A 120,520-nucleotide genomic window follows, 5' to 3' on the forward strand; every position below is an offset into this window, starting at 1 on the left:
TTCAGGACAGGATCATAATACATCGGCAGGGGGTGGGAGGGAAGAGTTAATTTGGATTGCTGCTGGATTGGAAGCAACAGACAATCTATCCCACCACATCTTCTAAGAGGTCACTGCTTTCCTGCCAGTTAGAGATGCCATTAGTACTCATAACAGCTGTGGAATGAAGCACTGGGTACTAGAAGAAACCAGCATACAATCTTTATGTTTCTCCATCAACTCAAGACTACTTTGCAGTGAGTTACAAAGTGCAGACTCTACCCATGCTCTCAGATGAATTGAATTTCAACCAGAACTAGTCCCAAGCGAAAGAAATTTCCCTAATATTAGAACTCTACCCCCTCCACTTTAGGAATACAAGCACCTACACTCATGCATGCAGGCACAAATACACACAGCCAGCTATCCCCAGTTACATAATGTAGGTCCAAATTCTGCTTCCCTCCTCACTGGAGTAGTCTCATTGCTTTCATTGGGGCTCTTTGCAGGAAAGCAGGATTTGGTCTATCATGTTGTAGATTTCATATACAAATATTTAGACACTTGAGGGCTGCAGAAGACATACATGTTCATGCACTTTATATTGTGTTCATAATAAACATTTTTAATTAAAAATCTCATTATACAGCAATTTTTCACTATTTAAAGTATGTAAATCATGGATAATGTTTGAAAAAGCCAATCATCAAACATACCTACAAAATGTCCTGGTAAAAACTTGATTTAAAAAATGTACACCATATGTGTTATTATATAATTTTGGCATACCTTTAGTTAGTAGTTTAACTATATTATTTTGGCTTACAGAACCATGCCACAAATGAACACAGATTTCAGAATATAGAAGAATACGGCTTTCAAATGTTTACATAGCAGTAAAACATATCATGTTGACAGTTAAGCTATTACATGTAGATACTAGCCCCAAATCACTATTCACTGGAATCATCTTCTCTACTGCCCAGTTCACGTGGATACTGCATGAACAACTGTACTCTATTTTTAAGTGCAGAAGTGTTTGTTCATAGTAAAGCAAAGGAAAGTTTTGGAAAGGGGGAGAGGAGGTGGATTAAATTACTCTGTTGAACACTTGTTTTCCTCTGTCTTTACCATTCTCCACAAGGACTTTTTTGACAGTGGCACAAAGTAAATGGCTAAGACAAATGTAGAAAATCCTGATTTGACCCATTTTTATGTTGTTGGTGATTTTTTGCCCTCCTGTGTTTGCAGGGAGATCTAATGCTGCAACTAATGTTATGTGGAGAACCATTCCATGTAGTACCTAAAGAACTTAAAGAAATTGGATAGGAATGAAAGTTATTTTTTTCCCTATACTGAGTTTTATGTCCCATAGGAACGTCTCAATTAAACAAGTAACGTAAGCAATTCTAGAAGTGCCTCTACAAACGCTATATAGTAGTAGCGGCAATAATGTACATAATTTGTGTTCCAGTTTAAAAGTTTTATCACAATCCCAGTATACCCATTATTAGATGTGTGATAAGTCAGAGTGCAGGTGAATAGTACGCCCTACTAATAGGAAGAGCATTCCTGCAATCAAAGCAAAAAATATTCCTATAGGAGCCAGTATGAAAGACCAGCCATAGTGCACATAAGCAACAAAGTCTGGGCAATCAATTTTTTTCATATTCATGTAGTTTTCCAGATCAGCCATTGCCTGGACCCAGATGACATACATCACGACCACCAGTGAAAACAAGATGCCTGAAAAAGAAACATGAGAGTTTTACTGTTAATGGATATGAAATAAATAATTATTATATTTACCGATTATGGTATCACCTTGGAACCAGTCAATGATCGAGTCCTGTTTGCTAAGTACTGTTAGCTATCTTCACATATTTGTTGCTTACTGCTGTTCTGTGCCCCTTTTTTGTTTCTGAATTGCACCAGAGGGGCACAGGGAAGCATCAGCCCAAAGGGAGCCAATTGCAAGAGTGCTGCTGATTCTGGTATGCAGTTCAAAGCCACAATGAAGCAAAACAGCAACATGTTTATGTCTTGGATTTGGCTGAGTATCCACTGTATTGTACTTGAACCTGTGAGGGCTCTAGAGATAACTCTCTGCTCCCCAAGTTCAGGGATTGCTTCTGTGTCTTGATCTTGTGCAGGATGTCAAGAGGGTGGGAGGGAGACTCCTGCATTCCCTTCACCTCTTTTATATGTCCACGCCAAGGCACTTCACAATGGTACCTCATGTCAATGGCATCATTTAGAATGTATTCAGTTCAGAGATTCCACTCAATCATTTTATGGGCAAATCCTGTGGCATCACACTGGAAAAGTCCCCAAAATTTCCCTCTGGAATAAGACTGCAATATGAAAAAAATTAAAATTTTAATAATAAAAATGAAGTCGTATGTTAATATTTACATCAGATTTACAATAGCTTCCTGAAAGGAATTCACCATAATACAAATGGCCTTTTCCTCCTGTCACCATTCTGGAGATTCCTTGGATTGCTTACAAATGGAAAAATAGGAACATACGTCCTGTAAACTTTATTAATCATTTTTCCACTACTTTATGTACCAGAACCAGGTAGATGGAGCCAAATGCACCACCAGTGCTGGCTGAGGTATTGGTTACATCCCCACTACTACATTTTATTCCATGGAATATTAGTATTTCAAAAATATGACCTTGCAGCATGGATGCCAGACTGGAGTTGGGGATCATCTGTTAAGGTAAGGACCTGATCCTGAATTTTTTGCACACTCCAAGACTCCCATTTATGACAACGGGAATTCTGGGTATACTGAGATTACAGGATCAAGCCCTCAGTTTGCTGCCTTCCATTTGTTCAAATGTTAAAATGTTAGAGGGATGTTCTACTTATTAAGTCTCCATTCCATTATGCTAATATGAAGATTCCACTGTTCAGTAATATTAAAAAATACTCATTCATGGGCACTTTGCAACAAAATATGACAATCAATAGATTGCACAGAAAAGAGCAGGGGAGTGGGAGTCAAAGGCTTCTTCTGTGTTTATTCCAAACTCTGCCAAAGTAACATAAGCTAAAATATACTGAGATGTTGTGTGTCCAATTTGAGTCACCTTGGTACTAATTTTCACAGCTCCCTTTGATTTCAATTGGTGTGGCATATTCTGGCACTTCTGAAAAATCAGACCAAGGATGGGCACACAAAATCTTTTGTAAAATTTTAACCTGAACTTCTCCGTGCATCATCTGTAAAATGGGGATAATATTTACCTACTTCAGAGGTTTATTGAGAGACTTACTGTTGGTGTGACCCTTTGAAAAGACAAGTGCTATGTGTTATTAAATAAATAAAGGGGTTTCCAGCCAGACATTCATTTTTGGAATGTGGTAGCACATTTGTGAAAACTGGAGGCCAATTATTTTCTACTAGGAGCTTGGTTTTCCAGGTCTCCTAGTATGAAGTCAATTGCTGTCAAGTAGTTAAATATAAAAGGCCTAAAACCAGCTGAATTGTATTCATGAATCATTAGTCAACCCAAATTCAGAGAGTTAAGTGCACTGACATGGTGCTTTATTGTCAAAACACAATACATTTATACTGCCTCATGAACATCTGACAGGAGATAGCTCACAACTGTTTAAAGTTTATGAAAACTAGACTTTGAAGACTACCAAAAAAGAGCTAAAGTGGTTAACCTGAGGCATAATCAAACCATGACTTAAATTCCCAAAGGATCTGCAATTTTAATGAGATTGAAGGCAAGCAGAACTGCTATATAAAGAGTGAGGCAGGTCTCTATACACACTGCCCATCTATGAAATACACATTCGGGATTACTTATTTTCCAAATGCTTGATTTCATGACAAAGTCAAAAACCCCAACTCTACAAGGTATAAATTAAATTTTTAAAATCTTTTAAGCAAAATGTTGCATAAAGTCAACCTTGATTACATGAAAAAAGAAAAGGAGTACTTGTGGCACCTCAGAGACTAACCAATTTATTTGAGCATAAGCTTTCGTGAGCTTTTGTGCAGTTTCCACAGTATGCATCCGATGAAGTGAGCTGTAGCTCACGAAAGCTTATGCTCAAATAAATTGGTTAGTCTCTAAGGTGCCACAAGTACTCCTTTTCTTTTTGCAGATACAGACTAACACGGCTGTTACTCTGAAACCTTGATTACATGTAGTACTGATGTTGTATTAGACATACAACTGGTATTAGTGAAATAATCTGAGATAGAGGATACCTTAGCGCAAAACATGCACAAGAAGAAATCAAACTGCAGATTCTCCGAATAAATGTGAAATTGAGCAAGAGAATCTTGTGACAGAACACCTATCAACAACAGCTACTGTAGAGGACTAGCACAAAATTGGAACCGAACAGAATTATAGAGGACACAGTCTAGTATTTTTCTGTGTAACGGGAGAAAAGTCTCAGGGCCAAATACATTAATGGAGTACAGCAAAGATGGCACTAGCCCAAGACAGTACCCAAATATTGAAAGATGCCTTAATAATAATGTGACAAAATCCATACACAGATTAAATTATCTCTCGGCAGATGGTCAACTGTGACTGTCCTTGGGGTACCCAGGACTGGAGTCACCTTGTTACCTCCTGCCTTTAGTGAGAGGTGGCCTTGCCCGTAGCAGGTGGATTGTTAGCTCCCTAACACCACCAGACTGTCTGCCATTCAAGCACTAGTCTCTGAGCTATGCCAGCTCTGTCTTTGCCTTGCAGGTTAACAATAGGTGCGCCCCACATCCCTTTGAAGCATTCCCCTGTGATATCCAGCCCCTGACACTGGCTTCTCACAGAAATCCCAGATCCTCTGCCCCCATAGTAGCACTTCACCCTCGTCTACTAGTTTTACCTTGAATCACTGTGCCTGTATAACACACAGCACTTGTAATAAAACAAGAGAAGGTTTATTTAAGAAGGAATAGAGATTCCACTAGAAACAAATGAGTGGTAGAAATAAGTGGTTATGATACAAAACAAAATCATAAAATGCAAACTACATAAAATGCCTACACTTATTAACAGTCACCTTTCCTATGTAAAAAGAAAAGGAGTATTTGTGGCACCTTAGAGACATGCCACTAGTCCGCCTTTTCTTTTTGCGGATACAGACTAACATGGCTGCTACTCTGAAACCTTTCCTATGTAGTAAAGTAGGTGTTCCCCTCACCATTCAGTCTATCGGAGAGCCGACTGGTTTTATAGGAACCAGGATGCAAACTTTCATGAAAACACCCCTGCTCCATAATGTCTCCTCCGTTAATGGATACAGAGTGCCCCTCCCCACTGTGTGTTATACTGAAATAGTCTTTTGTCTTTATTCACAGGCAGGGTGATCCCCTGTCTATTGTAATATTTTTTTTTTTACCTCCAAGTGGTTTTGATTATTTGCAGTTGTCTCTGATGGTTTTCCATTGATAGTCCTGGGGTGGGGCAAGGCTAGACCACTGAACTTTGCATTACATCACCAGCTAACCAGGCAGAGGTGACAACTCCCTCCTGCACCACGACATTATCCCCTGGTGACTGACTTTTACTTGAAGTCCACAAAGCATACTTTCACTATAGTTACATTATTCCTTAAGTACTATCGATACACACATCTCACAATGATTATGAGTTTCGATAAGTTATAAGCTTTCTGTGGATACCTTATGTTATCCCTTCTGGATAAATAACCTGGAAGAGATGTGTTCGGTGCAGTGAGTTTGTTAAGTCTGAAACAAGAGTTGTTTGCAAAGAACAGGGGACCTTTACCAAGGGGCCTACACATCATATCAACACCATACCTACATATCATTTTAATTCCCTCAAAAGAGGGTGCAAGTACGACCTCAGTGGCACATGAGCCTTGTGCTGGCCCTCTCCACAGGGATGTGTTTCACCCAGAGTAAGTAAAAAGGTGAAGTGGTGACATAGGTGCTTTTATTGTAACAACAGCTAAAAATAACTAGTCCTTATAGACCTCTAGCACTTTCAATCTCCAGTGCACTGTGCAGCTATGTACTAGATAACATGATTAGAGCTTCTGGTATTAAAAATGACTGATTCCTGAAATGTGATATCTTACTATCAGCACCGTGGAATGTGATCCCTTACTATCAACACCCTTCATACTCACAGCAATAGTGAACAACCCTTATAAATTGTTAAGTAAGGGCCCAACTTTGAATAGCTGCAGAGAGGGGAGCAAAAACTGCAAAAGCAGTGAAGCAACATAGACTAAGACAGATATCATCATGTGATTTCAGAGCAGGGCATTGAGACTTATGTGTGCCAAATTGTAATGCAGGGAAACCTGCTTAAGAAAATGTAACCTAAGCAGAGAGAAAAATACTTATGGAAAAGGTAGAAGGAAATGAAAGGGACCACATATAAACCACATTTGTTAACTGAGGCACTAAGACCATTTTTATTATTTCTAAGTGCCCCCAGCAGGTAATAAGGACTAATAAGTTTTCTACCTTTTAGTTTATTGCTGAATTAAAGTCAGAACTTAAATTCTTGTGCATTCCATCACAGAAAAGAACACATAAAATGGGTTGGGAAGCAGAATTTAGTAAGAGGCAAAACCCCACTTTTTTGCTCATTTCATCCTGTATTCTGAAATATTACAGAAAAACACCCTATTAATAGCAATGTCAGGATCTGAGGAGCAAATCATCAGCATAGTGTTTGCTTTATTGCTAAATCATCTGCTTGGAAACTTCTGATGTTAGGGTTGGCGGCTTCCTTTTAGTAAACCATCCCTATAGGAATCCACACGTGTGTGCTAAACTTTAAGCACATGTTTAAATTTCATTGTCTTTAATGGGACTTTCCTCCTGTTACTCATACTTAACAGATAGTGATATTGATTCAAAGAGAAGCTGTTTGCTTAAGGGTTTTAAACAGGCACCTATTACCATTGTATGTAAGTACTTCATTTTATATACAGGGACTATAATAATTTTTAAAGGAAGTTTCTCTATAAGATAATAAGAAAAACATAACTTGTTTTGGTGTTTGAAGCTTTGAGACAGCAAGCTAAATCAGCATAATGCTGTATATTCCCTGATATGTACAAGCTTTGGGCCTCATTTTGAAGCTAATTCACTAGTGTAAATCACAAGAAATAACAAAGTCAATGTAAACCTTATATGAGTGAAATCAGAATTATGTGCGTCATTTGTAATGAGTATTTATTTAGATAAAGTTTACATCACTTGTGGAAGGTTGCAAAAAATAATTTCCTGTTAAATAATTTGCTGTGGCTGCTCCATCTTATTTTTATAGACACAAATTTTCACCACTAGCTCATCTCTCTCCTTCTAAATATTAGCCATGCCAATAAAAATCTAGTAAGCATCCATTCAAAGTGTAATTCGAATCTCAGTTCATTACAAAGCAGAATGTAGCAAAATGAATATCTTTATTGGGGAAATCTTATGCTGACCATCTGTCATGAACTCTCTTGGCCAAGCTTCCAGCCAAAATGACTGAGATTAAAAAAAAAACCCTCACAATTTCATGAAACAGATATTTTTAGCAACATTTCAGACTGTGGTATATTTCTACATTTTTCAGCTTGTAGACCTTTTGCAAAGGGTGTGGGTGTCCATTTGCCCTTGCAAAGCATAGAACAAAACAGCAGTTGGGTGAATCAGGAATGATGGGTGAAATTATTTCGAGAACATGAAATATGTCTGAGAGAGATTAGGATAAATAAATACTTTCCCCCCCTTTTCTTTCCATTTTGCATTTATTTTTTTTAAGAACACACATGTTTGATACACAGCACTGTGCAGTGTGATAAGACATGGACTTCTCTGAGGTCACTCTTTTCTGTCGTTAGCATTTGTTCTTTTGAATTTCTTTCAAACAAATACTTTTGCATATTGCAGAAGAAAAAGAATACCGAACCTTTAGAAATGTCTATGAATTCAAGAGGCAGTTTCTTGGCCTTTAATACTCATTCTTCCCTCGAAGAAATGCCTTTCACTTGTCAAAGGAAAATGTCTGTTTATAGCACAAATCTTTCACTACATAGACATGAAGACAACAGGTGCTGGACAGAATGATGTGAGCCTTTTGCTTGTGCCTAGGAGATTAGAACCCCTCTAATTTGAAGGCAACTTTTTATAATCCCATTTTTTTTTATTTTAATTTTTTTTTGTCCTCAGGTTTACTTCAGGCTTCTCTCACACTCTAACCGCTGTCATTATCACTCCTGGGACCTTTATAGGAGATAGTGACAGACAAATTCTGCTCTTAGATATGCGCACCAGATCTCACGTAGAATAATAATGGGGTTGGCATGTACATCGGAGGGCAGATTTTGGCCATAATTGAGCAGCTAAAAAGAAGACGATTCCCTTCACATATTCTGTCTCTATCCGCAAAAAAGTGAAATAATCCTCAATACATTTCTGATCTCAAGTGCCCACAAGGGCCTGATCCTGCAACGTGCTGTGCGTCTCACGGGGACCAGTGAGTCCCATCAAGAAAGCTATAAATTCATCCCAGGAGGTGCACAATACCTTGCAGGATTACGCCCATGGTAATTATAGGCTGTACTGCTGTCAGTGAGTATGTTATGGAATGCACCCATTCCCCTTCTGTAATATATTCACACAGGAGGCAGCCATAATGCTACTTACTGCTTGCACTATGAAAGCCACTGTTGTTGCATGCACTGTAATGCTGAAGGAGGAGCTCTGGCTGCAAGGTCAGCATTCTCAGCACACCTCCTCAAGCATCCAGCAGGCATTATTCCTTACACAGACATACTGCCTCCCTCCACACTGCTCGCTCATACACACATACACACACATACTTACACTTGTTCTTTATTGGGTCTAGCAGCCATATTTTGGTTCAAAATATACCAGTCCAGATAATATCACAAGTCATTCTCTTCGGTAGCACTCCTGGTAAATCAGAGTGGGATTTTGTCCAATTTCTCAGCTTTTCTTCATTATTATTGATATTTCAGTAGTGTCTAGACTAGGTCCCTAGTGACCTAGGTACTGTACAAACAAATAATGAGAGGTAGTGTCTTCCCTGACATGTTTACAATTAAAATAGACAACAGGTGGGAGAAGAAATGGAGAGATGTGAAGTGATTTGTCCAAGGTCACTCACTAGACCAGTATCAGTCAAGAATACAACCCAACTGTATCCAGGGCCCTATCCACTAGTTTATACTGCTTTCCTACTACCTCGTCACAAATGCAAAAATTCTGCTGTCTCGCAAGTCCAGACTAATGTCTTCAAAAAGAAAAGAAAGAAAGAAAGAAAGAAAGAAAGAAAGAAAGAAAGAAAGAAAGAAAGAAAGAAAGAAAGAAAGAAAGAAAGAAAGAAAGAAAGAAAGAGCAGGACTTCCAAGGATTTTTAGAGTGTAAAAGAATAAAGCTGTACAAGAGAGACAAGGTGGGTGAGGTGATGTCTTTTATTGGATAGTAAAAGACATTACCTCCTCCACCTTGCCTCTCTAATATCACAACACCACTACTGCATAAAGATTTACAAAGCATTTAAAGCTAGGAAAGATAACCTATCATTTCGTATAAATTCTTAACTTTTAAAAAAGAAATGATTATGTGGGAGCTAGAGGAACAAATGTAAATGTTTGGGTTTTTTTTAAATAATCAATAATAATAATAATATAAAATACTTAGTACTTGTGCAGGGCTTTCCTTAGGTTGATCTCAAAAGTCTGTTAAAGGGATGTAGAGATTATTATCACCATTTTACTCAGAATTTGGGCCAGGGTATAGATAGATAAAGTGGTTTGCCCAAGGTCATGCTGCAGGGCAATAGCAGAGCCAGAAATGGAGCCCAGAGCTCTTGGTTTCTACCTCAGAGAATTTATCTCCAGATTTTGTACAAAATAAAACTTGTTGGGTACCCCAACCTTTATAGACTGAAACAAATAACTGAGACACATAACTTACGTACCACCTTACATGTTTCATGACATTTGTTTGTTACCTTCCCTTGTTCCCGATATATTGGACACAACATCCCTATTCATTGTTCTGTCAAACCATCTTATCTTGTACTAAATTGTGGTGTATCTGTACTAACTTTGAAATATATTTACATATTTAATGCCTAATATGCTAGCAACAACTTTGCCAAGTTCATATACTGGACAGTGAACCTTTAAGAATCTGCTCTAATACATGGCCTGACTTTAGTTTACAGCCTTTGGCTTAGGCCTTAGATCTTGCACCAGGCCCAGTGCTTCATACTCCCCCTCTCTACTACAAAATGATACCTCATACTCTCCAAGACTGACAAAGCAATGCTTCAATACGATGCCCATATCAATTGTGCACTTGTACATTGGGAGACTATATATTGTGTAATATATGAGTTTAAGAGTAAAAGTTGCAACTTCAGCTCCGAGTGTTTGTGCTTTTGTAATATTTACATTATACCATTAAAGAGGAGCAGATGAAGTGTAGTGGGGGAAGGAGATAATACCCTTGCAACTTAATAACCTGCCAACATAGTGTTATTTTTGTTGAGAAAGTAGTACTTTGATGGAAAATGGTAACCAGTTCCAATGAGCTATGGGAGTCAATAAATGAGGGAATAGCATAACACTGCTTATTCTTTTATGTAAAATGTAGGCACCAGTACAAAAGGAGACAGAAAACTGGCAGGAATATAGAAGAGTATATTTAGGGCAAATTCAGAGATACGTTTAGAGGGACTCTAAGTTGCTATAAACTTATGCCTTTTTTCGGCACCCTTCATGTATTTTCATAGCAGCTTAGAGTCCCTGGGGGTATGTCTACACTGCAATGTAAGCCACCAAACCACAATGCCATCTGCACACATCTCTCAGACTCAGGCTTGGAACTAGGATCTTAGGATCCTGTAGGGGTGGAGGGTCTGAGCCCATATCAAGCCAGGACTCAGGGTTCAAGCCCTATTGATGTGTAGTGTAGATGGAGTCCTGCTTGAATCAGGTCCTGAGAGTCCACCAAAAGTATTTCACAATACCATGGGCCAACTTCCTTTGTCCTCTCTATCCCAACAATCTCCAATCAACTCAAATAAAAACAGCATTAACCCTTCCATTGTCTTCTGACCACTGAGCTGCAAACGCACCATCAGAGAGCCTTCTGTGTTTGCAATGGAGACTGAACAGAACAAGCCTTTTGCAAAATGTGCTGCTTCATCGTCATGGGAGCACAGCCAGATTTTGGTGACTCTCTGGTCTGAGGCTAGCACAACTGTGGCCTTTAGTAAAAGTACCAGGAATGAGCATGCATACAGCAGATAGTGAAGAAGCCGGCAGCTTTACACATTTACCAGACCGGTAACCAGTGCAGGGAGTGGATTAAGCAGCTCAAGAGTACTGGAAGACCAGGGATCAGAACCACACCTAAGGCAACTCACCAAAAAACTTCTCATTTTATGAGGAGTTTGACTGGGTACTGGGCACTGTATCCAGCAAAGAGCCAATCATGGTGCATGATGACCTGGTCAGCTAGGATGACGCCCTGCTGGCCCCAGAATCCAGCATGGGGACTGATGGGAGTCAGCAGCAGGCACCGACTGAGGACCAGGAAGTTATTCTGTTGCTGAAACTGGTCTGAAAGCAGGCTTTGGAACAGGATCAGCAGCAAATTCTGGGTCCATACTCAGAGGAGCTGTTTGATACTCCCACAAGGAACATCCCACTGCTGAGTCTGCAGCAGACACAGAAGGGACAGAACCCACCCTTGATCCCAGTAAGTTCCTGGCTCCAATTTAATGTTAATTGCTACACTAATGGGAGGTATTTCTACTCTAAGAACCAATGCAAAAGGTATGAGAAACATGCTGCAAGCCACGGCATCTGCTAATGGCTAGTGTCTTGTTGTTCTCCTTTTCCCCCTCCCCCACCACCTGGAGTTCAAAAGGTGCCTGAGAAACGCAAACAGTCAAGTATACCTTTAAAGAGTATTTTTACTGGAAAGACACAAATTTTTGCTAGGGCCATTCTGGTTCTTAAAAATAACAACATCACATTGTCATGCATTTAAGCTTGCTGCTCTAATCCGCAACAGTCTATGGAGCTGCCTGGAAACAGTGAACTGTGTGAGTATGTTTGGGGAAATGTTTTCCATTTCCAGAACGAGTTCATTTCAATTAGACATAGTCCATGCCAACCATAGGTGACAAAATCCTGTGCCTCAAAAATGACTGTAGTTTGAATTTTTATCCAGAAATGTGCTGGCTGCGGGGTGAAGGAAGGGTGTGGAGGTCTGCGTGTTTGCATGAACCCACAACAGGGTAAGCCAGGTGGAAAGCCAGCGCAGCATCCTGTTGATTCCTACATGAATTCTGACCCAATCGTGGGTGCTGATAGCTGCAAACTTTTTCTGAAGCAGGAACCCCATGTAGGTAGTCACACTCTGGATAAGGGTGTGTTTTCCACGGCCACCTCGCACTGACATTATTTTATTATCTTGGGGTAAACCACATAGAATCATAGAATATCAGGGTTGGAAGGGACCTCAGGAGGTCATCTAGTCCAACCCCCTGCTCAAAGCAGGACCAATCCCCAATTAAATCATCCCAGCCAGGGCTTTGTCAAGCCTGACCTTAAAAACTTCTAAGGAAGGAGATTCTACCACCTCCCTAGGTAACGCATTGCAGTGTTTCACCACCCTCCTAGTGAAAAAGTTTTTCCTAATATCCAACCTAAACCTCCCCACTGCAACTTGAGACCATTACTCCTTGTCCTGTCCTCTTCTACCACTGAGAATAGTCTAGAACCATCTTCTCTGGAACCACCTCTCAGGTAGTTGAAAGCAGCTATCAAATCCCCCCTCATTCTTCTCTTCTGCAGACTAAACAATCCCAGTTCCCTCAGCCTCTCCTCATAACTCATGTGTTCCAGACCCCTAATCATTTTTGTTGCCCTTCACTGGACTCTCTCCAATTTATCCACATCCTTCTTGAAGTGTGGGGCCCAAAACTGGACACAGTACTCCAGATGAGGCCTCACAAACGTCGAATAGAGGGGGATGATCACGTCCCTCGATCTGCTCACTATGCCCCTACTTATACATCCCAAAATGCCATTGGCCTTCTTGGCAACAAGGGCACACTGCTGACTCATATCCAGCTTCTCGTCCACTGTCACACCTAGGTCCTTTTCCGCAGAACTGCTGCCTAGTCATTTGGTCCCTAGTCTGTAGCTGTGCATTGGGTTCTTCCGTCCTAAGTGCAGGACCCTGCACTTATCCTTATTGAACCGCATCCGATTTCTTTTGGCCCAATCCTCCAATTTGTCTAGGTCCCTCTGTATCCTATCCCTGCCCTCCAGCGTATCTACCACTCCTCCCAGTTTAGTATCATCCACAAATTTGCTGAGAGTGCAATCCTCCAGATCCTCCAGATCATTTATGAAGATATTGAACAAAACCAGCCCCAGGACCGAACCCTGGGGCACTCCACTTGACACCGGCTGCCAACTAGACATGGAGCCATTGATCACTACCCGCTGAGCCCGACAATCTAGCCAACTTTCTACCCACCTTATAGTGCATTCATCCAGCCCATACTTCTTTAACTTGCTGACAAGAATACTGTGGGAGACTGTGTCAAAAGCTTTGCTAAAGTCAAGAAACAATACATCCACTGCTTTCCCTTCACCCACAGAACCAGTAATCTCATCATAGAAGGCAATTAGATTAGTCAGGCATGACCTTCCCTTGGTGAATCCATGCTGACTGTTCCTGATCACTTTCCTCTCATGTAAGTGTTTCCGGATTGATTCTTTGAGGACCTGCTCCATGATTTTTCCGGGGACTGAGGTGAGGCTGACTGGCCTGTAGTTCCCAGGATCCTCCTCTTCCCTTTTTTAAAGATTGGCACTACATTAGCCTTTTTCCAGTCATCTGGGACATGCCTGATTGCCTCAGAAACCTCTGCCCCCACCTTACCCACAGTCGACTTTCCAACACCAAACTGGTTGGCAATGGACCTACAGCGCCCTCGGGTGGCCACTTCCAGATGGCTGTAGCAATCCACTTTTGGACCAGCAAGGGAGGCCTCATGTATGTATCTTTACGCTGAAGGCTTGGGGCAAGCTGCTCACAAGGCTCCAGAAATGTAGCTTTCTTCATGCAAAAGTTCTGGACCCACTGCTGGTAATCCCAGGTGTGCATGACGATGTGATCCCTCCAGTTTGTGCTTGTGACCCTGTGCCAGAAGCGCTGGTCTAAGCAGCGGGCATCAGCGGCTATAATAAGGGCACTGAGCAGCAGCAGACAGTGCTAGTCTGCCATGCCAGTGGACTCTTCCTCCTCTGCCTTCTCCTCTTCCTCCTCCAAAGCTCTATCAGGTGCCTTTGGTGGGTCAGAAGAGGCTGCCAAAATGTCTACCAGCACCTCTCCCTGTTTTCTCACACAGGAGTGAAAGCGCAAGCAAGAGAACTTCTTGAAGAGGGATCTCCATGTTGCTCGACAGGCTGCACTGGCAGGCTGTTCAAACTTCCTCTAACGTGCAAGGTGGGCAGTAAAGATTTCCCACATGTTCAAAAAGACCAGGTTTTGAACCATGTTCAAAAGGACCACAGTAGCCACATTTCAGAAAGGCACTAGGGAGTCTGGGATATGGTTGGTTTGATTCGGGTCTGCATAGTGTAGTGTAGATGCCAGAGCCTCAAATTCGAGCCCCAGTTAGAAAAGTCTTAATGTAGGGTTAAGAATGAGTGTAGACACTCAAGCCCCAGTTTCTCTAACACAGGTCATCTGATTCATGTCCCAACTAACCCTGGGCTTACATTGCAGTGGACACTTTCACCTTGCAATTTGGCCAATAGTTTTGAAATTTTCTCAACATACATCCGTCCTCAGTTTAATAGGCCTAAATGGACTTTGCCTTAGCATATTTGAATATATGTTGTTTGTGTTTATTTTAATGTATATTATACATCTGGACACCATCCCTTTGGAAAATTTTCTTTCTGTACTCTGATGTGCAAGAACCAATGGAAACACACAAAAACGTCTCCAGTTTTTTATTGTTCTGCTCAATTTACCTGGGCTGTTACTATTCCTGTACAAGTCATATTTTGCTCTTCATCATATTTCCTGGATAGTAATTGACATTTTCAATAAAGAAAACGTTAAAAAAGGACAATATGCTAAGTGTGTAACAAATGAAATCTAAATCAACACATGAACTTTAACAAGGGGACATATTTAGGGACACCAGAGAGTCAGAAGAGTCTTTAAGGTTACAATTTCACAAGGAGATGGGAAGTCAGCTATAAGCCATCCTTCGTTGATAATTTTTTTAGAGCTACTATTTATTCAAGTTTCACTTTACAAACAATACTCCCATGCACTCCAATCTCATTCAAAATCTTTCTGATATAATGCTCATATGAATGTACTGGGGCTTGCAACTTCAACAAAGTCCATTATGATCGTTTTTCTTGCAAAAATATCACCTTAAATCAAGCACTCGGAAATCACGTTACGATGGGCAGCACTAGTAAATATTATTTCATTTTGTTTGTGAAAAGTAGTCTAAAATTGAAATGTAATTGTGTGATTTAACTTAAATCTTGGGGTCTTTATCTTAACCCAAAAGTAACTTTTATACAGATGTATGTCTAAGAAACATTGGAAATAGCATCTCCAAGTGAGGCCCTTGACGTACCCAGAGCACGGAAGTATAGGATTTTTTTTACTACTGGGGCTAATCAGGTAGATATTTAAAAGTGGGGAAAACAGCCTCACTGTGTTGACAGCTACCATTGACTGAGTGTACATGATACCCACCTGCAGCGATGAAAATGCCTCCTCCTGCTTTGTATAGAATATGGCTGGCAAAGGGAGCTGCACAGATGATGAAGAAGCTGGCCACCAGAACAGTGATCACCCCCAGGAGCATGAGCACAGTCCAGATACCACGATAAACTGGCAACCAGAAAAGAGGGAAAGAACACAAACATCCTTAGAACTCAAATACAGTTTTGTAGTAAAGATTTTTTTTCTATTTCCATTTTTCTTATTATCAAACCAAACAGTCATTCCAGGACTGCTTCCATTGAGTATACATTTTACCACATGGACTGAATTACTTTTGAACCCTAGATTTTATCTGGTGATCATGAAATATATAATAGAGGGGTATGAAACCCTGGAACTCTGTATTTACGCAATGTATGTATGCTTAATAAGTTCATTTACTTGACCAAATTTAAGTACTTTAAAAAATGGTGCACCAAAACGGTAGCCAGGAAACGTTTGGATCACTGCTCAGCTTGACTGGGTACAATTGTTCTACCAAATTGAAGAGGGGAAAAAGTAGTAACATATTGAAATATCACCACTCAACAATCTAAGATCCGGCCCTGAATAGTTTTTAAGAAACCTATCACAGCAAAAATGTAAATGATGTTTCTGAAGAACAACTAAGTGCTTTTAATCAGACCCATTCTGTCAGTAAAGCTCTTTGTACTTTATTAAATTCAAAATGTAAAGTTTCAGAAAACCCTGTTAGTCAAGGACAATCCATGCTGAATTAATGGATGAAGCTGGTGATAAATGGGCTAAGAGTTTTGTGATACATGGGCCAAAAAAGTATTTCTAACAATGATTTTTTAACTGGTTAATTGCACGTCTCTTAAGCTAAGTCATCATTTGACAAAGGCTAATATAGCAAAATTAATTCCTCTTGTAAATTTAAGAAGAGGTGTACTAATGCAGCCCATTAGTCAAATTAGGAGTTGTTACAATCTCTAACTCTGGATCTGAAAACTGCAGAGCTCTGGAAATTCAGTCAGTAAAAATATTTCTACCTGGCTAAGGAAAAGCATGCAAACCAGATAACATCGAAGAAAAAGTGACTTCTTAGTACCATTGACCATTAGTTGGCATGACACAACTAAGCAGCTTTTACATTTGGATTTGTAAACTGAAAATTTCAAATTTACAGCTCTTTAGAAGCAGCCACTCTGGAGTCACTCCGATTTTATCTAGACTAGGATTTTAAGGTGCACTGTTGGGTGTTAGTTAACACCTTCTAAGTAATATGTTCTAAAAGTCTACAGGCTTTAACTTGACCAGCTTAGCTTGTGTTGAAGTTTACACTGCCTTGTCTATGGTAGACTTTTAGAATGTGTTAGTTATAATATGTTAACTAATACCTTCTTGTTAACAGAGATTTAAATATTAATCAGACAAATCTTCAGAAAGGTAATCATATTCCTGTAGCATCCATGGGCCAGCTCAGGGGTAGGAAGGACTGCCCTTCCATCATCTGTCCTAAAGTGGCTATCAGAGCAGCTAACTGTATTTTTAGGTTCACAGCCAGCGCAAAGGGTTCTTCCTTCACAGATAAACATTGATGGAGAGATCTCCTGGGAACTAGGGCCCCAGTTCAGTAAAGCATTGAAGCACATATTTAAAGGTAAACACATACTTACATGATTTATTTAATGGACAGTGAATCACGGGTTGAAGGAATAAATCTCTCAAGGCCTTCAGTCTTGGGCCTTTGAAGAAGTGTCATATTGTGATATTCACATGGGTAGTTCAGGAAGTTTCATGAAAATCTGCAGGCCCATTGGACATTACTTCCCCATTTAAAACCTAAGCTGCAAAACTAGTCTATAACCACCCAACTATTTTGTGTTGATGGCTCAGGAGACTTGGAAGTCACATATAGAGAAGGACATATTGGCAAAAACATACCTGGCAAAAGCTTTCCTCTGTATCTTTATGGTTGGTCAGAAAAGTCACATGGAATTGTTTCTGTTTTCTGAGTGGACAAGAACACAAGCACCTCCAGCATAAAAATTTTGGTATGTAATCTGAATATTTACTTTCTGGAAGTACTCATACAGGCAGCTTTGAAATTTGCTTTGTGTGAAAATTCTATGAGCAGACCTTGAATTGCTTAAATGTTCATGGAAAATGAACACAAAGGGAGTACAAATGTAACTAATTCAGATTCATTAAAACCTTCACTTGAGTAAGGAAAGCTTTCCCAGTTCTACTAACATAACTTTCTTATTAGTATAAACTAAATACTGCTAACATCTACATGTGACAGGTGGTTTGTGTGTGTATATACATTTGTATATATGGCTCCAGGTTTTTTGTTTAAAATATTTACCTATGATGCCTGTAAAAATAATGGCAAACTTCTATGACGATCCCAAACTCTTTTCTTGCAGCCAACAACACATTAATTGCCAATTTTGCACACTAGAAAGTGAAGCAAAGTCTGACAGGCAAGAGTATATAACTTTGCAAAATCAAAAATTGGGATTTTTCAAATCCACTATTTATTTGCCAAACCATTGTCTCTTAAAAAGGAAAAAGAAGAAGTCATAGTAAAATACATGGAGGGAAGCACTACTGGTAATGAAATACTCAGTTGTCAATGACATTTGTGGTACTTGTCTGGGGAAACACTCTAAAATGGTGTGCCTTCTTCCTGAAGGGCTGCACCCAAAAGCTGGTAACAGGCAACTTCTCTCCTGGTACCAGAGCTCTCAACTGTGGTGTTCTGTAGGATTCAGACCACTCTCCTAGCCTATTCAGTATTTACAAGTGGCATGGGGACAAACTGTGAGTCTCTATGGACTCAAATGCCAACAATGTTTAGATGATACTCAACTGTTTATCTTTCATCCATTAAGCCCTCTGTCATTCAGCTATTCCACTATCCAGCCAAGATCAGCATATGGCTGTGAAAGAGTTGGCTGAAGTTAAACTCAAGCAAGAATGAATTTATTCTGGTAGTTAAAGGGAAAGATTTTACAGTGCTTGTCACTATGTGATGTCTCCACTAGTCAAGGAAGTTTGCCCCCAGACTTTAAGGTAGTCAGAAGTCTAAGAGTCCTTCTGTAGTGTCCACTGAAACTGGCCTCCCACATAGTGTCAGCCACAAAAAATATATTCATTCATCAATCACTAGCTAGGAAACACCATGCCAACTTGGCCAGGTGTCCATGAACTCCTTCATTACTTCCAGACTGGAATATTGCAATTCCATATATGGTGACTTGAAACCATCATCCTTTGAAAAGGCTGTAACAGGTCAGAATGGAGTAGCTTGCCTTGTCAGCAACAGTACCCCAGTACTTTTCCACTCCGCTGGGTTCCTACTGAACAATGAGTTAACTTTAGGACCTCAGTATTCATTTTCCAGGTCCTTAAACACTTAGACCCAGGATAACTAAAAGACTCCCTCATTATCCAAGATCTCGCCAACTCTACTTCTCAATAACAGTGCAACGGTCTAAGGGCTTCTTTGTGCAGGAGACAGGTCATTCTTGGTGGTGGACCACTGATTTTGGAATACATTCCAACGGGAACTATGGATGACCACGAACCTCACTACCTTCAGATCCAAATGCATATCCCACTTCTTTGACCTTGCTTTCCCACACAGCAACACTTAATCTATTGGCATCTCTGGAATAAATACACCAAATCCCACCTAACTCACTCCCCTTGGGGGCAGAATAGAGAGTATCTTTATCTGATTATGTAACACACATTCTTGTCATTATTTTAAACTCTGGAAGATGTTTAGAAACCACATTGATGGGCCTGTCTAAGAACAAAAACTTAAATGTTTCAAAACTTGATTTACATGTAACATTGCCATTTTATTTTAGACTGATTGTGTATAAAACGAGTACTCTGCATTAATGCATTTTGAGCCATGGACATGTGCTACCACAGGTGCCCAAAATGAAATTACAAAATACTCCCAAATTGCACAGGAATGATATGTAAAAACTTGCCAACCACCTGGGAAAACTAAGGGTCAAATTATGCAGTCTTTACTCAAACTGAATAATACCTTACGCCAAAAGTCAAACCACTACTACTCATAGGAATTTGGACATCAGTTTGCAAAACAGCCCATAGAAAGGGACAGTATGTTGTTGTGCTGCCTGAAGCTGCCTGGGATGGGGAGATTATAACTCCCCAAATCACTATCTCTCTGTCTCCCTGCTGCTCTGGAGAGTGAGTAAACTACAACCGGTCTATAAGGGTTGCAGCGTGCATTCCTCTACATGCCAGTGTGCTGCCAGGCATTTTGTGGGGAAGGGAGCAGAGTCAAAGCTCTCCACATGCCCTCCCTCTCTACACCTATGTAAGGAGGGACATAGTAGTTCAGGGGGGACTGCTTGCAAGAAGCGATAGTATTGTGTGCCTGTGCAAGGGATTAAAGGGAGTCTTACACCCCTTCTACTCCCTTGAGACAGTGCTTAGGATAGGCTATGTTCTGGCTCAAAGTAAGGTACTACTCAACCGTAGCCAGGGTGGAAGAATCAGATCCTAAGTAAATTAATTTCCCAGATGTACTAAGTTAGCTAACTTCAGTACTGTATTTGTAGTATTTAAGTCAAAGTAAGAAAGTACAAGGGAATACTGCACATTCTGAGGTAACCCTATAGACAGTATTTATCTTACATACCACCATTTTATGGTGCAATAATTTAAAACTTAACAGTTCCATAAATCAGTTCAGCAAACTTTCCCTTCATCTCGACACAGAACTTCCCTTGGGAGTGTCAGGCAAGCCTGAAAATATAATCGTGCTTGGAACAAAACAGGAGAACAGGCTGTCTGTCTTTGTGCTCTGCTCCATTCAGAATAGAGCACAGGAACATTAACATTTTCATGTGCTACCAGTTTTCCAAATTGCTTGGCATGTAATTTTGTCTTTTTATTTATTTTTCCTGAAGAACAACATCTTCAGTCACTAGTGAAGCACTCAGGTTGATTCTCTTGTTCCCTTATTAGCCTGCTTTATTCCAAAAACCCTATCAACCCACCAACTGAGGATTAAGGGGATTCCCTTCAGAGCTTCTCTACATCATTTATTAATTAGCTGAAGTGGCTGGTCTTCAGCAGTGAACTGAATATTGAGAAATGGTTCCCGTGGTAGCTGGGGGAAATAGCTCTCTACCCCTGCTAGCAAAGGAATTCATGATCTGGTATTTTAATGCATACCTGTACTACAGATAAAGAAGAAAAGTAGTGGTATGTTTGATCTAGGAAGACTTAAAGGGTGCCTAATGTAACTACAGCAGTACAACGGTGTCAGTGAGGTAGAGAAACATGATAGGACATGATCATACTGGCTTCATTAAGCATTACTCTCAGCTGTTTTAAAGCTTATGTCAAGGGATGTGAGAGGATTTTCCAAAGAAAGAGGGCATCCAAAGTATCACTGGTGACAAATATATTGTGAAATGTTATGCAGAGAATCAGGACTTGAATAGTCCACAACACACACATCATGTGCAAGGGCGATGCATACCCCAGAATCTATAAAATAAGATATTCTGGCATAGGCTAGTTGAGGATACAACTGTAACAAGGGTGTGCACAGATCTCTAGCTGGAGATCTTAATACCAAATTCATGAAACTATACCAATTATTTTATTAATCTTTCTGCAACACCTAGAATTCTAGCTGCAAATGCCTTAAAATTTGGTCCATTCAGAGAACATACTGAATACATTTCTGATAGTCTATAGCAGTGGTTCCCAAACTTGTTCCGCCGCTTGTTCAGGGAAAGCCCCTGCCAGGCCGGGCCGGTTTGCCACTGCTTCCTGCAGCCCCCATTGGCCTGGAGCAGCGAACCGCGGCCACTAGGAGCCGTGATCGGAGCTGCGATCAGCCAAACCTGCGGACACGGTAGGTAAACAAACTAACCTGGCCCGGCAGGGGCTTTCCCTGAACAAGTGGCGGAACAAGTCTGGGAACCACTTGTCTATAGAAAGCAACAAGTTAAAGCAAAAGATACATTTATTAAAATACTGTAAAGCCAAAAGCCCTTTTGACATGTGTGTGGGTACAGGTGTATGCAATCATGAAAAAGGAGTGCTAACTGATTTGGAGAAGAATTGACCTGAACATTAACCCACAAACTCCAATACTGAACTAAACTTTGTTTTTCTTTGCCTTCTTGTGTTCTGCCAGGGACAGAAGTATCAAAATGTCCCCCCAAAAATATAAAATAAAAGCTAGACGTAGAGGGCCTGATACAGCAGTGTAAATCAGGAGTGGTTCCTCTGAAGTCAAAACCAATGTAAGGGAGATCAGTTGGGCCCATCCTGTGAGTATTGGGCCAATCCTTTCTGAGACCCAGCTGGAAACAGTATAAATCTTGCCAGACAGTTTTTTTTCATAAGATTTCTATTACCAGCAATTACCGCTGAGTAATAATTACTTCTTTTAAAAACAAAACAAAACACTGAATCTTAACAGTAAAATAAACACAATTTTCATGCTGCTGATACATTTCTCTGTTAAATATTTCTCCTTGGAAATGTATAGCTGGAAGATTGTTGGGCTCAAATATGTGCCCGTATTATACAAAACAATTCTTGCCCTGGAGATAGAAACCTTAGAGGTAACATATGACATTTTTATTTTCAAATGCCAGGGCTAATATTTCACAGACTAATCGACTAGACATGTATGCTAGTTCTATTAGGTTGGTCTCAAAACAGGAACACAGCTGCCAAAAATTTGATTCAGTCATTAAAACATAATAGTTGAAAAAACTGAAATTCTCCTAATCTCTATGGTCATTCTGCATCCATATCATTATGTATTATGTTAAGTGCTGACAGTGTGTGCTCAGTACTGTACAAAACACAGACTATAAATAGATAGGATGAGGAAAAAAAGCTAGTAAGGGCTACTGTTAGGGTTCCTTCCCCACTCTGAACTCTAGGGTACAGATGTGGGGACCCGCATGGAAGACCCCCTAAGCTTATTCTTACCAGCTTAGGTTAAAAACTTCCCCAAGGTACAAACTTTGCCTTGTCCTTGAACAGTATGCTGCCACCACCAAGCGTGTTAAACAAAGAACAGGGAAAGAGACCACTTGGAGACGTCTTCCCCCAAAATATCCCCCCAAGCCCTACACCCCCTTTCCTGGGGAGGCTTGAGAATAATATCCTAACCAATTTGTTACAAAATCATCAAAGACCCAAACCCCTGGTTCTTGGAAAAATCAGTCAGGTTCTTAAAAGCAGTATTTTATTAAAAAAAAAAGAAAAGTAAAAACCATCTCTGTAAAATCAGGATGGAAAATACTTTACAGGGTATTCAGATTCAAAACACAGAGGATCCCCCTCTGGGCAAAACCTTAAAGTTACAGAAAACAGGAATAAATCTCCCTCTTAACACAGGGAAAATTCACATAAAACAAAAGATGAACTAATCTGCCTTGCCTGGCTTACCTATACTGGTTGCAATATTGGAGACTTGGATTAGGATGGGTTGGAGAAGATGGATTTCTGTCTTGCCTCTTTCAGTCCCAAGAGAGAACAACCCCATAAACAAAGAGCACAAATAAAAACCTTTCCCCCGCCCAAACAAGATTTGAAAGTATCTTGTCCCCTTATTAGTCCTTTGGGTCAGGTACCAGCCAGGTTAGCTGAGCTTCTTAACCCTTTACAGGTAACAGGATGTTACCTCTGGCCAGGAGGGATTTTATAGCATTGTATACAGAAAGGTGGTTACCCTTCCCTTTATATTTATGACAGCTACATGTCAGATTATTCAGATGGTATAAATTCAGTGGCTTTCTGAGTTGGCTTCAAAGGAGCTATGCCGATTTAAAACAATTGAGGAATGGCTCTTTATTTGCAAATCAATTTGGAAATATCAATTTTAAAATCAAATGAATGTCTTGACTAGGGACCAAATGTTACAACCCTCATTCTTGGGAAGAGTCCCAAAGAGGCCAATGGGATTACATGTGCAAATTAGGACTATTTGCATTGCAAGACCTGCACAATCAGTTCCAGATTTGAAAAAATAATAATAATATTTCTTTAATTCAAAAAACATGTTGTAGCAAGTTATTCGACAACATAGGTGATACTACTTGAACTTTGGTGTTAAGTGATCTGGTATAAGTCATGAGATAGAATACATTAATAATGATATCACTGCATTACTATTTTAATACCATATCCTTACTTTTTCAAAGTAGTGTTCAGCATTATCTGTGCGATTCCCACCAATATCATGAGAATTACGTGGCTAAAAATGAGCGTACATGTTTCTGATTAATGTATTTTGACGATTGATTCATTTATTTATGCACAGAATAATTTTGGTTTTCTTTCATTGTTCGTTTGTAACTTTTATTATTTTATAAAATTCAGTGCAAGTGGATCCAGTGGCAGTACAGCGAGAGTCTGTAGGTGTTTGCCTATTATCTGCACACTGTCATTGTAAACTGTCATTCTATCACCGAAAGACATATGGTGTTTACAAAAGTGAACGTGTAAAGTAGCACAAAATAATGATGACTGTATAAAGTGTAACAAGTTACAGTTTTGAAGCTGTGACTCTAACTGTTAAAAGCTGATCATGTAAGCGTGGGCAACAATGCAAGAAAACCAGGAACACTACAATGTACATTTAAATCTCCGAAAAAGCCAAGATTCTGGGTGGCTTGTGTCACCATATCTCTACCCGAGTTGCCCACTGAAGGCGTTGCAGCCTGAGTTTCAGCAGCAGAATGAATTGGTCTCTGTGCCTGATGTTTTATAAACTTGTATATTAAATGTATCTACCAGTGTTTAAAGACAGCCATAAACTCTAAGGCCTCCATCTGCGTGCACATTTTTGATCACTGTCACTGAGCATACAAGCATTGCAGCTTGAAAACTGAGCATGCAAAGGAATAAGCAAACAAATGGAGGGTGGATTGAGGCACCTTTGAACTGTTGCCCCTAAATGCTTTGGGCCAAATTTTCACTGACATTAACAGAGTTATCCCAGCAGGGAATTTGGCCTCCTGTGTGCTACTTAAATCTTCCAGGTTTAGAAACTCCTTGGCCTTGGGAGACTATTTTCTTTTCTCTGCCTGAGCAGCTTTAGCTGGGCAAACTGGAAATGATGTTCACAAATAACTGATCTCAGTGTGGGACCGGAAAAGCATGAATATTAGTGTTTCTACTACAGCCTGCAGCTAGCACCAAATTGTTCTGATATGATGCAAAGCCCATTAAAGTCAAATCGCACATACAGGGTCAAATCCTGTGCCTTTACTTGGCTTGAAAAATAAATAGCTTAGAGAAAATTTTTTGAAAATTGCATAACATGCATACATATATTTTTTCACACAAGTTTTAGCTTTAAAACTTCAGTTGTTGTTTTTACTCAGATTCACAGATTTTAAGGCCAGAAGGGCCTACTGAAATAATCTAGTTTGACCTCCTGCATAACACAGGCTATAAAACTTCACCCAGTAATTCCTGCATCAATCCCATAACTTTTGTTTGAGCTTAGAGCAGTGGTTCCCAAACTTGTTCCACTCCTTGTGCAGGGAAAGCCCCTGGCAGGACGGGACGGTTTGTCTACCTGCCGCATCTGCAGATTCGGCAGATCGTGGCTCCCCGGTGGCTGCGGTTAGCTGCTTTAGGCCAATGGGAGATGCTGGAAGCGGCAGCCAGGACGTCCCTCGGCCCATGCCACTTCCAGCAGCTCCCATTGGCCTGGAGCCGCGAACCGCAGCCACTGAGAGCCGCAATCAGCCGAACCTGCGGACGTGGCAAGTAAACAAACTGGCCTGCCCTGCCAAGGGCTTTCCCTGCACAAGCCTTGGAACAAGTTTGGGACCCACTGGCTTAGAGCATCTCTTTTGCAATATGCATGTTCCAAAAAGGGTGGCTAGCATTTTTTTCAGAAGGAAAAGTGATTTTTTTTTCCCTCCACAGTTTCACAGTTAAAATGTGGCTTGCAGGATTCCTTAAAATAAATAGTTCACCTTCAGGAAGAGACAAACTGGAAGATTTTACCTCCAAGGGTGAATGTCTGAGAAAGTTATAAGCATGTGAAAATGGGGGTTATAATAGAATTTGTTTTGCAACCTTGAGGTTAAGGTAAGCTGGGACCATCAGCAAACAGTAGAAGCACAGATAAAGGGAAGCAATAATATCAATATTTTAATAGTTTCCTTTTGTTGTATGGTTAGTTGAGATACAATATTGGACACTGCCAAATAGATACAAAAAGTAATAGGTGAAATCCTGGCTCTATTGAAATAAACAGGCGTTTTGCCATCCACTTCATCAGAGCTAAGATTTCACCCAGGGTATGTTAAGAATAAGAGGATACACTTCTAGTATTTCTAAATTTAACAAATGTTGATCCTGCAAGTTGTCAAAAGCTTGTTCTACTAAAATATTGTGGATATGGAAGTGCTAGACTAAAGATGAGTAAGTTTCTGTACTAGCAAAAACGATGATAATGTAAAAAGGCATTAAATAGCAAAGGAGGTTATTATGATCATGATAAAATATTCTTGAATGTAAATATCTGCTCTAATAAAAAATTAGACTCAGATGCTGAAAATGAACTTGTGTGCCATGAACTGGATGCAGAAACAATCTCTTTCTTACCAGAATTTTAATGAGCTCCGAAGCAATCCAACTGTATCTATTTGTACAGTAGGGATGGCTCTGAATATAGAGTTCCTGGGATATCACCTATTGTACAATTTTCTCTGTTTTTAATCTCCTAATATAAAATATTGCTAAGTAAATTATATTTGAGCAATGGATCTATTGGCAAATATTAACTAAAATTAAAAAGAAATGTTGATGATGTTCCTTTCTCCCATTCTTATTCTTTGTTTGTCGACTTCTGTGTAATCATATAATGTAATTTGGGGATTCCTTATGAATTTATGAATGATTAGTTGAATGCAAACTCCTCCTAGGGTATTAGGAGAGGAAGGTTCCACAATATGTCATTGGAAAGACAAATTTCTCTGGTGTGCCGTAAAGTCATGGATTTGACCTGTGACCTTGATTGGCCACGTTTGACCTCCTCCTGGACTACTAGTTAATATTTTTAAAACGTCAACAGAACTGTTGACAGTACAGTTATTTTCTTATGTAAGCAGTATATGCTACAAGAATCAGCTCCTGAAAACACTTACTAATAGGTATACCTAGTTCATGACAAGAAGGTTTGTCCTAATGGGAGGAACACAGGACAGACTAAGAGTCCCACCTGTTGCAAGAGCAGGAAGGGGAGGTGCCTGTTTTTCCTGTGAGGAATTGGGACATGTGAGGAAGCATAGTCCTCACAAGAAGGTAAAACATAGCCAGGAAAGGGGCCAGGTTTCAAGAAAGAAAGAGCCAATTGCCCTCAATATGGGGCATAGTAGTGGTAGTAGCAGAGAAGGCCAACAGGTTGGTAATGACAGAAAGTGGGAAGGAACTAGAAGGAAGAAATGGTCCCATGAAGATAAAACTGAATGATACTAGGACAATTACAGAGGCTAACCAATATACAGTGGGGAACTCAGATCCTGAGGGAAAGGCTGCTGAGGGAGAGCAGACCAAGGCAGGAGTTACAAGAGAAGTTGGTAGCTGTAGAGCAAGCCATGCAAGTGGCTTCACAAGACTTAGAGTATAAGCAGAAGTACCAGAACACCATGGAAGAGAAGAGTAAACTGCTTCTCATGGTGGGTGACCCAGAGATGGAGCAAGATGACTTGCAAGCCCAGCTTCAGCAACTCCAGGATAGAAGGTATCCATACTCACCCCACACAAGGCATGAGCTGGTTAAATATGGCCAATTGACCTCATAGGCTGCACCTCGAGGAGAACCAGGGACAAAGTCTAATTGAAGATGAAGCCCACCTGGGCAGGAGCAGGCTGGGGCTTATATAAAGCCTGGAAGTTGAGAGCAGGAGGGAGCTATAGGGAGGTGCTCTGCAGTCACTCCAGAGAGAGAAAGGGAATTGGCAAGAGGAAAGGAGATCTATGGGGAGAGTAAGCCCTGGACTACAGAGTGGCAAGAAGCCAAGAGGGGTGGGGTAGCCACTGCAAATAGAAGAAGCTTGCGTTGGTAAATCCTGAGGTGGGGCAGAAGACAAAGAAGTGAGGTAGGAAGGTGCCCAGGGAAATAGCAATGGGGTCTGAGATTGAGCAGATGGTGGTTGCTAGGCATCGGGTCCCTGGGCTGGAACCTGGAGACAGTGGGGAGCCAGGGTTCCCTACCAGCCAGTGGACCTGGACTTGGACCAGAGACTGTCTGACATGGGATATGGACGGCTTGTCCCATCGGATGCTGACACCTGGAAGAGGAGGACTAAATAATGATCTGGCTGGAAGGCCGAGTCACGGAGAGGGAGCACCCTAAATCCCAGCAGGGGGAAGGGGCACAGTACAAGGAACTAATGGAAGGGAGTGCCAGACCAAGCAAGAGCTGATCTCTAGACCCAGGCACAAGGAGGCATCCCAGCAGTGATCGAACCCCATTACAAAGCCCAACACAAAGACACAGGAACAAAAAACATTGAGGGAACCACTAACTCAACCAATCAGAGAAAAGCATAAATAAATGCAATAGGATAATTCATCACATGAACAGTCTAATTCTATGAGACTGGCTCTTAGTTTAGTGGAGTTTAAAATAAATCTTCTCTTTGAAGACACTAAATTGTTCTTTTATATTCTTATATTATCTTCAATTTTAAGATTTTTTTGGGAAAGATACTTTGTTTATTGGAAAAACAGAAGAACAGATTCTTAAAAAGGAAATTTCACATTTGGAAACTATACCCCCTATCCAGCAAAGGCCTTAAGCACATGCTTAGCTTTAAGGATGTGAGTAGTCCCATTGACTTCTATAGGATTATTCACATGATTAATGTTAAGCATGTGCTTAAGTCTTTGCTGAATAGTAACCTAAATATTATGGCTTCAAGAAATGAGCAGTGCAGTCCTGGTGAAATGAAATGATAGAATTTTTACTTACATTTTTACTTCCAAACACATTTTAAAATCATATGGACTATGAAATTCCAAAGCTCCATTAATTAAACTGCGTGAAATGGTAAAGCTACTTCATACTGAAGTATCCAAATTGTTTTCCTGAAACTATAGGCACTGTATACATTTGAAGCCGAGAAAGTACTTACTGATTGCAGAGTCATAGGAGGTTGAGTTGTGTTCATCTCGGATAAAAGGAAATGGAGAAAGGTAGGCATGTGTGCAATTCTTAGACGGCGATTGGTTGGCTAGGGGGAAAAAAAGCCTAAACATTAATGTCAAGTATTTATATGATCATGAGTTGTATTTGTGCTGAGTAGAACACTTTTAAACACATTCTCTAAAGTGGCAGACTGAATTCTATGGGTCCAGCCTCCAGGTTCTTATTCAGGCAAAAGCCCCATTAACCTCACTGAGGGTTTTGCCTGAGTAAGGGATATCAGCTGTCAGCTCCATGCCATCTGGGGATTCCTGGACCTAAGGAGAATGCCCAATTAGGGCAGCTGTAAGGGTAATTTGCACTGCCAAAGCAGTAAAAGCAATCATTTTGGTGGCCAGAATCTGGGGTGTGTGTGTGAGAGAAAGAGAGAGAGAGAGTCCTTATTTATGAGATAATAGCATAGATATAGATATAGATATTGCACCAGATAAAGAAGAAAAAGAATAGGAGTACTTGTGGCACCTTAGAGACTAACCAATTTATTTGAGCATGAGCTTTCGTGAGCTACAGCTCACTTCATGAAAAAGAATTTCAGCCTTTGCATTAACATGGTAAAGGTAATGTAAAAATATAAACTACACTTACTGTACCAGAATTTCCAAATATTGTTAGTGTCCTCTTCTACAATTCCAAGAAACCAGCACCTCCAGAAGAAACCTTCATGGTGGAAAGTGACCACCTCCTCCTGCACAAAACAAACACAATCTTTGTCGCCTGCATGCATGAGCACAGTCAAGGTATTTTTCAGGTAGCTAACAGAATCAAATCCCATCAAATACAGGTTTTTAGTTGAAAATGCATCTTACCTGAATGCAGATTATTTAAAGAAAATCTGTACAATTATAGCTCCTTTGTCAAAAGCTCAGCTCGCACCTCGTGGTTCTGAGCACAGTGGGCCTGAACAAAGCCAAATTAAGTAAATAAAAATCCACTAAGTGCAGTAGGCTTTGGATCAGGCCCATAAACACCAGAGTCAGACCTAGTGTCCATACAGTATGTTCTTTCTACGTGAAGAAGAGATTAACACATCTGTGAAACTAATGCCAGCTATTATTCTGAAGAAAAAATATACATACTAACCGTGGTATTGTTTGGACCTTCTGAACATCTTCCAACTTCTGTAGCAAGAAGCCAGTAATCTGTCCCAAAGGCCACCAAAAAGAGCAAAACTCCCAGCGCCCCGAAGAAGCCTCCAAAAAATATCCCCACATTCAGTTTCATCATTGATTTGTTTCCAAATGAATCTGAATATTTTTTTAAGTATTTTAAAAATCAACCCTCTCAAAGTAAAAAATTAGGCAAGTGGACAATAGGTGCTGGTTGGAGAATTCACCCTGTGTTTGAAAAAATTTCTCTTTCCTTGCCTTTCGGTTTTTCCCTGTGCCTTGTGGGTTGATTTGTGTTCCCTGACTTGTGTTCCACAAGGCTGACTTCAGCCTGACAAATGGAAAGGCCCTTCTATTTTAGGACATTGATGGAAGAGCTTGACTCTGTTTCTCTATCAAGGCGTGGCCAGTCAAAAATAGCTGACCTTCCCCTAACTATTCAGAGAGACAGGGAGTGACTTGAAATATTATTGCAGTTGGTGCACCAGCAACAGTGAAAGGGAAATGAAGCTGCAGAGCCCTCATTATTCCACCTGGGCTGCATTGCAGCACATAGTTACAACAAGCACTTACAACATGTAAATTTGGCAGTGAACATTTCTCCTGCCATTAGCAGGAAAGCGAACACACACAAAATCCCAACTTGAATGAAAACTTTTGTTGTAAATTCAGTTTGCTTTAAAAGGGAATATTTTGCAATTAGCTTCAGTTAATTATGCTAGATTAAGTCTTCAAGTGCTTTATTTACTTATTCAGATTTATATACAATACACTTCTACCCCAATATAACGCGACCCAATATAACACGAATTTGGATATAATGCGGTAAAGCAGCGCTCCGGGGGAGCAGGGCTGCGCGCTCCGGTGGATCAAAGCAAGTTCGATATAACGCGGTTTCATATAACGCGGTAAGATTTTTTGGCTCCCGAGGACAGTGTTATATCGGGGTAGAGGTGCAGATAATAGCACCTATCCAAGGCACTCAGCCACCCCCTACACATATTAAACTGCAATACTGTAGAAAGAAAGCAGTCTCCAAAACCAGAAAGAGAATCAAATCCCTGCAGCCACAGGTCTCAATCCCTGCTGCATAAATGTTAGCCGTTCTAAAAAGAAGGAGCTTTGCCACACGCTCTGAAGGCCAATGGAACATGACAGGGGAATGAATTCCTAAGTCCCCCACAGAGAAAGCCCTACCAGTACCCTTCTCTTTTGATGGCAAGTGAGCATTCCCAAGAATATATGACACAACATGAGTACATGGAACATTCCCAAGAATGGGTGCTGATATGGCACAATGTTCCAAACCCTCCAGTCCTTACTCAGGCAAAACTCCATTGATTTCCCATCCTGGGAAGCAGTGAAGTTAAGGGAGCTATGGCAATTTACCCCAGCAGAGGATCAGTCCCAGAGAACCCTATTATTTTGGATAAGCTAGCTACCCCGCCACAGGAACACTGCTGGCAGCAATCTTTCTGGATCTTACACAGGCATGTTTGGGGAAAGAAAGTGAAAGAAGCTCCCTGTGCCAACCAACATCAAACCCATATCAGAAAACCCCACAGCTGAGTGGTAAAGGTTTTTCAACGTCTGGATAAGATTTTACACAATTAGTATATCTAACCAATGCCACATATGCAGGTTGTTAGAAGACATATTTACTGCAAACCTGATATATATTTATTAAGTTAGAATAGCGCAAAATGGAAGTGTGATATTCTTTTATGGCGATGGCCCTTTTACACTGAACAACTTAGACACATGAAAGTAAATGCATTTTTCAATCACAGATTGTCAGTATTTCCTTTTTTTTAGAGTTACTGATACTATTTATTTTGTCACACTACAAAGAAGCATGTGCAGTGAATGTGGTTCAACTATAAAAGAAAGTAAAGCAACTTTTATTAAGGGATTAGTCCTGGATTAGAATGGTGTGTTCTACTAACAGAACCATGGAAAGTGTCATGAAACAATTATTTGAAGTCAAAGTTATCCTATTACCTTGGGAACTATTAACTTACAAATCATTTTTGCCCAAAGCTCAACAAATCTTGATCTTGCAATCACTGAAGTCAATGGGGGTGAGGGCGTTGCCATTGACTACGGTGGATCTAAAGTCATGCAAGTTCCTACCATAAGTGAAACTTTCCAACATTGTCTTACACATATTATATTATTTGTATTCTTTTTTTTCAGAATGATCACGTGTTATAATACGATCTATTATAATGTAAAGTTTTATTTAATAACTGGACACAAAAGGTCAAAGTGAGCTGATGTGGAATTCATTTTGATTTGCTGTACATCATAGATTGCCTTAAAGAATATTATTTCCCAATTTTATGGAATATAAATTTATTTTCAATTTTATTAATTTATCCCATCAAACATATCAGTTGGACAACACTGGGGCCCGTATTGAGAAGGTGAACAAGCCTGAATTTGGTCTTCTTTACAATATTATTCTAAGTGAAAATAATAATATTAATACTTACAGGGGGTCCCTCGTATACTTCGGGGTTGCATTCTTGAAAAGGGCAATAGAGATCAAAGCGACCTCTCAGCGCCTCCTGCATGCAGGGGAACAGCTGTGTCTCAGCATGCAGGAGGCGCTTGGAGGGATGGGGAGAAGCAGGGCCACCGACAGACAGGAGGCGCTGGGGGTGGGGGATGCTGGCTGCTGGTGGGTGCTAAGCACCCACAGAAAAGCCATCCAAAAGATGAAGCGACGGATATGTGGATCAGGACCAACATTAATCGGAACACATTTCCATATTCATGAGTGACAGATATGTGAAATGACGGATAAGCGGGAGACATATACGAGGGACCCCTGGTCTATAGTTGCTTTCTTCCATACATCTCAAATCATTTTATGAAGATAGATAAGCATAATTATTCCTATTTTTACAACTGAGGAAAGTGCAATTACTTATCCAAAGTTACAGAGTAAGTTAATGCCAGAGCAAGGAATAGAACTCAGGTTTCCAGACCCTAAGTTTTGTACCATAACCATTGGACTACAGATTGTGAAAGTAATAAAACACTTAATTTAATTCTTGGTATATAAGCCTGTGCAAGAGACACTTGTAGTCAGGGCTGGCCCTGGACCAAATGGTGCCCCAGGCTAGAAGCGTCTTCAGTGCCTCCCCTACCCCTCCATTTGTTACATTTTTAATACCTTATTTTTTATTGCATTTGTAGCCCATGTCACAACTTTGATGCACAATTTGCATCCATGATTTATCCCTGTCATATAAGAAGATAAATGTGGACGCTAGGATCTGTAAATCTGTATTTATTAATGCCATATATATGCAAATAAAAAAATTAGTTTCCTCTAAGCTGACAGAAACTTTTTTTAATTTTAAGAATAACTAAAATATTCTAACATCAAGAAATTGAACTGTGTACCAACATTGGGTGGAACAGTATTTAAAAATTTTACAGTAGGTGACAGCCTTAGAATGTTAACCCTATTCCTTTCGTTCCAAAGGTCGCTTTTCTTACCTTTTCCCTCACAAACTCAAGCACAGCATTAGAGAGATCTAAAGACTGGCCAATGGCATTTTCAAGCAATAAAATAGCAAGCAATGTCAATCTCTCATCAGCCATTGTCGATCGAAGATATGTTTTAATGAGCCTGTGCTTCAAAAAGCTACGCTCACCACTTGCGTAGCTGGCAGCATGAGCAGAATCTTCAAAGCGATCCACACATTAGAAAATGTGTCCTTCAGCTCTGCATCATGAAAGAATTGGAGAACTTGAAGTGGAGAGTGCTTTCTGTGTGGCAAAATGTGACGGATGTTGTCCAATTCTATATAGAGATCTTTGTCATTGACATCCAACCATTCCCCATGTGTCAGCATCCAATGAAGGTCCATAAAATTGTTCAAGAGTGTTTTCCTGTCCACTGGCAGCTTACTGATGTCATACCAAACCCCCCAGATCTTTTCGTGGTGCTTCATTTGTCTGAACCTTTCTTTGATGGACCCTTGAGCAGTGTCAACAGCGAGCAAAAAAACTCCCTCTTGAATTTTTCTTCTGAGCTTCCCATCACCTCATCTTTGTCCTCGTAACAAAACTGTCTCTTCTTCCAATGAATACGAGTTTCCTTGAAGACAGGCTCAACTCCTAAGTTTTCCACCCTTCCTTTGCAGCAGTGATGGCATCTTCAAATCCATTGTCTCTGTAGGCCACAACGAAATCAAGGCAGCTTCTCATCAAAGAAGTAGCAGTCGCGATGTCCATTGACTAAGTTTGGAATCATAGAATATCAGGGTTGGAAGGGACCTCAGGAGGTCATCTAGTCCAACCCCCTGCTCAAAGCAGGACCAATCCCCAATTTTTGCCCCAGATCACTAAATGGCCCCCTCAAGGATTGAACTCACAACCCTGGGTTTAGCAGGCCAATGCTCAAACCACTGAGCTATCCCTCCCCCCATGCCTTGCTTATAATGATTACTTGGAACAGGATATTGTGCCAAACCACAAATCACAACTGAGACCAGAAATTTGAAGTCAGAGATCTGGTTTGCCAGGCTTTTCGCCTCATGTCGGATTCTGGCCTCAGCTTTACTTGACTGTGCTAGTTCCGTCAGGGTGTCATAGACCTCAGTCACTTGGTACCTCACTGGCCTTATGCTGTCAATACGGCTCTCCCAGAGAGTGTCACTTACCAGCTTCATGGTCAGATTTGTAACACTGTCCATGAGGATCTTCCACCTGATAGCTGATGCTGAAAACAGGATGTATATCCTTTGTAGTATTCCAAAGAGAGATAACTGAATCTACAGAAGATGAAGCTGCATCTGACACAACCAGGTAAGGGAATGGCAACCAGAAGGCATGAAGAAAGATTCAGCACAAGGATCCTTGCCTGGGTGCCACTGTTTCTTCCCTTCGTGTTCACACCATTGTCATAGCCTTGGTAAATCTGCTAATTCTTTAGTAATAGGACTTCCATCATTTATGCTTCACTCCTCAATTTCTTCTGCACTGAGATGATCACTCCTGCCTAACGCACGGTCTATGTTGTTCTGTTTCAAATATTTTCCCATCAGATTTGCCCCTTGCTGCAAACTATATTGCAATTGAGCTTTTCACTTCCTATACGGAGCTCCTGAAGGTTTCTTCAGGGGCATCTTTTATTTTCTGTGGGGGGAAACAGACAGTATGAGGAAGAGCAAAAGTCTATGTTCCACAGACTTAGAAAGTCATTACACATTACATGTTAAGCATGGCAAAAGAAGTAACAGTATTTCTTTTATATTGTTGTGTAGAAAGGGGTTTGATAGATAGCTCTGGCATCTCATTAAATATGTCCTTTATTAGTTGCTACTTATCTTCAATTCTTAAAACACAAGTACACTTTCACAATTACACAATAAAACAAGGTTCACAATATTGCAGCTGGGCTCTCACTTCACTTCAGTTCATCCTTATATCTCACTGACTGACTGGATACGCCACGCCACACCATGCCCCTTATATACCTGCAAGGGCATGGATGACAATATTCTAAGAGGTTCAAGGAAAATGTAGTTCTCAAAAAGTCTGTTAGGTTCTCCAAGGTTTCACAAAGGTCCACAACATTCTAGGAGGTTAGTGGAAAATTAATCCACATATGGAATACTTGAAACATTTTACCTCAAACATTATATTTTCCCTTTTGTTGCTAACAAAAGAAACAACACCCTAAGCCCGGCGCCCTCCAAGCCCCGCACCCCGGGTGATCTCCTGGGTTGCCTGTCCCTAAATCCAGCCCTGCTTGTAGCAGACAGAAGGAGAGATACCTATGGCTCTGATCCTGCAAGCACTTCCACATGTGAGTAACTTCACTCATATGACTAGTTCGGTTGAACTCAATTGACAGCTACGTCATTTGTTTATTTTTAAAATACTGTACATGCCGTGTTTTGGTTCTTAATTTAGAATGTTCATTCTAAGAGGCCCTAATTTAATTATTCTCTTCGTTATTTATGGCATGATCTCTGGCCTTCATATCTTCCAAATACTCTAACATCTTCGGTATTATGCCTTTCTAAATTGGGAATGAATCAGAAGCCATATTAAGACTTGTTATGTCCTAATGAAAATTCATGTTGTCCACCACTTGAATACTTGCATTAAACCCTGAAGGTTCATCACTAGAAAGTAAAATCAATCAAGGTAAAGAAAAGTGTGTCTTATCAAAATAAAACAATCATTCTTTTGAATCTTACTGTAAGGTCAGTCACTGATTCATAATATCTAATGCCCATAAGTGTCTGTAGTAAGACTAGGATTTTAAAAACAAAAGTTAACTGGGCCAAATTCATCCATGCTATAAAAAATTCCACTGAGTTTAATGAGTTTATTCTAGGGATCAATTTCTCTCATTACGCCTAATTTTTGTTAACTGATTTTGTTACTTTTTAGTGTGCCAGACTGTAGTAAAGGACCTAATACAAAGGATTAATTCAGATATATCATTTAAGAAAACTGACAAGATTTTTAAGATTCAGTCTGTTTTGAATAAGCCTACAACTGACTCCTAACTCTGCATGTTTCTATCTATTTATGTGTTTCTATGGCTCTGCAGCAAGTGCAGCATCTGAACACCTCCCAAGAATTCAGAAGTGAAATAACAATAACAGTCTGTCTCTTTTTTTCTTTCCCAGTCAGTAGGAGAAATGGCTTGATTAGTTTATTGGAGAGGGTAGGGGGTATTTGTTTGCTTGTTTATGTTTGTGTGTGATTGAGTCAATGTTTTGTGTGTATGTTTAGATTTGGCAAGCAGCTCCTTATCTGTGCTGGCAGATACATCCATGATCTAAACACAGCATTTTATACTGGCTTGTGTCTCAACGTATACCAAGGAACTAGTATGGCAGTTGCTGAGAAAATTGCTCCTGCAGCTGAATCCTCCGAGGATCTCATAGCCCATTAACTGCTAAAGAAAGACATGTTAAATAGCTTTAGAAGTTCTCGCTTACTCATACAGAAACTAGTCCACAGCAACCATCCCCAGTTGGATTATATGGTATCCATTACATCATATTCAGAATACTGGGCATGCACACTGGGTGAAAATCATCTGGCCTAGGGACCTCTTAATGTCTATGGAGTTAGGGCACAAGTCATTACAACAAGGCTTAAACAAGACTAAAGTGGTGCATAGGCTGTGTGCTGGCCCTTTGCAACGGGGTGAATGTAACCCGTTCACATAAGGATTTGCAAATGGTACAATCCTTAGTCATGCTGAACTCATACCTGATGCAGCTTATGAAGAAATAAAGGTTGCCCTGAAGCTCCTTTATTCTTCCCCAATCCTGGCCACAAAACCAGCCTCCCATAAAAGTTAAAGCTGCTTTAACATGCATCAACTAGAACGATCCCTTCGGGCTCATTCACCAACAGGAGATCAGCAGAGCACATCACCCTTTGGCCCTGTCCCCCTGTCCCCGTCACATCCCCTCTCCGCCTCGGTATACCCCACTCCAGCCGGGATGCTGGGGGAATCTTCAGCTGCCTCTTTGCAGTAGCTTTAAGGTCACTTGGCACTGTCTGGAAGCAAAGTGACCTTTGTAGGACTCAGGCTCCTTCCCTATATATTTATATGAGATAGGTATCATAAACTGGATTAATATTTTGTGTAGGCACTGCTCCCACAGTGCCACTGTGGGCACTAACTATCTGACAGGTGAAAAGTTTTCCAGTGTGAATCCATGTTATAGTCATATGCAAGGCAGATGTTAACAATATGTGTCTGACAAGTGATGGCATTAATACTCATGTGATGGAAGTGGAGCTGCTCTGTAATAATTTAGGAGTGCTGTGTGCTGACCTGGTTACTGAATGAATGAATGAATGAATGAATGAATGAATGAATGAATGTAGGATGAACAGGACTACAGCAGTTTCAAAATGATTGAGGGCAAGTTGTTTGGGGGAACCGGATTAAGATACAGGCATGTGCTGGGACGTCTGCCTGGGTTACCATCAAGGAAGAGTAATACTTCAGGTAAGATGTGTGTAGACTGTTATTCTAAAGTCCTTTCTCACTAAATGTTTTGTTCCTATTATTAATAAAAACAATACTTTGGTTCAAGCAGGCTGTCTGATCGCTATATACTGCTTGCCAAAGACTCCCAAAAAGAAGATCACAGGTGTTTGAACTCAGTCAGAGCTGGTAAGCACAGTTGATACATTGGAACTGTACCCCCAAGCACAGCCTAGGAGAGGGAAAATTGTAGAATTCCACCCCAAGATAGGTAAAGGCATAAGGCCTGATGCCTAAGATGTGCTCATAGAGTCCAGAAAAAGGGCAAAGGTGCAGCTAGCCCTGTAATCGTGACAACTCTATCCAAAGATGTCCTTAAGATGGTTCATGAAAGTCTGAAAAGTGACACAATCTATTTGCCTTCCTGAAGGATTATATTCTGTTTAAATAAATGATGAATAAATTAGTAGTATCAACAAAATGACATAGCCTATTTAGTTCAGATTTGTGTGGCTGGGACAGAGAGGGTTTATTGTTGTTCTTTAATCTCAGAGGTAACATAAAATTTATCTCAGATCTGTAGCAAGCAAGAGAACAGGCCATGTTGTATAATGCCTCAAGCTCTAGAAATCTTAATGATCTCATTGAAATGTAGTTGGAGAAGCAGGGCCTGCAACAGCTCATACCTCAACTGTTGAAACATTGTTGATATCATGTACCAATCACTTGGACCCAAGCTGCTCTTTCAAAGATACTCTTAGGCTACCTTTTACATTTTATTTTTGCTCATCCAGTAACTCTGCCCTAGAAAAAGTGGCCAAGGTTCTCAAATTTTGTTTTAGGACAAGCACATCCTTTGGTGTTTCTAGGACCATAGCATCATTCCATAGTCTTAACCATATGCTTGGATCTCTAGGATTTCCTGGTTGTCCTTACAGAGATCCCTAAACACCACCTTCTGATGTGACATGGAGTCAGCAGGATCCCCAGAGCTCCAAGCATAAAATGCACGGATTCAAGGTGTGTTGTTTAAAAAAATAGTTCTAACTTATTAACACAAACAAAAAAATATATAAAGAGACAAAAGTTGGTTCTCTAATTGGGCCTAGATCCCTTCCGTGTCTGCAGCCTACCAAATTAAGCTTCTTCTGCTAGGATTTCTCTTTATACCTAGGGAAGATTCTCATCATGCCTCACTCCGAAAAGGCACTCAGTCATTTCTCTGAAGGCACCATTCCTCCCTTATGCAGAACTCCTAAAAAACAGAAGTATGTTGGTTAATATTTTTGATAGACATAGAAAAAGAAACAGAGGACAAAGGTAACTGCTATACTCAACTCTAGTTACACTAAAAAGAAAAGGAGTACTTTTGGCACCTGCGAGACTAACTGAATGCATCCGATGAAGTGAGCTGTAGCTCACGAAAGCTTATGCTCAAATAAATTGGTTAGTCTCTAAGGTACCACAAGTACTCCTTTTCTTTTTGCAAATACAGACTAACACGGCTACTACTCTGAAACCTGTCTAGTTACACTAGCAGTGAAAACACCAAAAGAGAGGAGAAAGCTGAATTGGGCTATATCCTTGAAATAATTCCTTCCATTAACCAGATTTTTTTTTAAAAGAAACCCTTCTAAGTCACCCTGTCACTAGGGTGACCACCAGTCCCGAACTGGATGGGACAGTCCCAAAATGCAAAGTTCAAATCCCAGTGCCAGGCTGAATGATGCCAGGACAGCATTTGTCCAAGATTCCTTGCAGTGCTGCTCTGTACCTACCAAAGGCTCAGGGGTGGTGGAGAGAGGGGAGGCTGAGGTGAGCCTAAGCCCCCCTTACCACAAGGCTCTGTCCCTGCTCCTCCTCTTCCCCCCGAGGCCCTGCCCCGGACAGACCGGAAGCTGGAGCTGGTCCAGGCTGTGGTAAAAGCTGCCTAGGGAGCCCAGGCCACTGAGCCTGAGAGCAGCCCCCCAGCCCATGTCCCCACCTCCTGGGGTGTGCTGCCCAGGGCAGGTGGAGGGTCCGGGGCTTCCCACAGTGGCCTGGGCTCACTAGGCAGCTTTTACCACAGCCCATCTCCAGCTTCCAGCCTGGCCAGGGGGAAATGCCTCAGGGGGAAGAGGAGGAGCAAGGGGCAGGGCCACGAGGGAGGTGGGGGCAGACCTCCTGCATGTATCCCACTTTGCCTTTTGAAAAAGGTGTCACCCTATCTGTCACACTCATCACAGTGAAGGAGTACTTGTGGCACCTTAGAGACTAACCAATTTATTTGAGCATAAGCTTTCGTGAGCTACAGCTGTAGCTCACGAAAGCTTATGCTCAAATAAATTGGTTAGTCTCTAAGGTGCCACAAGTACTCCTTTTCTTTTTGCGAATACAGACTAACACAGCTGTTACTCTGAAACCACTCATCAAAGTGTATAGCTTTGAGGTTGCAGTCAATAAAAAGACTAATTTTCATGTCTCAGATCTGTAAATAAGCACATAAGAACGGCCCTGCTGGGTCAGACCAAAGGTCCATCTACCCCAGTATTCTGTCTTCCGACAGTGGCCAATGCCAGGTGCCTCATAGGGAATGAGCAGAACAGGTAATCATCAAGTGATCCATCTCCTGTCGCTCATTCCTAGATCTTTTAGAAGAGATTACTCTTCAGATACTATTAGTATGATCAGCAGTTTTAAAACTCCAATCCATTTACAGTTCTGGACTGGTGGATTGTAAGTTTTTCTTCTGGGCTCAATCTGTATATGAAAAGTTGAAATGACTGCTAAATGCACTCTAGTGATCTGAAGTTGTAAACCAGAATGAAATAAGTCATTGTTAGATTTTGTAAGTTTGATGATAAATGGTACATTTGGGGGTCTTGATCTTGCCTATTTGTAATGCTCAAATTCAAGAATGTGTTCCATTTACTGCAATAAATTGCATTCGTTGTCTTAGATCTGTCTCACAAAATGATTTTAAGAACTTTAGATGAAAATTTATAAGGCTTAATATTTTGTCTTTCTTGCTGAGGGACTGAATATGTTCTCAAAATTTTGTTAAATTTTAGGATGTGCCTGTGATGGGAGTTCAGAGGGCCACACAGTGGTTAGCGCATCTGACTTCCAGCCCGTTGCCTCTGTCAGGGCAGTAGAGACACCAGTTCCTGATCTTAGGGTGGGAATCTTCAGCTTTCCACCCACATCTGGGCCTCCGTGGCCCTTAAGGTTACATATCTGGGAATTTGGACTGTCTTCTTCTTGTCTTCAGGTCTTGTTCTCAGAAGACAAACACAACTCCATCTCCTATTGTGTACCCTATTCTTGATCAAGACCTTAACTCTGTAACTGACTATTTAAAAACACATGAAGATATAATTTATCAAGCTCGCAGGTACACATCAACTGTTCATTTCTTTTGTCAAACATCAACTATCATTCTTGGTTTTACCAAGTGGCTAGAATAAATAAATGAACTGATAAGGACTGACACAATGAATTTAGGAGGACATATTCTATAAGAGAGGCTTTGGCTAGAAAGGTGATGGTAATAGGTCAAGGATTGGCAACCTTTGGCATGTGGCCCATCAGAAAAATCCGCTGGTAGGCCGGGACGGTTTGTTTACCTGCAGCGTCCGCAGGTTCAGCCGATTGCAGCTTCCACTGGCCGTCGTTCACCATTTCGGGCTAATGGGGGCTGCAGGAAGTGGCACAGGGCCTTATGTGAAGTCTAATTCTTCTTAAGACATTATTGCAGGCTTTGAAGCATTGTCCAAGACTTTAATATTTTAAAATAGGTTTTGTTTTATAAAGAGTTTATGCTTAATGTAAAAATATTGAGGTGCTCTTCCTTCGAATTTCTTAAGTTTTCAGAAAGTGTAGCCTTGCTGGGTGATTCCTAAGAGGCTGAATTAAGAAACCTCTTCTGGTTTTAACATAATAATAATATGTTGCATTATATGGCAATTTTCATTTGAGAATCTCAAAATGCTTTACAAACGCTATTTTATGTATTTGAATTAAAATAATGCCTACCAAAGTCTTGACATTCAGAAATAAACAATACAAAAATACAAATACAGAGCCAAAACAGCAGCACAGCTCCTGTATTACAAGCCAAAACCTCTTAGCATCCATCTCTTCGACCATCTCAGCCCATTTCAAACACCAGATTGAACAAATGGGCTTTGCAGTGTACCCAGCAGGTCAACAAGATGAAAGCCATTTCAGATTACTGGGTGGGAGGGCATGAGAAATTTTCTACATAAGAACAGCCATACTGGGTCAAACCAAAGGTCCGTCTAGCCCAGTATCCTGTCTGCCAACAGTGACCAATGCCAGAGGGAATGACCAGAACAGGTAATCATGAAGTGATCCCCCTGTCGCTCATTCCCAGCTTCTGGCAAACAGAGGCTAAGGACACCATCCATGCCCATCTTGGCTAACAGACATTGATGGACCTATCCTCCATGAATTTCTCCTCAAGGAGCCAGCTAAAGGTTTATAGTTTGTGTGGTCAGATTCTTCTTTTCGGGGCTGGGTGCAGAAAAGTGTGTATGAGCTGGGGGAGGGGTGGCTTTAAACCATCTTTAGTGCCCCTTGAGTTTTGGCTCCAGGGCTGCTCTAAGATGCATCGGCTCCTAAGGACCATGGGTGTGCTGTCACACCTTTACAAACGAGCCGTGGCATAGCGTGCTCGGGCCAAGACCTCTCCTGCCCTTTCTTTTCTCCGACACAGCCCTTACGCCAGAGCTGTCACACTGACCCGCAGAGAACCCCCGCACCCCATGCTGGGGACCAGCCGCACAGCCGCAGCCCCTGCGTTTGGCAGAGGGGCAAAAGCGGGACTGCGCGAAGCGAGAACGGGTCCGCACAATGGCGCCCTTTCATGGGGCGTAACAGGCGCAGTCTGGCGCTGGAGGCTGCAGGAAGGCACTGACAAGACTGCTCCCCTCCGGTGACGGGTACCACCCACCTCTTAAAGCCCCAGCTCCGGGAATCTTGTTCTTTTGTGACAATCCCAGCAGGGATCCAGCTGCTGGGCAATGGGGGGGGGGGGGAGGAGAGAAAAAAGATGGGGGAACATGATCCTTAAAGGCTTCAAGCCCTGATGACAAATCAACGCCACCTCCACCCACCCCCGCTTATCACTCGTGTGAGATCACGGCTGGCAAATACGCGACCCCGGTCTCCGAGGCTCTGACCAGCTGGCTCTGCCCGACCGCCCGGGCTCAGCCCCGCCGGGGCCCCGCCCCAGCCCCAGCCCCGCGCCGCGCATGCTCGTTCCCCCGCTGTGGCCGCCGGCGCCGGGCCTGGCTGGAGCATGGGGGCCTGGGGGCCGCCGCCAGCCCCGCGGCCGGGCCCGGCGGCTCCTCCTGCTCCGCGCGGGGCCGGGCTCAGCCGCTTCGTGCGGTGCCTCTACCTGGTGGGCTTCCTGGTGAGTGCGGGGCCGCAGCGTCAGGGACCTGCCGGGCGGGGGCTCGGTCCCCCGCTTCCTGCCCTGGGGGGGGGGGGCTGTGTCCCGGTTCCTGCCCTGGCCGGCGCGGGGGGGGGGGGGGGGTGTCCGTCCCGGTTCCTGCCCTGAGGGGGGGGGGGTGTACGTGTAAAAAAGCAAATATTATCCAGCCTGTAGGTGAACCAGGACCGCAATGGCGTCTCCGCCGCTTGTCTCCACTGGAACACTCAAAAAACCCTGAAAAACGATCCTCAGCTCCATTGCCCGGCACTCCTGCACCCCATGGCAGATCTTCTCTGCTGTTTGATGGGGGATGTATAACAAATGTAACCTTAAATATGTGTAATCCACATATAAAATATAATCTGTCCCATACTGTAAATGACCCTAGAGCATCCGGGTTCGAGAGCTGCCTTTTTATAGTCTGTTCGGACACCACCCATTTCTCCTGTGTTTGTATTTAATGTCATTGCCATGGTTGAAGCTCCCATCGCCTTGACATCAATAGCAACTACCTGGCCAAAAAAACCCTGAAGTTCCTGAGGGAGTCCTAAGGGACTGAAAAATTCCTCCAAATGTCTGAGTTTAGGGATGGGCAAAGACAATCTCTGTTCTGTTCAGTACTCAGCACATCCATGGCACTACTGAAAACCTGGAGATTTTAGAGGCAGTTCTGAGGCCTAAGAGATTTCCCCAGGATCTGACACTTTGGCTAAAAGCTGCATTCCAGCAGGCATACCCTTATCCTTGCTGTTGTCCTTTATTTCCCATCAAATAAGATGACCATCCATTCAGTATTTTTAGGCATATCATTTATTTAGTGTTTACTTCCCTATGACCCATATCCAATAAGGAGTTACGTTTTATCTGAGTGACTCTTAGTATGTTTTCAATAACCATACAAAGGATCATGCACTGTTATACAAAAATCATGCATTTATATATTGACTAAAACAGTGTGGGGTAGTTTCTCCTAAAAATAAGTTTTTTTCCCCCCCATACAGTTGTCCTTCATTTATTTGAAATGTATATGGTCTACCCTAGTCTCAAATTATATCTTCACCTTCACAAAGTGGGACTAAAGGAACATCTTTGGTTTACAAAGTCATATTTTTTAAACAACTTTTCTTATTTTTTTTTAAAATGATTGGATGTATATTCTAGTCAATAAATTTTAGTGAAGACAATTTGTCAGACACTTTTATTGAACTAAATCATGTTAAATCTTGCTTTCTGAGCAGCTCTTGTTAAGGGATTGAGTGGTTTGTTCTGTGGACTCAGAAAGGGAGCTGCACTCAGGAACTCTTCAGCTCTAATCCAGGTTCTGTCACTGACTTCCTGTGTGGCCTTGGATGAGTCTCTTAAGTTTTCTGGGTCTGATTCTGCTTTGGCTGTAGAACTTCCAGCCCTGTCCTATTCCCAAATCTCCCCCTGCATGCAGCATGCCCCTGTTGAGCTGAGTATTCTGAATGGGGAGTGCAGTCACCAAATCCTGTTCAGCCCCTTGGAAAGTGGTACCACAGTGGTTTCTGTTCTCAGACGCCACAGGTGTGGTGCTCTGCTCTTGTTCGATGATGATAACAGTTGGCTGCATGCGTGTTCCTGCTATGTGCTGCCCCAGCTCTGCGCAAATAGCTAACACAGCAGACCCCGAGAGAACCCTGAAAAACCACAGACTCTAGTAAGATATGAAGGAACCCGAGCCAGGTTTATTGTCAAACGAAGCACAGTAATAGTTCCCTATAGACTCTACAGGGCATACTACGAATTTGTGCTCCCTGGCAATGGACGCCGCTCAGGCAGTGGTGGGACACTCCACTGCCCCCTAGGCTGGACAGAGACACCCCCCCAGGGATGTATTCTTATACACAGGTACAAACAAGTTACATAACACTCCTGCCGTATTGAGGTGCAACCCCTTTACGTAACAATGCACCACCCTTCTACGCAGTAAGGTGCTGCCTCTCACCTTGTACATGTTGGTTCGAACAAAACAACTCTATCCATCGTACTCGCCTTTTGCCCCTGTCCTTGTTATCTATGTGGACGGTATAAGAATGTTCTTGTACCATTTGTGTGTGGCTCTGGTATCCAATACACTTTAGATACATGTTTGTGCAACAGCATATATTTATGCAACATCAGCCCTTTCCTTGCCAGCTTCTGTGAGCAGGGCCTGCCTCTGGCTCGCAGCTTAACTTGGCTTTATGTCAGCAAAGTCTTGACCATTACTTTAGCTCAGGCATTAGGTCTCATACCAGGCCTCTGATACCAAGGGTTTATGTTTCAGGGCCTCATCTTACTACAGTTTCATGCAAATATAGTCTCTATTAACATAGGCAAACTAGCCATTCATGTCTAGGACTTTGAGTGCTTTCAGTTCAACTAGCCAGTGTGATAGTTTAATGCAGAAATAAGCATCTAAGATTGATGAAACGGGAAAATGCTTTTGTATGTATTACTGCAAGTTACTTTTGTTTAAACTAGCCAAAGAGAACTGACTTTTTTCTTTCATGTCTTTTATATTGTTTTCCATCATTGATAAATCTATCTCATTTTTGCTTTTTTTCCTTTGTTTGTGCTTCCTCTTTAACTCTGTCTTTTTCCTTACAAGTCTGAAAAAGCAGTAGGCAGTAGTGCTCCATAGAGCTTGTCTGTTTTGCTGCATCCGATGAAGTGAGCTGTAGCTCACGAAAGCTTATGCTCAAATAAATTGGTTAGTCTCTAAGGTGCCACAAGTCCTCCTGTTCTTTTTGCGGATACAGACTAACACAGCTGCTACTCTGAAGCTTACATTTGTGTTTGCAATGTTTCATAAACTGCCTTATGCTCATTATAGGTAATAATTAGAACCCTTCTAATACTGAGGTAAATTTACTTTGCCATAGAAGGCAATTGGCACATTTCTAAGGGTGACCACTGTGAATAGTAGCTGAGCGATGTCACTGAGCTGTTGTCTGCTACATAACCTTCCCATAGCCAATAAATTAGAGTTTAGAATAACATACACTTCTCTCTTTAAAATAAGAAATAATTGCTGTTCTTCACTGACATGCAAATGATAATAACAATTACTGGGCTTAAATATTGTGTTACTTAAGGAGTACCAGGGATCAGCTATATTAGTTTTGTGAGTGTATGTATATATAAAAATTAGCCATCATGACTGCTTAATGAGATATTAGAAGCATGTGACTCGATGGTATTTATAATGACATCTCTATTCTAGTTTTGGATGGACTATTATGAATGTTTAGTGCAACTGCAGTAGTCTCTGATAAAAGGTGAGACTACTGCAGTAGTCTCTGATAAAAGGTGAGACTGCTTCAGTAGTCCCCTTCAGCACAGTTCTACTCTGATGTAGAAGTGGCATGCAAGCAGCATTGTACAGTAAAGAATTAGCAGGTCAGTGTGGTAAGTTAACAAAAGATAAAAATTTGAAAGGACAGGCCAGGAGATCCTTGTACAGTATCGAAGTGAAGAACCCTCACATGCTGTCTCGTCTTCCTCTGATGCTACTGAGGAAATCTCTGCTTCCCTTATGCTTTGCCTTGCCTCTGTGCTGTATCCTACACTTTGCCATTGTAATGTAAGAAAAATAATGTAATCTATTTACAGGAATGGGCTGTCTTGAAAGTCTCTCTTCCCATTGTAGATGATGTTTTTCAACTGAAAGGCTACACTTTACATGCATTTTCCGGTGCTTTAAATGTTTGTTTTCATAACTTAATTATTTGTACAGAGAGATGCTTTTTTTTTATTTCCATGATACACCAGACTATTTTTATTGCTGTATTAAAAATGCAATATAAATAGTGCAAGCCTATCATTTTGAAAATTCAGAATAATTATTCAACTTCCTATATATATTAAGCATTAAATATTTCTTAACTAGATCTTCTGAAAAAGTGTAGCACTGCCTTTTTCGTGTATTTAGAACCATTCAGAAGATAAGTAGTTCCTGTCAGTTTTTATCTTAAAAAATTGTAATTTGTGAACATACCACTCAGATTGCAAGGATTATGGAATGCAACATAACACATTCTCTGTCATGCAAAACTTTTTATTTCTTGTTGACCAGATCAAACTTTTGGTCAGGGGTGTGATGAAAGTGTGATTTGTGATCAGCATAGCTGTGCCTTCTAGAATCCCTAGGGTTGATGCAATTATGCCAGCAAAGCTGTGCTTTTACCAGTACAGCTTGTTTCACTCAGGGCAGCTGGAATAAGCTATACCAGCAATAAGCTGCATCCACGCTAGAAGCACTTGACCGGTATAATATTCTGGTATAGCTGTGTGGGTGGAGCCTTCCAAATGTAGACCTGATCCTAGATTGTTATTCAATTAAAATGTAAAACCCTTTTAAAATACAGAATCATTTATTCCTAAATCTTGACTTTCTGTATCTTTGTAAATATGCTCAATTACTGAAATTCCATTCTCCCTATTCTTTCAGGACTTCTTTGGTGTAAGTATGGTTGTGCCTCTGTTAAGCCTTCATATCAAGTCTCTAGGAGCAAGTCCAACTGTTGCAGGAGTAGTAGGTGAGTACAGCATGGATACTGATTACCCAGGACATGATGTAGAAGTCAGATACAGTAACTCCTCACTTAACGTTGTAGTTATGTTCCTGAAAAATGCGACTTCAAGCGAAACGATGTTAAGCAAATCCAATTTCCCCATAAGAATTAATGTAAATGGGGGGGAGGGGTAGGTTCCAGGGAAAAAATTTTTCACATATATATACACACACACACAGAGTATAAGTTTTAAACAAGCAGTTTAATACTGTACACAGCAATGATGATTGTGAAGCTTGGTTGAGGTGGTGAAGTCAGAGGGTGGAAGAGGGTGGGATATTTCCCAGGGAATGCCTTACTGGTAAATGATGAACTAACATTTGGCTGAGCCCACAAGGGTTAACACGTTGTTAATGTAGCCTCCCACTCTGCAAGGTAGCAGGAATGGAGGGAGGGGAGATAGCATGGCAGATAGAGACACACACCCTGTGTGAGAGAGAGAGAGATGCACATTATGATCCCACTGAGAGTTACCAAAAGCAACTACAGCATTTGCTCAAGAAACTTCCTGAAAAAGCACAAGATCAAATCCGCACAGACACACCCCTGGAACCCCGACCTGGGATATTCTATCTATTACCCAAGATCCATAAACCTGGAAATCCTGGGCGCCCCATCATCTCAGGCATTGGCACGCTGACAGCAGGATTGTCTGGCTATGTAGACTCCCTCCTCAGGCACTACGCTACCAGCACTCCCAGCTACCTTCGAGACACCACTGACTTCCTGAGGAAACTTCAATCCATCGGTGATCTTCCTGATAACACTATCCTGGCCACTATGGATGTAGAAGCCCTCTACACCAACATTCCACACACATTCCACACAAAGATGGACTACAAACCGTCAAGAACACTATCCCCGATAATGTCACGGCTAACCTGGTGGCTGAACTTTGTGACTTTGTCCTTACCCATAACTATTTTACACTTGGGGACAATGTATACCTTCAGATCAGCGGCACTGCTATGGGTACCCGCATGGCCCCACAGTATGCCGACATTTTTATGGCTGATTTAGAACAACGCTTCCTCAGCTCTCGTCCCCTAAAGCCCCTACTCTACTTGCGCTATATTGATGACATCTTCATCATCTGGACCCATGGAAAAGAAGCCCTTGAGGAATTCCACCATGATTTCAACAACTTCCATCCCACCATCAACCTCAGCCTGGTCCAGTCCACACAAGAGATCCACTTCCTGGACACTACAGTGCTAATAAACAATGGTCACATAAACACCACCCTATACCGGAAACCTACTGACCGCTATTCCTACCTACATGCCTCCAGCTTTCACCCTGACCACACCACACGATCCATCGTCTACAGCCAAGCTCTGCGATACAACCGCATTTGCTCCAACCCCTCAGACAGAGACAAACACCTACAAGATCTCTGTCAAGCTTTCTTACAACTACAATACCCACCTGCGGAAGTGAAGAAACAGATTGATAGAGCCAGAAGAGTTCCCAGAAGTTACCTACTACAGGACAGGCCTAACAAAGAAAATAACAGAACGCCACTAACCGTCCCCTTCAGCCCCCAACTAAAACCCCTCCAACGCATTATTAAGGATCTACAACCTATCCTGAAGGATGACCCAACACTCTCACAAATCTTGGGAGACAGGCCAGTCCTTGCCTACAGACAGCCCCGCAACCTGAAGCAAATACTCACCAACAACCACATACCACACAACAGAACCACTAACCCAGGAACTTATCCTTGCAACAAAGCCCGTTGCCAACTGTGCCCACATATCTATTCAGGGGACACCATCACAGGGCCTAATAACATCAGCCACACTATCAGAGGCTCGTTCACCTGCACATCCACCAATGTGATATATGCCATCATGTGCCAGCAATGCCCCTCTGCCATTTACATTGGTCAAACTGGACAGTCTCTACGTAAAAGAATAAATGGACACAAATCAGATGTCAAGAATTATAATGTTCATAAACCAGTTGGAGAACACTTCAATCTCTCTGGTCACGCAATCACAGACATGAAGGTCGCTATCTTAAAACAAAAAAACTTCAAATCCAGACTCCAGCGAGAAACTGCTGAATTGGAATTCATTTGCAAATTGGACACTATTAATTTAGGCTTAAATAGAGACTGGGAGTGGCTAAGTCATTATGCAAGGTAGCCTATTTCCCCTTGTTTTTTCCTACCCCCCCCCCCCCCGACGTTCTGGTTAAACTTGGAGAGTGGTCAGTTTGGATGAGCTATTGCCAGCAGGAGAGTGAGTTTGTGTGTGTGTGTGTCCCCGGGGGGGAAGGGGAGGGGGTGAGAGAGCCTGGATTTGTGCAGGACATGGCCCACCTTGATTATCATGCACATTGTGAAGAGAGTTGTCACTTTGGATGGGCTATTACCAGCAGGAGAGTGAGTTTGTGTGTAGGGGGGTAGAAGGTGAGAAAACCTGGATTTGTGCTGGAAATGGCCCAACTTGATGATCACTTTAGATAAGCTATTACCAGCAGGACAGTGGGGTGGGAGGAGGTATTGTTTCATGATCTCTGTGTGTATATATCTGCTGCAGTTTCCACGGCATGCATCCGATGAAGTGAGCTGTAGCTCACGAAAGCTCATGCTCAAATAAATTGGTTAGTCTCTAAGGTGCCACAAATACTCCTTTTCTATTTCCCCTTTAAGAACTCTGACCCCACTCTAAGTACATTGCCTTTTTAAGTATATCAGGAAGTTTAGACAGCAGCTGTGGCCAGCAAGCTCTCTCTGTCCTGAGCCCAGTTGTCCTCCCGTCCCCCCGTCTCCCTCCCCGCTCTATATGGAGAAGGAGTAAGCGGGGGGGCAGGAGCAGGGGGGAGGGGGACACCCTGACATTAGTCCACCTCTTCCCCCCCCCCTTCCCCAGCAAGCAGGAGGCAGGAGCAGCACATGGCAGTGGGGGGAGGGACAGCTGAACTGAGGGCAATTGATAGCCTGCTGGGTGGCTGCTGCACAGGGAACTTAGGGGACCGGGGAGCTGATGGGGGGGCTGCCGGTCCACCCTGGTCCCAAGCCTCCATCAGCTAGCTACAACGGGCTGCTCTTCCTGCAAGCAGTGAACAAAGCAGGTGGCTACAAACAACGTCATAAGGGAGCATTGTGCAACTTCAAATGAGCATGTTCCCTAATTGATCATCAACGTAACAATGTTAACCAGGACAACTTTAAGTGAGGAGTTACTGTATGTATCATAACTAACCTTCAGTAGCCACACAGTGGAAAACAATGGCAAGCTCTAAGCAAGATAGACATTTTTCTGCAGCTGATTCTTCCCCCTTATAATCATGATTGTCCCACTATTAAGTCATTGAATTTCTTCATAGTTGTCTTCAGAAGCTACTATATGGTGGTTCCAAATGATGACCTTTTTGGATTCTGTAGCTTCCTCTCCTCCGTTAAAGTGATTCTGGGGTACTGGCTTATAACACAAATACAGGTCTAGTGCACAGTTTAGAAATCGTAATGATGATATAAATGTCTTCTTTATATCCAGATTTTTAATATCCTGCCTTTTCAGTTTGCATGGACTAGAACTCCTTCTGATGTTAATCCTATTTCTGAGTTTGGTTGACAAAAATGTTGTTTATGCAGTGACTTTAGTGTACAGTACATTATCATCTCTACACTTTGCATTGACTTAAGCATTCAAAAAGCCAGGGAGCTGGGGTGTCCTTTAATCAGTAAAAGAGGCTGACAAATATTGTACTGTTGACTCCATGCTGGAATTGTTGTTTTCTTTCTGTTCCTTCTCTCCTACTGCCAATTGCTGCTAGGTTCTTACCCTTCATTTTGAAGGGTAGGATTTGCAATTTCTTCCAGGCCTGCTGCTACAGTGCCCTGTCATAATGTTTGGTGTAGGGTGCCAGCTGTCCCAGTTTCAGTTATTTTCCCTGGCAAAGCAGCATACTGCTGCTTTCACTCTTCTCCGTTGAATAGTGTTGCAATTTTCAGACACTCAGAAAAAGAGGAAGATTCATCCATCAAAGTGGTGAAAATCTTGTTCATGCTGGACTCCACCTCTGCTTTTCCCTATTGCCTCTTCCTGTACTTCTAATTAATTATTTTGTTAATTTTCTCACTTTGCAGAACCATTTTAAAGCCAGTTTCACAAGTCTGTTCATGCTTAATTCTCAGTGTCTTTTTTCACTATTTTTATTTTAGGATCTCTTTATGGTTTACTGCAGCTCTTTTCCAGCACATTTGTGGTAAGTTTTGAATACTGGATCTTAAATATATATTGGTGTTTCTATTAACTTTGCAGGAAAATTAAAAACATTAATGGTAATATTTTGGAGAATGTGAAACTGTACATTTGCTAGCATAGCCCACACACCTCCTGTTCTATCACATCTAGTGGTACTGAGACCACTGAGAGAGAGTGTGAGAGAGAGATTGATTGAGTCTGAGTCTGCTCTACAGCCTTAGCTAACAGCTGGTTGTCTTTTAGTTCATGTGGTAGAGGCTCATGCTCTAAGCTACAGAGGTTCCTCGTTTGATCCTGCCCTCGACTACCAGGGTCTGTCGCGTTACACTAGTGTTTACACAAGCCTTTGAGGTTGGAGGAACTGCTCTTACTCTATGTGGACTTTTTGTTTCAGTTATAGGGACTAATCAAATCCTAGTACACAAGTTGAAATTTTTAGCTGAAAACCAAATCTCTGCCTAGATTTGAAAGTAGTAGTTTAAGCAGTCAAATATTACTATGTGTCAGGCATGTAACATTCTGTTTAATGTTGTGTTGTTATTAGAGCAGTTTTCTTTAACGCGGTAGCCTCCATACAAGAAATAGTATCATAGGCCAGATCTCTGAAATTGTTATATTCTCCGATTAATATGGAGTCTATTGTAATTTGCCATTGGCCTTAATTCATGCAATGTCTCTCAAACTTTATTTTTTCCCCATAGGGTATGCTTTTTCCCCTCCTTTCCCAAAACAAATTGGCACAAGGACACAACCCAATGCCATAGGTCAGGAATGCATACTGTACCTGCCAACATTCAAATCTGTACTTTGGAGCCAGTGCTCCTAGGTTTCATCCACACATTTTGCACACAGTCACCTTTTCCTCTGTCTGTTGCAGCTTCCCTGAACTTATGTGTAAGGCTCCTACCCTTCCTACTTAAAGACCCTCTTCTGCCATGCTGCATGTGGTGAATTAAGTTGACTTATTTTATATAGGTTATCTTTTAATTTTCCCCGTCTCGTGACCTCTTTCTGTTTGTCTGCCCTCAGACTGATAGCTCCCTCAAGCCAGGACTGCCCTCTTTGAGTGTTTGGCAGGCATCTAGCACACAGTAGTTGCTATCATATATAAATAATAATGGTCAGTGTTGGTGTGATGACATTTTCATTAGACTGTCGCCCATGATATTTCACTAAATTGTCATGGGTTTACATAAAACTAAGATGAGACATTAAATTAAATTAAGCTTGGCTTTCATACCTCATCTAGTAAAATTAATTCATGGTGGAAGCAGGTGCTTCTCCGATTGACTTTAGGGTTGAATTTAGTCCATCATGTCCAGCCTCTGGCATCTAGACACAATACTATTATGAATATTATCTAAACTGTTTATGAAGGTTTCCACTGATGGTCCCTCAGGGACCTCTCTTTTGAGAAAAGAAGTAATCGATTTAATTCAGATATGCATATCGTTCACAATGGGTAGTTCAATACTATAAAAACCACTCATTTATTGTCTTACCAGGGCTGCTGGAGTGATGTAATAGGAAGACAGTATTCCCTGATTGCCTGTATCCTCTTCAGTGCAGTGGGTTATTTGCTGCTTGGCATGTCCACCAGTGTGTGGTTATTTGCCATTGCTAGGGTACCTGTAGGTGAGTAATTGACTTGATACCTGGATTTATATTTAGTCCAACGTTGGTTTGAGAATTATTGCTGGGGAAATCATGGTATTTAGATGTGGGGACAAGCTAGATAGCAGCTTTGAACAGTTTTACTTATCACAGGTACAATGGTTCTTTGGCACCTATGGAACCCCAGCTTTGAAAAGACCTCTAAGTTGATCTTTTTACTATTTTTTTTTTAATGAGCCATGTGACCAGTGATTTTTCAGGGCTTGGCTTTTTTTGAGGGTGTGGGAGGGGGTAAACAACTTCTGAGACACTTCAGTGCAGGGACTGTTTTTTCAAAGGGTGGGTGCTTATCACTTCCTGAAAATCAGCCACTTTAACGTTTCTCAAGTCGAGCACGCAAAGTCGCTAGTAACTTCTAAAAAAGTTAGTCTGTGTGCACGACATAACATGATATAAGATCTTCAATACATTTTTGTCATACTGAACGTATATTTCCAAATAGAATATCATCTAAAAGCTTAGCTCACTACTTAACAGAATGTGTATGTTGTATAAAAGCATATTTGTTAGTGCCACTAACACAAAGTTTCCATCAACGGACCTAGGGGTTACAGTGGACGAGAAGCTGGATATGGGTCAACAGTGTGCCCTTGTTGCCAAGAAGGCCAATGGCATTTTGGAATGTATACGTAGGGGCATTGCCAGCAGATCGAGGGACGTGATCATTCCCCTCTATTTGAAACTGGTGAGGCCTCATCTGGAGTACTGTGTCCAGTTTTGGGCCCCACACTACAAGAAAGATGTGGAAAAATTGGAAAGAGTCCAGCGGAGAGCAACAAAAATGATTAGGGGACTGGAACACATGAGTTATGAGGAGAGGCTGAGGGAACTGGGGATGTTTAGTCTACGGAAGAGAAGAATGAGGGGGGATTTGATAGCTGCTTTCAACTACTTGAAGGAGGGTTCCAAAGAGGATAGCTCTAGACTGTTCTCAGTGGTAGCTGATGACAGAACAAGGAGTAATGGTCTCAAGTTGCAGTGGGGGAGGTTTAGGTTGGATATTAGGAAAAACTTTTTCACTAGGTGGGTGGTGGAATGCGTTACCTAGAGAGGTGGTGGAATCTCCTTCCTTAGAAGTTTTTAAGGTCAGGGTTGACAAAGCCCTGGCTGGGATGATTTAATTGGGGATCGGTCCTGCTTTGAGCAGGGGGTTGGACTAGATGACCTCCTGAGGTCCCTTCCAACCCTGATATTCTATGATTAACGTCTCTGTCTGATAAAACTCTCATAACAGGTTTTTAAAATTCTGACTATCTAGCCTCATTCCAAAGAAAACTTTTTTGTTTCCTTGATAGAGGAGGCAGTGGGTTGGTTTTGGTTCTTTTTTTGTATGATAAAGAAACTTCAGTGGTTTGTTTGATAAATCTTTAAAATTTTAACTACCTCTTTAGAGTTTTTGTAATGCTCCTATATTGCCAGTGGTTGTGGACTGTGGTGGTGTAAGGTAATCCTTTTGTGAGGAAAGAGCAGAGAAAGAGATTTTATTGTACACGTGTGGCATTTTTAGAATGGCCCAGAATTCATATTAATCGTTGCTGTTTCTCAGCCTACCAACACCTACTGGTTAACAACCTGGGATTGTACTGTACCAATTGCAAGTGTCCGTAGCCAGCTGTATCATTCTTTCCCCAGCACTGACCACAAGATGCGATGTCTCTGGTAGTTGCCTCACCTCTACTGGGATCCACCAATCAGAGGTGCTGCTTCTATCCTATTTGAGCTGTTGTGCTCACTTGACGCAGATGTCTGTTTAACATGATTCCACTAGCCAAGGGAGTGGTTGCTGCCAAACTCGTCACACGTCCAGCTCACCACTTCTATGACACAACCCCTATAGCTCAGGCATTGGACGATTTGTAGCTTATGGAATTTTCAAACAATAATTAAACACAACCTTATAAATTATATCCTATGCTAAATAAATATGATATCGTTTTCCTATGTGTTTTTATGTTAACTTTCAGGTATTTTCAAACACACTCTCTCCATATCAAAAGCTCTTCTTTCTGACTTGGTTTCTGAGAAAGAGCGCCCTCTTGTAATAGGACATTTCAATGCAGCCTCTAGTGTTGGTTTCATCCTGGGTCCTGTGGTTGGTGGCTACTTTACAGAGCTAGAAAGTGGCTTTTACCTGACATCTTTCGTCTGTTCTTTCATCTTCATTCTGAACGCTGGTAAGTTGTATGTAGTATTTTGCACTTCAGGCTTTTTCAAGAGATTTGTGTTCGTGTTGTTTGTACAGTAATTTGACTGTAATCCCTTTCTGTTCTGTGCATTCAGACTGCTCTTTCAATGTGAACTACTTCTCACGTTTTGAAAATAGTTCATTTAAGACAGCCTTCCCCCTCTTTATTTCTTTTTTATATCCAGATACAAGAGATGGAGTGTTATTTTTGTGTCTAGAGCTGGAGAGTGGGAGTCTGAATCCTGGGTTCAGTTCTCAGATCTGCTATGTATATGCTGCATGAGCAAGTCACTTAACCTTTTTCTCTCTTATTATAGAGCCCCATTTTAAATATGGGGAAACCAATAGTAACTACATGGGTTATGTTGTGCTTAATTTTTGTAAACTGTTTTGTGATTATTTTAAGATGAAATGTTGCCAACAAAGTGCAAAATACTTTCATTTGTCTTTGATTTATACAGTTAGAGACACCATTAAAACATAACAGTAACTTACATGTTTGAGCATGGGGTACACTCTTTACTTTATTTCATTACCTCTACAGGCCTGGTCTGGATGTTACCATGGAGTGAGGAACACACAGATAGTAATGAAAATGAACAGACCACCAGTAACAGCAAAGTGACAGCAAAGGCAAACTGTGACCTGCAGGTTAAATCACTAGTTAATGGAGCAATGAAATATGATACTCCCCTCCAGTCCCTATGGATTCCAGTTGGGTCAGTGCTGAAGAGGATTAAAAGCATTGCATGCTCTGATCTGTGGGATGTATTTTTAGTACGGCTACTAATGTCTGTAGCTGTAATGCTGTATTATAGCAATTTTGTTCTGGCAATTGAAGAGAGATTTGGGGTGAAACCTAAGCTCACAGGGTACCTCATAAGCTATAGTAGCACCCTTGGAGCACTTGCTGGTTTTCTACTTGGACCAATAACTAGACTTTATCAACATAACACTTATGCACTTTTATTACATTCCACTGTTCTCACCTGTGTGTTGATAATGCTATATTCCACAGCACTCAGCATATGGACGGTCATTTTATCGTCAACATTTTTAGCATTTTCAACCACTGTAGGACGCACTTGCATCACTGATCTTGAGTTGACCCTGGGTGGGAATCAGGCCAGTGGCACGCTCATAGGAGTTGGTCAGTCTGTGACATCTGTGGGACGCATAATTGCCCCTCTTCTCTCAGGAATTGCACAGGAGTTCAGTCCCTGTGGCCCTCCAAGTCTTGGTGTGGGGCTGGCGCTGGTAGCTATTTTGATAATGCTTGTGAACACACCACGATATTGCAGCGGTAGAACTGCTAAATTAAAAAGTGAATAGCAGCTTATTTTGGACAGGCTGGTGCATCATCAATAAAATGCAAAGCACTAAAAACCTGTATTGTACCAACAGGCTGTTTTCTCAAAGGAATGGTACAAGTTCAAGGGGAGGCCAGGCTGCCTGAGCCCTCAGATTCATACAGACTTATCTGCTGCAGGATCATACCTCAAGACAGGAATGCTCAGAGCTGTAGTTCAGAGAGAAATTCTCTTTCAGAGGTGCAGGTATCATTTAAAAACTTTCGTGGATTGAGAATTGTATTTTCTTTGTGCTAATAAGGTTGAAATCCCTTCAAGAAAAATTATTCTGAGTATATAAATGGCTGATGAATAATCCAGTTTGCAGCCCCACATTGAAACATGACAGTTAGAATGATAGGCTCTTTGACTGAGAGAGACAGACTAGTGAAGTTTTTTATTTAGACATGTACAATTTGTTATGTGCACTTATCAGTATGAGACATTAAGGCTGACCTGTATAAACCATTGGCCTCCTGTGACAATGGCTTGTTGATAAATCAGAGGTTGCATATATAACTTGTGACACATGCTCTGCCTAGAAGCTTTCCCATGCAGCATAATTAGCCATTCCCAACTGGCTAGCTGACATTCTGCTTTCACTCCTCTGTCCCAATATTTCTGGTAAATAGAGCTGTGTATGCTCTAGCGCTTATTTTTCTTTTATATATACTATACAAGGTATTTTAAGAGAAAATGCCATCGTGCAGAGTTAGGGTGATTGAAGATGAGAACATGTAAATTACAGTGAAATTTGCACTAGTGGTACCTGGACTAGTGAACACCTCCATCTGGCAACCTTCTCTCATAAGTGAGTATTTGAAGGAACTCCCAGAACTTCCTGTGCAATTTTGTTCCATCTTCATTTTAAGAATAACCACTCTTTCTTGTTCTTTAAATGGTTGTTTAAGATACTTTTTGGAAAATCTAGTGATGTTTTAAAGTGTTTGTTCCACGTAGGATTAATCCACTATTTTTCATCTTTGAAGACATAAATTTAAATCCCAATTTAGGTAATCAGGGAAAATGTGTGTTTGGCAGCTTAATCTTCGTTTGTCTGCGTGCATTTTAGCAGGCCAAAGCTAATGGAGGTTGATGCGGGTAAAGATTGAAATGCATTGACAGATTTATGGAGATGGTTTCCATAGCTCTGACCGATACTATACAAGGTTCAAGTCAGCGTTACTAGCCCATCACGTTTTTGAGCATTACGTTTGAGCCACTGTTTTTAAAAAAAAGTTTGTTCTTATAGTGCCTTTTATCTGAAAGTTTCATAGCACTTCCCGTTAAATTATTTGATGTAGTATACAAAGCCGCTCTGCAGATTTTTTTTAATTGAATTTAGCATATATGATGTGCACATGCAACTTTAAATCTTTCTTCAGAGCTGTCACAGATGGCATTTTGTAATTTTGTTTTTAAATCAACTTTTCTCCTTCTTGAAGTCTCTTCTCTTACAGAGTGCCTGCTCCTGTTTGAAATCACTGACAAAAATCTCTTTGATCTCAGTAAGAGCACCCTGGGAGCACACATATATATATATATTTTAATAACTTTAAATTTTATAGGCGGACACAATGAGACTAGTCTATATATGTGCTTGTTTTCGGGAGATACCCTTGATTTCTGTGTGAGAGTTAAGCTTTATGCAAAAAATGGAATCTTCTCATTTTTAATGTACTGTAGATTTCATCTTTTTTTAAATTGTGCCCTGGGATAAAGTTTTGCTATGTGACTTAGGACTTGGGCTCCTAAGTGCCTATTGACTTTCAATTGAGACTTAGGCACCTAAGTCACTTTTGATAATTTTATCTCTGGTGACCATTTAAGCAAGAGCCTCAAAATATCGCCCTCACTAATTCCCTTGCCCTTTTTCCCTCCACTAAGGAAAGAAACATAATTCCCCAGAACAGGGACCTTTATCATAGAATCATAGGAGATTAGGGTTGGAAGAGACCTCAGGAGGTCATCTAGTCCGACCCTCTGCTCAAAGCAGGACTAACCCAACTAAATCATCCCAGCCAGGGCTTTGTCAAGCCGGGCCTTAAAAACCTCTGAGGATGGAGATTCCACCACTTCCCGAGGTAACCCATTCCAGTGCTTCACCATCCTCCTAGTGAAATAGTTTTTCCTAATATCCATCCTCGACCTCCCCCACTGCAACTTGAGACCATTGCTCCTTGTTCTGTCATCTGCCACCACTGAGAACAGCCTCTTTGGAACCCCTCTTCAGGTAGCTGAAGGCTGCGATCAAATCCCCCCTTCACTCTTCTCTTCTGCAGACTAAATAAGCCCAGTTCCCTCATTCTCTTCTCATAAGTCATGTGCCCCAGCCCCCTAATCATTTTCGTTGCCCTCCACTGGACTCTCTCCAATTTGTCCACATCCTTTCTGTAGTCAGGAGCCCCAAACTGGATGCAGTACTCTAGATGTGGTCTCACCAGTGGCGAATAGAGGGGAATAATCACTTGCCTCGATCTGGCAGTGCTTCTACTAATGCAGCCCAGTGTGCTGTTAGACTTCTTGGCAGCAATGGCGCACTTTGCTACTGCCACTTGGAATGAAGTGGAAATAAAGCATAGTGAACTGGTATTTGGTATAAAGGATTTAACACCTTTGGTGGTCGTCTTGCCCGACAATCAACAGATAGAAAGTCATCCTAACTTGTGACACTGATAACAAAAGTGTGGGGCTTTCTTAGACCAAATGCACCATGAAATTAGTTTACACTAGATTTAACAATTGTCTGCATACCACTCTTTGGGGTGATAGGACTCAACACTTCACTTTTTATGTTTATGCACAAGCTGAAGCACTTTGTGCTTTCCACAACCTTTTTTTTATTTTTTTTATTTAACATTGATTTTTGGTTTGGAAGATATATTGTATTTTTCTTACTGTCTAAATCTGTATTATGGAAAATTAATATTTGGAGTGAGAAGCCTGTGGAAGATGTGGTCTCAGGGACATACTGTAGCTGATGCTACTGGACAAAGTGGCTGTATTTATAATATAATGTGATTTTTAAGTACTTTAGAAAGGATTACTCTCTGTAGTGTTAGTTACAAAAATTGCACTAAAATTCTTTCTTTTAAAAAGCAATAAAGTGAAATGACATTCCATTTTTATTAATGTTTCAGTCATTGTCTTCTGTTAACTTTATATATTGTTCCTTGTAATGCACTTGAGAAGACAGGTGGCCAAGTCAATGGAGTTGGATGGGATGCACATCCAATGCAGTATTTAGTTTCTGTGACTGCCTTCTTTCAGTTCTTTAGTCTTCCTCTGCCTGATTGACTTCTTGGGTTCAGTTGACCTCTTGCTGCCTGATCAGCTAGGCACCCATTCAGGAAAACATCTCTATTCAGGACATCATTTAAGCATGTGCTTAACTTGAAATGCATATGTACATCCCACTGCCTTCTGCATGTACTTAAAGTTAAACATGAGTGCTTTCCTGAGTTGGGTCTAAGAGCAGAAGGAATTGGGGAATGGGGCTGAGAAGGCAGTTCAGTTGCTATATGGTAGCTGAAGGGAGTGCAAGAAGGTTCTCTATTCCTTAGGAACTGCTGGTAATACCTTCTTGTTCTCTTATTCCTGTAGTCCCCAGAGATGAACGTAATGTCTCCAGCCCTGTCACCAGCTTCCCCTGCCAGTCCTGCTCTACAGCTCTCCTCTGTTTTCTGGCTCCAGTCTATGCACCTCCCTGACCTGACCACACCCTTTTACACAGGAGGATGTTATTACTAGGGGCTGCTCCTACACTCTTCTCCCAATTTCCATGTTGTTCCTGGCAGTGCCTGCATCTGCAAGGTTTGGATTCCCCTCTGCGGAAGGTAGTTGCTGCTAAATGCTATCTTTGGAGATGCCAGCTTTCACTTAATGGCAAATGGGATTTGATCTCTACTTCACCCAGGAAGGCAGGGGCCATCAATGGATAAAAGAGAAACAAAGAAAGAAAGGGGAAAGAGCTGGAATGCAAGTTCTGAGACTGGGCATCCAGAGCCACGATTTCCAGTGCCTAGGAAAATAAGCTTGGCATCTTGCCATTCTCACTATTACCATCCCATGAGTCACACCTCACTGCTTTTCTTCTGCCTGGAGTCTTGTCTTGGGGGGTTTTTTGGCTTTGCAATTCACCTCTTGAAGCTTCCATGTTTAATCATTATTTCTAGTCCATATGACTGTAAAGAGAGCTTTCTGAACTTAAGACAGCACAGCTTTGACTCAATAGGCCTGCAGTTAAGGTTGAAACAATGGCTCGAAGCCAGTGGCATGAACACATTCAATCGGATATTAAGTCAGAAATTATTGATCATATTATAAATAGCAACACACAATATTTCACTTCACAGAAATATCAAGCTAATGTTTTTATTCCATGTAGCTGAATGTTGCATACATGTGAAAGGATACTGCTATAAGCTTTCAAGTTCAACCAGATTTTATTTTTTGTGTTCTCTGTGTATGAATTTACTCCAACCCACTATCACATCCTGTAGAATTACAACAGCTTGCCTTCCAGAAAGTACTTCGTGAATTGAGTGATAATATTTTAAAGTTTCATTATAACCAGATGGCTAATCTCCCCCAGCCCTTCAATTTCAGTCTCCAATCTTTGAAATATGCCCCCACTACTTAACCTGACAGAACTCAGGTCCCAGTTGTCTCTGGACTAGACCAAGGATTTAATGCCCCAATGTGATGTCCTATTAGAGGATCTGTGCTAACCTGCAAGAAGTTTTCTCTTTGTTAGGTAAACAAAGTGCTGATCACTATCACTATAGATCCCACAATATTTTTCACAAGGACAAGTATGTTAATTTCATCATCCTGGCCAAACTTCAGTTTAATTCTGTCTCCCTAAATTTCTCCCTTTGCTTCTGTGTTACAGAAATTATTCTGTCATTGCAGACTTGTTTTTCTTGAAGGGAATGAAAACCATGTCTATAGTCTATACATCATTTCCGCCAATAGATGGTGCTAGGCGACAGACATTTATTTGGCTTCTAATTTCCCAACACCCATGAACTTTCTTTGACATGGGATAACAAAAGACAAAATTCACATTATAGGCTGTAGCTGAAGGTGCTGATTAGAACGTCTTAAAGATAATGTTCCAATTTACTTTCTCTCTGTAGGGAAAAAGGTAGTAAGAAACATACTTCAAAATATTGTGAGTCTGTAACTGTATGGTATGCATTTACTTACTGCTTTTCATTCATAGATCTCAAAATGCATTTAAAAATAAGCATCATCCTGTTTTATAAATTAAGTAATTGAAGTACAAAGAGGTTAAGACCCAAGTTTCCAAAAAATGGCCCTTAATTTTAGGTGCCTCAGTTTTGGGGTATGCAATTTAAACACTTGGGGCTGTCTTTTCAGTCAGACTGAGTACCCACTATGCCAGCTGAAGTCAGTGGAACATGCAGGTTCTCAGGAGTTGTGAGAAATCAGGGGCCACTTTTGGAAATTTGACCCTAAGTGACTTGCTCAGTTAAAAGTCGCTGATTTAGTCCTTATCAGCAAAGGAAAGAGAGAGTGAGTAAACCAAACTAACCTTCTACATGCATAATGTTATCACCTTTTTTTAAAGTCACAATTCAAACTTAATGCAAACCCCCAAATCATAATCTCATGATGGGGAAAATTTGGACCCGGATTCAAATGTGAAAATTCCAGCACAGGCTCATTTCTAATTCGGATATGACGAGAGTGAGGGAGTATATGCTGATCATTCAAATAGATGTAAAAGGGAAAAACCCCAAGATGCTGTTGAAAAATGAATTCAAAATTATTTGTATAAATTAACATTGTAGCATCACCTCACTCCATCATAAGCCAAAGAGAAAAAGATGGCCATGCACAGGTGACTGATTCCCACAATAACTAAACATGGCCACAGTTCTTTTTGCAAAAATCAACATCTCACAGTAGAGAAATTATCTTGACGTGGGCCTTTGACTGAGACTTTAAAAAGATCATCTTTCCATCTGCATACAATTGAGAATTTGCATTTGACAGACGCGAGAACTCCACATAACCTGAACAGTAGAAAAGGATTACAGTAACTGCAGCAAAATTTAGGAAAGTTTGAGCCATCCAAAAAAACCCCCAAAACAACCCTCAAACATAAATAAAACTAAAACGGCCAGCTCTAAACTGAGATGAGAAAGACATGGGTGTTTTAGCAGCAGTAATAGTAATTTATTTATTTTATGGTAGTATCTAGTGACTCCAACTGATGCCCCATTGTGCAACATGCTGTACAAACAAAAACAAGAGATGGTTCCTGTCCCACAGAGCTTACAATCTAGGAAAAGACAAAACAGACAAAGGAAGGACTAATATCCCCATTTTACTGAGGGGATACAATGAGACCAAATGAGCCACCCAAAGTCACAAGCAGTGCTGAGAACTGGACACAGATTTCCTGAATCCGACTCCATGCCTCACCGTGACACCATCCGCCCTCAGCCTGTGATGAGTGTTATAACAGTTCTGCTGCATTTCCACAGCAGCCACAAACTGAGACAGAGGAGGCATCAACTCCTCTGAGGGCCCAATCCTGATAACACTCAGCACCTATCTACTCCCATTGAGATGAATGAAAGTTGCGGGCATTCATTGCACTGAAGGTGCTCAGCACCTTTCACTGGTTATATGCTGGGGGAAAAATGCTGATAGGATTACTCTGGAGCTAGTGTGCTTCACCTATCTTTACTGCCCATTTTCCATGAACTGAATGTGTTTCAGAATCTGTTTCTGTAGCTAGGTCTTCCTTTTCTGATCCTGTTCCAGCCTTCACAACCCCTAACCGCATCCTACTATCCTGACCATTCTAACAATAATCTGCATTGATTAATGTATTTGTCTTGCAAGGTCTATGGGACAGGGGCATAGTGCAATTTTCAGTGCTATTCACATTAAAAATCTGATCTAGACAAGCAAAATTCAATCATAAATAACATCTTAAATGTACTAGAATATTTTTAAACATTCTCTTCATTGTATGAGGTTTTTAAAACATTCTTATTTGGATAATTAAATATCAAACTTGGGCTATTTGGTTCCAGAGCTGATGATGATAAAAGGCACATTTTCCCCTTAGTAGTAAAAAGAACATAATTGTCAGAGCATTGCTAAAAGTTGTTCATAAAAGATGTTTTCTTTTGCATCTTGGGTTTAGTATTTGCTGTAGTATTTCATCCAGTTAATTATATGGGCATGCAACCCAAAGGATCCACACCAAGTTTTTAAAATAGATCCCATTGTCCAGTCAGATGGTTTAGAATACTAATTTAAATCTGTAGTTTATTATTGATAGTTCTACTTCAGTTGTTTTCAGTATGGCTGATTCGGAGATGTATTTTTATGCCTTTCAGCTTCTGATGCCCACCTGACTATTCGCGGTGGTGGCATTGGTCTTGTTGATCTAACATCTTCAGTCAAATTTTCTTCACTCACTGTTCCAAATCTTGGTCTCGATAGCAGTGGTTGCCTGAACCCTCCGGATGCTTGAGCTTCATTGTCCGTTTCTCTGCGATCTACCCTTCCATCCTGGTCTCCATTAACTTCATTTCTCCACTCCATTCTAAATTGCCGCAGTGGCTGCTGCTGGCTCTGGTCTCGCAAAATTTTTCGTGCTCTGGGTTTTAAATTGAGCACTGTGGTAGGAAGCTCCAATTCAGAGTCACTGCTGTCAGCACCCCCTACTGTTAATTTTAAAACAAAAATAAAATGTTAGTTGAAGAATATCACTGTCTACACAGTGCTGTAAAACAAAATAACTGAGCCATGCACAGTATCAACCACAAGAAATAAAAATGCTTATCTGTATTTTGAAATTCACAGCCATTTTGCCTGTTTTCCCAGAAATTTGCACAGATAGAATTTTGCACTTGTGCTCAGTTGGCTGAATTTTTCACAAGCATTTGTGACATTTCCTTATACATTTCCAGTTATTCTAGACAGCAGTCCCATGTGCTCCCTTCCACTTACACGAGGGAAAGGGAATGCAGACATATGGATGGGGCTTCTAGGGCACTTGGGGTCGCAGGGCTTGGACCATAGGGCTAAATATTGCAGCGTAGACATTCAGGCTCAGACTGGAGCCTAGGCTCTGAAACCTGTGATGGGGGTGGGTCTCAGAGCCCAACTGACCCAGGCCCTTAGACTCAGTGACCCGGGTTTTTTATTGCAGTGTAGATGCATCCATAGGTTACATCTACACTTCAAGCTGGAGGTGTAATTCCCAACTCGGGGAGACATACCCGCACGAGCTCTGATTGAGCTAATGCACTAAAAATAGTGTCGCTAAAAATAGTAGTGTGAGCAGTGGGATGAGCTAGCTGCTCCGGTACAATCCCATCTGAAATACTAGGCGTGTACTTGGGCAACTAGCCCCTCCCACAGCGCCACGGCTACATTTCTGTTTTTAGCACACTAGCTAGCTTGGAGGGTATGTCTCCTCAAGCTGGAATTTATACCTCCAGCTCAAAGTGTAGCAATGTCCATACTGGGAAAGTGTCAGGTCTGCTGCATTTACTCCCTCCCCAGCCCTGAAGAACTCCCACTGGGAATGTTCCACAGATATTGCTTTGGTAGGGTTTGTATGGGCAAGAGGGGTGGATGAGCTGCTCTTTGTGATGTTTTGCCCTCTCTGTGCAGCCGTTATTACACTGGGCATCCTTGCCTAAGTAAATAGTACTCAAATCACTGTAAAGTCAGCCTCTGTGCATGCACACTTCTCCCTGAAGGAACTGCATGGCCCAGGGTGGAGGAGGTCCAGAGAAGCAGCACAAAGGGACCAACCCTCCACCAGACAAAGGATCTTCCCTAGGGATCTGTGGAGGTGGTAGGTCATGTCTCCTCCTCTCTACGCCACCAGAAGGGACAATGTCAAGGAAATACCATGTAGTAAATCTTACAGTTTCCAACCCCTCAAACCCCTTCTCATTGGTCTCCCCAGGGAAGAGTACAAATTGTCTCAATGAAAGCTGTGGTAATTTATCAACAAATAATCTTAAATGGTCACTGTCTGGTAGTTTAAGTTGATAATATTCCTGAAGATAGATATAGATCAAAATGATTTTCCGTTTAGCAGCATTCCTTTAAATTTCTTAATATTTTCCTCAATATTTGCATACTTTCCATAATTTTAATACTTCCATATTTTATAGCATTTACTATTTACAAATGAATTGTGGTATTTCCTATACTTAAGTCAGTTATGGTGCTTTAAATCTATTTTTAATAGTATTTAAGAGGAGTACATTGTGGGACTGTCATAGGAATGGTTCCCATTAGTACTCTTCACAGCATTTCTCTTGCATAAAGGAGGAAGAGGTCAACAAAATATATCCTCATATAATTGTCCATCCACCCACATAATTTCACAGAAAGAAAACCTTTCTCCATCTCTGGTGGCAGGCTTTTTTCTTTTTTTTCTAAATGTGTCAAATTATATATTTTTTGACAATTGAATAATCTTGAGGCACATTTCCTTTTCAGTGTTTAATTTTAAGTGACAGTGGATGACCTCTGTAGACAGAGCTACAGAATAAAAGGCATCACTACACTCCAGGAGAGCAAAGACATAATTACCAACTTGCAAGGACATGGTCCATTGCTAAACTTGTGGGGGGGTCATATTCCACTAATTATGGTGGGCAGTATGGTCTGGAAATGTCACTGAATCTAAATGTAGGTTTCAGAGTAGCAGCCATGTTAGTCTGTATCCATAAAAAGAAAAGGAGTACTTGTGGCACCTTAGAGACATGCTCGAATAAATTTGTTAGTCTCTAAGGTGCCATAAGTACTCCTTTTTAATCTAAATGTGTTGCATCTTCCCAGGGGTAGCTCCTGATTGTTACTTTACGTGGGAGAGAATCAGATGGAGCTCATTCTATCTACTTATAAATTATAATAAAAATAATATAGAGGGCAAGCCAGAGATGTTCCATTAAAACCATTTTTCTATGGAAAACTCAGATTTCAACAAAACGAAATTTTTCACAAAGGCTGTCTACTTTCCATGGAATATTAAAAAAATTTTGGTGAGAAACCAAATGCCTAAACACCGGTTTGGCAAACACTGAGATATTTGGGGAGTGAAATACACTACAATGTCCAGAAAGACACACCACCCAGAGGGAGTCAAATTCATTCACTGACCAGCATTCTGAGCCAGTTGCCATAGTAACACTCAGCTTGTTAATAGTGCTTCATTTATAGCACAAAAAGCACTTTGCAAAAGAGAGTAAGTAGTATCCCCATTTTGCAGATTGAGAAACTGAGGCACAGAAAGACACATTGATATGCCCAAGGTCAGTGGCAAAGTTAGGACACTCACAGTCTATTCCCAACTCCTGCCAGATGTTCAATGACCTAGCCACTGGTTATGGCTACTGTTCACCTGGTTTGGACTAGTTGTTCTCTTTGGACAATAGTCTGTGGATCTAAGATTTCATTCTTTCTAATGCCTGTGACAATGACTCTGATCTGCTATGTATGGGTTGTAATGCAGAGAAGATACTCATTTTTTAGCATCAAAGTTTGGGGTGAAAGGAGAAGCAGGCCAGATGTTAGCATCTAACCTCATCTTTATGGGGGAATCTTTAAAGGGGATAATCCCTATGGTGAACATATAAACAGAGAAAGTCATAAACACCAAAACACAACAGGGGCCTGATCCTACAAACCTTCACTCACAGGACTAGGCTTGACTCATATGTGCCTGTTCCCACTGAACTAAATCATAATCTCTTACTGATTTCAGTGGTACAGAACTGCTACCATGCGAAATCTCATTCACTTTTATGGGAGTAGTTATGTAAGGACTACTCTCATGAGTAAGGGTTTGCAGGATTGGGCCTTAAATGCAAATATCCCTTGGTATTAAGAAAAAGGGAATCATGGGGGAAAGGTGTTTGTATTTTGAAGACATGTGAATCAAGGCCTAAATATTTTGCTTTCCAAATCTTTGTTGCCCTGATTTACTTATTTGTGTTGTTTCTTCTGACTCCCTTTTCAAATGATGTGACCACTTTTCTCTTCCTCTTACCCCCTGAATATAGAGAGTGGAATCCTGGGCTCACTGCAGTCAATGGCAGAACTCCTACTGGCTTCCACAGGGCCAGGATTTCACCCACAGGGTCCAGGCTCTTGTTCTCACCATTGCCCCCTAGCTCGACCCCAATTAAATATATTCTGCCACCACCAAACTTTATTGGAGCAAAAAAGCCACTTTAATTCAGTTAATTATCAATAACTTATTTCATCTTAAGACATGCCAGTGCTAATTACAAATTAATAGCCCCATAAGAGCAGTATTTGCAATGGCAAAGTAACACAATACCATCTTAGGCAGTGGTCCCCAAATTGTGGGGCACGCCCCACCTAGACAGCCGCGGAGGAACATTCAGGGGGGCATGCAGCGGGGTCTGGGCCAGCTTCCACAGGGGGGCAGGAAGGGAGTGCCATCCAGGCCCACGCTGCTCCCAGCCCAACTCCGCCCCCAGCTGCAGCTCCACTCCACGCCCAGCTTTGCCCTTATTCCTTCTCCACCCCCAGTTCAGCCCCCAGCACCACCTTCAGCCCAAGCTCCTCCCCTGAGACTACTGTGTAGTAATGGGGGGGTTGGTGTGAACAGATTCCATTCCTGGTAAGGGGGTTGGGGGCACTGTTCCTTCTAAGCTTCAAAAATTTGCACAGAAGAAATTTTTTGCGCACACAAAATAACGTGTCAAAAATTAGAGGGAACATTGGCTGGGGGGGAAAGTGACAAGAAAAATATGGGCACCACTGCTCTAAGGTGACATTACAAAAATACTTCCTCTTCAGCTGAATAGTGCTGAGGTCTCATAAACAACTGAAGAAGTTACTGAAGCTGTAGTTTAGGAGCAAGGATATGGGCACCATCCTGCAAACCCTCACCCAAGCAAGTAGTCCTTACTCATGTGAGTAATCACGTTGATGTGAACGCTATGGCTTGCACGTGTAAGGATGACTCATATGGGTAAATGTGGCCCTATCTGGGGAGTCTGTCCATCCCAAATATGCCATATAGTAGGCTGTGCTGCCGTTGGTATCAGAACATGTTGCATTACCTCTAAAAGATGTTTTATTCCTTATTCGTAATTTCTCTGGCAGTTTAGCGTCTTTAGGCAGGGACAGAAACCGTGTTGCTTTGGAGAGAGCCTGTATAAATAAATGCAGGAAGTGTTAAATTATAGTAGAGTGAAATATCACATAATGAACACCAGAAACACAAGGGAGATGTCTGAAAGAGTTTGTCTACTTTAGGAAAAGAGCTGAAGGTTAGGCTGAGGTTAGCAAACACATGATAGTTGATCATGATCTTTTCCCACCACAGACCCGGGTTAATCTTTTGCCTCAGTTTAGCTGGCTGAGGCCTGCCCTACCCAATGAGAGGCCTAAGGTTAATGTCAGCCAGCTAAACTGAAATAAAATATATTAATATGCATCTATACTAGAGAAAAGGTCTGGATAGGTCAGAGTTAGTTACATGTTCATTAATCCCAACCTTTCCTTGACCACTTTTGCTAATGTAGGAAAACCCAAAGTCTTTCTATACACAATCCCTGTTTAGAACTTTATTACTTAGTTATTAAAATTAGCTCAAAGTTGAAAGTTGGCTTACAAACTCTCAGAGCAGGAATAAATCTAGGCCCTGATCCTGTAATCACCTATATATCTGAGTAACTTGATACATGTGAGTAATCCCAGTGAGGTCATGGGGCAACTCATTGCATAGAGTTAAACACACGTAAGTGTTTACAAGAGCAGGGCCTAAAGACCTAGCTCCTGCAAGGTGCTGAGCCATTAAAATCATGTGGAGTTGAAGACACTCAGCAACTGGTGGTAGGTAGCTTACTGCATAGGACTCTTAATTTTTTATCTACAATTTCTCAAGTGAATCCAGTTTGTGAATCACTGTCAAGAGAATTTTTTATATAACTTTTAAAATCTGCCCCCTTTTCCTATCTACCCATCCCACTCGTGTACCCAAAAGAAACTTGAAATTGAAATCCATTTCCTATCAGACATTTGTCCTCTGGATACTGCAATGCTACGCATGAGCACTGAGCTGAAGGCATATTGGTTAAGTAAAAAAAATCCAGCATTATTTAAGAAAAATTATTTTAAAATTTACTGTCTGTGCATTTTGACAATCTGGCTCGGACCCCCTGTTCCTTTTCCCACCCACAAAATTTCTTTGTCCTGTATTTCTCTCTGGCACCCCTGACTAGTAAATCAGTTATTTGCATGATCAAGGCAATGTGTAGCCATGGCTGCAGGGACAGAAAAATACTGTGATTCCAGAACAAGATCCAGTATTACACTAAATGCCATGGTAGCCTCAATAATGATAACCAAATACAGTGATTCTCGCAGATGTCACTCTGATCTCAGCTGTAACAATGAGTACAGTAATTACAAAGTAACCATGGAATGCAACAATAAATATTCAAAGAATGATTAATTTTCCATTCTCCTAAAGTGGGTAGATGGATTGATTTCAAAGCAGCTGCCAGTGTGGCCTCTGCTGGAAGACCCTTTCCCCCTAGTCTTTCAGATATGACCGGAAGTTTGTGATTATTTCAGTACAGGTTGACTCAGCCCTTCACATCATTTGAAGCAGAATAAATTGCATACCATGCAATTTACTTGGTGGGGAGAGGGGTCCTTTATGTGCCTCCTCAAAGCTGGAGGTTTTATATGCCCTCTGTGGATATTGCAGAACGCCTGGCACTTTTCAAATGAGGGGGTTGGTCTGCTGAGCTTGGTCAAAATTTCTCCTCTTTACATTGTTGCGGAGCATCCTATGGACAGATTTTCTGCCTCAGTGCCACTGTCTATCTCAGCCAAGCAGGCTCTATTAGCATACAGCTGTGTGTCTGTCATGCTATGTGTATGAAGTTTGGGAAGTTCTTTTTGTGGACATTTCAGATGACAGCTGCAATAGAACCTCACCCTACAACATGTTCCACCCAGATGCAACTGCATGGCACTCTGTGGAGGTAAATGGGGCTTCACACAAGCTCCAGGGCTCGTGCACAGAACAAGGTGCAAGATCAGAGCCTAAGTGTCAGTATTACAAATGACTGATTTTTACATGTTCCCTTACACATTCAAATTTTCCTGTGTTTCAAGGGGACATTTTGCATGATATTTAGCTATGACAAGTTCTTTTCTACAAACATACTAAAATGCAAATACCGGTTTGTCCCTAGACAGGCTGCAGGTTTTCTTTACACTCTCCCTCAGGCTGTGCCGGCGACGGATAAGAATTTCTTTGGCCTGTTTTTCACTTGCATCTGCAGCCAGGCTGTGTCTGTTATATGACATTGTCTGAAAAATAAAGGCAGTGGTAACATTTTCAGAAGCACAATGGCAAATGTATTGAAGATGTACAAACAGCACAAAGTGCACTTTTTGCTTTAATGTTCTATTAAGTGTCACAAATATCTTGCAAACCAAAGCACATTAAACATTGATTAAGAACAATCTGAGTGATTAGGTCAATGTTTCTTTAGTCATCTGTTCCGCAGGCGTTCTGTTCGGCACCTGCCTTTGTTAAATCTGCCAATATTTATCATGAAAAAGAATTAGGGGGAAATGGCTTCATACAGTGTTTATGCCAGACTCACACTAGCTCATTCAGTGTGTCAATTGAGGACACTCGTTTGAAGGTGATAAGATCAGTCACCAAAGGGGGAGAATATTTTCAGCTCCAGCCAGCTCCTCATTTGAACACCTTCCAAAAACCCAGACACACGAGCCATTTTAGCCACAGGAGGGTGTAAGTACCGTGTCCTTTTTGCTTTTAGTTCACGACTTTCTCAGCTCATCAATTCGTACTCTCAATAGAAACAACCGCACAACCACTGAAAATGAGCAGAGCAGTCTCACATCAAGAGCTGACCAAAACACTGGCATGACAGAACTGGGACAAAATTGGAGTTTGGTTTCATGGGGCTATGTGCACATGACCCTTCAAAAGTAAAGTAAATAAGCTGGATGTAATGTAACAATAATATTTAGCAGCCATACAAAGGTATAAACACCAGTAAAGCCCTTATGGCTTATTGTGAACATAAAAGAGACAGATCCTCAAGTGGCATAAATCCAAATGGAGCTCCACTGATTTTCACCGGAGGAGAATCTGGTCTGAGAATGGATTTTACAGATAACCTTTACATTCAAAACTGATGTGGGACATTCTATTAAGTATAACTTCACCCTTACTCGATGTCGTATTTGATAGAGATTCTTTGTTAATATTTCTCGCATATTATCCATTTCAGCAGGGGAAAGCGGCCTTACTTTATCTTCCAACAGATAGTCACTGTTGCAAAGTAGAAAAAAAAAGAGAGCTAGAGAGAGAAATGCTTAATACCTGATCATACAAATTAAAATTACCAATTTTCTTCCTTAGAGATAAAAATAACATTTTACACAGGGGGGGGGATTTTTTTTTTTTTTACAAGATGAAGGTGTAATCCTGACTCAAAGCTCAAAACTCACCCAAAAATGTCATGCTCTCTCAAAATTCTATACAGGTTGGATTAAACTACAGATTTGATTGAGGTACTTTTCAAAGTGCCCCTGAAACCTCCTTTCCAGCGGCTGTACCCAGGGCTGGCCCTAGACTAAATGGACCCCCCCACACACACACACACCCCCAATTTGTTAAACTTCTGAATAACTTACAGCAACCTGAGCCCAGCGCCCCCAAGCCCAGCACCCCGGGTGGTCGCCTGCCCCTAAATCCGGCCATGGCTGTACCAGCTGCTTTCAGAAGACCAGGCACTGTCCCAAAAGTTAGACTCAGCTCCCTATGGAAATGTGCTGCACTCTGGGATACTTGTGCCATCAGGCTCTCCAACCTGAAAGAGCAAAGGTCACCTTCAGTCTCTGTGGGCTGAAGGTGAAACTGAGCAACAATGAATCCCTTCACTTCTCTTAGTGGGGCAGTGCCCAAGCGACCCCAAAGCTACAGCCATCACTCTCGCTGATAGTATTCATTTCAGATTCATTGTGGGGAAAATGGTAATTGCACAGTCAGTGTCAGGCAACACTAGGATACCAGCCTTAAAGAAGAGATGATCCCTGTACACAAATGGTGTAGTATAATAAACCCACACACCTACATGGAGGTTTATCCACACTGGCTTTACTCACTTGAGAGAATCTGAGGATGGGACTGTACTTATCATCCCACTTTCTGCCATCTCAATGGCGTGTTTGATTTCCAGCTTCTTGTACAGGGAAACAATGCTTGATTTGGGCTGGTTCTCCCGGATTAGAAGTCTCCGCAGGAACTTATTGTCAAATTTTTTAAACCTGTGGGGGAGGCAAACCAACCCGACCAGTTAGATTCTGTTACAAATAGTTTGGGAAAGCAAATATTCCACGGCTGCAGTGTTGGGGATGGAGGTTACTCCCTGCAGGATGGATTTCTGGCATGTCTATCAAATATCATTGAATGAGGTAATCAAGGATCAAGTAAATCTTTCTTTTTGCTGGGACTGGCCTGTGTTTGGGCTCATACATTCATCCTCTAACAGTGACCTTTAGCTTTTAATTGTGTTGGCGTATTGACAATTATTATTTTTAATTAGCCGTTTGCCTAAAAGACAAAGGGAGCAGTAAATATTATTGTAATAGCGACAAAAAGGCCTTGGCTTAAACTCACTGCCTTTCATGCTCTGAACTTTTAATGGCCCCCTGAAAAAGAACATTCAAATTTGTTAGAAGTTCTCGCCTCTAGTGCAGCAATTGGATGCTTACTGAACCACTATTGATCCTCCTTCTCCTTACTAAGTTTGAAATAAAACCATCCAGAACCGGGCAACAGACAATCCGCTGTTCAGATATTCAACTCTTTCAGGCACCTCAAAGTCAACTAGTTCCTGAGTCTTCCTGTGATAAGAGCCAAAGGATTCTGACTGGTTTCCACCAAGCAAGGAGCTAACCCTGTGCTTCAACATTACAAAGCCATACAGGCTGGAATAGCAAAGCAGGCTGGGGACTACAGGTTTAGACAGACTCTCAAAAGCCATACAGAAAAATTGCAAAAACAGCCAGAAATGGGGAATGAATAGTGTGAGGTGATGGAATTCCACAGCCATGGGTCAGAGGGCTGGGTTTTTTACCTAGCCTTAGGGTTTTGTTCTGTTTTCCTGTAGTTTTGTAAAACTGTTTTGTCTCACGGTGTAACCCACGCATGCTAAAACCAAAGCAAACAGGAGTAAAACCCTGAGGCGTCAATCTGCTGCCTGACCGGCTGCTTTTGCAATTGGTGGGCCAGCTCATCCACTCAGCCAACTTAGTCTCCCTTCTACAGTGAAGAGTTTTAAATAACATTCTTACTTATCTTTCCAAAAGTTGTGACCCCAGTGTCCGCACACATCTTCAATTCCCGTCTTCACATGATCAAAGAACTAAAGGCAAAAATACAGATTCATTATGAATTCCCACAGACATCATTTAGCTTGCTCTTAGATATGACATTTTAACAATAGCTTGGTTAAATCACTGAAGTCTTGTCTATATTAGAAAAGTTGCACCAGTTTAACTCAATCAATTCAAAAGTCAATCAAGTTAAAACAGTGCAAATCTGTAAAGTAGAATCATAGAACCACAGGGTTAGAAGGGACTGCAAGGGTTAATAGATGCACTTAAACCAGTTTAGTCTGTGTTGAAATTGCTTTAGGTTGACTGGAAGGATTGTCGAGTGCTTCAGGCACTAGCCTAGGACTCAGGAGACCTGGCTTCAATATCCTACTCCACCACAAACTTCCTGTGTGACCTTGGGGCAAGTCACTTAAGGTACATCTACATTGCATCTGGGAGCAAGCCTCACAGCCCAGGGGCACAGATTTTTGTTAGCGGGATTCATGCTAGCGTATATAAAAATAACGGTGTAGACGTTGCTTTGATGTTGTAACTTGGGCTCTCAAACTGGGGTGTGTGGGAGAGGCTTAAGAGCCTGAGCTCCAGCCCCAGCAGCAAAGTCTACACGGCTATTTTTAGTATACTAACGTGATCCCTGCTAACTCAGTTCTGTGGACTTGGGCTCAGAGGCTCGCTCCTAGATGCAGTGTAGACATATCATCAGGCGTAGGCCCTTAAAAGCATTTAGGCTCCTAAATTCCACTGAAATCAACTGGAGTTAGGTACCTGAACACCTTTGAGGATCTGAGCTTTCATCGCTCTGTGCTTCAGTTTTCCATCTGTAAAATGGAGATAATAGAATTTCTCTACTGCTCCGAGGTGTGCTGTGGGTAAATACATTACAAATTGTGATGCAGCCAGAGTGGGATTCACAAATGTATTTAGGCACCTAACTATGGGAGTATGTATCTTAGATTCAGAGAGAAATTGATGTAAGGTAGGGTTATACGTGTTTAAGTGTATCTACATTAGGGTTTGCACTGATTTCACTAGTTGAAGTTAATATCAGTTTAGTTAAACATGTGCCACTGTTCTAGCATAAGCAAGTCCTAAAACTGCAGCAAATTCATATATAAAGCGTAAAAGGAATGTAATTTTAGCACAGCAGATCAACAATTTAGAAAATGAACAATCCAAAGGCTAATATATATCTACAAAAGAAAGTTTATCTCCTTGTGGCACAGGCTTATTACAGGTCAAATCTGGTCCTACTGAAGTCAATGGGAGCTTTGCAATTGTCTTCAATAGAGCCAGGATTTCACCCTATAATGCTGAAGTTATGGCGTACCCGATTGTAAATTTCTTCACTGACAGCTGGCTGCTTTTTATTCGATCTTTTAACATCAAGAAACTCCACCAGTGGGCGAATTGTTATTCCCTGTACAGAAAACAGAAAAGAAATCCTTGTTTACTCATAGACATAAAGGAATAGAGACATACATTTCAGTCATATGCCTTCTTTTTTTTCAGTCAGAACTGTGACAACCAGCCTGAGGGTCCTCATGGCTCCCCAAAGACAAGTATGGTACAGTAGTTTCAAATATGAATTCACCCCTGTAATTAGCAAGTGTTGCATTTAGTCGGCAAAGTGCTCTCTCACATAACACAGTCCCCACTAGCAAATCAGAAATGAAGGGAATCTCCAAACTAGGATTGATGTCCATAAAAAAAGGATGCATTCATCTGACAAATCCTATTAGTGACATGGCACTTGCTAACGGCAACCATTTTTTTCCAGTAAAAGTTTTTCAAGAATTCCACGATGAAGAAAAACAATCAGCTTTTGAAACCAGAAGCAAATCTTTCATAATTCAAACACAGATTTGTTACATTCTCCATCAGCTATTGTTTTAGAAATTAAAATTCAGGGCTGACTAAATAGTAATATGGAAATTAATATCCAAGAGTAGGTGACAGTGGAATTTCTGGTTAGTATTTATCCTCAGTTGGTTATTTTAAGAGAAGGCACCAACTTCTGGCTTGCCCAACATGCTGTGTTGGCTTTTAACATTTACTTATGGAGGAAATGTTTTCTTTTTATTTTAATGCTACTTACACATTAACATAAGCTGTAATAAATACCTGACACACCTTTGCTGCCTAGTGGCTACACTGCATTTTTAGGTATGGTCATGTGACAAAACCCTCTGAAAAAGGCTCATTCAGGCAGATTAAACATTTTGATTTTCTTCTCAAATGCTTCTTCACAAAACATCTGGGAAACAAAACCTGACAGGAGGAGAGTTCTCACCTGAATGAAAACGGTAAAGAATATCACCACAATAGTAGCAGTAATGAACAATTTCTTTCTGGGGATCACAGCAGCAGGAAGCAGAAAGACAAGAGAAAAACAGATGGCTCCTCGGAGACCTCCATAGGCAATAATGAACTGGTCCTTAAAAGTTAGAGGAATTGTCCGGAACACGTTAATGATCTGAGTCAAAACAAAAACACCTGAGGAAAGGATGAAGACAATAGTCTTAGGGAAAATTGAGGTGACATGGAAAGCCTCATCATTACTGATGTTTATTTTTATGACACAGAGTTTATTTGTTTTTGTTTTTTTTAAGAAAGGAAATGTCTGTTTACCAGATTGAGAGATTTTTAATTTAAAATGTTGGTAACATTTTCAAAAGTGCCTAAGAGACTTAGGAGCCAAGTCCTATCTTCAAAAGTGACTTAAGCACTCCAGTGGCTAAGTCTCATTGAAAATGAATGGGCTTTAGCTCCTAAGGGCCAGATTTACAAAACTATTTAGGCACCTAGGTCCACCCGGTGAAATTTATATAAGCATGAAAGCTGGTTAGGTGCCTAATTCCCACCTATGGGAGTCTATGGGAGCTCAGTTAAACTCCTAAGAGCTAGATTCACAAAGGAACTTAGCCATAGCGGTGCTGTGTGTCACAACACCTAACTGTTAGACAACTAGAAATCACCAGCATTCACAGTCAGTTCCCCAGCCAAGCTAGCCTATGGGAGATGCTGAGGAGAGGGTTGTGTCCTAAGCCCTACCTTTCTCAAGCTCAAAGAGTTAGACACCTAAATCCACATTGGATACAGGAACCTCCCTCTGCTTTGGATTCTCAGCTGTGAACTCCCTTGAAATTAAATTCCTATGTTGTTTTCTGCAAGAAGCCAGAGGGGAGAAGAAAGAGGAGCTCCCACGTAGCTTTTAGTTCAGTGGCACAATACTCACCTGGGATGTGCAAGACCCCTGTTTCAAGTCCTCCCTCCCCTTGAGGGGGAAAAGGGGATCTGCCACTTCTCAGGTGAGTACCCTAGTCACTGGGCTATGGGACATTCTGATACGGAGGTTCCCTCACTCTCCTGTTGAAGCTGTTCCACTGTTCCATATCATTAAAGAGGTACTGAAGGAGAAGGAGAGGACCTTGGGTCTCCCCCGTCCCTGGTGGACACTAGGTGTCCTAAACACCAGACTATAACTGAGCAATTCTCAGCTCTTGTGCTTTCACTCTCTCTGGCCCAATGACCCTTTAATTATTTATCCACAGTGGAACAGCTTCAACAGGAGAAACTAAGCCCCATATCAGAATACCCCATAGCCAGTAGTTAGAACACTCCCCTGAGAGCCAGGGGATCCCTGTTCTAATCCCTTCTCCTCTCAGGGATAGAGGGGACTTAAGCTGGACATCTCCCACATCCCAGATGAGTACCCTAGCCACTGGGCTAAAGGTTATGAGGGAGCTTCTCCTCCTTTTCCTCCTCCCCCCATTTTGTGTGAGGCCCGATTCAGTAAGCAGACCGGATTGGGCCTGCAGGAGAGTTAGGTGGAGAAGCACCTATCTTCCTCTGGTTTGTGCATTACTCCGGAGTTTAGGCATACAGACACCTAACGTGAGGCTGCAGTGCGCATGTGCAGAGGTGGAAACATAGGTGTCTACAGAACTTTTAATGCAAAAACGCAGGCACTGAGCAAGTTTGACACCTATAGGGTTTGGTGGCAGCTGAGGGGGGTGGGGCTTGTGAATCCCGGTAGGGCCTGATTCTGAGATTGGGGTGCCTAAATGCATGTTTCACTTGTAAAGAATGCTCAAGAACAAAGTTGCATGTCAAGACTTTCTTACCCAGTGCACGCCAGATCAAACAGAAGAGGAGGGTGAAGCTAACAAAGGCCCAATTCCATTCATGGTTTTTTCCAACCGTGGACACTCCCATGAAAATAAAGATCAGGGTCTCACTGACACTGCTCAGCATCTTCATGAAATACTTTATGGTTGTGTAGGACTTCTGGGAAACATTCTCCTCCACATACTTATTCATGGTCATGGCACAAGCTGTTATCCTGCAAAGTTAAACGTTAGCATTTAGTTTATTTTTTAAACCCACTCATCTAAAGAGAACCCTACTGTAATGTTCAGCTAGGAAGGACTCCCTTCGATATTGGTCATCTCTTAAATAAAAAGCATAATTAATTCTACCAATGACCTATTTTCAATTATATATGTAGAATGTATTTATCGAGGGTTTTTTTTCACAGAGATGTGTTTTCTAAAGAAGTATTAGTTTAGAGAATCTTTTCTGACAGGCTGATCCACACAGCTAAAATGAAAGGCCCTCTGCACAGTCACTCAAGATTCTAATGGTGAGCTTTCAAAACAACCCCTTCAAAGAAACACAAAGCAAGACATCACACCTGTCCTTCAGCATACGTATGTTGCCAGCATGAGTGACTGAAATGGGGATGCTCATCACAATCATCCAACATATGAGGGAGGAAGCAAAGCTTACTAAGACAGACATAGACAGCAAGGGCCAGGGACCTAGTAGTTTCTTTCTATTAAAGAACTACATCCGTATTTCTCCCTTATTCCTCCATGTCCTCTGATAACAGGTATTTCTATGTCCTTGTCCATGATGGTCATAACTCACTATAATAATCTATTTCTGTTCATGGACTGACTCTGAAACAGGGTAAAAATCTCAAAAAGATCTTAACGTTTCAGAATAGCAGCCATGTTAGTCTGTATCCGCAAAAAGAAAAAGAGTACTTGTGGTACCTTAGAGAATAACAAATTTATTTGAGCATGAGCTTTCGTGAGCTACAGCTCACTTCATCGGATGCATGCAGTGGAAAAACTGAAGTGAAGTGATGAAGTGAGCTGTAGCTCAAGAAAGCTTATGCTCAAATAAATTGGTTAGCCTCTAAGGTGCCACAAGTACTCCTTTTCTTTTTGCGAATACAGACTAACACGGCGGCTACTCTGAAACCTATTATTTTTAGTGCTGCAGCACAAGCCCCGTGAGACCAAGTAAGCTGATCCACGCTCTGAGACTGGCTGATGCAGGGTGTTGTTTGCTGTGTAGATGTATCCCTGGTGTCTTCCAGTTTTCAGATGGTACTGTCCCTTCAGTATTCAGCAGGCTGCTCAACTAACCCTTGAGTCGCACAGCACTTATGTCATAATGGGAGTATTGCAACCAATTTATGAGCAGGCACAGTGGCATCCAAATAGATGGACATAAGTGTAGGAAGCTCAGTGACTAAGAATTTACCTCAAGTGTGTGTGCTGAGAGCATGATCCCTAGCTGAGATTGTCAAACAGCTGTCCCCACTGTGCTTAAGGGGATATGCTACCACCAATACAGCTCTTTGCTGATTTCCCAATTAAAAACTGGCTTCATATAAACCTGCATACGAGTTTTTGGTCAAAGCACATGAAGCCCAGTGGTTTGCAGATAGAGATGGAAAGACATGTATCCATTTTGCCTTTCTATATGTGGACCCTGAAAAATAGCCTGTACTAAAGCTGCACATCCCAGCATGCGACCATAATTCAATTCCTTATATGTTTGACATGTGTGTTACAACACTCAGAGTCACAGAAAATTCAGGCTAAACTTGGACCTATACTCTTCTGGTATTTGGGACATGGTTTTCTGTTCTCCAGTAGGATGATGCCTCTTGTCTGTCTGTTGGAGACTTTCAGGGCAGAGGGCACTCAACTGAGAATGTTCAGCCCCTCGTCACAGAGTCCCACCTTTGAGACAGCCTTATCATCCCTGTCAGTCATAACCGCCCCACTGGGGCACGGAAGAAGTGGCACTCATAGAGAAAGGTCAGGCCAAACCCATTGAGGGCTCTAGAGATCTGAATCAGCATTGTTATACACATCCAAAATTGAAAGGAGAGCCAATGCAAGGTACAAACACAATGAGACAGTATGTGCTCCATAGTATGCTGCAGTCGTCCAGTTTGGAGGTGGCACTACAGGATAACCAGGACTAGGACTGTCTTCTCGTGGAAAGAGCAAACTAAATGTCCTTGAACACCAAAGAGGGAAGAAGGCATTTCTGGTGATAGATCCTATTTGTGCATCCAAAGTCAGCAGTGAGTCCAAAGTGACTTCAGAATAATGCACTACTTTGAGCAGCTGTGGGAAGATGACAATGGGAGAAGCTGAGGTTGTAGTTGCTGACACTTTCTCAAAACGTTACCCTCTCCTACTAAAACTGCTTCTATCATTTCCTGATTTAGCTCGATCTTTTGTCCAGGTTCCAATTTCCTTCAGATACTGGGAGACAGTGTTGTTTGCTCTGGATGGGAAAAACTAATAGCTGATTATATTAAGTCCTTGACTCTTCTAGGATCCCTTGGCACAGCCAGAGCCATCAGTGACTGATGAGTCTTACCCCAGTCGGGGGGGAATCCAACTCTTCCCTCTCCTTCTGGCAGGCAGGGCTGGAGCTGTGTGCTCTGCTGATCCCTGACTAGCGGAATGGTCCCCAAGAGAGTGCAGTATGATGAGTGGAACTGGGAAAAGAGGGTCAGGTTTTAGGAGGGAATGAGTTTGGTGAAGAAACAGGTGCCCAAAAATGCAAGTTGGGTGGGGCTAGGGCTAGGCTAGGCCATTACCACTTACACAGCAGATCCTCATTGTGCAATACTGGCCCCAGCATGCTTAATAACAATCTCTTTTCTACAATGCTGTCTTCCTGCAGGCTCACTTATTGCTAATGAAACAGAGACCAGTCAGTGCAATCTGGAGCAGCCATTTGGCTCCTCTAATGTGCTTTGAGGCCTGGCCCTGTCCCTGGACAAGTTTAGGATGGAGGAGGAATAAAGCTGGTTTAGAGTTACCTTTGCATCCCCTGGCCCTCATCTGTGCTGAGCATGAGTTTGACATTGGTGAGGATTGTGTCAATATCTCCTCATTGTCTCCCCAGTGCTTTTATGCAGTGTTGAGTAAAACTGAAACTAAGATGTAGTCCTCTGGGTCCCTACAGAGGGACTCTTTGGAAAGAGGAGCTCGTCATGACAGTCCAGGACCTGTCAGAGAAGAATGGGTGAAGATCTCATTCTTCCCCCCTCAACACCTTTGGTTTAGCTTGAATGTATTGTCCATGATAATGTAGCCATTGTCTTTTGCCAGGACTCACTAAGGTTAGCCTGAGACAAATCCCAGAAGGCTATGTGAAGAAGGGTGTCTAAGCAATATAATATTTCACCTTCCTAGCTCACAAAAGCTTATGCTCAAATAAATTGGTTAGTCTTTAAGGTGCCACAAGTACTCCTTTTCTTTTTGCGAATACAGACTAACACGGCTGCTACTCTGAAACCTTCCTGGCTTTCTGATTTATTGGAAGCCTGACCATCACAGTGTACAAACTAAATAGAAAATGAAATGAAGTGTTAGATTCTATTGATTACCCTCTTAAACTTAATTTTTATCATGATTACAGACATGTGGGAAAGCCCTGCAACTCCAGGGTGAGTCAGCCAGTTCTGGGAGCAGTTTGTTTTTGGATCCTGAGCTAATGGAGACTGTGTGCGGATGTCTGAAAAGAATCTGTCACCAGATTAAGTTGTCCCTCTGTAACTTAATACATCTCATATTTTTAACCACTAAAATTTAAAGGGACAGCATCCTCATTTTTTATATTTTTTTCCAATACAATATTACTTTCACTTATTGCATGTCAGTAACTGACTTAATTCAGTAATGTACAGGGATTGAGTCGTGCTAAAAATCTTCATTAATCTTCAAATGATGAATATGCTACAATTAGTCAATGTGTAATTTTGCATTTGATAGCTCTTTAGATCAGTTACTTCTGTTTGAACAAAAAAATCCTATGTGAGTTTCTTCATTTGGCAAAATGAAATTACAAGATAGCTACCAAACTTCTAAAAGGTGCAAAGTGCAAATATTATTTTAATATTTTCTTTCCAATGGAGGTTAATATCGTCAACATAACCTGCGAGTGGGAAAGTCTGGGTGTTCTCTTCATTTTGTTTTGTACTTCCTGTTCACATCCAATTTACATGTAGCTCCTGCATTCTTTGCCCTCAGACTGTTGACTCTGCCATGTTAAAATCAGGAAAAGAATAAAGGACTGATTACCATCAAACTGTATTTTGTCTCCCTTTGACGAATGTAAAACCACTTGCACTAACAGTGCAGGTTTTGTTGTGGCTGGAATAAACTAGAGCTCTGTATTAAATCCTCAAGTTTCTTTGACGTACTAAACTTAACGGTCGTTTCAGTGCGTGTTTCTTGTAGGCTGTTCATTCATTGTTGCAAAAAAAGAAACACATATTAATAGTTCTGCTGTTTCACAGCCCTTCTAAAAATTATAAATAGAAAATGTAGCCGTATAACTTGAGGTGGCACTAGCCTGAAAAGTTCAGCTCCACAGCGACTTTTTCTCGTTCATGGTTTTGATTCAGGCCCAGCTCTAATTACAGCGTAATACATGTCCTCACCTTCAGAGGAGAACACTCTAATCGGGACCATCTAGGAGATGATTAATCCGTTACAACCAACTATTTTTGATGAGTCATCTGGCCAGGAGTTATAAATGGCTATTTCAAGAATCACTTGTCCCCATGACAAGTATGTAGCATGGGATATTTTGGTTAAAAGGAAAAGGCATTAACTCCTTTTTTTCCTCTTCTCCTCTGACTGCAATCAGTTTCACAGCTGCACACAGGTGAGGAGACAGGGTCAATAGATATTATTTATTCGATAATGCTGCATTTTCCTTTCCAGTAATTTACCAGTGCCACAACTTTAATATGTCAGTTTCAGTGTTTCTTCCATTCAAGTTTCAGAGTAGCAGCCCTGTTAGTCTGTATCCGCAAAAAGAACAGGAGGACTTGTGGCACCTTAGAGACTAACAAATTTATCTGAGCACAAGCTTTCGTGGGCTACAGCCACTTCACTGGATGCATAGAATGGAACATATAGTAAGAAGATATATATATATATATATATATATATTGCCATACAAACTGTAAGAGGCTAATTAATTAAGATGAGCTATTATCAGCAGGAGAAAAAAACTATATTCCATTCTATGCATCCGATGAAGTGGGCTGTAGCCCACGAAAGCTTATGCTCTAATACATTTGTTAGTCTCTAAGGTGCCACAAGTACTCCTATTCTTCTTCCATTCAGGTAAATGGAATCTGGATTTTAGAAGTTCAGGGCTAAGTGGCTGTGATATATGAAAACCTACAGCTGGGGGGCGGGGAGAAGAATGTCTTTGAAAATAATCTGAAATTAATCTTTGAAACAGCATGTTTTAAATTAAATATACACAGCCTTCCATCTGCATTGGTACAGTGATTCACTGTTCAATCATCTCTGGCACCTGCAGCTATCATGTATGCTTCAGACATGTCAACAACCTTTTCCCACAATGTAAGGATCCAAGACTTCTACCTGGATGATAGAGTAAACACCACTTTCAACCTCATTTTCAAAACAGAGAATATTCTGATTTTCTAAATAATACACTATAGGACTGTTCTGATATTTCATAACTTCTGTCTAGACAGCCACTAGACAAAAGTGGCCGGGTTTAAAGTCTTCTACAAATGATGAAACGTCTGGCAGTGCTGTCTTCTCCAAGTACTGCACTGCAGGGTCAGCACTCACTGGGAGCCCAAGTCCTGCTGTGGGACTGAACCCACACCTTCTAGTCTTTGCTGTTCAAGATGACTAAATAGATGACAGAGGAAAACCTGGACCTGCTAGTACATTTTTTATTTCAATGCCATACACTATATGCTTTTTGTGCTTTATTAAATTAAGAGGTAGAATATGCTTTTGCCCTCTGCCCAGTGTATGGGGCAATGCATAACTGCACTGCCCCCAGAGACCCTCTGTCCATATTCTCAAGGGGGAGAGAGGAAAAATAGATGCACAGTTTCTGCTTACCCTATCCACAACCGGAAGGCCCAAGTAGACACCACAGAAGAATAAAGGGGGAAGGGAGCTTGCTCTCCAAATGGGCCCACAGGTCAGGCTATGAATGATCATTATTAATCTATTCCAGAAATGACTGAGCACAGTATTGTGGATATGGCATGTTATGGCTAGGAGTAAAATATTTAACAATATGAAACAAGTTCAGAGTAAAAACACATGCAAGATACCTTTGATGATAAATATATTGTGGTCACATAGTTGGAATAGTAATAATACAACCTACCACTTCCTCCATCTTTCATACCCACGCAGGGACCAATCACATGCTGACACTAAGGCTGTCATAGTAATGAATATTTATCGATACAGCTGTATACTTTCAGTATTATTCTGCCCCCATGTGCTTATTCCATTTATACATTAGGAGACATGCACTGTAATTAGTTTTATATTAGGCTCACAATGTCCAGTTCAGCATTTTCATGCAAACTATTATGACTTTTTTATATAATGCTTCACTCCCCTTTTTGATATGGAAGCCCTTTAAGTACATGCTGTCAATGACATTTGACTAAGAACAGAAGGAAACTGGAAACCACACAAATGCTATGAATAGCAACCAGTGGAAGAGATGGGTCATTTCAGAACTAGGTCAAATTGGATTCGTATATTACTTTATTTCGGTTCTTATCTGACAAAGAAACACATGCACCCTTCAGTTCCTTACTTCCATTAGTCTGCCTCCCGCTGCTTTCTCTTCTTCTTTTTGGGGATGGGGAGAATATTTCTATGTTTATAGTACTTAAATAATTAGGGTTCTTTTCCCCATTTAATTGCTTCTTGGCCCTGGAAAAACTTAAATTACCACACCAGTGATAAATAAACAATTCTGTCTTCAATCAGATACTAGAAAAGGTTCTAAAAACAACAACAATTTCACCAAGTATTAGAGATACTAAGTAGTAACTTTTAAGTTTCATAAAATGTTATCACTTCTAAAACCTGACTGCCTCATGGTTGTCACAAGAACAATGCAATACTTAAGTGGTGAAAGAAGATTGTTCTTTACACAATATTGCTTGGAATTACAATAAACTGTTTTAATTTATTTGATGTCATGATGGTCTTTTCTAAAACTGAGGTCATTACAGGTCATTTTATGCAGTACAGAGAGGGTGACTTAGCTCTTCCTAGTGAAGTGCTATAGGGGAGTACAACAATACTTTTATCTGTCAGAAATAACACAGAAAATATTATTTTTATATGTAATTACACACACACCCCCCCAAGGGCTAGACTCACAAAATGACTTAGAAGCCTAACTGCCACTAGAGGTGTCTAAATTCAAGAAACAGGCCCACTGGGATTCACAAGGCCCCTGCTCAGCTGCCTCCAAGCCCTGTAGGCATTTAAACAAGCTGAGCACCTAATTTTTTGCAGTAAAAGTTCCCTAGGTGCCTATGTTTCTGCATGTGCACTGCAGCCCCATGCCAGTTATACAGGGAGCCTAGGTGGCAAACTCTGGCTTGGAAAATTCCAATGATTTTTCTAGGCACCTAAAAGTAGGCATTTTGATGCTTAAGGTATGTCTACACTGCAATAAAAGACCCACATCACAGCCCCAGCTGGCCCAAGTTAGCTGGCTGTGGCTTATGGGGCTCAGGTTGGAGGGCTTTAAAACTGCAGTGTAGACATTTGGGCTCAGATGAAGACCAGGCTTTAAGAGCCCACAAGGAGGGAAGGTCTCAGCTCCTGGGCTCCAGCCAGAGCCTGAACATCTACAATGCAATTTTATAGCCCCACAGCCTGAGCCCCACAAGCCCACATCAGCTGACCCGGGTTTTTATCGCAGTGTAGTCGTACCCTCAATGTCAACACGCCTACGTTTTTTTATTAATCTAGCCCAGTGGTGGGCAGCCTGCGGCCCGCAGGATAAATGCGGCCCATCAGGGTAATCTGATTGTGGGTCGTGAGACATTTTGCTGACATTGGCCATCTGCAAGCATGGCCCTCCGCAGCTCCCAGTGGCCGCAGTTCGCTGTTCCTGGCCAGTGGGAGCTGTGGGAAGCAGCAGGCCACAGGGATGTGCCAGCCGCCACTTCCTTCAGCTCCCATTGGCCGGGAATGGCAAACCATGGCCACTGGAAGCTGTGAGGGGCCGTGCCTGTGGATGGTCAATGTCAGCAAAATGTCTCACAGCCCACAATCAGATTACCCTGATGAGCCACATGCGGCCTGCGGGCTGCAGGTTGCCGACCACTGATCTAGCCCCAAGAAGCAAAGATCAACAGTTATTATAAGATCACTTAAGAACAAGATTCTGAAATTCTTACTCCCATTGGTCCTAATCTTACTCCCAATTTAGTAAATGAAAGTTTTTTCATTTAACATTAATGGAACAGCATTGTCTCCATTCAACAGTACTTATTCAAATAACTTACTACTCGTTGTGAGGTACAGGCTGCAGAATCTAGCCCCCTCACTGATGTCTCATTTTGCGTTGCCATTTGGTACTATTATTACTAAAGTACCTTTTTCGTGTACTTACGCCATAATGCCTGAGAAGTGAAACATTTCAGCTGTTATATATGACAAGTAACTGTAGAGGAAGACAAAAAGTGGCTCAATCACTCGGATTTTATGGGTGAAACGGGTTGTAAATGCTGCCACAAATCCCAAAAAGATTCCAATCAACACTCCACCAATCCCCACTACAACGAATTTAGCAATTCCAGCAAATACATCAATGGTCTCAATTGTGTGCATCTGGCAGAAAGTCTTGAACAAATTGTACAGGACCTACGGAGAAAAGAAAGCACATTACTTTTCAAAAGCCTTCCCATTTCCTCTCAGTGGCACTGTAGTCCTGCATTCTAATGGAAGACTTTGTATTTTTGTCTTTACCTTGAATTCACTTTAAAAATATGCTACTTATATACTTATAATATGTATTTATATGTTATTTTTATCCATAGATCTCAAAGTACTTTACAAAGAGGTGTAAATATCAAAATTCCTGTTTTGCAGATTAATTTTGCAGACACTGAGGTACAGAAAGGCCATCTGACTCGATCAAAGTCACTCAGCAGGTCAGCGGCCACACCAAGAGTAAAACCAAGTTCTCCAGATTGATGGAAATTCCTGTGTCCCATCTATGCTGCCAATCATTTTCAGATTTCCTAATTTCACATGTTCCCTGCCTGAGGCAATATTTTCCAGACTCACATTTTCGCGGGGACAAAAAAAAAAAGAACGATTTGTTTGATCACCAGTCAAATCAAGTAATTTCATTAGACATTTGAGGCTGTGGGACAACAGGTCTGAAAACATATCTGCTCAGCCGAACTGTGACAGATGCAAACCCTAAATGGCCACAATGCCGCTCCTGCCAACTTCTGTTTAGAACAATATGGAATGTGATCACCTGGGTTATATTTTGAATACAATCAACTGATTAGAGTTGTGCAAAATCATGACCAGAAGCCATAAGTAGGCCCAATGCCAAGATACTGGGCCTTCTAACAGTCATTCAGATATCTTTAAACTCTCACGGGCTCTAAAGCGGAACTGAATTGATTATAAACTCCCATTGACCGCAGGTATTCTGATTCTGAAACATTTCTGGATAAAAATAGAAGCCCGAACAATGTCTAAAAAAGACCAACAAGAGACCTCAAAGGAGCTGCAAGGTGAAGTTGTTAGCATGGTTTGTTCATCTGCTGAATGAGGTCTGTTGGCCTCATTCGGTAGGTCCATAAATTGTGTCCTCTATATCTGACCCCTACAGGCTCAAAACCTCTGTGATAAATGATTCTCTTTAGCAGCAGGTAGGCAAACATGAAGACTGTATCAAAGATCTGCAGTCTGGTTACAGCACCACCACTGCAGTGTATGCACAGAATGGTGGGTGGAAGTCAGTGTCATTTTGATCATGGCACACATATTTCAGGCCTGAGAAACAGTGGGCTTTTTGGCAAAGTGTGCTCATTTGTGTTTAGGTTAGATGCTGAAGAGTGATTGTTTTCAATAAAAACAATTACACAATGAGAAGGCTCCATATAAACACGGAGAACAGCCATTCCCCAAATATTCATGCAAACAGAAATGTCTTTGCATGAATGATTGTTAAGAGTAAATAAAGACAGGCATAGACATGTCTGAACCAAACAGCCATTTGGAATTGGAATTAATATTTGCCTGCGCTGTTTTTGCAGTACTGTGTTTGGCCAAGCCTAATAACATCATAGGCATGGATAGAGAGCCTCAGCTATAAACTAAGAAGAAAAGTCAGGCTTTAAGAAAAGCTTTAAAGACAGGATGTGAGTCAGTGGCTTGGAAGGACATAACATCAGGTAGATTGGGAAGTGTAAGTGGAAAAACAATATCCCAACTATGGAGGATCATGGGAAGGGAAAGAAAAATGGCCAATACTGAAGGATCAGATAGAGTGGATGGGGGAGATGAGGTCAGTGACCTAAACTGGAGAAAATCCTTTCAAAGTTTAAAAATTGGGAAGACAACTCTTTGTTGAATTAGGAGATGAATAGGTTTCAGAGTAGCAGCCGTGTTAGTCTGTATCCACAAAAAGAAATGGAGGACTTGTGGCACCTTAGCGACTAACAAATTTATTTGAGCATAAGCTTTTGTGAGCTACAGCTCACTTCATGGGATGCATGCATGAGATGATTAAGAAGCCAATAATGGAGAAAAGAGAGAGAGATGGTTCCAATTCATGGAGCTGTCTGGTCCTTGTGACATGTGGAAAACTGGAGTTACATTGATCATAAAACAGGACATTAGAGGAATGATAACAGGAGATTATTTATGCATGGGTAAGGATTTCAGGAAAGATAAGGACAGGTAAGAATAAATGCCAGTAATATCTGAAATACAGTGACAGCGGATTTACACATGGGGAAGTGGATGGCTCAGGGAAAGCGTAATGGACTCTGCAGACTTTCATCTCTAGGTCAACACAAGAAATTCAGCTCAGCTGGTTAATCATTAGACATCTGATGGCTACTTGGTGTCCTATAGGAAATAAGTTGGTGATCGCAGTGCAGCTCTAACTGGGCAGGCGCCCAAATCAAATTAGCACTAATTGGAAACTGTGTTTGTAGTCTCCATATGATTTGCACTCTTTCTGGGTGTATCCATGAAAATTCATGCTGAGCACCTCTTCTCTCCTCCCCTCCCACACAGACATTTCTGCATCAGGGGAAAACCTCTGAATTTTTATTAAAAATTCAATGATAAATACCTAAAAACTTCATACATTAAAATCTATGAAAAATTTATATGCCTCCATTAAACATTAACATGTAGGTCTAGTGTAAAGAAAGAATTTGATAAACTGGCTTTGGCTCTCGGTAGATAATGGCAACTAGATAGAAAGACATATGGCATGATGGTGCCATGTGGTCAAGTAGCAGCAACAGTAATTGTTTATATAGTAACTTACCACAGTTACGGCATCATTCAACAGAGACTCTCCAAACACTAGGATGTAAAGCTGTTCATTGACATGAATATTTTCAAAAACAGCCAGCACTGCCACAGGATCCACAGCTGAAATTAAGCTTCCAAAGAGCAGACTCTGCAGCAAAGTGATATCAGTCAAGCCAAATATTTCAATCTGGCAAATTCCAAAAAGGGAAAGCCCAATGCCAATAGAATTCCAGAGTGTGCCCACTACCGCATACCAGAATATAGTACCAAAGTTCTCAAAGAAAAGGCGAGTTGGCATGAAATATCCGGCATCGAGTACAATCGGTGGAAGGAGATACAAGAAAAAAATATCACTCTTTATTGCAGGTGGGGACTTTTCCTTGGCTCCAAAAATAATTCCACCCAGCAGTAATCCAACCAGAATAAGGAGGCAGCTCTCAGGCACGACCGAGGGCAACTTGTGATAGAGATGAAAGCCTTCAAGGGGAGTTCAAAACACAAGAAAGTAAAATAGTTACTTCTCCAGAATCTACGAGCATATCGTGTTATTTTCTTCTTTATACTAAAGAAATAATAATCACATGATAACTTTATTTTCACTTCAAAGAAATGTTCAGGGAAGCAGAAAACAAACACACATAATCTTGTTGTGCAGCAAGAGGTGGAGATAGAATACTGGCCCTGTTCGGCAGATATGTAGATTTGATAGCCATCTCCCAACCCACCCATTCACCAGGCAAATCCAGACCATGCAGTAAATACACATGTAAATGAGCAGAAAGAGATCTGACTTGACATTTGTGCATAAGTTTACCAGTTGTGGTAACTGTGCACTCTAATTAGGCAAGAAGCCACTTAACATTTTGCATTCACAATTCTTAAAATCTGGGCCTTAGTGCCTCATTATTTCACAATTCTATTGAATACCCAGTGTGCTGTCTGCTGTACAAATACATAGAAAAATTCTTGAAAGAGACTTTCAGTGGTGACATAAAGGTTCCATAACCTATAGGCCCGGGCCAGATTAAGGCAGGGGCGTTAGGGGCTGCAGACCAGGGCCCCAACTCAAGTGGGCCCTGCAAAAATAAATCACAGGCAGTGATCTCCAGGCCGCTAAAAGGGGCTGTCAGGTAGGCTGCCTGCATGCCGCGGCCCCACACCACTCCTGGAAGTGGCTGGCTGCTGGCATATCTCTGCGGCCTCTGGTAGTGGGGAGACGGCTCCACAGCTGAGCTGTGGGGACAGTACTTGTGGGCGCAGGCAGTGCACAGCGAACCCCTGCCCCCCTCCCCACAGGGGCTGCAGAGACGTGCCAGCAGCCAGCCGCTTTCGGGAGTGGTGTGGGGCTATGGCAGGCAGGCAGGCAGCCTGAGCCCTGCTGCGCCACCAGCCGCCGTCCAGGAGCTACCTGTGGTAAGCGCCTCCCCACTGGAGCCTGCACCATGCATCCCATCCTGCACCCCAACCCCTTGCCCCAGGTCAGAATCCCCTCCTGCACCCAAACTCCCTCCCAGACCCCGCACCCTGTCCTGCACCCCAATCCCTGCCCCAGCCCCCTCCTGCACCAAACTTCCTCCCAGGAAAAAGACTTGTATACAGGGACACCACAAAATCTAACAGTCCCGGGCCCACAGGAGAGTTAATCCGGCCCTGTCTGAGGCATCCAGACAGTTCAGTTTTGCTTTTAGGATTTGACATGAATGTACCTCCTACACACCAAGGATACATTTCAGGTTCGGCAGATGCCAGTCTTTTCCATACCACCCTTAGCTATATTTAATGCCTGTAATTATTTATGAATGGAAAATAGGGCTTGTTGAAAATCAAGAGCAAACAAGCCCACCCATAAGGTCTACAATTCTTGGCTAACTGGAAAGCATTGTAATGGTTTTAAATTGGTTTTACCATTCATAAATATAGTAAACTTTGAATGTGGTAGTAAACATCATCTGACTCCCCACACTTAGAACATATGGTAATATAAACCGATTTAGGTCCCAACTGAAACCCACTGAAGTCAATGGCAGGGCTCCTATTCTCTTCAATGGGCTCTAGATCAGGGTTTAATGAGCCTCTGACACCTCATGTTACATTTTGTGAATTCATTCCATAGACGCCGACTTCCTCAGTTCCCAGGGGGTGCTCGACCCCTACTGTGCCCCAGGCCCTGCCCCCACTCCACCTCTCCCACCAAGTCCCCACCCCCACCCTGCCTCTTCCCACCCCTACTCCACCCCAGGCCCCACACCCACTCCACCCTTTCCTCCAAACCTCCATTCCCGCCCTGCATCTTCCTGCCCCCGCTCTGCCCCAGCCCCACTTCTTCCTGCCCCCGCTCCTCCCCCTCTCCCCAGTGCCTCCTGCATCCCGCTGAACAGCTGATCGCAGCAGGTGGGAGGTGCTGGGGGAGGGGGAGGAGCTGATCCATGGGGCTGCTGGTGGGTGCTGAGAACCCACTATTTTTTTTCTATGGATGCTCCAGCCCCAGAGCACCCACGGAGTCAGTGCTTATGACTCGTATTTAGAAAATAGGTTTTTTTCCCCCTTGCAAGTGTGTTTCTTCTGTTTCATTTTTCCTCCAAAATATCAAGAATGTCAAGTCTGATCAGACTTGGCTTCGCTGAAGGATCTGTTGGGAACTCTTTAGTAGCCCCTCTCATTTTTAATGCAAGAGATGGAGAAGTTGAACCTTTAACAAATACATCCAGAAAGTGTTCTTCAGTCCCTGAAGTTTAATGGCTGTTAACATACACACCATTTTTTAAACAACCTGACTCTCAATCCCTTCCCGTCTCAGAGCTATCTACACACACAAATTGTACCAATTTCACTATATTAGTATAGTTAAACCAGTACAATCCCCCTACTGTGGGTATAGTTACACTGGGATAAAGGGCCCTATATTTCTATAGCTATTCCCATACAGGAAGGGGAATAAGCTAAACCAGTATAAGGTCTTGTCTAAACTTGTCTAACAACTTCAGTGAAGATGCTACCTATGCTAACAGGGTGGGTTCTCCCATCAGCATAGGGAATCCACCTCCCCAAGAGGTGGCAGCTAGGTCAACAGGAGAATTCTCCCATCAACCTAGCACTGTCTACACCACATGTTAGGTTGGTTTAATTGCATCACTCGGGGTATGGAATTTTCATACCCCTGAGCAACACAGTTATACCGACCTAATTTCCTAGTGTACACCAGGCCTTAGATGCCTTTATAGAGACATAACTGCATCTCTACTCCAGATGGTACTGATTTAACTATTTCAGTAAAACTCACACCCACAAACAATATAGTTAATTTGATACAAAACCTTTGTGCACACCAGGCATCAGTTGCCCAGCTTTTGATCTTATAACACCATATTTCACTAGTTTTCTGCTCACCATAGAGTCTTCTAGGGTAGACAAAGGGCATGGGTTGATGAACAGCGAGTGTGTGGCAAGATGGGGTGTAAATCTAAGTCATGCTAGCATGCTACAAACTACCCGTCTGTGTGGATCTTGGTACCGTGCACTAAAAGTTCCCTAGTGCGCTCTGATCTACTCCCATTTCAAACAATATTAACTGTGCGTATAGACAAGCCCCATGTCTGAATTTCTTGTGTAAAAAGCAAACAGAAAAAAACTGCAAACAAAAACCTTTCAGGCCTTTTTTATTATACACCATAAAGATATTTTTAAACTAAAAGGGCACAGGCATAGTTATTTTTTCTATTACAGGGCGCCGATATAGCAAGTTTGCCCTCCAAAATATATCTAGCGCACGTAAATTCAGATTTTTTTTTTATTTCAAGAATAAGAATCTGAGTGAATGTGGAAGAGCTGCCAAACTCACTCAGTACCACCTGCACTAGGACACCTCCAGTTTGCTGCCTGGTCACCACCGGTAAGGGCTTTAAGGGACATGAGAACGAGCCATTGGGGACCGTAGGTGGTGTTTTGCACCTTCCAATCAGTTCCATGTGGAATTGTCATGCTTCGCACTGGTTTCTGCCATGATAGAAGACCAAACTTTCCAATAAAGAGAGTGAAATCCCACCGGACCCCTGGAGTCAAGTTTCACAGGTTTCTGGGGCTTGCTCCTCCCAGAAGGATTCCAATTTTTCCTGCTAGTTATAGCCCTGCGTGCTTGTTGTGGTCAACTGAATCAAAATTTTTCTTTCTGACACCTGGATTCTGCACAGGTAATATAAAACCATAACTATGCCTTTTATTGCATCAGGGTGGAGAGCTGGCAACTCCTAGCTTTCATGAATTACCTTTTATTGTGCATCTGTATTTTCACAGGATGGCACGGTAAGTGGAACTATATAGTATGGGTATGCAAAGACATTGGGCAAGGTTTACTGAAACTAGCAGAAGACAATGGAAACTGCACCTTAGTATGTCAGCTCTGAAAAGAAAGACTTTAATTAATGAAAATTCCAAGTCGTAGTCATACTGCTATTACTGCCACTTAAAATATTGAAAGCTGGTTATATGAGATTTGGGGTAACATTTACAAAAGTACCCACGTGATTTAGGAGCCTAAAGGCCGTTTCCAAAAGTGATAGGCTAGATCCAAAAAGGGACTGAGGTGCCTAACTGCCACTTCAGATGCCCAAGTACAAAATTTAGATCTTCAAAACCCCTGCTCAGCTACTTAGCCTTGGAGGTGCTTGAATTTCTGCTGGTGCAAATGTGCAAAGCCACCCAAGTCCTGACACTGCAAATCTGCTCATCAGCTAAATTCTGGCAGATTCTCAAACTAAGCATTCCCCTGTCTATCCTGCCAGGGGGGTCCAATCTGGTAGGCATTCTCCGAGCACACCTACACCACACAAAAGACATCCAGAAGGAGGCTCTATTAGTGGTTAGAACACTCAAGCAGGATGTGGGAGTTCAAATCCCCCCCTGTCTAATTTGAAGCAGAGATCTGAAGCCAGATCTCCCCCAGAAATGCCTTAATCACTGGCCTATAGAGCTATTTGGGATGGTACTCTATCAATTTCTCCTCCAGAAGCTGTTTCACTGGGTATAAATAATTAAGTATTCTTTGGGCCAGAGAGAGTAAGAATGACTGCATAGGCCCACTTTGTATAAAATATTTAAATATTCATTGGAGCAGGGACCTGGAACCTGCTCTCCTAGGTGAGCGCACTGACCACTAGGCTACAGAGTCATTCTCACACTTTCTCTGGCCCCCTTTTGGAAATTTTACCTCCTAGGCCAAACCCCGTAGTTATTATTAATACAAAGTAAAGCTGGTGGGACATGAAAAAGCTAATTTCAGAAAAAACTGAAACATTGAAGTTGTTTTCATTGCCAAGAGTTCAAAGTGTACCCATTTTTTCTGTTTTGTTTTGTTTTTTTAATTTGTCATGAATTTTCTTCTGGAATTTTTCAAAATGCTTATCAGAAAAAGTATCAAATGCCTTATTGAAATAGACTCTCTAAAATTAAAACTTTTGAAAATCATTTCAATAACTTTTTATTTTAAAAAATCTGATTTTTTTAAATGCATGGTATTGCTCATAAAAACAAACATTTTGGTAACGTAAATAGTTTAAAAATCATTTTGAAAAAAGCCATTGTTTTCATTCTGTGTTGAAACAAAACAAAACCTTTTGTGAAACTGCATTGTGTCAAAATGCCCATTTTTCACTCAGAAAGCTCAGGTTTTAGATTCTGGGTTCTCTTACTCTCTCTGATTTGCAGTAACCACAAGCCACCCCCGCCCTCTGAAACCTTCCAGATGAAAACACTGATGAGATCGACAAGTTCTCTGCGTAACATTTTGGCTTCAACAAAACTGCATATTTTGACAACACTACATTTAGTCAAAAATATTCTGACCAGCTCTAGTAATAACACCACATTTAAATATACTTGGCCTTCAGGTTCATGAAGTTCTGTTCATGTGCAATGAGAGGTTATAAAATCTGATCATATCCTATGAGCTTGAGTAACTTTTGAAAGGGTCTTACTGTTTAGTGCATTTTTTAATAAAGCAATGTTCTGTATTACTGATAAAGCTTTTGATTATTGTATCTGAAAGAGTTTTTAAAATCTAATTTACTTCTCATAGTTTATGCTGTTTGTTTACTTTTTGCATTGCATTCATCTTAGAAAATAAAATTAGACTAGTCTTTTTCACCTTCTGGACTCTTAAGCATTAGCAAAGTACTGCAATATTTGGATAGCAAACAGTCCACCAGAATATTTATGTTTTTAAATGACATAATTGGAATTATAAAAATAATCACAAAAATATTTCCATTGGTCTTAGCTTCTGTAAGGCTTTTTATTACAAAACCTAAATTTTGGCCTAAATCAACTTTACAGTACTCTTTTAAATGAGGAGAGATAGATACAAAATGAATGGCATGTGTTTATATCAGGTGATTAGTTGTAATACATTGGTGCTCTATATATCAAAATTAAATATATAGGCCCTGAACCTGCAAACCTTTATGTACATGCTTGAGGTTAACCATATAAGTAGTCCCATTGGAAGGGTGTAAATTGTAGTAGCTCTGTTGAAGTCAAGGAGACTATTCTTAAAGTTAAGCACATGCCTTAAGAGTGTTTGCAGGAGCAGAGCTATATGGCTACTAAGCACAATGTGGCTCTGTATATCTAGATTTCACAAGTAGAAGACTAAAGTTTGACAAGTAAATGATAGCTAATTTGGCTCAATAAGTAGTTATCCACATGAATGTATTCATAGTTTTCAGTGAAATGTGTGATACAAAAAAAGGCATTTGAAGTCAAACAAACATGGTAATGTTATGTTTTCCCATTTATTCCTCAAAGGAGGTTCTTCGAAGCTAAGATTCTCAAGGACTGCTTAGAAAGAGACCTAGTTAAAAGAATGTCATCATTTATACATGGTCTTTACTGATTTTTACACAGTTCCTAAAATCCTTTGTTTTCTAGATCACTCTGTTACTAGTTTAAATTCATATTTTATTGTAACAAGAAATAAAACAGTTAATTTAAAAACAAAAATATATTTCCCGAATAAACAGAAGACAACACCGTGAAACTATGCAATACAAACTTTTCCCACATCAGAGAATGAATGACCTTTCTAACCACTCAGTGCTCCTCATCTTTCAGAGACTATTCCCTGGACACAGCTGAGTGGTAAAAAAAAAAAATTCTAAGGGGAGGCTTAATCCACACTGATTAACATTTTTGTGTGCTTTCCATCAGTCCCTTGCCATCGATTTTCTTTCGCTGAAATTCTTTATTAAAGATAAATTATATAATTGCCTACCATTACCTAGTGTAATATTTTGTGGAAAGGAATACAGTGTTCATAGACGTCTTGTAAATATGTATCTAGAGACTCTAGGGAATGTGTTTCATGTATACACAGAAGGATGAATGAAACTATTCGTTTTTTTAGTGCTACATTTTTAATATTTTGCAACCAAATGTTTTAAACATTACGTTTTGTTGAGCCCTATTATGAGGGACATTTTCTAAGGGTAGTTTAATCTAATGTTCTCCTTCATACTGGTTCTCTCGAAGAAGCAAAAAAACGGTCAGCCAAATCATGCCAAAGGCTTCAAATTACATCACTAAGCAATAGAAGAAAATCTAATGGTCACTTGTCAGTAACTCTAAAAGTCAGCTACCACTCTGTACCTGACCTATCAGTCCTCATTTTCAAAGGAAATCTTCACAACATCTTCAAAAGACTAGCCTGGGAGCTTAATTCATAACTTTGCGAGACACTACAAATCAAGGACTGAACAGAGATGCTGGATTTACAGTTAATTGCAACAATGTATAACTCACTAACAACCCCCCACAATCTGCCTTCCCTGTCTCTTTTCCATTCTCCCCATGAAGGGGTGTAAAAGGGACACTTCACTTGGAAAAGTTCCTTAAATATGCTAAACAATCTGTTGTTTCACCTTGTATTTACCTGTGACACTGAGCCCTTTCCCAGACCCGAAGAAGAGCTACAAAACTTGTCTCTTTCACCAATAGAAGCTGGTTCAATAAAATGTATTATCTCATCCACCTTATCTTTCATCTGAGCAGTTTTCACTGAACTTGTCACACTGAAAGGTAATTCACAGTGACTTGCATTTGTTTTAGTAAATCAGTGTTGTTCACTGTTCCTCTTAAAAAACCAGCAGGGTCAAAGTGAAAGCCACGGTTAAGTTAAAATCTAGAATCTAGGTGGGTGTTTGCCAAATGAACAATCAGGGAATACATATATAAATGAAGCCATATCGTGGGGACTTTCTCTGCTTTTCAGGGGTTTCTGAACAGTAGTGGGACTCTTGAGTGAGCAGTAGCCTTATGTGTTTGCATTCTCACTAGCCCTCAGCGTATAAACAGACAGGGAGAGCCACATTATCTACCCATATATTTGCCTGTTTTTAACAGCGAAATAGACAGGCAAAGCGTGCATTGCAAGGCTCGCCCTTTGCCACACTGGTAAAAGCTTCCTGCAGGCAGCTTTCCCCCGCCGGTGAAGTGCACTGGGCACTGCCCCCACCCGCCCGCCGACCGGGCTCCCACCCAAGTCCTGTGTGAGCCAAAGGACTCGGGGCAGTCGCCCAGCCTCAGCCTCCCCATCGGTGCCAGCCCCAAGGCTCGCGGGCCGGGCCGGGGTCACTCACCGATCTTGGCCAGGGAAGCCAGCAGGATCCAGAGGGTGATCTCGAAGGGGATCTGCACGTGCGGATAGTCCAGGGTGAAGATGTGGACCCGGGTCTCCTCGAAGGGGGTCCCGCTCGGCGGCTGCGGAGTCCCTGAGCTGCCGGGGTCGGGGCTGGCGATGCCCATCGCCGCTTCGGAGAAGGCAGAGACGGCGGCGGGCTCCAGGAGCCAGGCGAGGAGGAGGACGAGGGGCCCGGCAGGGAGCCGGGGGCAGCGGCAGCCCATGGGGGCGGCTGGTCAGGGTCCCGCCCTGCCACTCAGAGCATGAGCCCCCCTCTGCCGGGCCGGGCACCCGCGGCCGCTGCTGCCTCGCTCCCCGGGCTCTGGAGGAGCCGGCTGGATGCGCCCCGCCCCGGGGCGACGCAGAGGCGCCCGCTCCCTCTGCCCCTTTGCTGCTCGCCCCGCGCAACGCCCCTGCTCGCCCCTTCCTGCCCCGGCCGCCCGCTTCTGCCCGAGGGCCAGCCCTGCGCTCGCCCCGGCAACGCCCCTCGGCGGCCGCCCCGGGCACCGGGGCGCTGGCTGCCACCGCGCACCTACCGCCGGCTCCCAGGGGCCAGCCCGCTCCCGGCGCGGCAGCGAGCGAGGTGCGGCTGGGCCCAGGAAATAGTCAGCCCCGGCTCTCCGGATCTGGCTGGGCAGGAAGGACCCCGCCCAAAAGCTGGGGCTGGGGACAAGTGGGGAAAGGGGGAGCCGCTAGGCAGCCCGATCTGTGCGCGCCGCATGGCAGAGCCCCACCCCGGCCGCTGCAGTTACGGCAGCCTTCTGCCACCTGCCCCAGGATCCTGCCACTGATTCCTCCTCCTGGGACCACCTCACCTGCACTCTGCCCACTAGGCCTCCTCCCACTTCTCCCAGCGCTCCCAGCTTCTCCCAACCCTCCCTCATCTGCCAGTGCTGACTCTGAGAAATCAACCAGCCAGGGAAATGCGGAACTCCCCCACCCGCACCCCAATATCTATATATACACTGGCCCAAGGCCCGGGACAGAAGGTACTCAGTTATGCCTCTCCCCCCTTGGTGATGTCTCCTGGCCCCCCATAATGCTTGAAAGGAGAGATTTCTAGCCTCCTAGCAGAACACCTGCCATTTGATCCTAGCCCCGGAAGGTCCCAGGCTAACAGATCTTAAGACAGTGATATACATGCCTTATCTGTGAAAAACAAGCTACCCGCGGCTATTTTAGAGGTTTGCCTATGCCTGAGTCCCCTATAGCCTGGCTCCTGGTAACTGGGCCTGATGCTGCAGACATGTATGCATGTGCTGAACTGTAACATAACTTTAACTACTCCTGTGCTTAAAATAAAGCACATACATATGCGTTTGCAGGGTGGGGACCTAAGACATTGAGCTTTACAGGTGGTTAGCTACAAAAGCAGTCCCAATGTATTCTTGTAACTCACTACAATATATTTAAATAGATTTTAAAATGTGAATCGCTTATACAGAGCGCATGACAGGGAAATCTGGTCCTCACTGAAGGCCATTAACTTCAAAGATATTTGCCATTGACTTCAAAGTGGCCAGGATTTACCCCAATATTATGGAATACATTTTTTACTGACACTTATTGGGATAATCAGCATAACTTTCTCCTGGCTTCCCCACTAATGAGTAATGCAGTATTCCAAAACTCAGACCAATAGAAACTTCACCGGGCATTCTCTTGCTCTTAATAGCAGTTCAATGCAAATACTAACAAAGACAGCAGTAACAGTTCTTTTCTTCCAACGGTGATGGGGAAAATTACTTTTGCCGTGTTTAAATACTTTGTTTTTTATAGGATCTGGGGGAGATGGAGTGAAGCCATAATGAGGCAACTGGCACTGTGGATATGGGGAAAGCAGTTTATGTGATATATCTTGACTTTAGCAAAGCTTTTGATATGGTCTCCCACAGTATTCTTGCCAGCAAGTTTAAAAAGTATGGATTGGATGAATGGACTATAAGGTGGATAAAAAGCTGGCTAGATTGTCGGGCTCAACGGGTAGTGATCAATGGCTCCATGTCTAGTTGGCAGCGGGTATCAAGCAGAGTGCCCCAGGGGTCAGTCCTGGGGCTGGTTTTGTTCAACATCTTCATTAGTGATCTGGATGATGGGATTAATTGCACCCTCAGAAAGTTCGCATATGACACTAAGGTGGAGGGAGAGGTAGATATGCTGGAGGGTAGGGATAGGGTCCAGAGTGACCTAGACAAATTGGAGGATTGGGCCAAAAGAAATCTGATGAGGTTCAGCAAGGAATAGTGCAGAGTCCTGCACTTAGGACAGAAGCATCCCATGCACCAATATAGGCTGGGGACCAACTGGCTAAGCGGCAGTTCTTCAGAAAATGACCTAGGGATTACAGTGGATGAGAAGCTGGATATGAGTCAGCAGCGAGCCCTTGTTGCCAAGAAGGCCAACAGCATATTGGGCTGTATTAGTAGGAGCATTGTCAGCAGATCGAGGGAAGTGATTATTCTCCTCTAGTCAGCACTGGTGAGGCCACACCTGCAGTACTGCATCCAGTTTTGGTCCCCCCACTACAGAAGGGATGTGGACAAATTGGAGAGAGGCCAGCGAAGGGCAACAAAAATTATTAGGAGGCTGGGGCACATGACTTACGAGGAAAGGCTGAGAGAACTGGGGTTATTTAGTCTACAGAAGAGAAGAGTGACTACCTGAAGGGGGGTTCCAAAGAGGATGGAGCTTGGCTGCTCTCAGTGGTGGCAGATGATAGAGCAAGGAGCTATGGTCTTAAGTTACAGTGCAGGAGGTCGAGGTTGGATATTAGGAAACACTATTTCACTAGGAGAGTGGTGAAGCACTGGTATGGGTTACCTTGGGAGGTGGTGGAATTTCCATCCTTAGAGGTTTTTAAGGCCCAGCTCTGAGCAGGGGATTGGACTAGATGACCTCCTGAGGTCTCTTCCAACTCTAATATTCTTTTAATAAAAAGCAGAATTGAATCCTTGCAGCTTTCATTGATTTCAACATCTTTCAAAGTTTAGCCATTGTACTTAAGTTTCTAATAGATTTAAGAGCATATCACTAGGTACCCAAATTTGAATTTTTTGGCCATGATGTATCAAAACCAAGGTTTTTTAGAAGAAAGCTATGTATCATCTAGAAAATCAAACAGAAGGAAAAAATAGGTCTGAATTTTTAGCCAGTCTACAAATGTTCCAACTATTGGGTTGGGTTTGGTAACCTTCTTCAATGTTGCTTTTGATTCTTGTATTAAGTTCCCTGAATTAAGAGAGGGACTGCTGAGTACTGTTCATACTAAGGAACTCTCCGTGGACGGAGACACAGATACAGAAAGAAAAGATTGTGCAATGCCAGTAAATTACCTCTATCCATTGGCCATTTGTAGGAAGAAAGGCCAGCCTACAAATGAAGCTTGCTACACCCAAGTGACATTACCAGGCCAGATGGATCTATGTTTCTGTGGCTTCAGGACATTACACCAGTTGGAGCAGTATTTTAACAAACTTCCCTGAAAAAGCTATAGTAAGGAGATGGCGTCCACCCCTACCTATCAATGGTAACCCTATTCACATAGCATCAGGGGGTGAGGGGGGGGTGGTTCAATCTTTATTGTATCCTCAGCACACTCCTGTGTGGTAGTACAGTACTATCATTCCCCAATGGGGAAGTGAGGCACAGAAAACCTAAATGACTTTCCCAAGGTCACGTGGCAAAGTAGAGTCTGGGACCCTCCAATTCTGAGTACCACACTAGCACCCAAAGCACTGGACCATTCTTTCTCTTAAATACAAGTAGAGCTGGCTAAAAGAAATGGCCACATTTGCGTGTGACCTATTTTGTTGACATTTTCTTTTCTTCAAAGTTTTGAAAAATATCAGCCGCCTGTTGGTGTGCCAGAGTACAGAGAAGAAAATATGGAGAGAAACGTACGAATGCCTACAAGTGTGTACTACTGGACTAGCTACCAGAGTGTGGTAGAACTCTCTCTATAAAAAGATGATCTGGTGAGTTAAACTATTTCTCAGAACTATTAGGACCCAAAGGTCCCATACTGAGTTAATGTAAATATAACTGAGGAGCAGATAAGAATGGAAATTGGTATAAAGGAGAGAGGAAGACAGTGCATGGAGCGGGAGGTGTTGTCATAAATCCTGGGACCAGTGATTTACCTGGCTGATAAGAGGGGAAGTGATAAAGAAACATATTGCTACAAGCCAAAGGTGAGAAAAAGGGAAAGGCACTGAAATTGGAGCTGGCGACAAGGGAATTAATGGAAATGGCTATGTTTACGTTTATTGTTGCATTGAAATCTCTATATAAATATTTCCTGCATTTGTTTTTTAGGAACAGCAATTGCATGTTTTGTGTAATAATGGTGGCATTTAGATAATCCCAGTTAGGCTTTGATGCTCACAGTTTACTGAGATAAATGGGATGGTGCTTTCTCTCTTCCTACAGCCTCTGAACATTAGAGACTTGCTCTGTTGTAATTACCTATCATTCTGGTCGTCCATGTTGCCTCCAGTTCTGTGACTGGATTTGTGTGGGTGGATCTCTGCACCCTTCCAGAGCCCCCTGAGGTCTATGGGGTTCCGGACATAAGGGTCCTTGTGTCCACACGTAAAAGCACGTGTAACCGTGCACAAGCACTGCATTCGTATTTGCTTTTAGAGCAAGGCTGACCGCTATGGTATCTTGCCTTGGGTCACTGCACCATTGCCGTGCTACTGCAAATGGCCCTTCCAGCACAGTGCCACAGTACTCCTGCACACGCTCCTTTAGCCGTGCCGTGCAATACCTCCTGTGTTTCTGATTATTTTCATGCTTCGAGTAGCTGTCATTTTATACATAAAAATTGTCTGTTTTATAAGGTACAATACAGAAATCTTCAGGCTTTCCTTGTTTAAAAAAATGCAATACTAAATGGCATTTAATTTTACAAAATATGTAGTCATTCCTACATTTCAGTTTAAAAAAAAAACAAATATTGATTGCTACCTCAGTTATAGAGAATTGTGCAGGATACCCACAATGCATTTATATTGCAGTGGTGAATATGAGGGAGTGCTGGTTCTGGGCATGATTAATAGGTTTGCACTGGCCAGGATGGTTAATGCAAAGATTCTGAACAAGTTACGATAGTTCAGTCATACCTTTGCAACAATACATTTCTTTAGTATAGATAGAGGTTTTGATTTAAAAGGGTGGATTATTATCATGCTGACTTTATCTTTACAATGAAAAAAGATATTCACTTGTTAACATTGTGCTCACTCTTTTTCCACAGTGGAAAAAGATAAACATTTAAAAAGAGAGAATCCTCACAATATTGTAGAATTCAGTCATATTTTCAGAGAGACCCTAAAACCACGTGATCTGCAATTTTATTTGCATGTATAATTTTCTCCTGACCTTAAAGCATTTGTCTGGACAACATCGTTGTGTATGTTTCAATAGTACATTTGCAATGTCCCTCGTGTAAATTGTCCCAGCAGTAGCCTGACAGTAGCCACCCCTTTGTCAGCCAGGTTTGAAAAGGCTAATCTGCAATGAAGTCTCAAAGAAGATGGCATTTCTCTAGGCCCTGTTAAAATCTTAATAGATGCCCATTAACAATGTGATCAAAACTGCAGCTGTAACATGGAGCACCCCATTAAATAGGGAGATAAAATTATTATATTACTGTATAATGTTTCTCTAAACCAAAGTTCACTGTTCTAACGATTATTGCATTGTCTCTGATATTTATATGGCTAGGATTTGTAATTCTGCTTTTAAAAAAGCAACAAGCTGCAGCTAACTGGAAAACAATTTCTTGAACTTTTTAATGAATATTTGTCCCCTTTTTCATCAACATTTTGACAGCAATTTTTCAACCACCTATAAAACTAATAAAATAATGGAAAGCAATTTTCATCAAATTCTGGTTTCTTTTCCATTTTTCTATTGAAATTTTGTTCTCATGAAAGTTTTCTGACCAGCTGTATTCAAAGGTGATTTTTAATTGCATACAGCTGATATCCTCCACTCCAAAAGATAGTAAAGCATATATTCCTCATTAAGTAAAAGTATAAGTTTTGTCCCTCTTTCATCCATAACTTAAAAAGAGATTAAAGGATTTTGCTCAAAATATCCAAAAGAAAATTGCAGCTGAACAGAGACTACACATGGAGCCAAGTAGGTGGATAATTCTGAAAGTTATCAGCATTTGAAAACAGAGTGTTATGTGATTGAAACTGTTTTGCAACAAGAACTACAGCAATTGCTAAAGATGACTGCTATAAAGATAATATATAGCAATAAATTTACAGTTACAGCACCACCTTTGTCTCATATTACTTGTTAAATAATCACAAGACTCTTAAAATCAAAGTTTTGTTTCCGATAATAAAATACTACTAAGATAAAAATATAATAAAAATAGTTTCTATAGTAGAACAAAATACAAAAACATTCAGATCACCCCAGGTAAAGAGGACAATCTTGTCTGGTTCTTATTTCACTTCAGCAGCCAAGAGGAAGTGATCAAAATTCTGGGAAAACATGTGCTCATGGTATGCGTAACTAAAGATGTCCAGTATGGTAAGGGATAATTGACATTGATAGCTGATGTAAGTTTTCCAGGGAGGCGAAAAATAACCTCTTTCATAGAATTTGAACATTAAACAATGTGACTATGCATTGTTGAGAGGGAAAGGTTTAGATATTTGTCTCTTTTGTTTTTTTATTATAGTTCACCTTATATGTGACTTTGAATAGTGTTGCTCACATATCCTTTTTATAATCTATAGTCAGATTTCCTTTATTAGTGTAAGCAGAGTCAGGTTGAGCTCTACCTTGACATCTGGTGGTGAGTTGTGGAAAAGGACTTCATGGGCTAATCTCATTTGTATGAGCACACCCACTCCGCCTAGCATGATGGGACTGCTTGCCAAAATGGTCTCTTTGGCTGCTGTGGGATCCCCAGTCTCTTTGTTATTGGGGCAGGAGTAATAAAGCGTTGTTATTTTGGTTATGTGAACCAAGCAAAGTAGAACTGTACCTGGCATTTTATGATGGAGGGACTTGCCCTCAACTAAGTAGCACTCGCTAGGCAAGGGACATAGGTAGGTAGGTAGGTGGATGAATGGGTGTATCTGGTGGTGTGGGCTCTGTCTGAGGGCTTTAAACATCAATTTCTCCCCACTGTGTAATATCAGAGCTAATTTTGATTCTATTAGGAATCTGGTTATAGGTTGCTGAGCTGAATTCACTTTGGGCCAATGTTGTACCAGTACTGAGGCTCCCCTACTGTCAAATTATTGAACTGGGACCATATAGAACATGGTTGCAACCAAGGTCCTGTAATGGCACCAAATCTTATATAAAGGGGTCAAAATGAGGTGTCTAAGACAAGGTTATGGTTTGCTGATTATAATTATGCTGACTATATGTGTGTATCATTTTTGTAGTTAAAGTTAAGAATATTGGCTGTATACTGTCTGTATTTCAAACTTATGCTATGCTTCTGGATGACACCCCAGACAAGTTGGTGTCAGCTCTGCCTAGCCTGCTTCATGGCTCATTAAGGACCATGAGCTATACCATTAACCTATTGAGAGAAGGCAGACATGCCTTTTGACTCAGCAAGGTATGCAGGGACCTGCCTATGGACAGAACTCTCAGGTTTTTCCAGGCCATGTGATGGAATGCTTGTCTTTGGACCAAAGAAAGAAAAACCACATGGCAAGAGAATATAAAAAGCTGCTGCAGCTCCTCCATCTGGTCTTCAGTCCTGCTTCTTACCTCTGGAGGGACTTTGCTACGGTGAAGCTTTGAACCAAGGACTGAAAGACCCATCCCAGCTGTGGATGTACTCCAGAGATTTGATTTGAACCTGCAGTTTATTCTATCACTGCTGCAAGCCTGAACCAAGAACTTTGCCATTACTCTATGTAATTGACTCCATTTAACCAATTCTAGCTCTCATCTATATCTTCTTCCTTTTATGAATAAACCTTTAGATTTTAGATTCTAAAGGACTGGCAACAGCGTGATTTGTGGGTAAGATCTGATTTGTATATTGATTTGGGTCTGGGGCTTGGTCCTTTGGGATCGAGAGAACCTTTTTTCTTTTACTGGGGTATTGGTTTTCGTAACCATCTGTCCCCATAACAAGTGGAACTGGTGGTGGTACTGGGAAACTGGAGTGTCTAAGGGAATTGCTTGTATGACTTGTGGTTAGCCAGTGGGGTAAAACCAAAGTCTTCTCTGTCTGTCTGGTTTGGTTTGCCGTAGTGTGCATAGAAACCCCAGCCTTGGGCTGTAACTGCCCTACTTGAAGCAATTTGTCCTGAATTGGCACTCTCAGTTGGGTCCCACCAGAACCAGCATCATAACACCTACTATGAGATGAAATCACTAAAGAGCTAAAATTACTAAGAGCTGAAATCACTGAGTGCTGTTAAGTAGTGGTGGGGGCTGAAGATATATTGGTGAGCGGCTAGCAGGACGTCTGCTGGAGATGAGCGGCTCTCAGGATGGTTGTCGGAGCGGCTTGCAGGATGGCTGGCGGACCGGAGCGGCTCATGGTGAAAGCTGCAGCAGACCTCTGCAGAAAGGCAGGGCAGTCAGCCGTCGACACGAGCAGTGGAGCACGTAAGGTGCCCCCATACCTCCCCCCTTTTCCACCCAGGCTGAGAGGTAAACTCTACAGATGAACTTTTGAACTCTGGGGCTGCGCTGGACTTTTGGGACTTTGGGTGACGTTTGGGTTGCTGGACTCAGGAACCAAAGGGAAAGGATACAGTCCAATCTGCTTGGGGGTGGGTCTTCTGGTTCATGGTTTGTGTTTATGAACCCTAGTTGTGGTGTTTCCCCATCATAATGATTCATTGTTTCCCTCCTTTATTTAAAGGTTTGGTTTTTTTTGCTACACTCAGACTCTGTGTTTGCGAGAGGGGAAGTATTGCCTCTTAGAGGCACCCAGGGGGGTTGTATGTAATTGTCCCAGGTCACTGCGTGGGGGCTTGAGCTGTTTTTGCATTGTGTTATTGAAACAGAACTCCTAGATACTGAACCCTGCCCTTGTTGCTGCCAACTCTGACGGACAGAAGGGTTACATTAGATTGATACATCTAAGGCCTTGATCCTGCAATTATTTGTGCATGAGAGTAGTCCCATTGCCTGTTCAAAGAATGCATAATTGATCAGTTGAAGTGTGAGATGACAGGAGCTACAATAACCCAATAACTACATTTTTGTCCCAGGTTTGTGCCTGGCACTGCTGAGCAGTTATCCCTACAATGGTGATTGCAATTCCAGATTATGGGCAGTCCTGTCTCCTGAGCAACAATTGAATGGGGCGTTGGGGTAACTGTATCTGGGTAAACACTGATCCAATGCCAATGGCCTGCCCCCATCACAACTTTTCACATCATCCTGTACTGGGCTGGTACAGAAGCCATTTCTCCTGTCATGTGTAGACAACCCTGGGACACCACTCCATTCCGCAACCCTTATTAAATGACACAGGGAGCCTTGCAGGGCTCCAGAGCGCCATGGGTGAATTTCACCCAGAAGAGGAACACAAAGGAGAAGCACAACAAAGTTAGGCACTGTCATAAATATAAAGGGAAGGGTAAACACCTTTAAATCCCTCCTGGCCAGAGGAAAAACCCTTTCACCTGTAAAGAGATAAGAAGCTAAGATAACCTCGCTGGCACCTGACCAAAATGACCAATGAGGAGACAAGATACTTTCAAAGCTGGAGGAGGGGGAAACAAAGGGTTCTCTGTCTGTTTTGTTGCTTTTGCCAGGATCAGAGCAGGAATGCAGGTCGGAACTCCTGTAAAAAGTCAGTAAGCAATCTAGTTAGATATGCATTAGATTCTGTTTTGTTTAAATGGCTGATAAAATAAGCTGTGCTGATGGAATGTATATTCCTGTTTTTGTGTCTTTTTGTAACTTAAAGGTTTTGCCTAGAGGGATTCTCTATGTTTTGAATCTGATTACCCTGTAATGTATTTACCATCCTGATTTTACAGAGGTGATTCATTTACCTTTTCGTTAATTAAAATTCTTCTTTTAAGCACCTGATTGCTTTTTCATTGTTCTTAAGGTCCGAGGGTTTGGGTCTGTGTTCACCTATGCAAATTGGTGAGGATTTTTATCAAGCCTTCCCCAGGAAAGGGGGTGTAGGGCTTGGGGGAATTTTTTTTGGGGGGGGAGACGTTTCCAAGTGGGCACTTCCGCTGTTATTTTTGTTAGACACTTTGATGGTGGCAGCATAAGGTCCAGGGACAAAAGGTAAAACAGTTTGTACCTTGGGGAAGTTTTAACCTAAGCTGGTAAAAATAAGCTTAGGGGGTCTTTCATGCAGGTCCCCACATCTGTACCCTACAGTTCAGAGTGGGGAAGGAACCTTGACAGGCATATTCATTTAAAAATATCCAGGTGTATTAACAAAAACTGTTTTGCAGTACTTACCCATTTCTAACAACACAGTAGCAGGGCTGGCTCTAGGATTTTTGCCACCCCAAGCAAAATCATTTTTGGCCGCCCCCACTTTTTTTGTGCCCCTCCACCCCAACTCCGCCCCTTTCCCCAAATCCCTGGCCCCACCTCCTTCCCTGGGCATGCCACATTTCCCCCACCCCACATTGCTTCCTGCGGCTCCCCCCCTCCACAACCCCTCCACCCTAGCTCACTTCTGCTCTGCCTGCTCCCCTGAACACACCGCCACTCCACTTCTCCCCCCTCCCTCTCAGGCGAGGGAGAGGTAGTGCGTTCAGGGGAGCAGGCGGAGTGGAGGTGATCTTGGGTGGGGGGGAGTGCAGGAAGTAATGGGGAGGGTAGAGGAACCGCTTCCCGCTCCAGCTCACCTCCGCTCCACCACAATCGCTTTGCCCAAGCGCGCTGCTGCTCGGCTTCTCCTCCCTCCCTCCCAGGCTTGCCGCGCGAAACAGGTGTTTGGCGCATGGCAAGCCTGGAAGAGAGGGGGGAGAAGTGGAGCAGCGGAGCGGAGGCAAGCTGGGACGGTGGGGTCACATTTCTAGGGGCGGCATGGCCAGTGCCGGAATGCCGCCCTTAGAAATGTGCCGCCCCAAGCCCCTGCTTGTTTTGCTGGTGCCTAGAGCTGGCCCTGCGCAGTAGTAACAGTTCAAGGAATATTTCAAATGTCACAAGATCACATTTGTGGCAGGAGATACAATAACTAAGAAGATACTTTACATTTCCTGAATGAAAAGTGCACTCATTCTGCTGTAGCAACACTAACAAAGGTAGGAGAAGGTTGTTGTTGTTTTTCCCAGTCAGCATTCCTTAAGTACTTGCTACCCAGTTACATCACTGTAGCATTGGGAAATTACACTGTTAGTAACATGCTGTCTGGGCCCAAAATCAGAGACTACAGACTGGCCACCATTCTGCTTAATGGTCTTTTAGCAATCAGAAGAGCCTCCCTGTTTAATGTTTAAACAAAATGTTTAATGTTTAAACAACAAAAGTCTTCTTTGATTTCTTGTGCTAGGTTGCAGCGGTATTGCTATTGGTCTGTTGATCTCTGTTATGGAGTCCCCAATGTTAGTCTCAAAAATACAGTCACTTTTCATCAGTATGAAACCAATCACTACGGAAAAAGCAGAAATGCTAATTTTAATAACATGTGTTTGTTTATCTTCTAGGCAATCTTTGGACATATTCATTACTTTTGCAAGAGAGTACCGTGACAGGGATGTTTTCTTCTCCTTCTTTCAACTATGGCAGTGTTTAAAAGATATGGGTCTAGATGCTGCTATTAGGCAAGGGGTAGTGTGGAATTGCCTCACCCTAGCATTAGCCTTGGGAGGTAGTGTCAGTCACACCCCTCTAATGCACAATTCCCTACCTGCACCCCCTCCACATTGGTGGGATGATAACTGATAGCAAGAGCTGGCTGAAAATTTGTTCTTTGTTAAACATTTGACGGATTTTTCTCTTCGGATTAAAAAAAACCAGAAACCTGAAAAATACATTGCTGGTTTTTCAACCGGTTAATAGAGCAGACAGAACATTTCAAAAACTGGATGAACTTTATTTGATGAAAAATGTCAAGACAGCTGCACAAAAATGTTTGGCTGCTTTTTTTAATTATTTAATCAGATCTACTATCAGCCTATTCCCAGCCAGCCCTATGCTGGTTCACCTATTCTGACCCACAAGAGAGAGGGTGGAGCTAACTTTTTACGTGCTCCCACCCCGCTTCCTACTAATTCCATACCTTTTCCCAACCACTCCCCATCTACCAGCTTTAGGGAGGAAATGAGCAGATGGTAACCTTGCTTCCTCCTAAGTGCCTGGACCCAAGATCAGGCTAGGGCATGTAAAGGGGCTGGGAATTATTCTCTTTACTCCCTGGCGCAGGTGCATAGTCTAAATTCGAATCTAGCCCTACTAAGATAGAGACAGAGTGTTAAAAAATGCCAATTTTAATCAAAATTTTACATGTTAAACCAAGTCTAAGGCCTGATTCTACCTTCAGTAGCATGAGTTCATCTGCATAACTGAGGGTAGAGTTGGGCCCTTCCTATTTATATGTGGCTAAAAGTGCTTCTGAGCACAGCATGCCCCGGCAAATGACGCTGTTCATTTTTATGATGAAAATTAATCTTTCTGTTTACTTTTAAATAACACAGGATTGTATTTTTGTCAGCAAAATTGCTAACAAAAACCATTGCAGTGGGTTTTTGCATTATATTCTTGAGTTTTCCCTCTGCATCAGTTCTGTGATTACTTCTTATATACATTTTTGTTTTAGTGCATTTTAAATATATTTTTAAATAAGTTTTAAGGGTTTCTTTCAAAGCATGAATAGTAAATAGTTATGCTTCATTGGATAGATATTCAGGCCTGTCTGTAAAGGTCTATACTCTAAGAATTTAGGTGTATTCTTATCACTTGGCTAGTTATAGAGGTATAAAAGAGAGAATCAAGATCACTGTCTGCTGGTGTAAGGTCCTTCTCTTACTTGTCTGAGGCCCTGTGCTTAGGCTGAGATCTCTGGCTAAGCAACAGAGGCAGCCATAAGCTGGGAAGCGAACGGTCACCTCCTTACATTCCAAACTAGTCACATTGAAAGAAGGTGCTATTGGGCTGTTAGGAATACAATGCTGTCCTGACAATGCCTATCGCCTCCAGAGAAAGGGAAGTGCCTAGAAGATGTAAAAGGAAACTTAGTTTGATAGCATCCTGTCTGGCAAGAACTCACTTATCAATAGCTGGGATGTGAAATCCTCACTTCTGTATTGTTTTGTCATTATAGTTCCCACTTTGCTATTGTTTATTTGCATGGTCTCTGTCTGGTTCTGTGATTGTTTCTGTCTGCTGTATAATTAATTTTGCTGGGTGTAAACTAATTAAGGTGGTGGGATATAATTGGTTAAATAATCATGTTACAATATGTTAGGATTGGTTAGTTAAATTTCAGTAAAATGATTGGTTAAGGTATAGCTAAGCAGAACTCAAGTTTTACTATATAGTCTGCAGTCAATCAGGAAGTGAGTGGGGGGGTGGGAATGGGAACAGGGAATGGGGGTAAGGAAATTGGAATCATGTTTTGCTAAAGGGGGAAGGGAACAGGGAATGGGGGTGGGGAAATTGGAATCACGTTTAGCTAAGGGCAGGAATGGGAACAGGGACACAGGTAAGGCTCTGTGGTGTCAGAGCTGGGAAGGGGGACACTAAGGAAGGAAACTGAAATCATGCTTGCCAGAAGTTCACCCCAATAAACATTGAATTGTTTGCACCTTTGGACTTTGGGTATTGTTGCTCTCTGTTCATGCGAGAAGGACCAGGGAAGTAAGTGGGTGAAGGAATAAGCCCGCTAACATTCATATCAATACAAGCCAAATTATTTTATCTTCAAAACTACCCTTTCACTTTCCTTTAAAGAAGAAAAATGAGATAAAATATTCTTAATACTGTGCTGGCGATTCCTTTTCCTGGTATATTATAATCAAACAATTGAACCATCAAAGTCCTCTAGAATAATACTTTAGCTAAAGCTTACAAGTAAGTAGATGGTACTTAAGATAACAATGCTTAAGTAAGGCAAAGCCAAACAGCTCGGTATAGGTAGTATAATTAATGCAGTGCACAGAAACAGTAATTTCATTAATCATCTATCTATGTTATCCATCAAGATTCTCAGCTGTGGCAACATGAAATTCCATTTCCTTTCTCTGATGTACTGTATGCAGATCAAACCATAGCCCAGCTGCCAAGTAAATACACATTCACAGTCAGTCAGAATTAAACAGCTGTGACATCATTAACCTAATGGTAAATCTGTAACACTAATATTTTAAAAACTAAGCAATCCCTAGTTAATCCTCTACATTAGTGGTTCTTTACATTATTCCTATTGAAGTCAACTGGGAAATTCCCACTGATTTAAATGCAGCAGAATCAGGCCCATCATTAGGAAGGAGTTTGGGTTTAAGGTGAATACTTGTGTATTAAGAGATTGCTTGTGAATTGCTGCCTTTCATAGCCATCAAGTAGTTAATTGACTGTGTGCTAAAAGTGTACATGCTCTCAGCGGTTATGAGGTGAGCATGTGTTTTATACATAAACAAGAAAAGTGCATGGCAAGAATCCATTTTGAGTCTGAATGCAGCTTTCTGTTAAGGTGTTGAAATATGCAGCTTCATCATTAAAAATCTAGATGAAATAATAATTGAAGTCCTTATCTTGCTTTCGATTTCTGAATTTCTAGTCCATGTGTTCAGATTTAAATATCTGCTCCTTATGACTCTTATGTCATTGTGTGTTTTTATTCCTGAGGGTTAATATGCTATTGTGGAGTTTCTTAACTGTTCATCTCAGGCCATTGGTGGAACTGACAGATGATTATAGGTATATTACAGGTTTTCCATATGCGTTGGTGGGAGTTTGACCTTATGTTTACTCAAGCTTGCGTACATTCCGTATTCACTAGAAATTATTCCCATTTAGTATTGTTCCAAAATCACATGGAGATACAAACCCATTCTCATCTGTCAGGAAAGCACAACCCATGGAAAAGGTAATTTTCAGACTCATGGGATAACTAGGTAGTAATGGTTAAAATGACAATTTTGGCTTGTAATTCTTTAAGACCATCAGACATAAGGTATGGTTAATAATGCAATCTGTAGTCCGACAAGTTAACTAAGTAAGACTTCCTTTCATTCTGAGGTTGTTACTCAGTTTGTACTCAAACCTCACCAAGGGAATTCAGTAGGAGATTACCTGAGTAAGAACCTCAGGATTTAGCCAGTTATTGTTCATGGGCCTGATCCAGCACCCACTGATATCAATGGGAGAGTTGGATCAGGTCCCATGCTGCTGTGCATTGATATTATCCTTTTATTACTGTTATTAAAGCCCATGAGTGTGCCAAGAATAGTGCCAGTGTACCCTTGTCAAAGGCTTACAAATCTCTATGAACTGTGCCATTCTGATTTTGCAAGGCTAATGCATCTGTACGTTTTTTCTGGATGCATAGAAGCCATTCCCCTGTCGAATACTAATACGCATACATCCTGTGGCAATTATCTTCTCCCTCCATTTATAACTATAGCTCTGAATTTACTCCAGCAAAAATCACATTTCATAAAAATGATATAAAAGTCATTATTTGTCATTTGTATTTTATTTATATACAAAAATAAAAAGAGTTCCTATCCAAAGCATTAGGTGCCCCAGCCCAGATTACAATAAAAACAGCAAACTCAACAAAAGCCAATAGAATTCAACCCAATACATATATAACCCATAGTTATATCTTACTATTCCATTTCTTGATAGTATAAGTCCATTACATATAATTCTATATACAGCAAGCAGATTTTAAGAAAAATATTATGACCATATTTATAAATACATCCCTTTTCAGGAAAATACCTGAGCACAGGATTAACTAGAACATGCTTAAGTTCAAGCACATCCTTACGTGCTTTCATGAATGGGAGCCAAGATAGAAGAGTTGCTCTTGTATTCAAAGCACTTCCCTGGGACTCAGGAGATCTGGATTCTCTTTCCAGCTCTACCCCTCTATTTCTGTGTGATCTTGGGTAAGTAATTTAGTCTCTCTGTACCTCACTTTCCCTTCTGTAAAATGGGGATAGTACTTAATTTCTCCCATTTTTTTTGGTCAGTTTTGTCTATTTAGACTGTAAGCTCTTCAGGAGAGAAGCGCTCTCTTCCTACGTTTGTTCAGTGCCTAGCACAATGGGGCACCCAGCAGTTACAAAAACAAATATATAAATAATAGTTTTGAGGCAGATGGTTTGTTATAGCCATCAATTGCAGATTAGGGCCCGAATCTTCTTCCAAAGAACAGCAATAAGAGTTTTGCCATTGATCTCAGTGGGAGCTGGGTTGAAGCCCACCTCCTGAGTCTACCTGCCAGAGCTATTTCAAACAAAGTCATGGTAAAAGTTTTTAATTGTTAAATAGACTTCTCCAAAGAGTAAAGTGAAAGACAATAAATAGAGCTAATGCTTAGTATGAGAACATGGCAAATTCTGCCTGTAGGACGAAAAGGCTTCAATGTTAAACTTACATGGAAGAGAGGGGCAAAGACTTCTAGGCACACTCCAACTGTAGGCACTTCTACAATGCACAGATAAAAGGAAAGTTGTGCAAAAGAGGTAAAGATTGATTATTGCCAAACTGGAGATAGTGACATCACAAGGAAAGTGATATGACGAGTGCTAATGTTTAGCAATATGTGGACCTGATCCAAAGGTCTTTGAAGTCAATGGAAAGATTCCCATTGACCTCAATGGGCTTTGGATTCAACTCTGACACCAAGACTGAATGTAGGTTAGATTGCCTAGAAGATTTGGCAAATCTTTTCCAGGGAGGTCACTAATGATCTGTCACACCAGCATCATTGGAACCTTTTTGGAACCGTATCCTACCCCTTCCACCTGTCTAGTCTCAGTGGATTGGGTTTGATGCTAGTTTTAGTTATTTCAATGCAGTTTGCATGTACAGGATATATAATTCTTTTATATGGTCTGCTAGCCATTAATTTCACAAATTGCTATATTTTGTGTATCCTGATTTGTAATTACTCCTATTAGTATTCTTACATACAGTCAAGTTGTTAAAGGCTGCCATCTCTTTTGCGTGTGGGTGTGGGTGTACGCAGATGCAATTAGTACCCAGAAAATGTGCACTTGCATTTTGGAATATACAATTTAGTATAGATCCAAATCCTACAATTTAGATGGCAAAATTTCTAATTTAATCCCCCTATCAAGCATTTAAAAGACATATTATAGTTGGTAGGTGGCTTTGATCCCACAACTAAGTGCAGGAACCAAAATACAGATGCGCTTTTTGCAGGTGTAAACGTTTTCCACAGAAAAGCCATGCTGGACTGAGGCTTCTGTATAAATCTGGCCCATAAGTGGAGAAAGAAGCAGCAAGGAAGTTAATTGAACAAAATATGTAGAACAAGGTGAGATAATGCTTCCCATCTTACCATCCACCTTGGAAAACACATGAATACAGTCTGAGCATCTTCCATCATCCTGGACATGGTAATATTAGACAGTACACAAGCACACACCCTGAACAAACTTGTCGCTGTGATAGTCTATTTTAAAATATTATTTTGGAAAGCAAATAAATTCATTGCTTGTTTGTGGCTCTCAAGATTCCACTTTGTCCTCGAGTTCAGTTTGTCTAAATCCCCTGCAGCACTGGGAAAATCTCAGCCTCAACTGATGTTTCTACTTAGTGTAAAAGAAGTTAGGTGACGTGGAACTGTGCCCTTTGTCAAATAAAACAGCCTCACTGTCTTCAGGGGAAGCCAGGCCAGTATACTGTTACAGCAGTTGGAGGATTATATATATTGCCTCATATCTAGACATGCCCCGATTACTTTCTTACACAACTGTCTTTCACAGCACCTATCATGGAAAAAAAGGTGGGGCAGGTATGCTCCTTAACTGCCATTTTCAATATTTTTGCAAACCCAGCCCTAAAAAGATTGCCTCTTGTACTGCCTGAGGAAAGAATGCACTGCATAAACACATGAATGAATGCTGATTCTTGGGCCAAGGGCTGGAGGAGGGGAACTGTCTTCTTCCTATCCACAAAGGTTGGTGTGTGTTTTGCTCGGGGCATAGAGGTCTGCTGGACAGAGCTGTCATGGTATGGAGGAGGTTTCAGGGGAGAGGTGGAAGAAAAGAAGACAGGAGGAAGAATTAGCACCCACACGCACAGGCACTTGACTTTTGTTTTGGCCAGTGGGTGCGTGCTCCTCTCTGCTCCATCCCACCCATGTGAACGCCGGGGGCGGAGCTTTGAGGGGGAAGCGGCTGAGTGGGGGCAGGGCCTCAGGGCAGAGCATGGACGGAGTGCGGCGGGAGGGGGCACGGTCCAAGTGTCGGGGTCCACAAAAGAATAATCTGGCCCTGCAAGTGCTGAGCATCCCCTATTTTTTTTGGTGGGTGCTTGAGCCCCAAAGCACCCACAAAGTCAGCGCTGATGCCGACTCACCTTTCCTTGCCACCAAACCTCAGAGATTAGCTATAGGCTGTTCAGTAATGGGCAGTTCCTACCATTCTACGTGGTTGCCGCCCAAAAGAGAAGCATTTATAGACGTGTTCTGTATACATAGATAAATGAATCCATTACTCATTTTTCAGGTAGTCTGGAAGGTTAAAGTGATAACACTGATCCTAATTTCTACCAAAGGCCAGCTTTTTCCAGATAGTTTGTACCTTGAGGCAGGTTGTAGCCATTAATGGACATAGCTATCTCTTCCAGGGGCTAAATTCCAGGTTTTGTCAGATAATCCGCTTCATTGTGCTCTCGGTTATTACAGTGTAAATCAGGAAAGACTGTACTGGTATCAGTTGTGTTATACCTGTGAAAAACCAGTGCAATAGCTTTAAGTGTTCAAGCTGAACAAATGTAGCTAGCCATCTATGAAAACCAAAGTGAGGTACAAAAGCAATTATTCTGAACTGTGTTTTCCGCTGTAATAGGTAAGCCTTTTGATGCTTAAAACTGCTTCAAGTTTAGAAGCAAAAGACTAACATAGCAAGTTTCTGTTCTATATCATTTTGTTACATTAGGGAAGGCTCTTAATGATAACTCCTGGGTAGAGCTCTGGTGATGATCACATCTCACAAAACACAAAGATGTGGCCTGCTGGAATATGACAGCCAGGCAAATTCATGCAGATACTATGAACTGAATGGAAAAAGGTTTCATGCATTCGATTTCTAATCTCCTTCTTTCAGCTATTACTCAAACAATGAGCACAAGGATTGGATCAGACCTCCCCCACAACACCCTGACCCACCACCGTCATATGAGGTTTTGATGGTGTTTGAGTTTTAGCCTCCAGTAGGAGTGGGTTTGCAGAAGTGCAAGGTACCCCAAACCTCCCCACCACTGATGCGTGCCCAACAAGCCAGCACAATCAGAAAATGAACAGTGTCAGTGGTGGGATTAGGCCTAGTAAAGGTTAAAATGGGATATACCAATCCTGCACATTGTCTAGGCAGCTGCCATATGGGGTATCTTCTAGAGCCTCCAGCAAAACTTCCACCCCCTGGCAGAATCCATGAGTAAGTGTTGCCACCTTCCCTCCCACAGCTGAATCCCTCCTGAGATGCAGCAGATCAGGAATGAAAAAAAGATGTGCACATTGTACTAGCAAGAATGAATCTGGCCCCAGGAACCCAAGTTCCAAGGGTATGTTTTGAAAACAAGCATAACTGTCAGGGTTCAGTTAAAAACTGGCCTCAAGCAGAGAGGTTGGGTTCTAACTCTGGACAGGTTGGACAGATTTTATGTAGAAAGAATCTGAACACACACAGGCAAAGACACAAGTGAACCCCAGAGCATCCTGGGGAGGCTTTTAGTCTTTTCTTTTCCTTATTTTTAAAAAACAAGCAAGGAAAATGCATGCAAAAATCTTATATGCAATATTACAGATGTGCAATTACAAAAAAAAAAAAAGGTAATCAATTCAAATTCAATGTCCTCCCATAATCTTAATGTGACATATGCTGTTTAAAATTTGTCAATATTGTGGTGTTCCCTCCACCCATTGTCATTACATGGCATCTTCAGAACAAGAACCGAGTAGGTTTACCATTTCCTGAAGGAATATGGTGAGGAATGTGGCTGCTGTGATCTGATCACCCTGCCTGTGAGTTTCACTCAGGTGCCTCCACCCTCCTCTCCCTGGCAAACAACCACCGGTGACAAACCAAACTAACTCCAAAGAAATTCTTAGAGTTTTACCTAGACTCCATGAAGTCCACTTAGAACTTTGCTATTGCAATTGATTTTAAAGGGAGTGGGCTCAGATACTGTGGTGATGAGGCAGCAGGATAAACCCGAGAGGGAGGGAGGTAGCCAAAATCTTTTGTTCTTGCTTTTCTTGATATTTGTACACAGTGCCATGACATATGCAAGATGTGTGGCAGAGTCAAGTTAAAACTGATATAAGCAACTATAACTTGTTGCATTTCCTGATTATTTTTTTTTTTTGACTGCCTAGTAAGGCTCAACAAAATAAGGCTCTTAAGTGTGTACCTTTAACATCCAGGGTAATGACAGGGTTTGTGACTTTAATCAATAAGTTATTTTCCTTATTTTAACATATAGTAAAAGGACACTTGAGTTGTACCTATAACTTTGGTTACTAGAAATAGGAATAACTTTTCCTTTTCACTCCTCCTTAACCTTTTCACTAGTTATTCATAGACATGAAGGCTGATAACCATAATGTTTTCTATTAATAGTAACCAACCCTTAATAATAGCATTTAACATAGCCAGGGATCCAGAGGGAAAAAACTTTTGTTCCAAATAATTAGATGAAAGAAACTAGAGGTTTGGTGGCAGCATTAACAAATGTAAATTTCCATAGAGAGAGAACCTCAGTTATTTGTTATAACATTGTCACATTATTATTTCTTAGTATTTATTTGTACTAAGGTAGTGCCCAGGGACCTCATGGACAACTGAGGCCTCATTTTGCCGGACTGGGTTTATAATCTAAAACCCTGATCCTGCAAATACTTACATATATGTAATCTTAAGCACATGCATAAGTCTTTGCAAGATCAGGCCCTAAGGCCCTGATTCAGTAAGATACATAGGCCCTGCTCCTGCTCCTACTGAAATCAATGGTAAAATTACCATTAACTTAAACAGTGCAAGATCAGCCCCTAAATGCCTTGGTTTCAGTGAGTGGGACTA

At 41.7% G+C, this 120,520-nt stretch overlaps 3 protein-coding genes across 5 annotated transcripts; 1 reads left to right on the forward strand and 2 right to left on the reverse strand.

Moving 5' to 3' along the window:
• Positions 1–712: 712 nt before the first annotated feature.
• On the reverse strand, positions 713–42,488 carry TMEM182 (transmembrane protein 182). The gene is given in 8 exon segments (XM_073351546.1): positions 713–1,725; positions 15,774–15,911; positions 28,934–29,032; positions 29,590–29,689; positions 33,621–33,784; positions 33,787–35,264; positions 39,228–39,349; positions 41,700–42,488. Coding segments are annotated over 6 exon segments (1,029 nt in total). The 5' UTR covers positions 34,079–35,264; positions 39,228–39,349; positions 41,700–42,488; the 3' UTR covers positions 713–1,489.
• Positions 42,489–43,365: 877 nt separating this feature from the next.
• MFSD9 (major facilitator superfamily domain containing 9) lies at positions 43,366–65,383 on the forward strand. 3 transcript variants are annotated; one of them, XM_073351532.1, is made up of 7 exons: positions 43,366–43,510; positions 47,985–48,072; positions 52,286–52,329; positions 53,834–53,963; positions 55,967–56,176; positions 56,732–56,906; positions 64,922–65,383. In XM_073351532.1, the coding sequence occupies exons 1-7, from the start codon at positions 43,397–43,399 to the stop codon at positions 64,926–64,928; spliced, it is 768 nt and encodes a 255-aa protein (XP_073207633.1). In that variant the 5' UTR covers positions 43,366–43,396; the 3' UTR covers positions 64,929–65,383. The 3 variants fall into 3 exon arrangements, with proteins under 3 accessions (XP_073207633.1, XP_073207625.1, XP_073207620.1); XM_073351524.1 differs by lacking the exon at positions 64,922–65,383 and adding an exon at positions 57,592–63,501; XM_073351519.1 differs by lacking the exon at positions 64,922–65,383 and having other exon boundaries at positions 56,732–63,501.
• On the reverse strand, positions 61,958–99,696 carry SLC9A2 (solute carrier family 9 member A2). The gene is made up of 12 exons (XM_073351509.1): positions 99,271–99,696; positions 90,657–91,120; positions 87,744–87,994; positions 79,106–79,323; positions 77,272–77,474; positions 76,309–76,398; positions 74,937–75,007; positions 73,746–73,907; positions 72,810–72,909; positions 71,781–71,912; positions 69,647–69,737; positions 61,958–65,251 (listed from the first exon to the last, which is right to left on the reverse strand). The coding sequence occupies exons 1-12, from the start codon at positions 99,533–99,535 to the stop codon at positions 64,881–64,883; spliced, it is 2,418 nt and encodes an 805-aa protein (XP_073207610.1). The 5' UTR covers positions 99,536–99,696; the 3' UTR covers positions 61,958–64,880.
• Positions 99,697–120,520: the final 20,824 nt, after the last annotated feature.

Source organism: Lepidochelys kempii, chromosome 1 (genome assembly GCF_965140265.1).
Source record: "Lepidochelys kempii isolate rLepKem1 chromosome 1, rLepKem1.hap2, whole genome shotgun sequence".
Classification (NCBI taxonomy): domain Eukaryota; kingdom Metazoa; phylum Chordata; order Testudines; family Cheloniidae; genus Lepidochelys; species Lepidochelys kempii.

Bases quoted from the DNA above. Each gene is read 5' to 3' on its own strand.
- MFSD9 (XM_073351519.1), top strand. From the start codon at position 43,397: ATGGGGGCCTGGGGGCCGCCGCCAGCCCCGCGGCCGGGCCCGGCGGCT. The intron at 43,511-47,984 runs GTGAGTGCGGGG...CTATTCTTTCAG, and splicing joins TCTACCTGGTGGGCTTCCTG to GACTTCTTTGGTGTAAGTAT. The intron at 56,177-56,731 runs GTAAGTTGTATG...TTACCTCTACAG, and splicing joins CATCTTCATTCTGAACGCTG to GCCTGGTCTGGATGTTACCA.
- SLC9A2 (XM_073351509.1), bottom strand. From the start codon at position 99,535: ATGGGCTGCCGCTGCCCCCGGCTCCCTGCCGGGCCCCTCGTCCTCCTC. The intron at 75,008-76,308 runs GTACGCCATAAC...TTTTGCCTTTAG, and splicing joins GTGAAGAAATTTACAATCGG to TTCTTTGATCATGTGAAGAC. The intron at 73,908-74,936 runs GTAAGAATGTTA...CCTCCCCCACAG, and splicing joins CACAACTTTTGGAAAGATAA to GTTTAAAAAATTTGACAATA.